This window comes from Anabrus simplex, chromosome 1 (genome assembly GCF_040414725.1).
Source record: "Anabrus simplex isolate iqAnaSimp1 chromosome 1, ASM4041472v1, whole genome shotgun sequence".
In the NCBI taxonomy this organism is placed as follows: Eukaryota; Metazoa; Arthropoda; class Insecta; order Orthoptera; family Tettigoniidae; genus Anabrus; species Anabrus simplex.
In genome coordinates this window covers 1089599852-1089744030 of record NC_090265.1, presented here as the reverse complement: position 1 = coordinate 1089744030, position 144179 = coordinate 1089599852, and the positions used below count along the sequence as shown (strand labels likewise).

Sequence of the window (144179 nt, the reverse complement as noted above, 5' to 3'; positions counted from 1 at the left end):
TTAATTTCTCCGACTTGGGGACTGAGTGTCTGTGTTCGTCTTAATACACTTCTCATTATGTACACAAAACATATCACACTACCAACCACAACACAGACATCCACACAGGGCTGTCGTCAGGGGATACATCCAACCGTAGAACTGGACTTAATACTAGTACAGTGTCAGCGCCAAGTAACTGAGAAAAGGCGAATATTATTATTATTATTATTATTATTATTATTATTATTATTATTATTATTATTATTATTATTATTATTTATTATTTATTATTTATTATTTATTATTTATTATTTATTATTATTATTTATTTTCTTTAATAATAATAATAATAATAATAATAATAATAATAATAATAATAATACCGGGCGAGTTGGCCGTGCGCGTAGAAAAGTGAAAAGTGGTATGAAGGCTGGAAAGGGGTCCACTCAGCCTCGGAAGGTCAACTGAGTAGAAGGAGGGGGGAGGAGTGAGGGAGGAGGGGGGTCGATTCCAACCTCAGCTATCCTCGAAGTGGCTTTCCGTGTTTTCCCACTTCTCCTCTACGCAAATGCCGGGATGGTGCCTAACTTAAGACCCACATTCTTGCCCATCCCGCCAAATGTTCCCATCTCCCATAAGACCTCTGTTCAGCATAGAAGGTGAGGTCCCCTGGGCGAGGTACTGGTCTTACTCCACAGTGGAATCCCGAAGAAACCAAGAAAGAAAAGAAAGATCATAATAACAATGAAAATCATAATAATTATCAGATGAACAAGAAGACTGAGCAAGTGGCCGTGCGGTTAGGGTCGCGCAGCGGTGAGCTTGCATTCCTGAGATAGTGGGTTCGTACGTCACTGTCGGCAGCCCTGAATATGGTTTACATTGGTTTCCCATTTTCACACCAGGCAAATGCCGGGGCTGTACCACAGTTAAGGCTACGGCCGCTTCCTTCCCACTCCCAGCCCTTTCATAACCCATACTTGCCATAAGACTTATAATAATAATAATAATAATAATAATAATAATAATAATAATAATAATAATAATAATAATAATAATAATAATAATAATAATAATAATAATAATAATTGTTCCGAGGTATCTGTGGAACGGCAGACGTGAAAGAAGGTGCGGGGGTGAACAAGTCCCAAAATACGAAATTAAAGTTAAGATAAAATTTAACAAGGTTATATTTTCTTTTAAAGATTAAGAAATAACAAATAGAACAGGTACTCAGTAGCCGAATCACAATTTGAAAATGTACAATTACAATGATTACAGGATTTGGGCTCCGAGAGCCAGACACACAATTCTTGGGCTATAAGCCCAACTTTACAATATACACAATTCAACAAAGGGGCAGAAGACCCCAAGCATGCCCAGGAGCACTTGCTCCCAATTACACCGTAAAGCCTCCTCGAGGCGCGCAGAAACAAAATTTAAGAAAGAGCTACCTGCTCTTAAGTTCGAGCCTATCAAAGGCCACACAAAACTCCACTTTCAAATTGTCCTCGAAGGACATGAAAACAGGGGTAAAAAAATACCCAACCTACTGAGGCCTATTAAGTAAGGAAACAGGTCAATTATATGGCCTCTAAAATACCATCTTGAGAGGATGCGAAGCTGCACTCTTAATACATTTTGTTTAAAACCTACTTGGCACTAGGCCGTTAATGCAAGGGCTAATCCCATACTAAAGAGGTGACTTATATGAGAAGACAATTTACATTACGCTAGAATGGAAGAAACGGTTGAGAAAATAAGTTCACCTCAAAGCAATATGAGTGGGAGCTCGAGAGGGTTAAGCACTCTCTATCCCAATTTATTGTTTAAACAGATAGAATTGATACCGAGTGTCTTTACATTTTAAGGGAAAGTTACATGGTAAAAGGCCCCGAGAGTTAAACTGCTGAGCTAGCAAGAAAATAAGTTATTAAACGGCCATTACCTTGTGGATGAACTGCTGCCCGAAGAAAGAGGCGCTTCCCGCCCCCTGCTACGTACTTTACACACTGAAAGATGTTACTGAAGTGGCGCGGAGACCCGAAAATCAGCAGTTTATATACTCTCGCGGAAAGTTCGAGGCGTTTCAGGAATGAGAACACCCTCCCACAAGAATTTTATTGGCTAGGGTTAAGCAACATATCCAAGTTGAAGAAGATACACCTGATTGGTCATAAATTAATTAAAGAAATTCGGGATTGGCTAGATTCAAACCTGGCGGAAGGAAGGGGTTAATATTGCCAACATAAACAATAACTGAAGGAAATTTAACAAAGAACAAACTTATGAACACAAAATTTCTTCAAAAACATAGTTCTTTCACTTCGCACTAGGGTGCATAATTGTATTTCTTCAGTAGTGCCATTTGGAAGAGAATGTCCACACTTCTTACTACAGGCAAAACCAAAATACATCGAAAACGACCCAGTTCAGAAACTTCAAAATTTACAAGTAGTGACATCTTCTGAGAAACTAGAAAATTAACACAGTAGATAAAGTTCAGACTTCCTCCAGTAGAGGAGTTTCAACTGGCGCAAAGTTCGAATTAGCGACGTGGAGGTGTACCACCCGGTACAATAATAATAATAATAATAATTCATTCTATATACCCAAAATGAATGTTTGTGCAAGGATTTCCGATGTTACGTTTCAGTGGGTATCAATAAATTCTTTTCTAAGATAGACGTGGTTATTTTCCATGTTACTTATTTTTTGATATACTAAATTTTCTGAACATAACTATTAATAATTGTCCAATATGTATGACTGAAGGGAAAAGTTATGTAGCGGATCCATTTGCGGTGTCACACTAGTTAAGTGTAGCGCGAAGGCATCATTTCGAAATAGGCTACAGCCCACTACCTTTCATCCAACTGTTTGAAAGTTGGCATACTGACAGTATGCAATGATAGCGAGATAATAAATCAAATGAAATATGATGAAATTTCACTCAGATTAATTTAGTAATTCTAGGGTGGCGCAGCTATGAGCTTGCATTCGGGATATAGTGGGTTCGAATGGTACCTACTGTCGGCAGCCCTGAACATGGTTTTCCGTGGTTTACTGTTTTCACACCAGACAAATGCTGGGACTGTACCTAAATTAAGGCATGGCCACTTTCTTCCCACTCCTAGCCCTTTTCTATCGCATCATCACCATATGACCTATCTGTGTCGGTGCGACGTCAAGCTAACTTTAAAAGTAGAGTAACTTTATTCCCTTTTTGTTTACTACTAGATGTTCGTATATTTATTTGCATCCAATCGTATGTTATTACCACAAGTCGATTTGCATTTCGAAATAAATGTATGCTGCAGTTTAAAGCATTTTTGCTGTATACATACACGAGCTGCACGATGGCCTATATCGATTTTGATTTATTACTAATTTGACGAATGAAATCTTCGTCGTCGTACAGATGCCATTGGTTATACTGAAGGTTATGTACAGCATGTTGTAGACTCCATGTAACGGCCGAACAATTTAACTGATGTTAGTCTTCTCTGAGGGTTCTCTCCCTCTGGGTGGATGTGGAAGAATACATCCACCATATCTCCTTCCTCCAGTAAGAAGTGAATGAAATTGGAGGGACGCTCTCATCTTGGGAGAGTGGATTGGTGACTACGGGCCCCTACCTGATCCTGGCATTGATTCTACTTGTGCCAGACTCTTCAATTTAATCTTTCCAATCGCACCTCTCTTGATTAAATCTTGTTATCTTCCGACTCTGATGGTATTGGGCTTCGAGACCCTGGGACTCTTTCATTTTCACGCCATTCGCGGCCCTTCACCTTTTTTTCTTTTTGCAGATACAGTGAAACCCCTCTAAGTTGGACTCCTACGGTTAGTTAAAAATGTTTCCGATATAGTTGGGTGTCCAGTCTACAGGGTGAGTGTACAGCATTTCAAAGTACACTGACAGTGCCGGAAAGGAAAAACTGAGGTAATGTGTAATGTATATCCCTACATAATAAAAACAGCGGTCCTTTGAATGTATATATAAATTTCTTAGATACCTTACGTACAAAATAACTAATAATTACCCTAAATTTGATTCGTATGATGACTTAATGAAACAACTTGGCTATAAGTCCTTAGTAAAAAGACGAGTAATTGCAGTTCTTCTATTTGTCTACAAATTATTTAACAATCTTATTGGTAGCTCTATCTTGCTCTCTCTGTTCAACTTGTCTGTCCCTAATCCATCTACACGCCCGAAATATGTTACTTTCTACTGCTCTAGATCAAGAACCCAACAATATAGTAATTCGCCAGTGTTAAACTCTATGAAAATATTTAATAAATATAGGAATGAGTATAAACTAGATATATTTGCAACTACATACACATCCATAGTAAAACAATGTAAACAAATAACTTAATTGTTTTCAGTTCTAAGTTAAAATCTCACTTTGCTGATTCCTATTGTTAAGCTTATAACTTTAGTTAATATTCTAGTTTCTAGTTATACCATCTACCTCATCATCATTATTATCTTCGATAACATCACTACCATCATGTATAATTACAGTACTAATGCAGCTTTAAAGCATTTCGTAATTCATTTTAATTGTAATATTTTAAATACCTTGTTATGATATGTTCATATGTAACTGAATATTTGTAATACTGTGTTACTGAAGAAAAGTGTATTTTTTTATTTCATTCATGATTTTACTTTACAGGGACTTTCATAAGAGGTATTATAATTTTAATTTAATATTTGTTTTTATCTAATGTAATAGTAAATGTATATGTGTTTCACATCATTAGATTTGTACCTGTCTGAAGCACAATAAATAAGTAAATAAGTACAGTACACTGAATTTGATGCCTACTAAAACTTAGAAAAAGCACTACAGTGTTGTCTTATCATTAATTTTGCATATTGTACTGTACAGTACTGTACTCATCATTTACAGTTTATCGAAAAATTCAGTCATAAGCCATTTTATTTTTCTACTTTTGCGCATGCTCATTCTGATTCATTTTCCCTACGTAATCCAAATACAGTTTCAATCATTTCTGGTTGGTTATCCACAGACGCATAACGTGCCAACTGATTAATACACTGCACAGCTTTCTGGTGAGCAAACGGCTCCTTGTCGACTAAAACTGTTTCTTCTTCTTATTATTCTCTTTCTGAATTACAATATGTACAATACATTAATTGTTCCAGTTATAACATCGTGGACTTCCAAAAGATGATCGAAATCATTAGAAACACCAACGTCTCACAATTCACTGAGAAGGTCTTCAGGGAGACATCTCAATTCCTCAGTTAACATAGTTCACAACCAATTGTTGCTTTACACACGTCCATCCACGCACCATGGGTCCAGCAAATTGCGTCGGGGACCGTCACACTCGGTGTAAATTCAACTGCATTGTTAACACTGCAGTGGTCGCGCGTTCTAATAATATAGAACAGAGGTTAATATCTTTTTACACTTGTTAAAATAACTTTATCAATTATTTTGCACTTGGGTGTGTAAAATACATGATATAAAACCCATGTTATGAATTAAAACTTTTTATTTTTATAAACACATATAATTAAACACAATTACACGATAAGTGTTTTTGTAAGAGTAATATCAGCATTATTTTTATTTAATACAACTGAAAAATGTCCGAAGACATCCAAAATTTAAAAAATTAACATTTCTTTTTAATGCCAATTTGAGGAACAATGATTTGCTACAGAAAGTGTCTATCACATATGACTTTCTGGTGGTCCGGGCACACCCATCTCTGGCATGTTTCATAAGTCTTCCTCGTTGATTTATTGCGACGCCTGCCGCATTTTCCTACTTGGCCAGCTTGCACTCTTGGCGCTGCAGCTTCTTCAGGGATACGAAACAAAAGTTTTCCTCCTCGTCGTATCCCTTTTGGCAAGGTTTCCATGGAGACGCAGCGTCTTATTGCTGGTTCCATCAGTTCAAAAGCCAAATCCTTCAGAAATTGCCTACGACTGATATTTGCATCATTCTTGTTGGCTTTGTAAATGTTGATGGCGTTCACACCCGCAACATTCATAACATGAAAAAAGATTGTTAGCGGCTACCTGCGGGAATTCCTGGACACATCAAAATACACAGATGTTGCATCTGTATGTGTTGCTCTAACAGCAGGCTGTATCGCCACGGGTTCCTCATCCTCTTCTTCTTCTTCTTCTTCTTCTTCTACTGTTGGTACTGGTGTGTCCTCAGCATCACTGTGTTCTGCAGTTTCTTCTACAAAATCCTCCTCTAGTTCGTCTTCATCCTCAACGCCGAGCACACTTTCATTATTACTTTCTGCCTCCTCCATCCACATTCGTATGTGCTCCTTGTCACATTCCGACATTTTCAATTATATATAATCACTGAATTGTCAAAAAGGACATGGAGAGAAAAAAATATACGTGAGAATTAGGAAACACAAATGGTACGGTAGTGGTGGTGCGATCTACAATAGTAGAACACTAAATTGTAGTTCAGCTTAAGCTGAGTACGTGACAGCTAGACGCGCGAAACTGCACCTGGGTACGTGGAAGGGTGTGGGGGGGAAGGTACACTGACGCTCAAGGCCACAGGTGTTGCCAACCGCTCAGGGCTGGAAAAGATATTGACCCGTTCTACAATAGTAGAACGCGCGACCACTGCAGTGTTAAACTTTACCAATTGCAGGAAGACTTTCTGTCTTAACATTAGGTATTGTTTTTATAAGCTCTTGGACTGGCGGCATATCTTATCACAATGTTAACATTTCTCGCACTAAACCATTACAAAACAGCAAAACAAAATAGTTTTGAATCTGTCCATACCAGGCGCGGTTCTGCCTTTAGGTCACATGGTAACGTGCCCCTCCACCGATTAAGAACATTATAAAAATCAGAACAACATTATGCACGATTGTTGTCACGACCGCCTTCATTGCGTTCATGAGGCTATGATTCACCATGGTTGTTCTTGTTCTATCAGCCCTGAACTAAACGAGGGAACATAGTAAAGGTCTAATCCTGGATAGGACCGACTCGTTCTTATACCTGAGGGGTAAGGGGAGTTATGGCAAATTCCATTGACCCTGTCACAGTATTTCTACGACGTGACACTTCAGCGCTAATTCGTATTTTGAAACTTCTCCTACAGCCTTCTAGATAGCACCCAGCTACACTTTTCTTGTTGCCATTTGTATTATTAACGCGCGCAAAAGTAGTGTTTGTAGTAAACATTTTTGCGAAGTTCCATGGGGAACGGGAGGTTGAATGCACTGGCGATGTTATCGATCGAGAAGATGGTATATTCCATACCGGACTTCAATATTCGAGTAATTGAAGAATTTATACTGCCTAAGACAGGAGAATCGAGCTGATATACAAGAAATAAAAAGGTAAGATTAGTTTAATTGATTTAATTAATTCCTAGTGTTCCAAATATGTTGAATGTGCCCCACCCATTTTTAGCATCACGAGCCGCCACTGGTCCAAACTGTCATTTAATACCTGTCCAATGTCTGGAGATGAGGGGTATCCAATATACAGAGCATTTTTAACATGTGAATGCATAGGGAATTCAACGTTGCATTCAATATAAGTCTAATCAAAAGGGGTGTCCAGGCTATAGGGGTGTCCAAAGTGACGGGTTTCATTGTACTTTTTTCCCAGGGACGGACCTCTTCCTTTTCCCTTCTGATCAGTGTTTAAGAGGATCGTTGCCCAGTTGTACTTCGTCTTAAAACAATAATCACCTGGCTCCTCACTCTCATTCTTGCTTAATAACTTTCTTAGGTACACTCTTTCTCCTTTCTGACACCGATAGTATAAGGTGTGTATTTAATTTTCACACCCCTGCAGAAGTCTACCAGACAATTGGGGACGATGTGTATGAGGCTCCTAACTGACTCTGGCATTCTTGTACCGACCTCCTGATGTTTATCATTCATAAGGAATCATTCATTTTCACGACTTCCCTTTCTTTGGCCGTACCCTCACGAACACTTTTTCGCAAGTGGAACTCGTGGTGAGGATGCACAGATAAAATCAACAGAAGTGTATAACAGAGGTTTCCGCTGCTGAGAAACGACAGCATTATAGGACGAACCTGTAAACACTATGAATGGCTTACTGCAGCTGCCTCTCGGCAACCGCCATCCTGTTCCGAACTCTTCCTTTTCTTCCTCTGTTTAGTGTATATACAGGATAATTTTCCCCACTACCACTCTGATCTCCGGATTCCTGTGGTTTGCACAAAATAGTAGTAATAATATTAATTATTATTATGACTTGTGGCCTCCGGACAGACCTGGTGCAGGTCGAGTTGACTCCGTATAGGCGGATGTGAGGATGGGCCCTACCTGTGATGAATTCTAGGGATGAAGACGGCACAGTACCAAGCCCTCAAGCAATAGGAATTAACTTACGAAAGTTAAAATCCCCGATCCGACCTGAAATCAAACCCGTGATCCCTTTTACCAAAGGCCAGCACGCTAACCAATTAGGCATGGAGCTGGACGGAGTAGTATTGGAACAGTAAGACTTCCCGACTTCGTGAACTCAAAAGTGTTAGCCATTAGGGAAATTACTTACCTATTTATGTCGCAATAAAGACTTCCTTCGGTTTCTCCCACGTACTTCGGGAGTCACTGGAGTCATCATGGCTCATCTTGAATTTCAGGCAGGGGTTTAAGTCCGAGCAACATTGCTAATACAATATTATAATTCAAGTGAAAATTCCAACCTGAAATCGACAGAGATTCGAGCCTCGATCTTGCAAATGGAAATACAGCAGCTAATTCAACATGCTTACCCTACACCCACCCCCGCACACATCAACGACCTTTCTCTATAACAAAGCAAATACTTATCTTTCTATCATTACCCAAGAAATTAACTTCGATGGTTAGCAGAGTAACAACGTTTTGGTTCAAGAATGAAAACAGGTTTGTTGATGGTAAGAAAGAGATAATCAGTTCTTTAATAGCGATGATGTTTTACATAGGCAACTGCTTTAGAGTGCCTTTACAGTTACTCCCTCCGGTGATCAAGCAGTCGATATCGATTTCATCCAGTGCCTTCTCGACCACAGAGCGCACCTCCTGGGCGATAACTTGGACAACTACGTCGTGGAGGATGGTGTTGACGGTGTCAGTGATGGCATCAACCAGCAAGTCCAGGAGACCTTGGCCGTGCACTTGCACGTCGATTTTTCTGAAAATCATAGGCAATGAATTAATTTCAACGATATACTGAACTTATTCGGACAAGAAATAATATTATCAATGATATACCTTGTAAAAGACATTTTTTTGTTTGGATAATAGAAATTAATGGCTGCGAATGTGAGAGAGGTAACTAGTAGGCGCTATGAGTGAAAATATAGTTAACAGCATGGAAGGGTCAGTTGGTTCTATTTACTAGTAAACTTGTGTGTTCATATTCCTCCACCAAGCTGCTTGGCTTTGGTCACGAGGCTACTAGCTTGCACTCGGGAGATAGCAGGTTCGAACCCCACCGTCGGCAGCCCTGAAGATAGTTTCCCGTGGTTTCCCATTTTCACATCAGGCAAATGCTAGATACGTACCTTAATTAAGACCAAGGCTGTTTCCTTCCTACTCCTAGGCCATAAAACCTGTCTGTGTCGGTGCGACGTACAGAAAATTTAAAAAATCATATTCCTCCAGCTCTTTTCACGCAAACTCCAACGGAGGAGCCATGTCTGTATATGCCCTCCTGATAATCTTCCAGGCAGGCAGCTGCGATAATTGTTACTCCAGCTGGTAAATTGAACTTGATGGTAGAAGTTTTATGAAATGAATGTACTGTAGAATCTAGATTCTTTGGAGTAAACGGGACCGGAGGTGATCCGGATGAACGAAAATCCAGATTATAGAAAAATAATAGGAAAAATGCAATTATAAATATATATTCTTAAAACCTACCATTTATCTTTACAAAAATAATGCCTGAGCCTCTTCGAACAGTGTAAGGTTAGCGTACTAGACATAATTAAAACAAAAATGCTATACAGTAGTACACAAAATAATACATGTAGCCCTCTATTTGAGTCACTTATTAATCACTTACTCACTTACATACAAAATATAAACCTGTTATTTGTTTTTATATTATAATTTCGTAAATAATTCACTACATTGTAATATACGGTATGTTAAATTTCCATTTCTTTGCATAACGAATGAATAATTTTCTTTTCATACAACAAAATGTGATAAATTTGGTAAACTTGATCGGATAAGGGGAGCCGAACAAACGGGGTTCTAATGAAAGAGACAGTGTCCAGTGGGCTGACTAATTAAAGCCATCTTATTTTATTTGCTATTATCCTGCTTATGTATTGTAGGTATTTATGTATGTTGAATTGTAATTAATAGGCCTACTTAACAAAGCTCTCTCTAAGTAAAGTTATTGTTTACGGACTCAACCCATAAACATTAAGATGCCAGCTGGTTACAAAAAATCCACAAATATTGCTATAGTAACCAAAAATGATGTTTTTTCAACTTATGATGTTGTATTAGTTTATATGCACTCGAACCTCGGTCTATAAAATTCAAGGGTTTCCATTCGAGCACATAACTCCGGAACTAAAAATCTGAACTGAATGATTGCAGTACCGTTTGATTGGTAGGTTGAGGAATATGATTTGGTATACTATTGGTAACTCTGAAACCAAAAGTCGAACGAAGGTGGTGAAGATGCCCAAAGACAGAGAGTTAGACGCCTTACATTCGCATAAAAATGTAATCCGTAGTTCGGTAACGGAGGAGTTCTAAAATTTGAGGCAGGGGCCTTTTTCTGAAAATTTGGCGATTTGACTCTAATTTCAACCCCTCAAGGGGAATACCATTAAAAAGCTCTCTCTGAACCCGGTTTGATGATGGTGGTCTACGATCCTTAGGAAAAACATATACGTGGGTCGATTCTTTTAAAATATGTACATGTAAATTTCAGCCCATAATTGAATAGAGAATCTTGCGGCTGAAGGAACGGTACAAATGTGGTACATTTAGCACAATCGGACGGAAGTTACATGGTGTGCGGAATTTTGAAAATAACTGTCCTTCTTTCTTTCTTTCTTTCTTAATCCGTTGGTATTTCCCTCGGACTCAGCAAGGGATCCCACTTCTAGCGCCTCGAGGGAAGTGTCCTGGAGCGTGAGACTTAGGGCCAGAGATACAACTAGGGAGGAGGACTAGTACCTCACTCAGGCTGTACTCCTATGATGAACTGGGGTCTTGTGAGGGATGGGAAGTTTGGAAGGGATTGACAAGTAAGAGGGAAGAATTCGGCAGTGGCCTAAGTTAGTCGGGTGAAACAACGGAAAACCCCTTCGAGGATGGCTGTGGTGGGAATCAAACTCTCCTCCCTCCCCGCCGGCTACTCAGTTGACCGCCAGTGATCCCAGTTCCAGCCCTCGTACGACTTTTTAAATTTCGTGACAGAGCCGGGAATCGAACCTGGGTCGCCGGGAATGGAAGCTGATCATACTAGCCACTACACCACAGAGGCGGATTTCAAAATTACCTGATGTGCGAAATGATGTGTATGTATTTAGCCTTTCATGTCACTAGGTGATCTGTCAGAGATGTTAGTTCGTAATAAATAACATCAATAGCATCCACTGATCTTCATTAAAGAGAGTTATGCCTCTCACCGTTCAGTCTGCAAGCCTCTGTCAATTTACTGTACTCTTCCACAATCGTCTGTTTGTAACTAGCTCTGCGGGCTCTTCCAGTTACATAACTTTTATCTATAAATAATTAGAAACTGAGTCTAACCATCGTCATCGTTTCCCTCTACTTCCCTTACCCTCCATGACCGAGTCCATGATTCTCCTAAATAACTTACCCTCGTCCATTAGCCTGCGTACCGATTCATCCATAGAGTTCATTCCTAACTTAGTCTTTATCTCAGTCCTATAATCCTCCTTTCCACCTCTTTGTATCAGCAATCATTCTCGCTAATTTATTGTCTGTCACTTTTAACTTATGGAAGATATCGTTTATCCACCCAGCTCTCAATCCCTTACAGCAATATCATAAGCGCCGTAAAAGTAAAGTATGTTAATTAGTATTATGTAGCACACATGGTGACCATAGTCGGTAAAGCGTCATGACTGTAACGGTCTGACATCGCTGTTAGCCGGCTCGAGTCCTGTCAGTAGAAAATATTTTCATCATTAGAATTTTGTCTGGCAGAGTAGTAGGGATGGTGGAATACAAGCATTGGATTGCGTGTCATAAGCCTGAGTTCATTTACAAACCCCTTCGCACTGTTTATATGGTGTTGTTGGTGGCGATTCGTCCCTCGGATGGCGACGTAATTCTCTGAGGAGCCCTAAGTGTTGTTCGGCAGCCTGTAGGCTATGTGCCGACATCGGGTTTCGCCCTCTCTTTACCTCATTATTATTATTATTACCTCGCACCCAGATGCACAGGGCATTAAGTAGAAAGACCTGAAACAGGCGAGTCGAACATGTCCTCGGACACTCCGGACACTAAAAGCTAACCGCTAAATAAATAAATAAATAAATTAATTGAATAAATAAATAAATGCTATGTATTTCATTTTATTTATTTAATTTATTAATTGATTTATTGTCCGCCTCTGTCGTGTAGTGGTTAGTGTGATTAGCAGACACCACCAGAGACCAGGGTTCGATTCTCAGCTCTGCCACGAAATTTGAAAAGTGGTTCGAGGGCTAGAACGGCGCCTACTCAGCCTCGGAAGGTCAACTGAGCAGAGCGTGGTTCGATTCCTACCTTAGCCATCCTCGAAGTTTTTCCGATGGTTTCCCAGTTTTCCTCCAGGCAAATGCCGGAATGGTACCTAAATGGAGGCTACGGCCACTTCTTTCTTCTTCCTTGTCTATCCCTCCCAATCTTCCCATTCCCCAACAAGACCCCTCTTCAGCATAGCAGGTGAGGCCGCCTGGGCGACCTACTGGTACTACTCCACAGTTGTATTCCTCAACCCAAAATCTCACCTCGAGGACACTGTCCTTGAGGCGGTAGAGGTGGGATCTCTCGTTGAGTCTGAGGGAAAACCAAGCCTGGACCGTAAATGGTTTAAGATAAAGAAAGGAAAAATATTTATTTATTGGCATTACAATTGCCAACTGCAAATGCCTTTTATTTGTTACTGTAGTTATCGTCGGTGGCATATTGTACTGCACTGACTTTTTGACGTGTCTTTCATATCATCTAAAGGCGGAATTGCGGTTGACCACGTTTGAAAACCCAGTGGGACAGTCAATCGCTTGTTCCCGCCTTTATTTTTATTTTATCGAGAATGTCTCAAACAAGGGTATGAAAAATAGTATCATTTATTTTACCTTCATATTTTTAATTGAACATACCGTAAATTGTTGTACAACACTGGACCATTACAGTACACAAAACACTCCAACTCACACTGTTACCTAAGCTCCTTAGCGTTCTCTCAGTTAACTTGAGAGCTCGAATATAATGATCTATACATTGTAAATAACTAGTTCACTTCTAATTATATTTACAATAACACATTATATAATTTAAATTGATTTAATGGTATATAGGCCTTACCCAGCATCCGTGATCTTCAGATCCTTCAGAGAAATGTCGAAAGTCGCCATGTCAGCATCAATATCGATGTAAATCTTCAGATTTTGAATAGAGCCCTCAACGTTTCCTTTAGGACCAATGTTCATTATTTGAGCTACGAACACACTGTCGAGCTGTAATTGTACAATACATACAATATAAAGAATGGCAAAAAGCAAGCACTTGTTTTCGTGTCAACATTTAGCGTGGATTGGTCATGTGACTGTCTTAGGCTATAAAACAGAAAATACATAACGCAGCATTCTATCATAAGTAACTGTTATATGTTAGTTCAAAATGTTATTGATTTTAATATTTAGATATAATTAGTAACTCGAGTAGTAAGAATTAAAAGAGCTAAAGTTGAAATAAGGACCTCTAAAAATGTTATAATGAGAAATACTTTTAAAATATTTATAGAGGAAGAATAGTGTTCCTCCGGGCTCAGGCGGCAGCGCACCGGCCTCTCATCACTGGATTCCGTGGTTCGAATACCGGTCAGTCCACATGCTAAACAAAGCGAAGGTGGGATAGGATTTCTCCGGATACTCTGATTTTCCCTGTCATCTTTCATTCCAGCAACACTCTCCGATACCATTTCATTTCATCTGTCAGTCATTAATCATTGTCCCAGAGGAGTGCGGCTTCGGTAGCCGGCACAGTTCCTATCCTCCTCACTAGATGGGGTGGGGGGGGTGGCGAGGAGGGTGGATTCATTCATTCAATTTCTGACCTGGTTGAAACTGGGAACATGTTGGAAATTTTCATTTCAAAGAGAAATGATACTTTAAAATGTTTACAGGGGAGGAATTATTTAGTCATGTCAATATATTCTCTGACGGACTAAGAGAATCCCAGGTCAAATGTGAAGTAATTCGTATTCATTGCAACAGTAGAGACACATTGAAAAGATGAAAACTAACAACCTGTTTTCCAGTCTTTGACTGGGTCAGGGATGTAATGAATGAAGCATATATAGGCTGTTAGTACGATGGGGTCGCCACTCCCAAAGTGATTTATTAATGACTGATAGATGCTACGAAATGAGAATGGAGAGTGCTGCCGGAATGAAAGATGATAGGGAAAACCGGATTACCCGGAGAAGAACCTGTCCTGCCTCCGCTTTGTCCAGCACAAATCTCACATGGAGTGACCGGGATTTGAACCATGGTATCCAGCGGTGAGAGGCCGACGCGCTGCTGTCTGAGCCACGGAGGCTTGTGAGTAGTGACATATTATGCTACTAAAATGTTTATCAGGAGGGCGGTTGTTAGTTTCACTCTTGTGAACAAATCACACGGAATAAGACATATAGGTGATATTTTAAATATCCTCTCGTACGTGTAAATAAGATTAATTCTATCGCTGGAACATCTATTAAAGATTCGTATCAAAGCGACTGACAACTACAGGAAATTCAGTAGAGACCACCTAAAAATAAATTATTAGTCCATTCAGTTCAATAATTTTAGTTTTGTACGAAGAAAAGCCATAGCAGTAGAGGGCCATGTAAGCCTCCGGATGAGTGGACGGTTTTTAATTTCCATACTGTTCGTGGCATTAATCGTTTTTGTTTTGCCGATACCTTTATTCTACTAAGCGTCTGACTTCTTCCTTTCTTCCCCTCTAAACCACAATCACTTCAAATCAACAAGGAACATATCTTCAATACCCAAAACTTCCGCATAAGGAAGCATGTGATAGTTAGCTCTGTGACCAACTACCTTTGTCCAAAGAAGGAACCTGTTACGATTGTAGATGCTCCTAAATTTCTCACTTCCTGATGGAGAATCGGACACAAGTACTCCGCGTGAGCTAAATATACCTTTACTACCGGTACGTCGATAAAGCAGCCCAATATTTTCCCCTCCTGCTAATCTACTACAATGTCCTTCACTATTCTGTTTTAAAAGTGCCCTGAAGATTGATGTTTAAACACGTTTTTCCCATCAACACGGTAAGTTACTTGCCATTTCGACGAATTTACCTTAAATAAGACACGTCATACAAATTATTAGGCTGAAAATCTTAAGATAGGTGAATAACTATATGCATGATGGTAGAGATCACTAATCATCTACGAACAGAGAAAACGTTGTTGAGCTTACTTGCTTACAGGAAGTTCTGGTGTGATGTGGTAGTTAGGGATTCCATCTTTAAGGCACTGTATGCCAAATTTTACTATATTTTTCATTTCTTTTGTTTCATTTACGAGCTGTATCGCTCTCTTCTAAGATAATGTATTGTTTACCCGTTTACGGCGACTAGAAATATATTTTAAGTTGGATTTTAAGGGACCATTGCGTATCTCTTCTTGACAATGAGTGGACGTGGCCCAAGGTCGTACAGCACAACTTTTCAGACTGTGTTAATTTTATGGTTCTCCTACGGCATTCGACTAGATTTTAATATCAATCGTCGTTCAGAGATGGTTCTACCATTACAGTATTATTATTGTGTTCTTGATCTGCAGAGTCTTTCACTCAAAGTGGAGCCAGCCGGAGCAGCGCAGCAGGTAGATGGGAGAGCTGAAGGTCCAGACGAGCACATGGCAACTCGCTGAGCTTGAGGCCGGGAGAGCGTCCGTATGAATCGCATATAAATAAGAAGCACACATAATACCGCATAATCAAAATAAAACTATTTCTCTCCTTGTCACAGTGTGTGAGGTTTTGTTGCATAAACCTTATTTTTCAATTTTCCCCATAAATAAAAATCGCAAACCGTAAGATCTGGGGATCTTGCGGGCCACAATAGTTTACTAATTGCCCTATTGTCGAAAATTTCCTCAATTAAACTTAATGACTCGTTAGCCGTGTGCGAGGTTGCCGAGTCTTGCTAGAAATATCCAGAATGCAATCATTTTCCGTCAAATGTTAAAAAAATGGTACGAGAATATCATTCGTACATCCTTGCCCAGTGATTGTGGTTTCAAAAACTATAGGCCCTATTATCCTGTCTGCAGTTACTGCCACCAAAATTCCCATTTTCACCCTCCAGATGAACTCAAACGAAATATCACGAGAGAAATTGAGGCTATCTTGGTATATGAACTAATGCATATGAATGAAAATTTCCTTAGATGAAGCCAGAAATCTGTAGATACAGGTGGACATTTTCAATATTTTCTGTAACAAGGCGAGAAATTATTTTACTTTCATTATCCGTCATTATGTGTGCTTGTTATTTACATGCTATTCATACGGGCGTTTTTTTCCGTAATCATTCACTAAAATTACTTAATACACATAATAGTCCACCGAAATACAGAAATTAATCCTCTTCCTTACAGAAATATTTCATAATATTGTTGACAATATTTAACAATCATAGTTCTTTACTTACTCCAATAAAGCTCTGGATTGAGCAGTTTTAAGCCATAACAATGGTTACAATAGATAAAGACTGCACACGGTACTATGGAGCTAGAGATCGTAGAGAAATGGGGAAGAGTCCTTCCGTTCCTGCGATTTATAACAATTGCAGGTATCAGTTTCATCAGGATTCCGCGTAGGTAATGCGAGGTGAGAACTATTATTACTTTTTATCTATTGTGCGGGTGAGATGTCATTGATGTGTAGAGCTTCATTTACTTTCAGCCTACTCCGGTTGAAATATAGATATGAACTATGGATACGCATTTGGAGTGATAGTAACTTCTTCATTTAAGATAGCAGTTTCGTAGATTGAGTTTCTCACTGATGATGTCCCATGCGTGACATGTGATGTGTAAGTAGAGATTGTATTCAGGGATCATCTTATATTCATTACCTAGTCGAGTGATACCATTTTATTAGAGGCGATATCATCAAGTATTGGTTTGTGAGTTTAACAGGTGACACTTAAACCATTAGGATAGAAGAGGAATGTCATTCTTCTAGGTAACGCAGAGACGGCAATCATGTGAAACACTTGGGTATCCAAGTTTCCAAAGTTACCTATTGTGTTTTCTTTCAGATGCGTGATTTTGCAGATACCATTTGTTTTTTGTTTTTTGTTTTTTTTAGGCTTGCAGACGTAATTATTTCTTTCCTGTGTGTACCCAGGTTTTTCTGTATATCATTGTGATAACCTTGCCTGATGAAAACAACGTTGAACACACTTATTTTGTCTGCACAAGTTTAATGTTTATCACAATTCATGGTGCTGTATTGTTCAAATCAATCAATCAATCAATCAATCAATCAATCAATCAATCAATCAATCAATCAATCAATCAATCAATCAATCAATCAATCAATCAATCAATCAATCAATCAATCAATCAATCAATCAATCAATCAATCAATCAATCAATCAATGAGCGGCATTTAGGGCTGTCGCCCAGGTGTCAAATTCCATTACCGAGAATTTTACCGCAGTTAGATCTCTAGTCCAATAGTACCAGTATCATTAAAAAATAATCAGGTAATTTGGTTAAAAACTGTGGATTTTTCATCTAAACACATGCATTTTTAGTCTTACACACTTCGGGGAACGAGAAAACTCCTCAATTATTCTCGAGCTAAGATACATCTTTTGGTGTCCACATTTGCCAAACTTACTTTAATTTTAAGAATATTTGTACAATTTTCAACTCTCACATAGGCTGAAAATGTTCGGCAGACGGTTCTCGCATATACCAACAATTTTGAATACTGTAGCGACAGTACACACAACTTTACTTACACAGTGTGCCTATATTTAACCAATATTTAACCTGTTAACCAGAACAATAATTAAGATATGTGACGATGAGGCAGTGGCCCCGGTCTGGAAAGCCATGAACAAGGACCGAGCGTATTCATCGCGCTGACCACGCATCATCTCGCAATATTCAGGCCTTTATGCAGAGCAGCGGTTGCTTGGCAAAACAAGCTCTATTATCGGCGACTAGCGTATATAATGAAATTCTCTCGTGTATAACATTGCAATAAGTTATTTGAATGCAGTTAATCTGTCATCTTTATGCGAGCGGGGAATGAAAATACTACGATTTCTTAACTGAAGATTTCAATTTTCTATATGGAACAGAATGTAATATGTATTGTATCCATTTTTCAAACACAAAATGCGAAACTCAGTTCTATATGAAAGTCTTATGTTAGCGATTAGGAGATTAGTTGTCAGAAATGTACTACAGAGAAAGTGTCACGATGTGCGTCCTAAATTAAGTGCTGCAATAAAATAATTCCGATCCTCATTGATAAAGCGTTTGTCGATGCAGTATAATCATTAGAATGGGATAATGATGGGACAATATAACATTGCAGGAACTGCGCAGTCGGAGATTCAAACACACTGCCTCTGTTACATGACCAGTAACTTACCTGAATATCATCGAAGCCGAGCTCCACTTGAATCTCTAACTTCTTGTTGTTGTAGCCGAGCGTTGCATCCCCGCTGCGGGTCAGTTGTGAGAGACCACTCACTGATATCTCCTGGAGCTCGAGTTCACCATGCCACGTCACTCCAAGAAGGTCTTTCTGTAACACAAGGATGAACATTTCTGATCATCTAAACGTGAAATTCGAATCACTAATCATGATTGCTGATGTAAGGGTCAGAACATCGAAATTAACTGCACTTTGAAAAGCCCCTTCCCTGTTACCTCTCATCTTCTCAGTCTTCATTACTAAACGTAAATCGCCAGGCTGAGTGGCTCAGGCGGTTGAGGCGCTGGCCTTCTGATCCCGACTTAGCAGGTTCGATCCTGGCTCAGTTTGGTGGTATTTGAAGGTGCCCAAATACGTCAGACTGGTGTCGGTAGATTTACTGGCACGTAAAAGAACTCCCGCGGGACTAAATTCCGGCACCTCGGCGTCTCCGAAATCCATCAAAATTAGTTTTTAATGCTATTTGTTCGGGGCGTCAACCTATAGAGATCTTTTGCCCCTACTTGCACCACATGATATGAACCTGCGTGTAATTGGAATTGCGGAAGTGTAGAGTGTTGAATGTGAGGAAAGGATCGTTAAGGACTACACAATCACAATTAAAAACCCCTGACCCGGCCGGGAATCGAACCATGGGACACCGGGTGACAGGCGGACGCGTTGTCCTCTACACCGCCGGGCCGGACATCAAAAATAGTTAGGAGGGAGTAAAGTCAATAACATTATTATTAAAAATGAATCTCACATAACATCTAGATTATCCTCTACTTCGATTTGTAGAAATCTATTGTCATCCTTTACCCTAAAATCTAACGGATTGTTTCTAATAATAATAATAATAATAATAATAATAATAATAATAATAATAATAATAATAATAATAATAATAATAATAATAATAATAATAATAATAATAATAATATCATTTCTAATGAAATATGTGATATGAAATCTCCAGTTTTACTTGAAACCTGAACCGCAGTGACGTTCCATGTCATAAACATGAACTTGAGAAACTTACTATAAGCTAACTAATTTTTGTGGCTGGACTAGTGTTGGTCCCCAATCATTTTCCATAAGACATTCGAGTTTAAGGTCAGTACGGGAGTTGGCTCGCAAGTAAACAACATTTTTCTCTCCATTTTTTACAGACTGACGACTGTCTGCTGCAATTTGCAGGAGGTATGGTGAAACGTTGTTTTTGTTTTTCTTCTATGTGATTTGTCCAATCTCCGAGACGTTGGTATTCACTACAGCTAGTGCTTCCAGATTTTCTGAATGGTGATAATAAAATCCCAGTTGGCAAAGGAGTTCGACAAGGTGACACAATCTCTCCAAAGCTGTTTACCTTTGCCTTGGAAGATGTATTCAAAACTCTTCATTGGGATAATAAAGGAATAAAAATCAACGGGGTATATTTGAACCACCTGCGTTTTGCCGATGACATTGTGCTCATAAGTGAAAATCTAGATGAGCTAGAAAGCATGATCCAAGAATTAAAAACTGCTTCTGCTAAGATTGGTTTGGAAATGAACATTAATAAAACGAAAATACTAAGCCCAGAGAGTCGACCACTTAAAACGGGAAACCAATATATAGAAGCTGTCGATGAGTACATCTATCTTGGACACAAGATAAAACTTGGAAAAGACAACCAACGTGCAGAAATTCCTCGCAGAATAGGTATGAGTTGGACTGCATTCCGAAAACTAAGATTCATCCTCACTGACAAGGATGTTCCAATTAACCTGAAGACCAAGGTTTATAATACGTGCGTGCTGCCAGTTACAACTTACGGTCTGGAAACGATGACTCTGACGAAGGAAAGTGCTCGCAAGCTTCAGCGAACACAACGAGCCATGGAGCGACAGATGCTAGGGATCAGCCTTAGGGATAAGATCCGTTCAGAGGACATCAGGAGAAGAACTAATGTAACAGACATCCTAGAGATAGTAGCAAAACTAAAATGGCAATGGGTAGGACACGTAGCTCGACAAGACTACAACAGGTGGACCTCTAGGATTGTTCACTGGAGACCATGGGGACACAAGAGAGGCATTGGAAGACCCCTGAAGAGATGGCTCGACGACATAAAGCTGTTGGCTGGAACACGCTGGTTCCAAGTGGCTCAAGACCGAAGACGATGGAAGCACATGGAAGAGGCCTATATCCAGCAGTGGATTGAAATAGGCTAGAAAAGAAGAAGAAGAAGATAATGCTGTTCCATTGTTCTTGTCCCTTGTCCATGCTTGATGGTTTCGAGACAGATTATTCGTCTCCTCCCTCTACTCCGTTGTCCGAGGATTTTGTCCTTCGGTATTTGTTACAACTCGTATTTCTCAACAAGCAACACATAGTCTATTTAGTCAGTCTTCCTGCATTTAGTGACTGTCAGTAGTTCCCTTTTACTGTTAGCTCGTCTTAATACCCTTCACTTGATGACATGTTTGACCCAAGAAATTTTCATCATTCGTTTGTGAAGCCACATTTTCAGATCTTCCAGTCGTTGAATTGTGGTATGCTTCAGATTCCAATATTCAACCCCATAAAATAATGAGGATCAGATGTAATAGTTTACCATTTGCTGTCTAAGTTTTAACTTGAGATCCTCGATGCAGAGGAATGTTCTTAAAAGTGGCTCTGGCTATTACAATACGCGTCTTAATTTCCAGATCAGGGTAAAGATTAACTGTTAGCCAGAAAACAAGATATTGCTATTTGTTAACTTGTAGTTCATCATCGAGTTTTGAAGAATCAGTTCCGTTTTTATCTTACTGAAAATTATTAATTTAGTTTTCTTTATATTTGTGCCATATTACGCCCAAATCTTTGCTCACTGCATTTAGATTGTTAAGAAATAGCTGTGGGCTCCCGACGTCTCCAGAGAGAATTGCAGTGCCATCTGCGTATCTCATAGCACTTACTGGTTCCCCGTTAACCTTTATTCCCACTTCCATATCTGTTAGTGTTCTTTTAAATATTGCATCTGAGTAGTGATTGAACAATCAAGGGGACAGCACACAAACTTGTCTTACTCCTGGATGGATTTCTACAGGATCTGCCAGAAAATCGTCTATCTTCAACACATCTTCCTTTTTTCACTACAGGTTTTCGATCATTTGGGTGCATTTTCCGCCAGTTCCATTTTGATGCAATAACCTGATGAGTTCATCTTGTTTGGCTCGGTTAAATGTCTTTTCATAATCTATGAAACACATATATATATACATCTACTTGTTGCTCTCATTTTTGTTAAAAGGTCTGTCGTAGCAAAGAGGATCTTGAGTACCAAATCTACTTCTGAATCCAATCGGAGAGCCTTCTAGGTTGTTGTTTTACACTAGGGTCTATTTAATTCCCCAGTTCCGAGGTTAAATTAGTATATAAAATTCTGAACTCCTGGATGATAATATGTACGTGTGGAAGGAATCTAGTTATATTTTTCCTTTGCTCGTTTTATTCTGTTACAAGTTTTATTTTAGGTCTCATTTCATTTTTTCTCCCTAATGTGATTTAAGTATCACGTTGCATTTCTGAATTTCCTTCAGTATATCTGTCTACATAACCATAATTCAAAACGTAAACTGACGGAGTAATACATTAAATTCGAGGTGCAAAATGGACGGGAGCCAATTGGGATTCCGGATCTTGGACTTCGGAACCAACTCAAGACCTCCGATTTTCGTAATGATATTCCTTTGGGTTGATCCCATGTGAACTTTGAAGTTTCGCTCCTTTTCCTCAGACGAGGAACTCGACCGCGACCGTTCTAATAATCAACACCAAAAGATTTGTACTTACTTGACTGTTGGTTTATTTATGAAATGGCTCACTATGGGCTATGATATTCCAAGAAGTTCAGGCCATATTTTTGCTCCAAGTCTGATGTCTTCACGGTGGTGAGTGAGGAAAACGTATCTGATAGAGTCATCAGAGTAATAAGGGAAAGGGATTATTCATGGAAAATAGGATAAAGAGCAATGAAAGACAGACGAGTGAAAAAAGAAGAAAATCGAGATGGGGGCGAAGAAAATAGATCTGAAGTGCTTTATCCCCACCACTTAATACTTAATTCACTCTTCATCCCCATCTCGATACTTTTCTTGATTCTCCCAACGAACGATATGCACTCGTATGTCCATTGTCTAGCCGTTAGCACCGCTTCTTGATACCCGGTCGGGTTGAGGTGAGATGCATTTATATGACATATTATTTTGGCCGGATGCCTTCCTGACGCCAACCTGAGTTGAGGAGATAATGAAGATGAAATGAAATATAGAGAATAAAATTGGGTAATGATGTGGAAGGAATTAGCTGTGACCTATGCATTGGAACTGTCCTGGCATTAGCCTGGAAGTAAAAATGTCCCCCAGAAGATATCATGTCCCTTAATCTAGAACGGGCCCAGGAGATGACCTGGGGGAGTCATTAATTCATCCTTGTGACTCTGGCTAATAAATGGGGGTGAGATGCGAATATAAGAACTCAACAAAAGAGTTCTCTTAGCCTCTCTCACCCCAATTCTCCACAATTCTACCTATACGTGTGCTCCTGTTAAGTTGAGCAACCCAGCGGAAGGTTGGGTATCAACCCCAGCGGGAATCTGGTTCAGCGGGCCGAGAGGATGTGGAGGACAGAGGAAGGTAACGGAAAACCACCACTGGCAGTATCTCCCAAGACGTTCATGAGATGGACCTCTTTGTAAAAGATTCCGGAGGTAAAGATTCCCCTCATTCGGATCTCCGGGAGGGGTGTACAACGAGGTTTTTAAAATATGGAAGGAAGGAGAAGAAGAAAGAAGAATTATTGCGGATAGGGACGTGGAATATTCTAATATCAAATGTTGGACAATATCCAAGGAAATAAATATTCGGCCATGATAAACTTGGCGCAGGACAGGCAACAGTGGAAGAGGTTCATCTCATGACAAGACCTGCCATAAGGCAGAATACCTAGATGATGATGAATCTAGAACACAAAAGCATCAGTTTAAATTTCGGTGATTTTTTAATATTCACGTACGACAATTAAGAAACTCATATTTGCGAGTTGGTTTGTTTATCATAAAGTTCCAACTCAGTCCGATTTTACTTCCACTTACTTGAACCGCGCTTCTTACGCTTCTTATTTCTGTATTACACAGCACGGTCAACCCGTGTTCCTTGCTGTGACTGTGATTGCATGTTTTCAGGACGTGATAATCTTTCATGTTTCCCCTCTATTTTTAGCAATACTGTACTTCTTTTTGATGGTCTTGAAAGATTTCTTCGTTCTCAACTATATTAAGAGATGCTGATTATGCCCTGATTTTCATCCTTAAATCAACAATCACTATCATCCTCATCACTTTTCATAATAATATATCAGGTAGGAAAGTTTCTTAAATGAAATAACACACAATTATTTGTAATTTGATCATTGATTTCTTTGAAGTTTATTCAGAGCTCGCTTTAGGTATAATAGTAATACTTCATGTGGCTATTGCTATGGTGGTGCAGCCCTTGTAAGGCGAACTGTCTGACAAGAGTGGACGGCATCTACTGCGTACAAGAAACTGCGTGTTATTGTGGTGAAGGTTTGTGTGGTGTGGTGTATGAGTATCGCCTCGAATTGGCTAGGAGTCGAACCCGAGGTCCTGAATACTGAAGGCCAATGCCTCGATTACCATTCAGCCTAAGACGTGACTAAATGGGATCCTCTGGGGCTTTGAGCACTAAAGCGTGGATTGGTGGCTACACGGACCTTAGATGAGCCTGGCAATGGTTTCACTTTTGACAGTCTTGTAAGGCCGAGAGAGTTCTCCATTTCCTCATCCTTCGTGGTCCTTTCATTTTATTGTCCCAATACCTTCATTTTTGAAGGGTCGAACCTACTCAACAGTTGACTGTGATCAGTGTTTGGGTGGTTCCCTAATTGTACTTTCTCTGAAAACAGTAATCATCACCAACATCACAACAGTCATACGCGCTGTGAACATTCCTAACAGTTTCAATGAAACAATTTACTTTCCAGAGTTGTAACTGAACTATACTGCATGTATTTCTGATATTAGTGATAATGTTTTCAGAATGAATCATCGGTGACCTACAATACAGTTAAACATGTTTATAGATTGTTAGTATTCCCATAGAATGTGCCATTTCAATACGATGCTAATGAAGGGACTGAAAGCAAGTTAGAGACTATTCAACATGATTAAGAGTTAGTGAGTGGGACTGAGAACTATCAGCGTTCTCCGTCCCAGTCGCTGCTGTTCAACCGTAAGCACATTTCACTGATGAGCGATACTGTCGGGAGATCAGAAGAATGCACATGCCCCGTGAGGCACGGAGCGAAGGGGTTTTCACCTGCAGAGCCAGTGACGCAATGGTTACCATAGCAACTCCGCTACTACACAGACGACTTTATATAATCTTCTACTGGCAGCTCTTCGCTGTTGGCAGTTGTAATCTAGCAAACTGCAAAGTGTAAGTCAATGTTTTCGTGTAGCAGATAAAACCCGATCTGTCTGGGCAGAACAGGAAGTTCGTGCTTGCAGGCCACATTCCTCATTCTTGCATTCTTCTCATCTCTACACAGTACCGTCACAATTTGACTTTCATCACATCATCTAAATATTCATCATCACCGTCGCCAACCACTATGTTTATGAATAAGAACGGCTAGTTATTCTCCGACATCTACAGTAAGTATATAGGTTAGTTATACAGGGATTTAAAATACAGTAAAGATAATTCAGAGATTTAACAGTCGCTTACCAATGATAAGTGTTACAAATACGGGATCAGCAACTGCATTTTTCGTTTATTAAGCCATACAAATTATATATTATTTTTATATTCATGATCTGGAAAATCAGCATATCACTTTTTCTGTTAGGTTTTTATAACGTTATAAATAGAGTTGTTTTCCAAAGAAACGTTCTTCATTAGAAGAAGAAATTTTAAAAATTTAGTTCTAGTATTAAGACTTGGCTATCAGTGTATGTAATTACACTCATGTTCATAAAACACAGAACATCTTGAAAGACTAGAGATAGGAAGTACACATTCACAGGTCATGTTCATTAGTATGTTATTCAGAAACGATTAGCATTTCAGTCACCTAGGTTCGGCATATGTCCTGTTGCCTATTAGGCACTGGGTCCTCCATGGGTACTGATAACTTGTGTCATGCGTGATGGCATCAATGCCTGTAAGGCGCGGCTGGCGTCCTAGGGTATAGCCATCATGCTGCGTTCACCTGGTTCCACAGTTCATCTTCGGTGGTTGGCACTGGGTCACAGCGCCGCATCTGTAATTTCACCATATCCCACACATTTTCGATTGACGACAAGTCCGGTGATCCGGCGGGTCAGGGCAACAGCCTGACATCCTGTGACAACAAGAAGGCACGTGTTCGTACAGCAACATTGTCATGCTGAAATATGGCGTCTGGGGTGTCGTGCAGAAAGGGTATGGCTACGTGTCGCAGGATGTCATTCACGTAGGTCAAACTGGTCACAGTGCCCTGGACACTGTACCCAATAGCACCCCACACCATAAGGCCTTGAGTTGGCCCCGTACGTCTTGTGCGAATGCAGTCAATGTCGTGCTTCTCCCCCTGTCTGCGGCGAACCAAAATTCGGCCTCTTGAGAACCTTTCAAGTTGATCAGTATTTAATAGATATTTGAACACATATGGCGGCTACTGAACTAATTTTCGTGCATAGAGCAGGTGAGAGACAAGGGTGTGAAATTAAAGGTTATATTTGCTATGTGCAGTATGGATTAAAATGAAGTTTTTCCCAGCACAGAAAATAAAAGCTGTTTTACGTTTCATTAACTAATTTGAGGTTTTTTTTGGGTCACTGTACAGGAAGTGTCCATCCTTAGTCTCCCATCATGCACAGATAAGTTTCAGTTTCTTTCTCAATTATTTATGAAAACTACAGAAAGTCGTTCGGGATCTCTGGGAAAGGCGTTTGAAGGGTAATTAGATGAAAAGCCATGTCTCCACCCACGATCATGCTTAATTGGAAAACCACGATTTCTAGCTATAGCCCGAGAACGTAATTTCCACTGAGATTTTTCGCTGAGCTTTTATTAAATATAGCACTGTTCTCGTTCTTTGATATCAAGAAGTCACGCTTCTTGCACATTGCTTGGATTGCAGAATAGCTATATTTAGCATCGGAAAGGGCTGTTATATAGCCCTCCTTGTAAGGGTCAGTTCGCTTCAGCATCATTACAGCTAATGTCACGAAACTCTACACACACGTTCTAAGTATTGACGCGAATCATTATTCGCCGTTTTGAGATGCTCAAGTTGATAAACACGCCGCTAGTGGCCTTCAAACTCGTCACCAGAGGTTCCGAACGATTTTCTGTAGTCAGCTATCACATAAAAATGTAGCACTGCGTTAAAACACTTGTTTCGACGTAGATTTATATGAACAAAATTGTCAGTTAATAACGGCAATCATTACTTCTTTTTGCTAGTGGCTTTACGTCGCACCGACACAGACAGGTCATGGCGACGATAATCATCATATACATTATGAAAAGCACGAAGCAGTTGGCCACTAACGCTGACCATCAGTAATTAACTTTCTTTTTAGGTGGATACGAATGGTTACCAACGTGATACAAAGTTATTTCACTTACGAAGCTAAAGCTCTGCCCTACATTAGGAAGGACCATGGGATCGAGACTGTTGTTCTTGAAAAACTCTCTCAGTTGTGTCACAAGAGAGTCGAAGTATTCGTTCATGTTGCCATCCGATCTTGGTGAATGATACCTGTAAAGAATACAGAACATCTTAACACAGTAGCATTAGAAAATTAATTCTTCATGTAAATTGGTTGAAGAAATCTTTGGAAATCGAAGTAATGAGTAAGACCTGCAGATGAATCTGAGAAGTATGAAGGCTAAATATTAGGTGTTATTTAATACGTTATTAGACTTTTTATGTTAGAAATTCAAAATAATAATAATAATAATAATAATAATAATAATAATAATAATAATAATAATAATAATAATCAGCAAGACGTAATTTTTTGGGTTACAATTATATAGAAGAAAATGCAGTATTCAAGGTTTCTAACTGAAAGACGAGATTCGTACTCCTATTTCATTACGACATTAATAACATTTGACACATTCTTGGTGTTCTCTAACCGAGGCTGTAAATTCAAGCTTGGTTTACCAGATGAATGTGAGTTCTAATCCCCATCAGGAAGCCGAAACATTTAGAAACGCGATATCCACTAACATACACTTGTGTTTATCTCAATCTAAACCAAATTAATATCATGTAAATTCCTGGAGGAAAGGTTGGCCAGGTATATAGTTAACCATCCTACTGCAATTAGCGTAGACGTTACGGATAGTAGAAGACTTTACCTCAAACACCTCCGAGGGTTTTCATGGTTCCTATTCTATAATTGAGAATAAATAGTTTCAGCATGGCGAACAAGCTTCACTTGGCTTAGAACAGCAATCGGTTAGCAACATGTTGACACAGGTAGGTCTTATTGCGAGGTTGGGGTAGGAAAGGGCTAGCAGTAATAAGGAAGCGTTAGTGATCTTTATTAAGGTACAGCCTCAGCATTTGCCTGGTGTGAAAATGGGAAACTACTGAAATCCATCTTCAGAGCTGCTGACAGCAGCAGTTCAACATTGTTATGTATTATAATAGCATATTAGCAAATAACGCCTTTCATCGTTCCGACTGCAAGTCCAAGAGACACAACTTAGCTAGTACGGGCATTCTCATTTGTATGTACCAACTTCCGTTTCCCTCTTCGTAGGACAGATCCCCATCATTATCTAAGTTTCGCCATGTTACTCATCCCCTTTGTCCATTGAATACCCTCGTAATCTCTCTTATCTATTTTCATCCAATTGGCCAATTGTACATAAAACTAAATCCAACAAATTTGGATTGGGTCTCATTTCTTAATTACGAAATTAATATCACTTATAAATCATGGTATTAAAGAATTTTCTGTTTTATTGCCAACGGCCGTAGCCGTGTTGAAACACCGGATCCCGTGAGATCTCCGAAGTTAAGCAACAGTGAGCGTGGTCAGGATTTGGATGGGTTGCCACGCGCTGTTGGTGGGGGGGGGGGTAAGGGAATGGAGGAGCGGAAAGGAACTGGCCACCCTACCGCACGTAAACTCCAGCTCAGGACACCTCCGCGGAGGTTCTGACCTGCCTTCGGGCAGAATACACCCTTACCTTACCTGTTTCACTGTACATAGCAACTCCCGTATTGCAAAATCTGTCTCAATATTGAGCAATATGAAGATGACTGGAACTGCTTTCTTTGTACTCGGATTTTTCATTTGCATTCTCCCTCCCTACAGCACCATTCTTAGAGAATAAAGTTCAAATATTGCTCCAAATCTGACTGGGGCGTTTTTGCATTCATCTTGTACCTGCGCAGTCCATATTTAGTTGAAATATTAATGTCGGTATTATTATACTCGTATTTCGTTTTTCGTGGCAAAGTACCTGCAACACAGTCTATCAAAGGCCAAGAGTAGCAGTCAAACTACGAAGATCGATCAAATAAAAACGGGACCGTTAAGAGTGGGGAAAGCGTGTTGTTATATATTTCTCGTCGGTTCGTCACTAACGCTCACGATATCGGGGCAACAGGTGAACCCCTCCACTGCGCAACGCATAATTGTAAAATTTCTTGCTCGTGAAAGAGTTACAGCTGTGGTAATTTGCAAGAGGTTGCGTGCACATTTCGGTGATCAAACACTGTCAAGGACGCGTTTGTATGCCTGGCATAAACAGTGCAAGGAAGGACGAGAACGTGTGGAAAATCAGCAACACGATCGCCTTCTTCGGACCAGTATTACAGACGAAAACATGCGTGCGGTTAAAGACATTATTGACGACGATCGACTGTATCATATATTGCACAACAAGTCGGAAACCGTTACGGGAGATGTCAAGCATTCATCACAAGCGACCTACAGTTCCGCAAAGTGTGTTCCAGATGGGTCCTTCGCCTTTTGACCGGAAATCTGAAGTTAAGATGTTTGGAGGCCTGTCAGAGACTTTCAGCAAGGTTTGATTATCCTCCTTACAGCCAGGACTTATCGCCCTGCGATTTCCATTTGTTTGGACCGCTTAAAGAAGCTCTAGGAGGGCAACGATTTGAAGGTGACGAAAGTGGGGAAGACTTCGTGCGCAACTGGCTGGTGACACGACCCTGTTCTTTTTACGATGAGGGCATCAAAAAGCTGTCCATACGCTAAGACAAACGCATTTCCAAAGCAGCAAACTATGTGAAAAAATAAATTGTAATTGCCTTGTGTTTTTCATTAAATGGATTATAAAAAAATAAATCCCGTTTATATTTGATCACCCCTCGTACTTAACGGTAAATGATTTCCGTCACCTATATGCCGGACCTGCGGTGTAGGGGTAGCGTACCTGCATCTTACCCGGAGACTCCGGGTTCAATACCCGGCCAGGACAGGGTTTTTATCTGGATCTGATGGCTGGTTCGAGATCCACATAGCCCGCGTGATTACAATTGAGGAGGTATCTGACGGTGAGAGAGCGGCCCTGGTCCAGGAAGCCAAGAATAACGACCAAGAGAATTCACCGCGCTGACCACACGACAACTCAAAATCTGCAGGCCTTTGAGTTGAGCAGCGGTCGCTTGGTAGGCCATGGCCTTTAGAGGCTCTTGCGCCATGGGGTTTGGTTTGGCTTTTTACTACCTAATTATTTCTTATCATTCACAACGATATTTTGTGAATTCTCTATCTAGATTCAGAATTCTTCATGTGATTTCCGGATGTAAATTCTAATTTTATGCAAAAAGTTGCAAATATAAGCTTTTATTTGTAAGGCAAATATTTCCACAAATCTATTTATAAAAATACTGTTATATTGTTGTTGTTATAAACTTACCTTAGTGTTATAAATGACCATGAAAGGCAGTATGTTTTCTTTGGAAGCTCATTAAACCTACACAAATATATATTATCCGAACGGCATTCTAAATAGTATGGTGCTTAATGACTACTCATATCTTTGTCTAAAATTACAAACATTAGTTTGCATTAAGATGTTTTCTTTCGATAGCCAAGATAAAAAATTATTTTCGAAGTAAACAGAAGTAAACGATGGGATGATCCACCGACCCACGAGAAAATGCGCGATCCGGGAGATAGTAGGTTCGAATCCCACTATCGGCAGCCCTGAAAATGGTTTTCCGTGGTTTCCCATTTTCACACCAGGCAAATGCTGGGGCTGTACCTTAATTAAGGCCACGGCCGCTTCCTTCCAACTCCTAGGCATTTCCTATCCCATCGTCGCCGAAAGACCTATCTGTGTCGGTGCGACGTAAAGCCCCTAGCAAAAAAAAAAAAAACAAAAAAAACAAAAAACAAAAATGCGCGAAAGTCTACTACAACTGTTTGTATCAGTACAGCAAGCAGAAACAGATACAATTACAAAGTAAAAAATATGAGCTGCAGGTAAGAAAAGGTCGAAAAGAGACCATGAATTGTCTTATGCAACGTTGGAGCGATACGACGCACAACGACATGATGATACCAAATCTACAACTGGATATGACCAACGACCGAATGAAATGGAGACAGTGAAGTTAATCGATGGAACTCTTTCTAGGTGGGCAAACGGTGATGAACATGAAGAGTTACTATTATTATTATTATTATTATTATTATTATTATTATTATTATTATTATTATTATTAATTTTCTATGTAAATGCTCGTTAGATACACTTATGATGTTTGCGTAATTTTAAGGGATGCTAACTTTCACCGGGCAATACCAGAAAATAATTTGTCTTCACTGCTACTTGGTAACAGATCTCAATAGTTATTACAGTAATTTATGTTCCCTTTTCTGTAAGTTTTTTCTAACACTGCTTGAATATATTCACGAATTATCCTGTTCTATTAACTTTCCTCTGCGCGGTTAAATCGCAAGCTGGCCGTCATGTTTTACCATTCATGGCCTAATTTCAGTCACGCCTGCTACTTTACGAACATTATAGTTTCTCATTATTATCTAAATATTTTCAAGCATCTTCCACGCTTCATACTCTTCTACTTGTATCTCAAAATGTAAATAATTATGTAGATCATTTTAATCACAGGCTTACAAAACAAATTTCCAATAACTTATTTGTGTCGATATTTTATAAGCACAAGTACCTCTTTACAATATACTGTGCTATTAGTTTTTCTTAAATTATATTGGCGAGTGGTTTAGTAATCTGCCTGAGAGTTTCTAATAATTACAAAATCTTATACTGATATCCTTTGAACGGAATGAATAGAAATTAGTGTGACGCCCGATGCTGGTTAATGTGTTCCTACAATATGCGGCGCTAGCGTAGCTACGTGCGGACCGTGAACATGTGGTTTTAAACGTGATGGAAGTGACTCAATTAAGATTTCACGTTTACATAAATGATTTTAAAAATGTATCCCTTGTAGTAGTGTTTCAGGATTATTCTCTCAATTTACCGCCTCGTGACTGTGTTTATTTACGATATGGGTTTGATACAAACTTAGATACAATATTTCTTTTTTGAAAATAATTTGTTGAAAATCTGTAGGAAATACCTTGCAATTAGTGATAACTCAAATGTTTCTAGTTTGATTCATTTACTACTAACGTACATTTAAGGCTGTCACCCAGATGGAAAATGCCCTATGCATTTTTCTAAAATGATTCCAGAGAAATAGGTATTTTATTGAATATTTCCCGTGGATTATTCCAGTTCATAATTTCTCTTTCTATAAACGAGTATTTGCCCCAATCTGTCCTCTTGAATTTCAACTTTATATTCATATTATGATCTTTCTTATCTTTATAACCACCACTCATCCTTATTCGTCTTCGAATTACACCTCGCCACTGACAGCTGGGAACGTACGACTTAGTTTAGTAGCATTTTTTTGCTATTTGCTTTACGTCGCACCGACACAGATAGGTCTTATGTCGATGATCGGATATGAAAGGCCTGGGAATAGGAAGGAAGCGGCCGTGGCCTTAATTAAGGTACAGCCCCAGATTCCGAGTCGAGTAGCTTGTCACCTTATTCCCAGGTCTTTCATGACCTAAGTTATTCTTGTTAAAATCAATTGCAAAGGTGAATTGTTACGTAGAAAGGGATGCTAACTGCTTTAATGAACATGCTAGACAATAATTCATAATAAGCGTATTAAACCACTTCAGGTTGCCACATAATTGTTATAAATACGTCATATGTAATTCATACCTAACAATTTCATTCATATGTTAATTAGTATGTAAACATACTGAGACTATTCATGAATCTTACCAGCACTTATCCCAGAGGTTAGCTACCTGGATACCGTTGACATTTTCTGGGTATGTTTTTTGGTATTTCAAGCTTGCATTTTTATCTGTATTTCATTTTAGAAAAGATAACTGGCATCGTATATAATCTAAAATGATAATACATCTATGTGTGGAAAAAAGAAATGTCGTTTTTATAGTAAACCGACTCGCACCGCGGGGCGTTGCATATTCACTTGCGGTGTAAGTTATCTAGCCGTTCTACAAACGTGTAAGGTGAGTTGCATAGGTCTTAGGGGTTATGATATTTCAGATCGCTCATTAATAAGAGAAAATATAAACTTTTCACTTCGCAAAGGAATCCACCAGATATTTCCTATATATTACGAAAGAGATTGGAGAATATTTACAAACACACTACCGTTTTTATCCGTCAAAATGCCTTCTTGCCTATGTTGCGACAGCAGCCCTGCAGGCGGTGGAGAACATTAACAAGTGTGATTCAGCGACATTTCTATTCGACCTGGTTTTGGTACGGTATGCATTTTCTCCTTTCTACCCTTAATCTATTCCTGTCAGAACCCTTTTAGTGTGTCTTCGTTTTACATTGCCCAGCTTAGTGACATTCTAAACCCACGGTGGGAGGTTGTATCCCAGCTAAGTCACGTGTTACTATTACTATTATTATTATTATTATTATTATTATTATTATTATTATTATTATTAATAATAGTAATAATTTTCTATGTAAATGCTCGTTAGATACACTAATGATGTTTGCGTAATTTTAACTCTATGAGGTACGCTTTTCTGCTATCCACTGGTACTGCAATATTAAATTATAATTTCTTACAAATTCTAATGCGGCTTTCGTCCATTCTATCCAGTCCATTTCCATATTTTCTTATGCTTGCCTTTAGGAATCCCTCACTGATCACATTCATGTATCTATGAGCAGCTTTACGGTAAAGAAAATTGTGCTCTTAAGATGGTAGTGTGAAGTTGATACGAGCATAGGATTGAAGCTCTGTTGTTAAGAACTTACGAAGTTACTTCCTACAAAGAGTCATCTGAGGGAAATAAAGTCCAGGTGGTCAGCAACTACATCACAAAGACTGACTGCATTTTCACCCAGGCACCTTAGAACCTTGAAATCTGTGGAGCATTTGCTGCACATTGGATTCTGTGAACTTGATCAACCGGGAATTATTCATTTGGCAGTAAGGGGGCTCACGTCCTTGTCAGCATGTCCACACTGGCATTAGCTGGCCCTTTCTTCAATTGAGATCCAACACTACTCAATTCGAACACAGCTTAACATTGTGTGACCTATGCAAATATATTAGTAAAGGAGGGGGTGTTCCTTAGTTTTACCGGATGTACAACGAGCTAACTACGCTCCTTGTGTTATTTTCTGTGTAAACTGTGTAAGAGTAGCCTATAGTACAGGAAAAAAAGGAACCTTAAGGCAAGAGACAATGAAACACGTGAACATTCATCTAGTGAGAATAAGGACTGTATATCGGGGAGACCACACATACAATGCCCATCGTGAACGATGATGATTGAGGTACTAATCTCCGGACACTGTGTACACAGAGTACCTTTAAAGGTTTCACAAACACTGATGTATCCCATACACGAGTCGGAATACGTCAATTTTCGTACAGGAAGGTATTGAGAATAAATATCAGGAACCATATTATGGTCAATTTATCTTATTTACATTCTTGAATGCTCTAAATTCCTAAACAACTCGGAATAAATAAAGTGATATACCGTATATCTTACTTACCTCCTCTTCAGTTTACTGCGTGTATGATTTAATTCTATTGAATGTCGCGTGTGACAGTTTGAACGGCGCTTTGTAAACAACATTCAGTGTCCAACGTCTAACATTACTCTGTGCACATACGATTACAACTTCACTGAATGTCGGTTGTGCATTGTTTAGAAACGCAGAGAACATTGGTATATAAGTGAAATAATTTGTCCATTATATTTCTGTGCCTTTGCTGACGAGATCTAGTGTTTACAGTGCACTATGTCTTCTAGTATGGGCTAGACCAATTTTGTTACTTTCATTGAACAGTCTCAGTCTTATCCTTGGCTTTGACAATATGAAAGTGACTGAGGTATAAGCGATGCTAGTAATGCCATTCCTTATGCAGCCAGTCCCTGCTATGAATGGTGTGAAAATGTTGCTCATAGGGTCGGTTGGTGCATGCATTTCAATAGGGTTGACAGACTTCTGACTCTGTGAAGAAAGCAATGGGAAGCTATTTGGCTGGTTATTTCCTTAGTGCGCCTCTTCAGTGTTGCCTAGGCAATCTATTACAGCTAATGGTGGAACTGTTGAGGATCCAACCAGACTGCGGGCTGAGGACTGAACAAACGAAAATTATATTTCTGATTTTCCTCGAGTTGTCCTGACGCAGGTTTTCGTTCTAGGCTATACCTTCCTCTTCGAAATTTGTTGTCCTTCGATCTCTCTGTGGGCTACTTCAGTTTTTTAAGAACCTTTCGAATCATCCGGTGTAATGCTAACTTTAAATGTCATTCCAATAAGAACTTCTGACTTGACTTTGTTAATTAGAATCCCTGTAGAAGGACGGTAAATCTTCATAATCTGGTATAGATATAACTTAGCGACGGGCGAATGAATGGTGTCAAATTAAGAGTGAAAGTTGCAATATGCACCGTTCGCCTGGAAGGATGGACGATCAATTCTCCATCACGAAATCGAGAACTTTGGAAAAGAGTTGTCCACACCGAATCTATTTCAAAAATGAGCACCAGGTTAATTCCGCAGGGAAAAGGTGATCAGATACAGGGCCAGCCACCCTACCCCACCTGTGTCAAGTTTGAAAATAACGACCATAAAATGAGTCGAGAAAAGAAGAAAACATATGCAGGAATTTTGGATCAAACCCAAGGAAATGTGATATTAGAAGATATTGCGAATGAATGTTGACAATTTAAGGGGTCAGAGGAAGGTTAAAGGGCCAAATGTATCTTTTCAGAGAAAGAGGAACCATAGCGAAAGAAATATATATTTCTGGAAGAGAAGAGAAGAGAAGAGAAGACAGCAAAATAATTGTTTCTTGTGGTCCAAAGTAGCTCTGACTCTAATAATAATAATAATAATAATAATAATAATAATAATAATAATAATAATAATAATAATAATAATAGTCTAATAATAATAATAATAATAATAATACCGGGCGAGTTGGCTGTGCGGTTAGGGGCACGCGGCTGTGAGGTTGCATCCGGGAGATAGTGGGTTCAAATCCCACTGTCGATAGCCCTAAAGATGGTTTTCCGTGGTTTCCCATTTTCACACCAGCAAATGCTGGGGCTGTACCTTAATGAAGGCCACGGCCGCTTCCTTCCCACTCCTAGGCTTTTCCTATCCCATCGTCGCCTTAAGACCTATCTGTGTCGGCGCGACGTAAAATAATAATAATAATAATAATAATAATAATAATAATAATAATAATAATAATAATAATAATAATAATAATAATAATATGCTCTATTCTCAATGAATCACTAATTTCAATAAAATAGTCAGTTTGTAACCGAAGTTTACCTGTTAATCGATGCAGCTGAGCCATGCTGACAGACAGCAAATAAGAGCGCAACCAGCAAGATTGACTTCATGACTGCGTAGTGCCGAATTGGAATCTAGATTATGAAAAATGAAATTCACCTCCTCTTATACATCGTACATAGAAGTAAGTAACAATAGACTGATATTAGCGCCACTTCTCATTTATCGCTGTTATCTTTTTGATATTAATGTCGATTGTATCGTGTCAAGACCTTCTGATCACTAAATTAATGATCTGTGAATGTGATATCAATAATTATCATTGAACCTTTGACGTCGCTTTGAGTACCAAAGTGTTCTATAGATTGTGGAAGGGGCTACGCTACATTTTAATTGCCTCTGTAATCGTGTGCGCCAAGACCCGCAAGGTGAAAATGTTAGGTAGTCGTTCGATCTTGGATCATTACAACTTTCTGTAGGAATTATGAGTATGATGTCAATAGGTCACTAGGTATTTGGGGGACGTGTTTAACTATTCGACTGTTGGCTATCCTCCTTCAGTTGTTCAATTCTTGCATCAAGGCACCTGCCCTGACTTTGTAAACTATATCCGGCCGGGCTGAGTGGCTCAGACGGTTGAGGCGCTGGCCTTCTGACCCCAACATGGCAGGTTCGATCCTGGCTCAGTCCGGTGGTATTTGAAGGTGCTCAGATACGTCAACCTCGTGTCGGTAGATTTACTGGCACGTAAAAGAACTCCTGCGGGACTAAATTCCGGCACTTCGGCGTCTCCGAAGACCGTAAAAGTAGTTAGTGGGACGTGAATCAAATAACATTATTATTTATTAAACTATGTCCATTGCACTATTAAGTATTCACTAATCACTATTCAGACCCAGTATTTACAGTGCACTTTGCCTTCTAGCGACGGCTAGATCAATTTTTTCCTATCATTGACATGTCTTAATTTCACCCTTGGCTTTGAAGATGTGAATGTGACCGAGGTATCAGTGATGCTTATGCATCCAGTCACCGTTATGAATGGTGTGACAATTTCACACATACGGTCGATTGGTGAGTGCATTTCAGTGGGTTTGACAGACTGATATGTAATAGCAACTTCTGGCTCGGTGAGGAAAGCAACAGGAAACTATGTCACTCCTCCTTGTCTTCGGGTTGAATACAAAACATACATTCAGATATAAGAATAATTTGGTGAGCTAAAAAACTTTGTTTTTATCAGTCGAATAATATTCGAAAACATTCATATGCAAACAAATCCATATTTGTTCTGTTTTAAAATTAGCAAGGCTGAGATTTTTCATTTTTATTGTTCATATTGTTCACCTAGTGGTGATGGTAGTGATTATTGTTTTAAGTGGAAATACAACTAGGCAAACTATCCTCTATTAACACTAATCAGACGGCGAAAATGGAAGGGGTCAGACACTTCGAAAAATAAAGGTATCTCTCAAAGAAAAAGGACCTCAAAGGGCGTGAAAGTGGACTTCCTACGTTTTCGAAATCTAATACCTCCTCTCTCGTGCATGATCCGCCTTGTCACCGCTGACATAAAGTGCTATCCAACTTGATGCACTTTGCACTTGATGTTATTTATTGAGCTATTCCCACGTAGCCCGATAATCTGACGATAGTCCAAGTGCAACCGAAATGAGCCAGTCCACAGTATATCGCTCACTCTACAACATTGGTACACTAAATAGTATCACTCAGACTTCATGAATATCAATCGGACTGACAACAGTCATGGTCCGCAATCAATGAGTACAGATTGAGAGTCACCATAGAATAAGTATCCACCGAAACAAAATGAGCAACGTTATGCGTCCTCCGAATCATAGTCAACAATCCTTCAGTCCCCTGAATTCGAATAATCAATCATTCCCAGACTAACACTTTATGTCCTCGCTATTCCCCGTTTTTACTTCACTCAAAACGAAATCTGTTCCGTTTCATCACTACACCTCTTCATAATCAGATGCTAAGATAAATCCAGTCTGCCAAATTTTCCGCTCTTCTGTATTCATTACATACACGTGACTGTTTTTACGTTGATATCCATGTGCAATGTTTTACCCAAGATTACACAAGTAGGCTAAGTTGATATGTCCCAGAAAAGGCTGTCTGATTCTTACCACTAATATATTTAATTTTAAGAAATAAATACTCCAAATGGCTAACTTTATTTTTGTAACCAGAATATGTACATTACAATATAAGAAAGTAATTTTGTCATACTAATAACATGAATGCCTCATTATTTAATTACATAATAAGCTGGCACACATTACTAAAAGAAACAACCTAGACAACCGTGCTTGTAACATGGTACATGTATGAAATTTAATGAGCATTAAAAACTATTGTTAAAGTCCGGCTCCATGGCTAAATGGTTAGCGTGCTGGCCTTTGGTTACAAGAGTCCCGGATTCGATTCCCGGGAGGGTCGAGAATTTTAACCGTCATTGGTTAATGTCGCTGGCTTGGGGGCTGGGTGTATGTGTTGTCTTCATCTTCATCATCATCATCATCATCATCATCATCATCATCATCATCATCACCACGATGCGCAGATCGCCTACGGGCGTCAAATCAAAAGACCTGCACCTGGCGAGCTGAACTTGTCCTCGCACACTCCCGGCACTAAAAGCCATACGCCATTTCATTTCATTTCAACTATTGTTAAGAATGAAACACCTTCCCTTCTGTTTCATTATTCTAATTTATTTCAGTATGACCCAATAAATACACACACACACACACACACACACACACACACACACACACACACACACACACACACACACACACACACACACACACACACACACACACACACACGCACACACACATACACACCATTCTCTTCAGACATGACCAACCATGATCACTAATTGCTGGCTATTTACAAGTCTCTCACAGCAGGTTTCCAGCTGGACAGTCTTTACCTGAAGGAAGCTGTAATCCTGATTGACAGGCCTTTCAGTTGAGCTCACAAGTCCAGTCACCCCACACGACAGGTGCGTGCAGACAGCTACTGGCCACACAACATACGATGACTGTTCCTTGGTTCGACTCCAGTGATTTACACTGTCGCGTACAGTGCACAACTTGACAGCAACAGTTCAACATTGCTAAACAGTAGGAGAGTACTTCTCGCAAGACGATCATTACAACTACATTAACGATAGGTGCTCCAGTCGTTGACTCTGCGATGTTTCTCAGTCCTCTGAAGTACACACACCATACTCTAAGGTAGTATACACAGTATTCCATTCCGTACGCGACGATACATTGACTTCCGTGGGACACTGGTGGCAGTCAATAGCCGTCCCAGCCAACTATTCACTGGACAGTCCAACACAACAATCACTCTTCGTTCGGACTTTGAAGGGTCACTAGCGACAGCCAGCACCTCTGTCGCCCTTAACCCAGTCACCAAACCCAAATACACCGAGTCCAACTCCGACTCCAGCACTGACACCAACCCACAGTATCACACTGCATGACTGTTTCCTACTGAGGCACCTTTCTATAGTTTGGTTGATTTGTACCGGAATATTCCCGATGTGGTTAGAGGCGGAACAATCTCGATGTACCTCGCAGAGTCCCACGCGGAAACCAGACGAAGAGAACAATACACGGGATGGCAAGCTATGCCCTCCCGGTCGGCTGACTTACTGGTCCGTTCTAGGAAGTACCGAAATGTGCTACTACAGGGGTGGCACGTAACACTGTTATTTATCCTAAATGGGAAAGAGGTCAGAAAAATTGACGGGAAAGATAAATTACAATAGCCTTATTTGTCCTAGAGAGAGCATTAAAAAATTAATTTGGTAAACAACCCAGCAGTTGTTGCTAGCATCGAATGACATAGAGCAATACAAGTAAAAGAGGATACTACAGTTTAATGTTAAATCGAAGTAAACTTAACTATGAGCTTTTCGTCGAATCTCATCAACCTTTCTGGAACGATAATAACTTTATGATATAAAATTTCTTGTCATAATCATATCTATAGTTATTACCATTTCTTCGTTAACGACCGGCATGCTTTTGAAGCCTAGTTGGTCGACTGTTTTTACATTCCTGATCGCGGAGTGCCAGGATTTCCTCAACTTGAGACACAGCGTTGTCAACCCTCCATTACAACTACTTAACCTCTGAGAGCAAGCAGCGACGCTGGACAGAACTGCGTGCAGCAGCTGTGCAACCCTGGAGACCTGACAAGTGATTGGGCTTCAGGACAGGCACGCTTCCATAGTATAACACGTGATTCGCTGGCCGTTAACGGGAAAATTAAGATAACTAAAACAATCATGAGATCCATGACTCTACTCAAGCAATATGCTAGCGTATGTTCCGAAGTGGATTTAATATGACAGTCCAGATACAAGCCATATGTGATATTATTATTATTATTATTATTATAGCTGCTTCGGTGGGTCAGCGGTAGAGTGTCGGCCTCCGGATCCCAAGATAGCGGGTTCAAACCCGACAGAGGTAGTGGGATTTTTGAAGGGCGGAAGAAAAGTCCATTCGACACTCCATGTCGTACGATGTCGGCATGTAAAAGATCTCTGGTGACACATTTGGTGTTTACCAGACAAACTTCATTACATCTCAGCCACAGACGCCCAAGAGAGTTTCGGTTTACTCGGTCTGCCATCTAGTGGGGGCCTAGAGTAAAACGGAACGTCGACATTGACGAGCAGACAGCCAGATAGCGTCAAATTGAAATGTGTGCACACGGTAGCTGAGGCCATACGATTATTATTATTATTATTATTATTATTATTGTACCGGGCGGTACACCTCTACACCGTTTATTTAAAAGTTGCGCCAGTTGAAACTCCTCTTCTGGAGGAAGGTTGAACTTTATCTACTCTATTAATTCTCTACTTTCTCAGAAGATGTCACCACGTGGAAAATTTTGAGTTTTTGAACTGTGTCACTTTTGATGTGTTTTTGTTTCGCTTGAAGTAAGAAGTGTGAACTTTCTCTTCTAGAGGACACTACTGAAGATCAACAATAGCGCACCCTAGTGCGGAGTCAAAGAACTATTTTGTTGGAGAAAATTTTATTTCAAAAGTTTGTTTCTTGTTAAATTTCTTTCTGTTATTGTTTAAGTTGGCTGTATACCCCTCTTTTTCCCCTTGTTTTAGATTTATCCAATCCCGAATTTCTTTTAGTAATTTCTGACCAATCTGGTGTATCTTCCCCCAACTTGTATCTGTTGCGGGGTCCTATCCAATAAAAACATTGTGGGCGGGTGTTTTCATTCCCCTAACGCCTAGAAACTTACGCGAGAGTATATAAACTGCTGATTTTAGGGTCTCCGGGCCACTTCTGTTCCATCTTTCAGTGTATTTAGTACATAGCAGGAGGCGGGAAGCGCCTCTTTCCTCGGCGGCGGTCAACAATAAGGTAATGGCCGATTAATAAATTTTTTCTTTTCTTGCTCAGCAGTTTAACTTTCGGGGCGGGTTCTAAGCGTTCAACCATGTAACCTTTTCCTAAAATGTAAAAACAACTGGTATCTATTCTATTTTAAAACGACATATCGGGATAGAGAGTGCTTAACCCTCTCGAGCTCCCACTCACATCGTCTTGAGGTGAACTTATTCTCTCAACCAATTCTTCCGTAATGTAATGTAAATTGCTATTAAGTCACCTCTGTAGTATGGGATTAGCCCTTGTAATAACGGCCTAGTGCCAAAGTAGGTTTTAAAATCAAAGTGTATTAGGAGTGCAAGTTCGCCTCCTCTCAAATTGTTTTAGAGGTCATTCAATTAACCTGCTTTTCATTTAATAGACCTCAGTAGATTGGGTATTTTACCCCTGTGTTTATGTCCGTTGAGGACAACTTGAAGGTGGAGTTTGGTGTGGCCTAGGAGAGGCTTAAATTAAAGAGTGTGTGGCTCTTTTGGAAACGGAGTGTTGTATGCCTCGAGGAGGCTTTACTGTGTAATTTGGAGCAAGTGCTCCAGGGTTTGATTGGGGTCTTCTGCCCCTTTGTTAAAATTTGTATATCGGAAAGTTGGGCTAGTTGCTCAAAAATTGTGAACTCAGGGCTCGAAGCCCAAACTCTGTAATCCCTGTAATTGTACATTTCAAATTGTGTTTCGGCTACTAAGTACCTGTTCTTTGTTATTACTTAATATTGAAAAGGAAATATAACCTTGTTAACTTTTACATTAACTTTGATTCCGTAGTTTGAGACCCATTCACGCCCGCACCTTCTTACACCTCTACCTACCACCAAAACTCGGTAACAAGTGGTAGCAGAGCGTGGTTGAATGGGTCTCAATTTAGCCCCTTTTGACGGCTAAACATTGTTTGTTCCGAACTCTAACCATTTTCTCAGTTGCTGGAATTTTTTGATTTTTTTTCAAGTTGTTCTGTCATCATGCCCGGCCCTCGCGATGTTCTCCTTCTTAACTATTTGCGCAAGGAGGAGTTGATCTATGAATTGACTATTAGAAATGTACAATCTGGAGGCACGGTTGCAGTAGACACTAACAAGCTTAGAGAGTCCCTTGATTTGCCCATTTCCATCCCCAATTTGGGAGAGAAAGAAATTGACGACTCTCTTTCCACGATCACGGAGAATATTACTGGGCTAGCTTCTGTAGTTAGTTTTTTTGATGAAAATGATCCGTCTCCAAATCAAATTAAGCGTGTGCAAGGCAGGCTATATCATTTTTCGAATAGGGTTAACGATCTGTTGTCTCTAAAACTGAATGACGTTCAGAGGAAGGAAGCTAGTACGCTCCTGGAAAATATTTCCGAGTTATCTAGTAAGGTCACTCAATTGTTAACTGGGGAAGTTCCTCCCAAATCTGATCAACCCACTATAGTGAATCCAGGTAGTGAGGAAGCGCCTCCCAAGGGAGAAGTTAATAGGATAACCGTTGCTGCTCAAACTATCCCTGCCCCATTGGACAACGAATCTGAACGTCGTGCATCATTGAGTAACATCCGTTCTGAATTGACTTCCTTGCCATTGAAACCTTTACCTACTATGTCACCCGGATTTAGTAGCTTGCCTCATCCATTGGCAATGTTGCTCAGAGGTATATCCAAGTTTTCTGTTAATACCACCAGTGACGTAATTTCATTTTTAAGATTTCTAGTGGAATTTCAGGATCATGCCCTTGTTTTTTCTCTGTCTCCATGTCAAATCTTGCAAATTATCTATCCGTATGCTATTGGTATTCTCTCCGACAAAATAGTAAGAGCCATAGCTGAACAGTCATCTATTGAAGATTTTCATGCACACTTGCTTGCAAACTTTATTCCCGCCCGCGCGAGGTCATCTCTGATTCAAAAGTACTATTATCGAGTACAGAGGTTGGATGAAAACTTGGCTGATTTCATACAAGACATTAAGTTTTATACCAGGGTGTTTGCTCTTCACTTCCCTGAGGATCAAATTGTACAAGCTATTGTGGAAGGCATTTCACCATCTTATAGGTCATACTTGTGTTTTGCGGCGTGCCCGCAAACTTTCTCTGAACTTGAAGCGTTGGCCGTCTCAGCGGAAGGAGTTAGATACGCCGATTCTTTGCGTGTAGCGAAAGAACCCCCGCCTTCCTTTAGTAACACTCGGCCTCCACCTCGCCGACCAGTCACGCCCCATAAATGTTATGCTTGCGGGTCGCCTGACCATCTTCGCAATAAATGTCCATTAGTCAAAAGTAGTAGGGCAAATAATGGAGCTGGTTCAGCACAAGGCTGTTTTAAATGTGGGGCCTTCTCACATATCGCCAAGAATTGCCCAAACTCAAATAGCACCCCCTCCTGCTCAACTTCTGGTGCAAATTCCACCTATGCCAATAATAAAAAGTGACTAGTGGCTTCGGCTGAGTCGACTAATCAATCTTCCCGAGACTCAGCCCCTAGTAAACAGATTGTAAATGCAGAGAACGATCAGCCTTCAAGTTCATCTTTTGAATGCCCTAAAGAAGGTCTTAGGATTGCGGCGGATACCCCCGCACCTGTTCCTTTTCTTAAGATTGAGGTAAATAACGAGCCTATAACAGCTCTCTTAGATTCAGGGAGTGTTTGTTCGATTATTGCGGCTGAATGGTATTCTAAATTGAAAACGGTTTGTAAACTTCCTGACTATGTCTCTTCTCCTGTTCAATACGTTTCGGCTAATTCATCTCCATTAGAAATTCTAGGTTCCTTACTGGTCAAAATTCGTGTTTTTAAGTTTACATGGAAAGTTAAATTGTTTGTGGCCAAGCAATTGTCTTGCCCCATTATATTGGGAGCTGACTTTATTTCTCACACTGGTCTTGTGCTCGATCTGCAGTCTAGGTCGTGCACATTCAAATTTGCTTCTAGTTGTAAAATTCCACTATTAAAGTGTAATTCTGTGTCATGTGCTTCTATTTCGCCTACCCAGGATGAGATGTTGTTAGACCTTAGACATCTACCTGAGGAGCAGGCTGATAGTATTCGCAAACTGTGTCAGTCGTTTCCCGAGGTGTTCTCTGATACTCTTGGTGTCACTGACCTTATTGAATACAAAATTGAGGTTACGGATTCGATTCCTGTCCGTTTTCCACCGTATAGGCTATCTCCACCTAAAATGAAGGCTCTGAAGGAAATCATCGATCAGATGTTGAAGGACGGTATTATTAGGCCCTCTAAGTCAGCGTATTCTTCGCCTATTTTTCTAGTACCGAAACCTCAAGGAGGTTTCAGGCCTGTCATTGATTACAGGGCTCTCAATCGGAAGGTGGTGTTACAATCTGTGCCCCTTCCCGACCTTCATTCTTGTTTTTCATGGTTTCGTAAGGCCAAGTTCTTCACCATCTTGGACTTAAATCAGGCCTATAATCAAATTCCCCTTGCCGAAGAGTCTAAACACCTTACAGCGTTTGCCACGGACTGGAATTTATACGAATACAACCGCGTGCCTTTCGGGCTCCCCACGGGGGCAGCTGTGCTCACTAGGCTACTAGATAGGGTCTTCTCCGACATCAAATTCGAGTACTTATATCACTACTTAGATGATGTCGTAGTATTTTCAGAGACTTTTGAAGAACATCTAGATCATCTGCGAGAAGTTCTCGATCGCCTTCGTAAGGCTGGGTTAACTGTTAAGTTGTCCAAGGTTGCCTTTGCTAAGCCCTCTATGTCATTCCTAGGGCATATTGTGTCACCCGATGGTGTAGCAGTCGATCATTCTAGAACACAGGCCATCCGTGATTTTAAACCTCCCAAGGACATTAAAGGTATCGCCAGGTTCATTGGTATGGTGAATTTCTTCAGAAAGTTCATTCCTAACTTTGCTAATAGAGCGGCGCCCTTAAACCTTCTTCGTAGGAAAGGCATGAAATTCGAGTGGGGACCTTCTCAACAAGCCGCTTTTGAAGACCTTAAATTAGCTCTTTGTAATGCCCCTGTACTTGCTATGCCTGATTTCTCGAAGAAATTCATCGTCCAAACCGACGCGTCGTCGTCAGCAGTAGCTGCAGTCCTTCTTCAAGAGACTGAACTAGGGAGGCGACCCATCGCCTATGCGTCTAGGACATTGTCGGCTCAAGAAGCCAAGTATTCCATCTATGAGCTCGAAGGTTTGGCAGTCTTATTTGCCTTAGAAAAGTTCCATCTCTATCTGGAACACGTTAAATTCGACCTGGAGACAGATAATCAAGCCTTAAGCTGGGTCTTAGGTAGGCCGCGTCGTACTGGTCGTATAGCCCGCTGGGCTATTCGTATTTCCGCCTTCCAGTTTGATGTTAGACATATCAGAGGTACCGAAAATGTTGTTGCTGATGGACTCAGCCGTATGTTTCATAACGACGTAGAGACCCACGAACCGGTCGACAGTTCATCACCTTCCGAGTCCATACTATCTGGTGTTAATGCCATCTTAACAGATGCTCCCATGCTTTTTAGGGATATTGAGAAATACCAACGTGAAGATCCGACGCTGGCTCCGATAATGGAAACCCTTTCTTCTGGGGAACATGCTGTCCCTTATGTTCTGAGGAATGGTGTTCTATGTTGGCCTTCGAGGCATGATAATTTGATGAATGTTGTTGTTCCAGCGGTTCTTGTACCTATGATCTTCAAATACTATCATGAGACCCCATTGGGGGGGCATCTTGGAATCTTTAAGACTCGTGAAAAGATTCGTGAAATGTTCATATGGAAAGGTATGGACGGTGAAATTCGGGAACTTGTAAAAGCTTGTAAATCTTGTTTGATCAGTAAACCCACCATGTCCACTAAAGTAGGCCTTTTGTCTTCTCATCAAGCGTCGCGCCCCATGGAACGCCTGTATATTGATTATGTAGGACCCTTCCCCCAGTCGAAGGGAAATGCCAACAAATTCATCTTTGTATGTGTAGATGGTTTTACCAGATTTTCTTGGTTATTTCCGACTAAGCTGGCTACCGCTCAGTCCACCATTACCTGTCTAAATTCTATTTTTGCTTCTTTTGGTCCGTGCCAATATATTGTATCTGATAATGCTAAGGCGTTCACATCAAATCTTTTTCGTAAATTCTGTTTTGACTTGTCCATCTCTCATGTAACCACTTCTGCTTATTACCCTCAACCATCTCTGGCTGAACGGGTTAACCGTAATCTCAGGTCCGCACTCATTGCCTATCATCATGAAGATCCTTCCAGGTGGGACACGTCCCTGCATTGGATAGCTTTTGCTTTGAATTCGGCGGTTCATGAATCTCACAAGTTCACTCCAGCTTCTTTAATGTTCAAGTTTGTTCCCAACTCGCCGCTCTCTAACCTCTGGTCTCTGAATGACATTCTACCCGAGATAATAGATCCGGACAACATTAAAGATCTTTGGAAGAAGGCTAAAGCCAATCTTAAAGTGTCTCATGAAAAGGTTAGGGAAAGGTATGATCGTGGACGGAGACCAACCCCTTTGAAGGTAGGTGACCAGGTTATGGTCAAAAATTTTGTTCCCGCGGGCAAGCTTGCCCCCAGATTTCATGGGCCTTGTATCATTCTCGATTTTCTTACGCCGGTTACCTTATTGCTAAGTAATCCAGCCACCGAGAGGATATTTAGAGTTCACCTGTCCCAGGTGAAACCGGTGTAATTTCTGTGTTAACTTGCTTCATATCATTTTGAAAGGATATGAAGGTTATATATATATATTTTTTTTTGAGTTTCACTTTTAAGGCATTCTGCCCCTTCTGTAATATTTTGGTTTTAGATGTAAGCCTTGTGTAAAATCTGCCCCGACCCGTTAAACTGCCATCCTGTTCTTGCCACGGCCATTACCACGCTCCCGTCTCCTGCTCCACCTTACACTGTGGCTTCATAATAGTAAATGCCATGGATATCTACACGCCGCTGGCCCCTCAACCTCTACACAAGCCTGTACCCTCAAAGAAGATGATAGTCCAACACAATTCTGCCGCCTAGCTTTAATGTTTCAGCGCCCCCGCAGCCGCGCAGCGCCGTGCAGCGACTGGGGAGGGGGATGGGCCCCCTCCTCTCCAGCGAGGACGACATGTGCACGGCGAGCCGGAACTCTCCTCCCGGCCAAGGCTGATGTGCGACGCACGACCTGCTACTGGCCCGCAGCCTGTATATGTTCACCGCGGGCGCGGCGTGCTTCAACACCTCTGCTCCCCTCATAGTGCGGGCGAGCGGTATCTCAGGGTACTTGAGGGGTCCGAGCGGCCTCCTTTTGGACGCAAGCTGCAACGGCCGGTCCGGCCATCCAACTTCATCAACATCAACTACATGGACAGTTACTATAAGAGATAACTACATTTGGGAATTCAACAGCAATATTTGGTGGACTGTGCAAAAAATTTTTCTTCACTTCTAAGTATTAAAAGTTTATCTTCAGAAATTCAAATTCTACAACTTAAAGACTTTCATTCACCTGCAACAACAACATTTTGAAACTGAATTAAGAAATCTTGTAAATGCTTCTGCTATCTATCTTCGTATCAACATCATTACTTGGACTTTGTTTCAAACTGATTTCATGTGTCACCCCTGGAGGAACTTTTGGGGGGGGAGGTCTGTACCGGGCGGTACACCTCTACACCGTTTATTTAAAAGTTGCGCCAGTTGAAACTCCTCTTCTGGAGGAAGGTTGAACTTTATCTACTCTATTAATTCTCTACTTTCTCAGAAGATGTCACCACGTGGAAAATTCTGAGTTTTTGAACTGTGTCACTTTTGATGTGTTTTTGTTTCGCTTGAAGTAAGAAGTGTGAACTTTCTCTTCTAGAGGACACTACTGAAGATCAACAATAGCGCACCCTAGTGTGGAGTCAAAGAACTATTTTGTTGGAGAAAATTTTATTTCAAAAGTTTGTTTCTTGTTAAATTTCTTTCTGTTATTGTTTAAGTTGGCTGTATACCCCTCTTTTTCCCCTTGTTTTAGATTTATCCAATCCCGAATTTCTTTTAGTAATTTCTGACCAATCTGGTGTATCTTCCCCCAACTTGTATCTGTTGCGGGGTCCTATCCAATAAAAACATTGTGGGCGGGTGTTTTCATTCCCCTAACGCCTAGAAACTTCCGCGAGAGTATATAAACTGCTGATTTTAGGGTCTCCGGGCCACTTCTGTTCCATCTTTCAGTGTATTTAGTACATAGCAGGAGGCGGGAAGCGCCTCTTTCCTCGGCGGCGGTCAACAATAAGGTAATGGCCGATTAATAAATTTTTTCTTTTCTTGCTCAGCAGTTTAACTTTCGGGGCGGGTTCTAAGCGTTCAACCATGTAACCTTTTCCTAAAATGTAAAAACAACTGGTATCTATTCTATTTTAAAACGACATATCGGGATAGAGAGTGCTTAACCCTCTCGAGCTCCCACTCACATCGTCTTGAGGTGAACTTATTCTCTCAACCAATTCTTCCGTAATGTAATGTAAATTGCTATTAAGTCACCTCTGTAGTATGGGATTAGCCCTTGTAATAACGGCCTAGTGCCAAAGTAGGTTTTAAAATCAAAGTGTATTAGGAGTGCAAGTTCGCCTCCTCTCAAATTGTTTTAGAGGTCATTCAATTAACCTGCTTTTCATTTAATAGACCTCAGTAGATTGGGTATTTTACCCCTGTGTTTATGTCCGTTGAGGACAACTTGAAGGTGGAGTTTGGTGTGGCCTAGGAGAGGCTTAAATTAAAGAGTGTGTGGCTCTTTTGGAAACGGAGTGTTGTATGCCTCGAGGAGGCTTTACTGTGTAATTTGGAGCAAGTGCTCCAGGGTTTGATTGGGGTCTTCTGCCCCTTTGTTAAAATTTGTATATCGGAAAGCTGGGCTAGTTGCTCAAAAATTGTGAACTCAGGGCTCGAAGCCCAAACTCTGTAATCCCTGTAATTGTACATTTCAAATTGTGTTTCGGCTACTAAGTACCTGTTCTTTGTTATTACTTAATATTGAAAAGGAAATATAACCTTGTTAACTTTTACATTAACTTTGATTCCGTAGTTTGAGACCCATTCACGCCCGCACCTTCTTACACCTCTACCTACCACCAAAACTCGGTAACAATTATTATTATTATTATTATTATTATTATTATTATTATTATTATTATTATTATTTTGAGTGGGTTTGATTGATTCTGAGGAAGCCATTGATTTTGCAGTTGACATTCAGCTACTTGGAGCAAGGATACAAAGGATTAGAATAGGGAATCTCCTATAGCTTGTAATACAACCTCTTTTGTGTACGTAAGTGAAACAGCTAGAGAGCTCATGGTGGAGGAGAAAAAACCACAGCGGCTGTTGACTTCAGTCCAACTATTTGATAAATCCAATGGCAAGAGCTTTAACAAAGACTGGCTTAGCTACCAAGGATTTGATTGAGCGACCTGCAGTTTTCAAACATTTTCATTATAGTAAATTATTTATGTGGAATGAAGAAATTGACCGCGGAGAGAACTGCATTTTAAACTGAAGTCCTTTAATAGAAAATGGAAACTTCAGTAGATGTCGACGATACAACATTTTAAGAACAATGGAATGGGACTATGTGACTGCATTATTAGTGGAAGAAATATTAACGTAAGTATACAAAGGAACTAAGTTTGCATCAATACACGAATAATGGAAGCTACAAGAACATGAAATAGTTTCAACTGAAAATGATAAGTCGTTTCAGGTGTCACAACAGTTCATACAGGTTTTAGAGAAGTGGTCCTAGCTTCAAAATGAAATGACGTGGGGTAATTGTTTTTTATATCTTCATATTTAACTTCCTAGTTTATATTTATTAGATTCAGACCTTTCTTTCTTTTCTTCTACCTACTGAACGTGCGTGACTGTGTTAGCTAGAGATTAATTCTTCCTCACCCATCTAACACAGTCTCTATAATTCCCGTTTCATTTACAGTTGTCTTTAACTGATAAAGTATATTTTCAATCGTACAGGTGTTCAGACGTGTGGGAAGTCATTTCAGAGCATGAAAACCAAAATTAAACTAGAAAATGAATTTAAGTAGTGATAAATGCCCCTAGGAAAGTTTGTATAATCTACTAGATGAAAATGGAACAATTAATTCTGTCTTGAAAATTGTACATCACAACAAGGCTAATAATATCTGAATGCCTGTATTCCTGTGACAAGAAGGCACTTTGAAGACTTGCTCTGAGATTTTGATAGGAAACTCTTATACAAGTTCCTAACCATCAAACTTCTCCCTTTATTTGTTTCCAGTATTATAATAAATAATGTTGTTGATTTTACGCCCCACTACCTACGTTGCCAGTATTAATGGCTGTCTCTCTTTGTTACAGTAACTCTATTTTGTTTAAGTTGTGATTGGCAGAAAATGGGGAAGCCAGAGTTGAACGTTCAGAATTTTTTTTTTTTGCTAGCTGCTTTACGTCGCGTAGACACAGATAGGTCTTATGGCGACGATGGAACAGGGAAGGGCTAGGAGTGGGAAGGAAGCGGCCGTGGCCTTAATTAAGGTACAGCCCCAGCATTTGCCTGGTGTGAAAATGGGAAACCGACAGTGGGGTTCGAACCTACTATCTCCCGAATACTGGATACTGGCCGCACTTAAGCGACTGCAGCTATCTAGCTCGGTGTTCAGAAAATAGACCACGACAACTTTCAGCTTTCCATTTAAACTAATTTACTGGTTTGAAATAATACCTCGCTTTCGGACCCAGGACTCCTATGCCAGTTTAAGACAAAATAATACTCATGCAATAATCTAGTACTCTCGGGTCTGGAGGAAATCAAAGGTGGAAGGAAGAAAAGTAAGTTTGGAGTTTACGAGATTTTTGATATCAAGATCATAGCAACGTGTCCTCCAGGTTTAAATAGAATCGAAACCATATCGACATAACTTTAGTTTTGAGAAATACAACATGCGTTAGTTGGGCTTCGAGCTGCAGACGCCTTGGTGAGAAGCCAGTGACAATGTAACTCAGCCCCACCATAGGTGGTCCAAGGGATTTCAGACAGGAAATATTCCATGAAGAAATCGTCACGAGAAGCAATGCCAGACACATCTAGGTCCCCGTAATCGGCAAATAACTAGATAGGAACCCAGAAATTTCATGTCAAGGAAACTTTCTATCAGATGGCCATATAGTCATTTGTGTTATGGAGACGGAGTTTTCGCTGTAAACGTAATCAAGACTGTATTCGTTATCTATATTTTAATGTTCGAAACTCAAAGTTGTAATAAGAGCTCCAGATTTTATCTATCTAGGTCGAGGGAATCAGGAGCACGAGTTGTATTTATGTACAATATTTAGCGAATAACTACAAAATAAAGTAATTAATGATGATAAAAGTACATAAATATAGAAAGAATTGTGTACATAGGTTTTTGTAACCTAGAAAAAACTCTCAGCACAAAAATACTGTATATAGGAGGGGTTATATTTTTCCATTTAAACACTTCGGGACGCAGTCCACGTAACTACCGGCAGTCAGCTGGTTCAGAATAACATAGTTATGTCCTGTTGACTGTGTGGTATGTGGTAAAATGTATTTTTGAAGATATTTCGATGCACTGTTCTGATGAATTTAAAAAAAGTTCACTTAGGTATGATAAAGTGAAAGTGATAACACGAAAAAGATAAAATTGTGGTAATGGAAAGCTGGTGATTGGTTGAAATTCCCGATATTCTTATACTAATTTAGACAATGGCAGCATGCATGAGTAAATAGTCATGATCAATATGTTTTGGAGTTGAGAGAGAATTAGTAGGAAATTTATTATTCACAACATGTACACATTTGCTAGAAGTACGTTCATATTTGTTAGCATTTTAGTAGCCTCCTTCCAAGCAGTTAGCTCCACCGGAGATAATACAGTTAATATCGAGTTCATCCAGAGCTTTTTCAATGACGGAGCGCACTTCCACAGCGACTACATTGACAATGAGGTCATGGAAAACCAGGGTGACGACATCAGCAATAGCATCAACCAACAAGTCTAGCAGGCCTTGACCATGGACAGTCACATCGATCTTCCTGAAAATCAGAACAAAACCAGAGAAACATTAATATTTCTCATTTAATCATTATTGCGATATTCGCTCAATTTTCTATAAAATCATATCTTTCCAAGGAGGCTGTACTTATAATGATATCATACCGTCCAAATTTTAAATTTATGTCGATAATTGGAATGCATTTCTATTACTACAATTTTAATACGCGTTTCTGGATAATCCACACTATCATTTAATTTTATGGAGCGAAATTAAAATTTTCCTCATGTAAAAAGTATATCATCTCTGTTTGGACAGTCGCTCACAGAAAAATAGGCCTATAGGGTAGTTACTGTTGATATTTCTCTTAAACGACATGTAGGAAAGTGATATTTTGCTAGCTAAGACATAATTAGTGACTATGCTATGGTAGCTTTGATACAAATTTCTGATGAAAGTACTCATCTGTTTATGTTTTAATGAGAATATAAAATCGGAGCCTATTTAAGATTTCACTGATTGAAAATTCCTGCATTGCAGGAGATCATATCCCTTACGGTATTTTATAATTATTACTAACATGTAGTAAAGCGCCATGTTATACTGAAGTATCATCATCATCATCATCATCTGTTTACCCTCCAGGTTCGGTTTTTCCCTCGGACTTAGCGAGGGATCCCACCTCTACCGCCGCAAGGGCAGTGTCCTGGAGCTTCAGACTCTTGGTCGGGGGATACAACTGGGGAGTATGACCAGTACCTCGCCCAGGCGGCCTCACCTGCTGTGCTGAACAGGGGCCTTGTGGAGGGATGGGAAGATTGGAAGGGATAGGCAAGGAAGAGGGAAGGAAGCGGCCGTGGCCTTAAGTTAGGTACCATCCCGGCATTCGCCTGGAGGAGAAGTGGGAAACCACGGAAAACCACTTCCAGGATGGCTGAGGTGGGAATCGAACCCACCTCTACTCAGTTGACCTCCCGAGGCTGAGTGGACCCCGTTCCAGCCCTCGTACCACTTTTCAAATTTCGTGGCAGAGCCGGGAATCGAACCCGGGCCTCCGGGGGTGGCAGCTAATCACGCTAACCACTACACCACAGAGGCGGCATACTGAAGTATACTGGAATATAATCCACATAATCAAAATATTATATTGCAGTGTAAGACTTGCACCAATAAGTGAAAAAGGGACAGTTCATTACGAGGTTTAAATACAAATTACCCAACTCATATCAATATATACATATCTTGAAATAGATTACCGGGTTTCTTTGGTATAAAATAGGGAGTAGTTCTTTTAGAATTGATATAATAATCTGGGCTTATCAGTCCAATACGTGATAAATATATGTTAATTTTGGGCGGATGATAAATTTAAACAACGTAAAATCACTCATTCGATAGAGATGTATATCTATAAAAACAAAAGCAAGTTTTTTTTGCTAGTGGCTTTACGTCGCACCGACACAGACAGGTTTTATGGCGACGATAGTATAGGCCTAGGAGTTGGAAGGAAGCGGCCGTGTCCTTAATTAATGTACATATCCAGCATTTGCCTGGTGTGAAAATGGGAAATCACAGAAAACCATCTTCAGGGCTGCCGACAGTGGGATTCGAAACCATTATCTCCCAGATGCAAGCTCACAGCCGTGCGCCCCTAACAGCACGGCTAACTCGACAGGTCGAAAACAAGTTGGTTTGTTCTGTATATACATTGACCTGCCTCCACTGATCAGTACAAAAATGTACACCAAGCCTCATGATGCATTCGAACGAGTCGTAGAGACAGTCATATCATCATAGATTTAATTAAATAAAAATGGTCATAATGTGTGATACACGGGTAGAAGGTGCTGATGCCATTTCTGCTACCAACGCTCTTAAGGAATAGACTGGACACACGAAAAGCATGGAACTTAGAATAGCAAGGAATATGGATTAACCTCATACAAAGTCACAGGTCTAAACTCTTCGTTGGTACCTCCCTGCGTTTTTCTCTACGATATAAGCTAGTGGTTTGTCCTCTGAAAAATACATAAATGAGTCAGACGTGTCGTAGAGTTAGTTATATCGTCAAATATTTTATAAAACTGGTCATAATATGTGATGTATGGGTAGAAGGATTTATGTGTTGACGCCATTTTTGATACCATAGCTCTTAACGGATAGAATGGGCAAATGAATAGCACAGTGCTTAGCTAGGAATATTTATGATACAATGTACTGATTTATGAAAAATTAACCTCAATTCCTTAAATGAGTATCACATGATTGCTTACAGGTGGGGGATTTTTCTTTTTGATACAACATGGAGCTTCAAACAGTAAAGAATATCTCTTATACAATCTATTGATTTATTTTCTGGAAAATTAACCTCAGTTGGTATATGAGTATCAATTGATTCCTTGCAGGTGGCGGATTTTGCTCTCAGAGCAATTGATTAGCTTTGACACACATGCTCCACGAACAGATTTCATAGAGATTACAGAGGTACCGAGCTAAACTGTTTGTTGGGCGTATTTTATTCACCCTTAATTATATCATCTTTTACATTCAGGCGCCATGACTGAACTTCATGGAGGTTACAGAAGTACCGGGCTAAACTGTTTGATGGTGCAGGACGTATGGCATCTATTCATAGAAGAAGTAAGCGTCATGTTTGAAGAGAATGCATTATTTATCAAAATACAATTTATCTCGAATCATATCAGCTTTCCAGGGAACTATTTTTCATAGAATAGTACTTGTTGTTGAAGTTCCTACTTTTAAGCAACTCCATCATATGAAGAATTTCTACATGAGCTCGGAACAGAAGGGATAATATATGGGAAGATTTTTACCTATGCGTTGCAATAGTTAACATAAAATAGACCAAAACCCATGACAAAACAGTCCCTAAGGTCCATGGTCTACCACGGGACCGGTGCTCATCGCCAACTCTTGCAGATTACGAAGTATCAAGTGGTCAGCATAACGAATCCCCTGGGCCATTATTCTTGGCTTACTAGAGCGGGACCGCTATCTCACCACCAGATAGCTCCTCAACTGTAATCACCTAGGTTTAGTGGACCTCGATCCAGCCCTCAGATCCAGGTAAAATCCCTGACCTGGCCGGGAATCGAACCTGGGGCCTCCCCGTAAGAGGCAGGCTCGCCACCCCTCCATCACGGGGCCGGCACCTAAACATAACACAATGAGAATGTGAGATGAGACACGTTTTGACAAGACTTGCGGTGCATGGGTTCCACCATCGTTCGTGTCAAAGGCTCGATTTTCATGAGCTAAGTACGGACTGTAGGTGTAAAAGGTGCGATAAACATTGTGAATGTTATCATACATTTACGTGTAACCTACGAGTTGGATCCATGACCAAATTCTGTGTTGACTGTTCATAACAACCTTTTTATACACATTTGTGTGAAATAATTTATTATGTATTCATAACTACTCTGGATGGAAGAAAAAACATATGTACCCATTATACTTCCGTAATTTATATCATTTGTAAATTAATAAATCCACCGATTGCAACCTTCAAAATAGAATTCTAAATACATGTAAGCAACTTCCGAAGCAGTCCTGCAATTTTTACCTCTTGACAGTATCTTTACCACGGCCGTACATTGCAGAAACTGGAAAGTCTGCTCTGTATCTTTCACCTCAACCCCATCATTAAGGGAAATCATAACTACATATTTCACTCGTCAATTACACGTACACATTAATGCTTCCAATAGTTGTAGGAAACAGGGAAGTGATGTCCGAGTGACTTCGTCGGGCAGGCGTCCCAGGGGAACGGATTCAGCAGAAATATATATTTTATTCACACCTGGAGTTTCGATGGTCATAGACTGGCCTATCTGGACGGCCACACTCTACCGATAGTTCAACTGATTTTGGATGTACATGTTTACTGCCCTCACTCAATTGAATTGTTCATTCTTTCGCTATATACTAAACGGATAAGTACAAGTACGATATGTTCCTCATCTACGGTGAAGTAAGAGCAAAAATACTAGAGGAATAGTACTTTTAACCGAAGATAAGTTAACATGGCCTAAAATACCTTGAGCTATGTTGAGCTACGGTTCTGTTTAACAGTATCACTTTTCGGAACGCTTCATATTCTCATCAACGTGTTAGAAGATGAAGCCGGATGTAAACTATATGCGTGGAAAAGTCATATTCTGATTGGCTGTCGGCTCTGGAGCGTTCTTAAAACATTTCGAGTTTTGTTAAATTAACGAGATCTTTTAACCTAACCAAATATATTGCAGAAATAATATTTTTGTTATCTAACGGCTAACCTTGATTCAACAATTTTGTAGGTATAAATTGTTTCTAGAAGCCTCCGTGGCTCAGGCGGCCACGCCTCGGCCTCTCACCGCTGGGTTCCGCTGTTCAAATCCTGGTCACTCAATCTGAGATTTGTGCTGGACAAAGCGGTGGCGGGACAGGTTTTTCTCCGGGTATTCCGGTTTTCCCCGTCATCTTTCATTCCACCAACACTCTTCACTATCATTTCATTTCATCCGCCAGTCATTAATCATTGCCCCAGAGGAGTGCGACAGGTTTCGGCAGCCGGCACAATTCGTATCCTCGCCGCAAGATGAGGGCTTCATTTATTCCATCCCTGACCCGGTCACTGACTGGAAAACAGGTTGTAGGTTTTTCAAATTGTTTATAAGAAAAATAATGACGGAATTTTTAATTAACATGATTATTATTATTGTTGTTTAAAGGAACTGAACATCAATCCAAAGAATGGACCGAAGAGAAGTGATGGACTAAAATTAAAAATTTACCCCCTGAATAGGATTTAAAATAAAGTTAATGATGACAATAATGATTATGAATTTAAAAATAGTTGGGTATCTAATATCCAATGCTTTATTTTATATAAAATGATTGAAACTTTAATTAAATGTTATACAATAAGGCTCTGACTTCTAAGTAAGATCATAGAAATACAGTAGTATGCAAACCTGTCCCGGACAGTAAAAATTACTATGTACAATGCTATTTGAAATTTGAAAAGAATATGCTAATTTATCTTAGGAACAAAAATTACACTTCCCATGTTACGTACATATCAACTGTGTAGAATCGTAACAGGAATTATGAAATTCCTTCATGTACCACATTGAGTGTAGTTGCAGATGGAAGTTATACTTTGATGTTTATGGATCCGCGAACTCTTGAGTTACTCCATAGGCCTAGAATTATCCATGCGTAAACATTTTAGTGGAGAGATTCATTCCAAATATATGAAAAGTTTTATGTTTGTCCCTGTGCCATATTGTCTGTGACAGAGAAGGCTAAACTTAGAGGAAATTGCCTCCGCTTAAGAATCAATGGTATATCAAAATTTCCAAGTCTATTCTTGACATAAAACACGTTCTTCGTGAAGCTGAGTCCATCTGAATTTCTGCATGAACAATATTTTTGTCTAGCTTAACCACAGTCAAACTCGTCCTAAGTCCATACCTTCATTTTTTGGCAACGTCTTTCAAAATTTCAATGATGATATTTGTTGTTTAATGGGGTCTATCAGCTAGATAAACTGCCCCTTTTACATTTCAATAAACTCAAATAATAATACTGAATCCTTGTATTTACTTTGTATAGTAACTTGACAAATAACAAACAGCAACCGATCCGTAGTATTGTAGCCCAAACTATATGGCGGTCATGTGTGCGTTGGCTTCAGTTCTGGCTGCACATTGGTATAAAGGAGAGGCAAAGACATATGATATTTAATTAATGTTTCAATCATTTTATAGTAAATAAAGCGGATATAGCCCAAAAGGTGTTGTACGTGGAGCAGGTTCCTTACCTATCTATGTAAATAAAATCGTAACGACTGTGTGCCTGTACATTGACTATTTAGGTGAAATTTTAGTACACCTACACGTTTAAGGGGTAATAATGTCCATCTGCATATTTTTTGGGTTAGTTGCTTGAAAGTCCTAATTTTTACACTCCTCACCGAAAACCCAGATTGCGGCATAATCTGCCAGTCGAAGAAGGATATTGAAATTTGGCAAAATTATACGTTTTAGCCTGTAACGGACGGAAAACTTCCAAGATCTTAAAATTTTTCCCTTTTTATCCCGAAGAATATCTAAATATGGAGGCAATTTTAATGATGGTGCAGACCTTCGGGAAGTATTATCACATAACGGATGGCACAATCCCCGTTCAATTTGGAGTGATCTACAACCTTGGTCTCACGACATTTTGTCGTATTAATATCCCTTTTACGTTTGATTTTTATCTATTTCTCGATGTTAAGTAAATTTGGACTTTTCACATATATAATTCATACCTTCCATCACTTATAGGAAAGTTATAATCATCAAACTCTACACGAAAATTGGTCCACCCAGTAGCCATATATGAGTCAAATGCTAATTATCCGAAAAGCAATGCAATGTGAGATAATCTTACACAAAGTTTACCCTATTCCACGTTTCTAACTCAATCTCACCCATGAATAGATGAGATATCATAAGACCAGCAATTTAGGCCTCTAAATCCGGCGTCTGACGGTACAATCCTTTCTCGATATGATGTACCGTTTAGCAGCAGTTAATCTGTAAGTGAAGGTCTGCAATATTGTAAACAAGCACATACTTTCGTATGTCGAACTATATATATTCAATGATGTCGATTTTGTAGCGATCGAGAAAGGGTGTGTCTGCTATTGTACTCAGTACTCCCCACGCCGACTTTGACTGGCAGTAGGAATGGGGTCCTTCTCCAATTCCTGTGTAACTGGCATTAATAAGGCAGGCCTACCATTGTAATGAATAATTCACTTCTCGATTTGACTTGCAGAAGGCAAGGGAGTATGCAGTTTTGTTCAAAACTCCCCTTACCCGATAGTGTTTGGCTGTAGGCAAGCGTTCCCGCAGTTATAAACAGATGTACCCATCTAAAATGTGACTGGCATTAGGCATACTGGCCTGCTATTTTGATGGAAACTCACCAACTTGGTGTGACTGGCAGTAAGCTGGCTGGCAGTTGGAAAAGGGGCCTGTCATTATAATGATAACTGCACAACTCAATTTTGACTGGTTGTAGGGAAGTTTCCTGCCATTATAATAAAAACTCCTCAATTTGTAATATGTCTGGATGTAGAAAAGGGGGGCTGCCATTGTAACGGAAACTCCCCAAATCGATTGTGACCACGCAGTAGTCAATGGGGCCTGCAATTATAATGTAAACATTCCAACTCGATTGTGAATGGCAGTAGGCAAGTGAGCCTGTCGTTATCATCACAAATCCGTAACAAGCACTTTACATTGGAAACAACGTATGGGGACCTCTCCATGCTGTTTCTCGGATAACGCTAAGAGACATGCTATTTTAAAACAATCTTATTTACTGCATGTACAGTATTTACTTCAATATTCGTATACAATGCAGAATACCGTAGCGAAGCACGGGTACATTTGCTAGTCTACAATAAATCACAAAAACCTAACATGTTACAGACATGAAAATTGATATTTGGAATCCCCTTTAAAAACAAAAGAACACAAATATTCCTTTTCAGAAAAACCACTTAAGGGGGAGGGATGTGAAAAGAAGTGATCAAGGAGTTGAATTATTTATGTCAGGATACATAAATCTCAAAAAATGAATTACAGATTTTAAAATTGGTACAAATCTCCTTTAAAAATGAACACACTTTCTTGTAAAAGCCACTTAATGGGGTGAAAAGAATAAAAAAAGCAGGTGATTTTTAAAAATATTTTCTTCTTCTATCGCTTTACACACACCGGTGGGGTTGCGGGTGCGAACTGCGTAGCACATGTGGATTTGACCCTGTTTTACGGCTCTATGCCCTTCCTGACGTCAACCGTATGTGTAGGGATGTAATTTATACATCTATACTAATATTACAAAGAGGAAAATTTTGTATATTTGTTTGTAACGGATAGACTCAAAAAATACTGAACCGATTTTAAAAATTACTTCACCTATAGAAAGCTACATTGCTAGTGAGTAACATGGGCTGTATTTCATTTTCAAAACAATTCGAGGCGGGGTGAAAGGGGGGGGGATATAAAAAAATATTAAAATAATAGGCTAATATAGGCGAAATCGAATTTGTCGTACAAGGACGAGACAAAGCTCATTTTAAGTCCCTTGACGCAAAGAACAAAACTCAGTAAACCCTACGGGTCCGTAAACAATGTTTTAAGGCCCTAAAACCAACCGCTGTGGAGGTGTTGGAACCACACTACCCCTGCTCTAGGAATCGTATAAAGAAACGAATGGCCGTAACCATGGCAACGTCAGCTCCAGGATTCTACAACAGCTAGATTATGCATTACGTTTGGGCATAGCTGCCAACTAAAATTGATACTCATATGACTTAGTATCTGGAAAAAATAAACTATTGGATAAGACGCTCATAGCACTCCTTTGGGCGGGGATGGATAGGGAGTGAAGTATAAAAATAAAAGCCCCGGAGATCTCCGTAGTACGGCGACCAGCGGTTGCCGACGGGCCTCCGTTTTTACCTACTGGCTTAGGTTTCAGCATTTTGTGGAGTCTTTTACCTATAGTTTAGACTATTTTCTATCAAATCATGGAGTAGTAGTAGCACTGATGTTATTAGTGCCGATATTTTGGTCCACTTTTACGATCATTGTAACCACGAAAACAACCTATATACTGTACACAATTGTTAAGATGGTGCGCCCATGACTTGAATAAATTTCTCAACATTTATACTCAGATTCATTATATGATGTGCGACATGAGTGAAAAGCCCTGAGAATTATAATTCTCGATAATTATAGTACTTTTTATGCAACGCGTATATCCTTGATCATTTGTAATAGTTACGAAATGTCGGATCAAACAAATACATTCAATAATATTTATATTTGTGGTACTATCTAGCGGAAGTGTACTTACACTAAACCTGCAGCTTTGTGAAGGGAGCATGTATATCTAGGTGAGAATGAAGGAAAATCATGGTAGCAAAAGATCTTAAGAGGTCGACGCTAATTAAGAACTAATATTTAGAGGCCCCATGAAGAAAAGAAGAAGATACTTGCACTATAATTCCAAACATGACAAATAATTTCTACGTACTTAAGTAAATACACCAGTGATATAAATATCTAAAGAAGTCAGTCACACCGATAGTATGAGTAACTAAAGCCAGTTTCTGATAACCCGTACGAAGGACGGGTACTTCTGCTAGTTGACTATATTTAAGACAGAGAACGTTTGGTTAACTAGGTGACCTAGTTTATTTTTAACATTTAGTTAGTTAGGTGGCCTATTTTGTACAAACATTTCGTTAATTAGGTGATCTTTTTTATGTAATATTTAGTTCATTAGGTTACTACATTTTTAACTATCTTTTAGCTAATGTGCTCTATTTTCATTTAGCTTTTAACTGATTATTTATTTACTGCGTATCTAATTAGGTGACATATTTTGCTCCTAAATTCACTATATAGCTCCCCATGTGACAAGGTATTTCTGATCTGTGAGTAATAGAGCAATGATGTGGCTTTGTTTACGCAGGGCCTCAAATTTCACCAAACAAAACATGGAGAGGCGATAGTTAATTAAAAGCCAGTCAGTTAATTAACTAACTATTAGATAAATGTAGATGATTTAATTAAATGTTTGAAACAATTTAACTTAATTAACTAAACATTAGAAACAAACTAGGTCATCTTGTTAACTAAAGTTCTGCTCTTGCTGAGGTTATTTTGGATGCTGTTAGGGAATCCTCACACGAAACCTCGACTATCGGCACAGCAATGTAACACCCTAGTCGTTTGTTGTAAGGTTTTTGCACTCTATATCAGTTACTTTTAACCCTTACCTCCTGCAGATGCACCAGGAGATTAGCAGGCAAGGTTTTCGAGGATCTGCTTGACTTCAGTGAATTAATAGCGAGACAAATGGCAGAAGATGGGACAATCAACCAGAAGATCTCCTTTTCGAACAAATAACTCTTGTTGTAAAGATCTATCATGCTAATAAATGCCACCTCTATCATCTGCAGCTACACCAGGAGATGCGCAGGTAAGAATATGAAGCTCTGATTGACCTCGATGAATGAATACTAAGACAAATGGCAGAGGATGAGGGCAATCATCCCGAAGACCTTTTCGGACAGAACTCGCTTCAACGATAATGGTGTTGCGAATTCATTGTAGCATACACAATTGGAGTTTAGGGGCACATCATCAAGCAACAGTGGCAGTTAATTTTAGAGAAAACTAAATGAGCAGTCCCTTGCACATGACCCCTCAAAGAAATGCAGACTGCAGCAGATATTTGCTTCTCGTCACGCCTGAAATGCTGCCTTTCTTTGGAGATTTTCTAACAGGGGTGTAGCCATGCAATTGCAACACAATAGAGCTCCACCGTATAAATAAGAAGTTATCTGCGTTCACTTGAATGTTACACAGTCTAGTCAATGGATCGGTAGGAGAGGAACTGTCACCTATCTCGGTAGATTACCGGATTGTGTCTGGATGTCCGATACCAACTCCTATATAGAAACTGTGTCATGTGATTGGAAATATCGCCACCTCACATTCGGAGAAAGGTTTCTGCAGCTCGGAGACTCAGTTCTAGGTGGAGTTTCCTGTATACAGTAGAACACAGATATTGGATGGAACGTCGGAAAGGAACTGCATCACCAAGTGAAAGACTGAATTGGGTTACCAAAACATCTATGTCAAAGAAGAACTACATCCTGACAGTGATCAACCCTACACGGCGTGGAAGACTTCAAACCGCATGAGAGTGGATGCACTACAAAGCAAGAAGACATGCAAAACTGGAGCCTCATACCAACTGATGTGGATGTGGAATGCGAGCATGGTGCTGTGCAAGAACCAGATATAACATCCCCGCACAGTTCAAGATACTGTACACGCTAGTGATGTTGCCATATACGCTGCTACGGTTTGAGAACTGTTGTTTGCTTTGATAAAGATCACCAAGGATATCCCGGAGAACATTTGATACCTCGTGACTGTTGTCTGTAAATCCGTTTCACGAACTTCCTTATCAAACGGTCCCTGAGTCACTGAAAACGAGTATATGAGACAACAATTGTAAGAAATAATGGGAGATGAAAATATCCCCACTATCCATTTCAGTATGTGCAAACATTTCTTTCTTGGTCAGTGCACGCATTTAGGAGCTCTATTTCTCCCAAATACACGGCATGATGTCTTTATAAATGTGAATACAACGTAGTCTGTAATGTTACTCATGCAACAGCAGGACCTGATGGTTGTAGATTGACTTTATGATGAGTGGACAGACCTACCAGCAATGGGATAGGAAACTCATAATTGGTACAATCTCGTAAGTTTTTGATCAGTATTGTTATATGGGGAGCATACTGAGGTAAAATAACATAGCAGTGACGAACATTATGCTGACTATACACTACATAATTCCTGTTCATAACCTTTTCAGTACACTAACTTCTACCTAATGTAAACACTCTATACTATCTACAATAATAAAGTAAAACACTTGTTGGACCTAAGAATGTGAAGGGAGTTGATGTCTCAGAGCCACTGTACGTAATTTAAAGCTTTACTTACCCAGCGTCTGTTATCTTCAGGTCTTGCAGATAGATGTCAAATGTCTCTATATCAGCAATGATATCCAAGAACAATTTCAGGTTCTTTATCTTACCCTGGATACTGCCCTTGGGACCAATGTTCATGATTTGAGCAGCAAAGTCATAATCCAGCTGAAAGAAAGGATACATATAATTACAACCTTTCATAATTTACTTTCTATCTGTTCGTACATGAAAAGAGATAGAACGGGGTTTTCTCTTATCTTTGTAAGAAGTTCTTCAGTCTATTGTTAATTGAAGCAGTGAACAATTAATATGGAAAAAGTATGGATAGATTCAGTACTAGCTTTTGACGTCGCCTTTGTTCAAGTATATTCCTAGCTAATTGGTTCACAGCAGATTTCATACTCTCAAACTGGGTCTTGCACCTTTCGTTGACGAGTTCGTTTTTGTGCAGTTACATACAACGTATCTTATAAATATCTCCAAAGTTTTTATAAGGAATGAGGGCATATGACGCTGTTGATGGTGTTTCGTCTGTCGGACGGTGACGTTAAACGTTGAGCAGACACCTTGGACAGGAGTAGGCTATGTGCCGAAAGCAGGTTTCACCCTCACTACCAACATTTCATTATAATCTCACTTCCAGACGCGCTGGTCACCCACGAGCGTCAAATAAAATGACTAAGAGACGAATATGTCCTTGGACAATCCTGGCACTAACAGCCATACGATAAATTAATTAATTAATTAAATACATGAAAAAAATGAAAATCCACATCCTGTTTCCAGTCATTCCACCGGGACAACAAATGAAGCCCCCCATCTAGAGGCTAGGATAGGAATTGTGCCGGCTGCCGAAGCCTGTCGCACTCCTCTGGGCCAATAATTAATGAATGAGAGGTGAAATGAAATGATATTGGAGAATGTTGCTGGAATGAAATACGGCAGAGAAACCGGAGTACCCGGAGGAAAACCAGTCCCGCCTCCGCTTTGTCTAGCACAAATCTCAAATGGAGTGATCGGGATTTGAACTACGGAACCCAGCGGTGAGAGGCCGGCGCGCTGTTGCGTGAGCCACGGAGGCTCTATATAAATAAATAAATAAATAAATAAATAAATAAATAAATTTAATTAAATAAATAAATAAATAAATAAATATATAAATAAATAAATAAAAATATATCAAAGATTAGAGATACCAGAAGGGACAGAGCACGTCTGAATTAATAATAGTCGGTCGGACCCAGGTCTATTAGTCGTGTGAAGAAATACGAACTACATTACACAGAGTTGTTTAAATAGGAACAACTACACTTACCACTATTCAAATACGAAAATAACCTCCGACGGTTTTCTGAAAATGATAGGAGCATGCCTCTCCCACCTGGTGCACAAAGAACAACCATGACGTTACCAAAATGATGACGAATATGGTGTCTCGTGACTACGTTGGCGGCATATGAGCAGCTGCAGGCAGATCTTAGCGTTATCAACCAGTGGACTCACGATCGAGTTGTTACAAAGCCAGTCACTCACAGGACTATGTCGGCCTAAGTCTCTCAGAAAACATTAATTTACACCATTATTGTTTCAAGGAACGTGTTGCACAAGGACTAAATGAAAAAGGTGAAGGAAACACGTTAGAGGAAGAATGGACAGTCGTGAAGAACCAGGTTGGTAGAGCTGCTGAAGAAATGTTAGGAAGAAAGGAAAGATAAACTAAGAATAAATGGATAACATAGGAGATACTAGACCTGACTGATGAACGACGAAAATACAAGAGTACAAACATGAAGAGGGCAGAAAATAATACAGGCGATTAAAGAATGAAATGAATAGAAAGTGTAGGACAGCTAAGGAAGATTGGCTGAAGGAGAAGTGCATTGATGTTGAAGGTTGTAAGGTCCTAGGAAACGTAGATGCTGCATACAGGAAAATCAAGGAAAATCAAGGAAACCTTTGAAGAAAGGAAATCTAGGTGTATGAATATAAAGAACTAAGATGGAAAACGACTTCTAGGGAAAGAAGACGAGCCAGAAAGGTGGCAGGGACATATCCAACAGTTGTATGAAAGTAAAGACGTAGATGATGTGGTTCTGAAAAGAGAAGAAGCTGTCGATGATGAAATGGGAGACCCAACTTGGAGGCCAGAATTCATCAGAGCTTTCAGAGAGCTGAATAGGTACGAGGCACCTGGAACTGATGACATTCTCTCTGAATTACTGCCTTAATAGAAACCAGTATGGCGAGGTTATTCCATTTTGTGTGTAAGATATGTAATACAGGAGAAGGCCATTCTATTTTAAGGAGAATGTTGTTATACCTACTGTATTTCCAAGAAACCAGGTGCTGACAAGTGTGAAAACTACCGCAGCATTAGTTTAGTATCTCATACTTAAAAAATGTTCGCAGCTTTCATTTACGGAAGAATAGAAAGACAAGTTTAAGCTGAGTTGATGGTATGTCAGTTTAGATTCAAAAGAAATGTAGAAACACGCGAAGCAATCCCGAATTTTACGCCTGATCTTAGAGAATCAAATTAAGAAAAATAATCCCACATGTATGTCATTCGTAGATCTAGAAAAAAACATTCCATAATGTTGATTGACCCAAGCTATTGGAGTTTATGAAGGCAATGTGGATCAAATACCGAGAGAGAAGAATTATCTACAATATGTATAAAAGACAGTCTGCAGTGTTAAGAATCGAAGACTATGAAACAGGATCAGCAATTAAGAAAGGAGTAAAGGTAGGGCTGAAGTTTGTCCTCCCTCTTTTTTAATGTTTATTTAGAACAGACAGTAAAGGACATCAAAGAGGAATTTGGAAAGAGAATCACAATCTAAGGAGAGGGAAACAATACCCTGAGATTTGCTCATGATATTGTTTTATCAGAGACTGCAGAGCATCTGGAGAAATGTTGAATGGTATGAACGGAGCCTTGGGTAAGGAGTACAAGATGAAAATAAATATGTCAAAAAAAAGTGATGGAGTGCAGTCGAACGAAGTTAGGTTATGTAAGTAATATTAGATTAGGAAATGAAGTCTTAAAGGAAGTACTTGGGTAGTAAAATAACTAACGATGGCAGAAGTAACGACATAAATAGACTAGTACAAGCAAAGGAGAGCTTTCTTAAGAAAATAAATTTGCTCACTTGGAAATTGATATAGGTATAACGAATCAATGTATGTTATTTAAACGAACATCAGTATCTAACATTCAATATACTCGTGGTTTAAGTAGACCGTAAACAGGCAAGAAGCTTTTAGATTCGCATATTCGTAAGCTTTGTTCCTGACGATCGTCGACGACGTATTTGGAGGCAATCTGGTCAGGCTTCACATCTCAGTTACTCGGTCCAACACATGCAGCAAGGGGGTGATTCCATGATGTTTTGGGGTGGCATTATGTGGAGCCACCATACGACACTCCTAGTCATGCAGGGCAATGTCACGGCTGTACGATACAAGGAAGACCTACTCCGACCCATAATGGCACCGTATCGCGAGCGCTTTGGAGGAGAATATGTCTCAATGGACATAATGCGCGCATCCATTCTCCGGATCGCGTTAATGACTTCCTTCGTGATCACGATATCGCTCTACGAGAGTGGAATCTGTATGTTCAGGACATGAACCATACTGAACATGTCTGGGATGAATTAAACAAGGCGGTTTATGGACGTCATTACCCGCCACACACTCTGCGAGATCTACTCCCAATCATTGTTGAGGACTGGTGCAATTTGAACTAACATTACCTTCATTAATCAGTGGACAATATGCCAAGACGAATTCAGGCATGCAAGGGGACGTACTACCCGGCATTAAAGATACTTCTTGGTGAATACAGTGTTTAGAAACTCAAATTGAGAAGGAAACCCTGTATTGTTGTAAAGGCTCTCATTTTTTGTTTTGGCAATAAGTAATGCTTGAATGGTACCTATGTATACGGGCAGTATGTTTCCCTTTCGTATTTTATTTTGTAAGGAGTCGGAAAATCTTTGGTCCTAAGTGATGTAGAACGTTTATTATGTGCGTATTTCGAAAAACTGTAAGTTAAAACATTGGTGTAAAGCATTATTTCCAATTTTTTAAAATATTGTGAACTTTTACCTTGAGAAAAATAATAACGGAAATAGTCGTGATTAGTGCATTTTTCACAAAATTGCAAATATCTAAAAAAACATGTTCTATCTAAGAAACTACAATTTGCGTTCATTTATGCCTCACATATTTTAACCATACGGGCTATGATCCCAAATAATTCCACAAATTTAGATTTTTAGTGCAAAGTCCATCAACGTCGAACATCGCTGGCATGGATATATTGTTCAATCATGGCCGATGATGGTCGTTGTTGTTGAGTTTGTTTCCTTTCGTGGTCTCCAGCCCATATTTATCCTGAATATGATGAAGATGACCATCGAATTAAGAAGGAAACGTGAATAAGAAGAAGATGAAGAAGGTGGAGGGAGTCATCAAAGGAAGGGTAAATGGAAGGATCCTTTGACCTCGAACGCCCTAATATTGCACTAATTGTAGTTAATTGTGGTGTGTTCTGTCACTTCAGCAACCATTCAACTCCGCTAGATGGCATAACTGCAGCAATAGTACAAAAGCATTATATAGACCCTAGTTGGTGTTAATACAGATAACTCCAATGAAAATAACTTTGTTTATTTCAAACCAATTGCTGGTACAGATCTCTCAGATATGTGTAATAGGCTATATCTGACGTGGCCTTCAGTGAGGACTTGGTAATTGCCTTCATGTAGTGAGTTAAACAATAGGTATTTCAGTCAAATTATAATTCCATCAGCGTGTTGTTTTCTTTAACATAAATTGTTTAGGCCTATGTGATCCTTCCTGCGAAGTGTCATAATTCATCGATGGAAAGGAAGTCTTTATATGGTGGTATATGAAATAATTTGTTACCTATTTTCGTAAGATATAAGTCGATTATTCTGTACCCAAGATTCTAGTGGAACGACATCACTTTGCATCATTATTTCGTACCAGCCTCTCCTTGAGTTTGTATGTGATGTACAAGTATCATCAGAAAAAAATGTTGAACATATATAGTCACTGTGCGAACAATATCAGATATCTGAGACAATGTCCTTCCTATCCATTACTTCCCTTATAAATGGCCACGCCTCCCAGCCACACATGGATATGCAGTCCATCAGAAAAATGTTCATTTTGTTCATTTTCATATGCTAATGTTTAAAAGAAAATGAACCTTTCCGTACTGCACTGCAAAAATGTATGTTTGCTTAACATATTTACGCAGGCCTACCATATAAGGTATTTAAGGTTTCTTTTCCTTTACACTATAGCATAAAAAGATGAACATAACGAAAATTGTTTTAAGGGACTGCATATCCAAGTGTGGCTGGAAGGCGTGACCAGTTTTAAGGAGAATAAAGGATAGAAAGAGAATTTACGGATACGGGGTATTGCACCAGTAGCGACGATGCAGTTCTTATTATATTATGTACATAAAAAGTGAAAAAAAGGAGAAAATACCACCAAATGTAACCTTGTTGCACACTAGAAAGGCTGTATTTTTCATATAAATAAAAGGATCTCTAATTATCCCCTTTGATAGAATTAGTCTGAAATAGAAACTGACCCGTTTGTTCAGTGTTTCCTGAAAATACTTTCTTCAAGACAGTTGCAGTGTGTACCTTAGTCTTCTTTATTCTAATATATAGGTAAACTAATAAATGATTTTCACATGACACACTCACCAGGACATTGTCAAAGCCTAGCTCGACCTGAATGTGGAGAAGTCCATGACTGTATTCAAGGGTAGCGTCCCCGGAGCGATGTAGCATTGAGAGTCCGCTGAGAGAGCCTTCCTTAAGCATCAGTTCTCCGTGCCAAGTGATTCCCAGAAGGTCTTTCTGAAATAAAGGGTACAATAATCACTATAATGTACGAAGAGCCGCTTTTTGCTAACATATTCAGAGGCACTTTCTTACCGTACTCGCAAATATTGGTTATATGCTCTGTTACCTGCATTTATTTATTTATTTATTTATTTATTTATTTATTTATTTATTTATTTATTTATTTATTTTTATTTATTTATTTATTTACTTTGGCAGTGGCGAAGTTAGGGCTCATGACCCTCTCTTACACTTAACCACATAATTAATTTACAGATAATACATCTATAAAAGAAATGTACTATTCTATCATAAAATCAGAGATAAGCTAAAAATTACAGATTTGGACAACATATAATGAAGAAAGGAACCAGAGTTCAACAAATAAAATAAAATAAATTTAGGAGCGTAAAGATAATGAGAAAGAGACGGAGTCATAATGAAGAAGTAAGATACAAACTGGAAAAATAAGCGATGCTTAAAGAGAACACAAAAAGTAATAAAGTAAATGGAAATATAAGTATGGCCATAAAAGCGATCTATATAATAATAATAATAATAATAATAATAATAATAATAATAATAATAATAATAATAATAATAATAATAATAATAATAATAACCTATATATAAGTCATTGTATGTATGTGGGTGGGTGGGTGGGTGGGTGGGCGGGTAGTTTGGTGGGTGGGTTTGTACCACACCTCCTCCCAAACCATTGGAGCGATATCAACGAAATTTGATACACTCATGACTTGGTATCAGGAGACAAACCGCGTGGGGGTAAGACATCCCAAACACCCCTGTGGGGGGGGGAAGGGGGTCATATATAAAAATAAATGAAAATAGTGTCGAATCCATACTTTTCGGGGCCGGTGAGATGAATAGTGACACTCCAATTTTTTTAAAAAGTCCAAGTTCAGCCCCCTTTGGGGTGGGGGCGAGGGGGGAGTGATATAGACAAATAATCGAAAATAGTGTCGAATACGTAGTTTTCGGGGTCGCCAAAGTGAATAGCGACACTCCAGATTTTTAGTATCAGGAGACAAACCACGTGGAGGGAAGACACGCCAGGAACCCTTAGGGGCGGGGGGCGAGGGGGTCATATATAAAAATAAACGAAAATAGTGTCGAATCCATACTTTTCTGGGTCGCTGAGATGAATAGTGACATCCCGGGAATTTTTTAATTCCAAGTTCAGCACCCTTTAGGGTGGGGGGGAGGGGGAGTGATATATAAAAATAATCGAAAAGAGTGTCGAGTACTCTTCGGGGTCGCTGAGATGAATAGTGACACTCCGGACTTGTACTATCAGGAGACAAACCACGCGGGGGTAGGGCCCATGAACCCTTAGAGGTGGGTGACAAAGGGGTGAGATAAAAATCATCGAAAGTAGTGTCGAATGCATACTTAGATGAATAGTGACACCCCGGGATTTTTTAAAGTGCAAGTTCTGCCCCTTTTGGGGTGGGGAGTAAGGGGGTGAGATATACAAATAATCGTAATTAGTGTCGAATATATAGTTTTCGGGGTCGTCGAGATGAATAGTGACACTCCGGATTTTTAGTATCGGAAGACAAACCACGTGGGGGTAGGACACCCCAGGAACCCTTAGGGGCGGGGGGCGAGGGAGGTGAGATATAAAAATCATCGAGAGTAGTGTCGAATACATACTTTTCGGGGTCGCTGAGATGAATAGTGACACTCCAAATTTTTTAAAAGTCCAAGTTCAGCCCCGTTTGGGGTGGGAGCGAGGGGGGGAGTGATATATACAATCGAAAATATTGTCGAATACATAGTTTTCGGGGTCGCCAAAGTGAATAGCGACACTCCGGATTTTTAGTATCAGGAGACAAACCACGTGGGGGTAAGACACCCCCAGGAACCCTAAGGGGCGGAGGCGAGGGGGGTCATATATAAAAATAAACGAAAATAGTGTCGAATGCATACTTTTTGGGGTCACTGAGATGAATAGTGACACTGCGGAATCTTTTTTTTTTTTTTTGCTAGTTGCTTTACGTCGCACCGACACAAATAGGTCTTATGGCGACGATGGGACAGGGAAGGGCTAGGAGTGGGAAGGAAGCGGCCGTGGCCTTAATTAAGGTACAGCCCCAGCATTTGCCTGGTGTGAAAATGGGAAACCACGGAAAACCATTTTCAGGGCTGCCGACAGTGGGGTTCGAACCTACTATCTCCCGAATACTGGATACTGGCCGCACTTAAGCGACTGCAGCTATCGAGCTCGGTGCGGAATCTTTTAAACCAAGTTCAGCCCCCTTCGGGGAAGGGGGCGACATATATAAAATTATCGAAAATAGTGCCGAATCCATAGTTTTCGGGGTCGCTGAGATGAATAGTGACACTCCGGATTTTTTTAAGGTCCACGTTCAACCCCCTTTGGGGTGGGGGATGAGGGGTGAGTATATATAGAAATAATAGGAAATAATGTCGAATCTACAGTTTTCTGGGTCACTGAGATGAATAGTGGCACTCTGGATTTTTAAAGTCCAAATTCAGGCCCCTTTGTGGTGGGGGGTTAGAGGGGAGTTAGATATAAAAATAATCGAAGGTAATTTCACATCCATGGTTTTAGGGGGCACTGAAATGAAGAGTGATACTCCGGTTGTCGTTTAAGTCCAAGTTGATCCCCAATTGCCAGGCGGATGAGAAGGAGTCAAGAACAGAAAATATCCAAATGACCGAGATTAAGGATGTTTTTTGTACGTTCCAGTATAACTGTCAGCAGAACTTGATACAAAATATTACCTACTACCTGAAAGAAATACTGAGGGGGAACGACACCCCTAGAAGCCTTAGATAAGTGGACGAAATGTAATTATGACTGAAAATGACCGTTATTAGTGTTGAATCCATACGTTTCGGGGCTACGGGAGCGATTTCAAACAAACTTGGTCACTTATGACTTATTATCAGGAGACAAACTGCGTGCAGGTATGACAACCCTAGCACACCTACGACGGAGTGAGATGTAGAAATAATCGAAAATAGTGTTGAATCCATTCTTTTCGTGGTCGTTGAGATGAATAGCAACGCTCCAATTTTTTTAGAAGTCCAATTTCTGCATCCTTTCGCATAGCGGTGAGAAAAACTGGAAAAACAAAATTTCGAAAATGACCGAGAGAATGGACGCTTGTGTGTATACTGGACCTACTGTCTGGTAAAGTATACCTTAGGGGTAAGAGACTCCTAGCCTCTAAATTAGGGGCGAAATGTAAACATTAACCGAAAACGGCCGAATTTTGTGTCTAATCCATAGTTTTCGGGGTCGCTGAGATGAACTGTGACACTCTGGATGCCGTTTAAGATAAAACTCAGTCCTAATCGGCAGGCGGCTGGAAACTGGCCAAAAATAGAAAACGTCCAAAGGGACAGAGTTTAAGGATGTATGTGTGTATGTTCTAGCATATCGCTCAATCTAACTTAGTATACACATGACTTACTATATAGAAAACATTACTGTGGAGGTCAGATACACCTATCCCCCGCTGGTGTTGGGGAATGAGAGGGGCTGACGTGCAAAAATAAGGAAAATAACCAATATTAATGTCGAAATCCATTGTTTATGTGTCGCTGATACGAACTGTGACGCTGTGGATATCGTTTAAGTCCACGTTCAGCCTCCATCGAGGCAGGAGCTGAGAAGGGCTTAAAAGTAAATAGTATAAAATGACCGAGATTAGTGTTTACTCGATAATTCAATAATCTAAAACTTGAAATCAGATACATCTAAATAACTCTAAAACTACATAATAATTCGTAAAATCAACATCTCAAAAATAATTCTATGAGCATTCATTTCACACTTAACTAACTGGTAACACAAATGTTAAAGGTAAACATTCAAAAACTATCCGGGCAACGCTGGGTACTACAGCTAATAATAATAATAATAATAATAATAATAATAATAATAATAATAATAATAATAATAATAATAATAATAATCACAATCACACAGCCTATCATACATCATCATACACACGAAATAATCAGCGGTATTCAACAGGTAATATCTATATGCAGTCTTAAATTTCGATATTGAGTTTGAGTTCCTGACAGCAGCTGGGAGTGAATTCCAAAGTCGTGACCCAGCGACAACGAAGGATCTGTTATATATTGAAGAGTGGTTGACGGGAATAGTGAGGGAAGTGCCAGATGTAGTGTTACAATTATGGAATGAGGATAATAAATGGAATTTTGAAGAGATGTATTTGGGTAGATTTTCCTTCTGAGTTCGATATATCAACGTAAGTACGTGGAATTTCCGTCGCCTCTCGGGTTTCAGCCAGGAAAGAAATTTGCAGCTAAGGGTTATGTGAGAATTGTAACTCAAGTTAAAAACAAATCGAAGACCAGAGTTCAATGCTCGTTGAAGTTTCATAGTTTGTTCACGGGTCGCATCAATGAGGACAATGTCGCAGTAGTCAAGTATTGGTAGTATCAAAGTTTGGAGTAGTTTTATCTTTACGTCTCGTGGCAAAATGTCCCTATGTCGTTTCAGAGGGTGTAGCGTCACATACATCTTTCGTTAACGACTTCCCGTTCATTCAGATCAGGATTCACCTTTCCCTTTCCATGACAGAATTAAGGAATTTAAACTCAGTAGTTAACACTCTAATACCTTGTTTACAAATATTCACTAGGATTAATATCTAGTATCCATGAATGGTGATCATGATGTCAGGAGAGTCTCTTCAGGATCACAGAAAGTAAACGTATAATCTGATAAACAGTCCCTTAATTGCGTTCTTTGATCCTGTTGTGTACAAAACACTGTTGATTTCTCAGACATGAAATTCGTCATGTCGTCATTACTCACACTGCATTTCTAACATTATGCATCTTAATCATAGACTATTTTATTTTCGGAAACTTTTGAATTTATAACTAATATAATGACATCAAGGATATATGTTCTAAAACTGGGTTCGAAAATCCCCATAATACTTAGTTCATACTCTCTAAAAATTCATATCTAGAACGATAATATTTGATAATTAAGACATAATACGAGCTACATTTAACCACTTTGATCTAAAATGTTTGCTCTCTTATAACATTTAAAAGGATATGTTATTCTACAAATAATTTTCACGTGTTTGAGTGACGTCATCGCATAGCAACTTAACTTGGGATCACTGAACGTTTGATTTCTGAACAGCCTTTTTCTGACAGCCGGTACAAAGGAATAATTTTAATGGAAGAGAAGGACTTCCCTACTCACATCTCTAAACACATCCAAGCTGGCCGAAATTACTCAAATCAAGAGACCAAATTTGAAAAGATATGGCAGTTTAAATCTTCAGAGGCTGATATATCCCACCGTTATTGAGGAAATTCTCACAGAAGCTCACTCGTCGGTTTTGAGGACAACTCTTTTGTTAATCGATAGGCTGAAGATAGTGATGATGTAACAACGGAGGATTAGGAAGAATGATGTCGCGGCGGATCATCTCAAATTACTTGGGAATTTCCTGGATCCTTGGCCGAATTGTCAGCGTAGTCGCCTTCGGCTCAGAGGGCCTCGGGTTCTATAGCCGGTGTGTTGAAGGTTTTAACCCTAAATGGTTATTTCCCCTGGCTTGAGGACTGGGTGTGTGTACTCCCCAACTCACACACCACACGCAACACTACATTCCACTACAAAAACACGCAGTCCGCATACACGGCAGATACCGCCCGTCCTCGCTGGAGGGTTTGCCGTAGAAGGGATGCACCAGGCTAAGAATAGCCACACGAAATTATATTATACTTGGAAATTACACCATATACAATAAATGAGGTCGATTACAATTATATTCCCCAAATTGTGATTCTGCTTAACGAATGGGATACTTGGATTGCTTTCCTTTTTATTGTTCTAATGCCTTATTGAAAGTAGATCGTACGGTAGAAAATTAGCACACACCAGTAAGTTTTTGAATATGTTCTTATGTCTGAACGACACGAACTACTCTATAATTTGTTTCAGGGTGCGATTATTGAAGCTTTTTTTTTTTTTTTTTTTTTTGCTATTTGCTTTACATCGCACCGACACAGGTATGTCTTATGGCGACGATGGGATGGGAAAGGCCTAGGAGTGGGAAGGAAGCGGTCGTGCCTTTAATTAAGGTACAGCCCCAGCATTTGCCTGGTGTGGAAATGGGAAACCACGGAAAACCATCTTCAGGGCTGCCCACAGTGGGGTTCGAACCCACTATCTGCCGATTACTGGATACTGGCCGCACTTAAGGGGGGACGTATGCGATGTTGGGTCAAAAATGCGATTATTTGAAAACAGTGTTATCATTTAGTTAGATAGGTTGACAATATATTTCCAAAGTTTCGTGATGATATTCAGCCTACAAGTGTGTCAAAAGTAAAATTTTATTTCGACGTGCATAAGGCCACGCCCCCTTCGTGGTAGTTATCATGACATAAACTGAAATATTTTGCCCATTTGGACGGGCAAAAGTTGAGACAATTCTTACTGCGCGATCAAGAAGGCTATGACAACTTCCGCTGTATTGCCGTGTGTGAATAACCCACTTCCGCTGTAAACAGAGATGCAAATTGTTGTTGTTGCCAGGTTATAAACCAATTTCTGAAGTGAGCGGAGTAAGTGAGTGAGTTGAAGATGGGAAACCACTCGGAGGCTTACACAGGCTCACAGATAAAGACATACAAAGTCTGCAGGTTTACTATGGAAAGGTCATAAGAGACAATGTTGGAGATGTCAAACCCATGCAAAAAGCAGTGTGGGCAATATTTTTTCACAAGCTCTCTACTGATGAACATGCAATACATCCTCTTTGCAGCATAACCTGGTGCAATAATAAACAAGCACAGGCAGAAGGAAGATCATATAAACATAAACACAATCTTCCTGAAGCTGTAATGAATGCCATCAAGCCCATATTCCGGATTCTAGCACACCCAGATCTGTTAAAAAAATGCACCCATGGCAAAACTCAAAACGCGAATGAGAGTTACAACCAGTTTATATGGAAAAGGTGTCCAAAAACAACATTTGCTGCTTCTGACGTTGTTAAAATTGCTGCATATGATGCATGTTTGGTGTTCAATGATGGAAATAACGGAAGAATCAAGGTCCCTGAAAGGCTTGGTTTTGATGCTGGTGCTTACACGCGGACATTTCTGGGAAAGATAGACGACCAACGCATTGCTACTTTTGAACTATCAGGTGAAATGCTCATCAAAGAGTCCAGGCAAATGAAACAGGTGAAAAGGAGAAGTTTAGAAGAGTCACAAGAAGAAGAGGAATATGGTTATGGCCAGCATTAGTTGCTTGTTTCTGGTAAATAACATTTCAAATTTTCTTTCTTCATTTTCCGTAAATTACATATTGCAACATATACGGAACATTTTCTCCTAAACTAATAGGGCTATTCTACTGAAATTTGGTACAGTTATTTCAAATAACTAGGTCTACAATACCCTAAATAAATCTGAAAGAAATTATATTTTATATATACCTATAAAAGAGGTCAATTTTTTTTTTCTAGAATTGCAAATATAATTTATAAAAAACAAAAACATTCTGACTAATTCTGTTCGAGAGAATTTTTCAACTGCTTTCTTACAGTCTATATACAAAAGTTCAAGTTCATAGCAAAGACAGTTTTTGAGTAAATGTTCCTTACATCATGACAACATTTTCAAATTTTGAATTTTCAGAATTTTAAAAATATTAAATATTATCTTTTCATATTGGTGGAAAACATTCCTCTGGCACCTATTTATGTGTATACAAAGTTTGGTAAAGCTAACTCTAAAATGCCCCGAGTTATAATAAAAATGCTGTTATACTGTAATATCGCATACGTCCCCCCCTAAGCGACTGCAGCTATCGAGCTCGGTCGATTATTGGTGATGATGATGCTTGTTGTTAAAAGGGGCCTAACATTTAGGTCATCGGCCCCTATTGGTACGAAATGAGATATAAAATTTAAAATTCCAAAACTCTTTCACTGACCTTAATTCAAAACTTGATGGTGAATAATGAATGGGTGAATATGAATTTAAAATAAGCAGTGTATCCAACTCACAACATTAAAAGTTGGTCACCCCTTTTAGTAGCCTCTTAAGAGAGTTAGGGGATACTGTGGGTTTTTTCTTCGTCTGCGTCCCCCACCCACAGTGGTTTGTTCGTTAGGTCCGCGAGAACTATTTTATTTCGCTCAAGTCCACCGGCAAGCTGGTTAAAAGCCCCCTATCCGCTACCTGGGAAGCTCCACATGGGAGTATCAAACTCTTCACCTGCTACGACAGCGTAGTAGGTTCGTGGCGAATATTTGAACAGAGATCTATATATATAAAATAACAGGTCCTGACTGACTGGCTGACTGACTGACTGACTGACTGACTGATCATCACTGAGCCAAAAAAACTGGACATAAAGAAATGAAATTTTGAGGATACATTTATATTACAGTGTAGGTGCTAGCTAAGGGAGGATTTTCGCGAATTCCATCGCTAAGGGGGTGAAAAAGGAGGTGAAATTTTTAAATGAGGATATCTATATCTCAAAAACTTAAAAGTTTACAGACGTAAAAATTGGTATTTGGAGTCCTTTAAAAACAAATAAATGTGTGTTTCTTTTTCTCGGAAAATCCACTTAAAGGGGGCTAAGGAATTGAAAAATGTGTTGAATTCTTTGTATGAGGATGCTTATATTTCAAAACGTAATATATTGCGGAAGTGAAAATTGGTATTTGAAATCTCGTTATATAATAAAGAAACACGTATTCTTCTGTTTTCGGAAAATCCACTTAAGGAGGTGAAAGAATTGAAGAATTAATTGAATTATTTGTATAAGGGAACTTACATCTAAAAAAATCTAAAGATATTACTGACGTTAAACAGGTAGGTGGAATAACTTTTAAAAATAAAGAATCTCGCATTTTGGAGGGAAAATTAATTTGAGATGGGGGGGGGAATTGAATTATTTTTATGAGGATAAATATATCTCAAAACTGAAGATGTTTGAGTCGCGATAAATAGTATTTGGGAAATAATTTATAAATAAAGAAACACGTATTTTTTGTTTTCGGAAAATTCGCTTAAGGGGGGAATCAGAAAAGAAGTGAAAGACGTGGAATTCTTTTTATAGAGAAATTTATATCTCCAAAACTGAAGGTTACAGACGTGAAAATTGGTATTTGTAATCTCCTTTAAAAGTTAAGAAAACACGCATTTTTGAGTGGAGGGGTGGTGGTGATCAAATTAACGGGCGATGGTGGGGGCGACAAAAAATGGAGTTAATTCTTTTTATGAGGATACTTACATCTCAAAAACGGAAGATGTAAAAAATATGAAAATTTGTGTTTCGAATCTTCTTTCAAATTAAAGCTCCTTTTGTCTTGGGAAAAACCACTTACGGAGGGAGGGCGTGAATGAATTGAAGCATTAGTTGATTTCTTCATATGAGGATACTTATATCCTTAACGATGTTACAGACGTGAAAACTGGTATTTGGAATCTCCTTTAAAAATAAAGAAACACCTTTTTTGGTTATGGAAAATCGACTTAAGGGAGTTTGAAAATAAGCAAAAAAGGAGTTGAATTCCGTGCATGAGGATACTTATATCTTAAAAACTGAAGCTGTCACCGACGTGATGGTTGGTATTTTGAATTTCCTTTCAAAATAAAGAAACACGTAATTTTTGTTTTCGGAAACTCTGCTTAAGAGGGGGGGAGAGGGGTGGAAAGAAGTGAAGAAGAATTTCAATTATTTTTATGAGAATACGTATATCTCAAAAACTGAAGGTGTTAAAGACGCACAGACACGAAAACTGGCATTTGGAATCTCCTTTAAAAATAATGAAACATGTATGTTTTTCCTTTCGGAAAATCCATTTAAGGGGATGAAATTAATTGAAAAAGCGGGTGAATTTTTAAAATTATTATCGGTATATCCACATTATATGTCAAGAACTTAACATGGTAATTCAGGAACAGTTACGTTCTTGTTTCCAGAAAAGGCACTTAACGGGGGGTGAAAGGAAGTTGAAAAGTGAGTTGAATTATTTCTATGAGGATACTTATAACTCAAAAAATTAAAATATTACAGACATGGAATTTGGTATTTGGAATCTCCTTTAAAAATGAAGAAACGTGTATTTTTTCGACTTGAGACAAGACTGTTTCTCACATGTACATTTCTGTGCCACATGGTCGTCTTAGCTCCAAAAGGCATACCTCAAACGTGATTTACAAGGAGTTTCTGGGTTAAATGAATCTCTATTTTCGGTGAGTTTTTATACTTTAGGGACTTTCAGATAATGTCTTAGTACAGTGCTGAGGAACGATTACTTTTATCAAATTATGAAATCGACGCGAGCGAAGCCGCGGGTAACTGCTAGTTTAATATAATTCGAAATGTAGATTGAATACATGTCCTCCTTTGTTCTTTTTTTCATCTCCACTTGTGAAATTCTTTTTTTTAAATATATGAAAATGTGGGAGAGTGAGTTGGAACTTAAAAAGCAGGATTAAGAAATACGAGTTAGTAAAGTTAATTACAATTTCTTTACGTAATGAAATAGTGAAATATTAATTTTCCTCAAGAGATCTCTCATAATTTCTTCCTTCTTTCTTTGGCATGTTTGGTATGGTAGGATATCACTCTGCATGTTTATTGATTTTGTTCGATCACTGAGGGAATGTGGTATGTGTGTGAGTGTGCTTACGCAATCAACTGGGCCAAGGATCAGGCAGAAAAGTCCGTTAACTTTGAGAAAAGCATCATTTTAGTACTGAAATATAAAATCATGATCCTACTTACGAAGCTGACACTCCTGCCTGCATCGGGAACGGGCAGAGGATCTAGACCACTGTTCTTGAAGAACGACCCCAGCTTCACCACAAGAGTGTCGAAGTACTCGTTCATGTTGCCAGTTGTCAGAAGAGAACTGTGCCTGCGTTAGAAAGATTATTTCAATAGTTTGATTCATTCATTTCCAAATGTAGAACACTTTGTACCGAACGCCGACACATAAACCACAGTAGAGTGGGTAGTCTACCTAGTCCGCCGTAGGGGCTTTCAGTGTGATGCACAAAACAACTACCCGCAATGACGAAAGGTCGAGAAGTTGCTCAATGCTGCAGGGGTTATGTGAGGACCATGTGAATTGCTCAGGGTATACAAGGAATGAATTATGAGAACAGTTATATATATATTGTGTGTGTGTGTGTGTGTTACAGGTAGAGGGCTATTTTGAACATCGGTTGTGATAAAACACGCAATAATATTCAAGCATATTGTGATTTACCTTTGACTTCCCTTCCATACGAATCCGCCTGCCACGTGAGGCAACCCACATAAGCTATATCATTTTACTAAAATACTTTTTTCCAAGTTACCGGCACATTTTCCATCGAGAGGCAATGGTCGACCGATTCGCATACTTTACTCAACGTCGTGGATTCAATCTCGACTGACTTCGCTGGATTTTTTAAGACGAGAAAATTCATGGCAGGTCACGTTGTCCATGCTGTCTCGTAGAAGATTTCCGATTAGCCCGTTACCTGTTTACTCATCCCATTCTCTCCACATTATACTGTAGATTATCTACATAGAGATGCGTTTCGCAGGTTGCAGCGCTGACTGTAATTAACTGACAGTCTATTAGTGCGAAGGGAAAGTAGAATTTGGTACACAAATCGTCTAGTTGGGCGTGGATCAGGAGGCAAAAGGTGTTATTATTATTAAGCAAGCTTTTACTTGTACGCGACAGTTCAAATTGTGATTATAGCACATAGGTATAGGATCAAAACTTTTACGTGGAACCTGAACTATGAAGAAGCGGCTATCCATTTAAAAAACGCTAAATGCATTGACCGGAATTCGCTCCGTGGTCATCTTGATGAGAAGCGAATGATCATACCATGTCCCCTATTTCTCTTCTTCTTGGCCATTTCCTCATTATTTTAGAATGGCTCCGCATACAGATTTGACCTGGTGTTACGGCCAGATGTCCTTCCAGGCACCAAATCTATGTGGAGGGGAGTATTCCATATTACACTTGTCCGTGATGGTTGGCGGTGTGTTGTTTCGTATGTATACATGAGGAGGTGTGTAATCAGACAAAAGCGCCAATACCTAGTTCCCGTCCCAGAGGAATTCACTTGACGCGGCTATCATTAAAGTCCGACGAGGAATCAAACCTGAAAATCTCTGAACAGAAGGTCTCTAAGCATCATGTCCCTAATTATTATTATTAATACTGTTATTATTATTATCATTATTATTATTATTATTATTATTATTATTATTATTATTATTAAACGTAATTACGAGTATTTCTTGTGAAGGAAACAATTTTCTTTTGATGCTCTGACCTCATGATCTGAGATGGTGGGAATTATATATATGCTATGTGGCCCATCAGCGCAGTGCTTTCTACTAGAGGAGAGTCGTATAATATGGAATACCATTTACTTTTGGCAGTATAACTTCTTACAGAAATCAGTTATGAAATATAAATAAATATTGTTTGAAAATTCAAATAATTAGCCAAGATTCTCTATATTTTTAAACTGTAAATTGTTATTGTCTTCACGTCAAAATTATTTCTTTCAAAAAGTTGCACTTGGTGGGTAATACGGAATAGTCGGCTGATATGGAATAGTAGGGTAAATAATATGTTAATTAAAATACAGCTTCAATAAATTCTTTCAGTTATATTTTAGGAATGTTCTTACAGGTGGACGTACAGAAATTTTAAAAAATCGAAAGAATGAAATTGGTAATTAACTTAAATAATAATCTGTATACACTAATTATACAGAGTTTTCTTTTTACAGTCACTTGTTCATTCAGTGACAAAAGTCACAGATGCAGAAACTGAGATCTATAGGTAATTAACTGTTATAATATACCAGGATTAATGCAATTAATTTTAATTGATTTTAAACGTCATTTTACTTTGAAACTAAAACAGTATTCCGTATATCCCGACAACCCATGTTTGAATTAAAGGATTCGTCATGCCATAAACTTTGCACAACAAGGAAGTTACACTAGTGTAGCAATATAAGCAACTCTTGTACAATATGTAACATTGGATTTCCCAGGACTAAACTCAGTTTTAGTAATTGATAAAAGGTTTAAAAGAATTACCTGCAAAAGCTTCTCAAATATGAAAAACAAAGATTCTTGCTCCACGCACTAACCTCACTCACGAGCATGTCGAAACTGAATACAAAGCATCATGAGAACATTTACCGTAATTCGACGAGTTTCCACCTGAGAGGAGTACGTTACAGGCAAGATATTGTGGTATTCCATATTGGCCGACTATTCCATATTACCCGATTCCCTCTAAGTGTACCGCATGCACTAATTATGAATGGGATGCCCGAAAACTGATCCCTCTGTGGGTGGGGCAGTAGAATAACACCAACGGTATCCCCTGTCTGTCTTAAGAGGCGACTAAAAGGGGCCCTAGGGAGCGTGTGTAAGTGACCACGGGCCCTTAGCTGAGTCCTGCCATTGCATTCACTTACTTGTGTCACGCTCCTCACTTTCGCCTATCCTATCCGACTTCATTTGGACAACACATGTTATTTTAAGACCCCGACGACATCAAGTTGCGAGGCCTAGGGAGTTTTTCATTTTCACGCCCTTCATGGCCCTTGTCTTCCTTTGGCCGATACCTTCATTTTTCGAAGTGTCAGACCCCTCCAATGTTTTCTTCTCTGATTAGTGTTAATAGAGGATGGTTGTCTATTTGTACTTCCTCTTAAATCACTGTCTAACAACTGATCTTCACAGGAATATTACTGCCTACAGGTTATTTACGTCAGAATATTAAGAGATAACCGGACAGTCATTCGCTGCATGTTCCTAAGCACTATCCGTTAAATGCTCCCCCATGCGTTAGTAAGCGTCGTTTTCGAACAGGGCCGATGACCTTAGATATTAGGCCTCTTTAAGCAACAACCATCATCATCATCATCATCAACAAGCAGCGTTTTCGAACGCTCAGTAGTGTGCTGGTATTTGATAGTGTATCAATACAGTTACTGTCAACACATCGACGTTGGCTGGTGTCTTTATCAACGACGAATACACAAGGATGATTTTAATCTACGGAGAATCTGAATGGAATGCAGCCGAAGCTTGCAGACTGTATGCGCAGGAGTTTCCAAACAGCCGCTTGCCTTCTATACACTTATTTCTCATTAAAAGCTTATGAACCGTTCAAGGCACATACAGGTATGGTTTTGGTGGAGTGGAATCTCTATACGAGCATAAATTAATAAACTTTTTTTCGGCATCATTTGAGTGTTTATAAATGCACCCTGTCACAGAACGTGTGTAGTAAAATGACTGCTATTTGTTTCACATCCGAAATACAGCTCGTTGTAGCGCTCCTTTGAAAATCAGCGCCTAGGCATCCCATTCATCTTTGGTGCAGGCGGGACACGTATCATTAAAAAATTTGGGGCTAGAGAGCCACCTGGTGTATATATCTATCTTCTATATATATAAAATAACTTGTCCTGACTGACTGACTGACTGACTGACTGATTCATCATCGCCGAGCAAAAACTACTGGACATAAAGAAATGTAATTTCGGGGATACATTCATATTAAGATGTAGGTACTCGTTAAGAGAGGATTTTTGGATATTCCGTCGCTAAGGGGGGTGAAAAGGGGGGTGAAATATTAAAATGAGTGTATCTATATCTCAAAACTTTAAAAGTGTACAGATGTAAAAATTGGTATTTAGAATCTTTTTTAAAAATAAGGAAACACGTATTATTTTCAGAAAATCCCAATAGGAGGGGTGAAAAGGGGTGAAAAAGGGGTTGAATGCCTTCAATGAGGATACTTATATCTCAGAAACTGAAGATATTACAGACCTGAAAATTGGTGTTTGGGATCTCCTTTAAAAATAAAGAAACACTTTTTTTTGGAAAATCCAATTAATGGGGGGGGGGTGAAAAGGGGGTGAATTTTTAAAATGAGTGTATCTATATCTCAAAACTTTTTAAGTTTATAGATGTAAAAATTGGTATTTAGAATCTCCTTTAAAAATAAAGAAACACGTATATTTTTGTTTTTGGAAAATCTCAGTAGGAAGGGTGGAAAAGGGTGAAAAATTGGTTGAATGCCTTTAATGAGTCTATTTATATTTCAGAACCTGAAGATATTACAGACCTGAAAATTGGTATTTGGGATCTACTTTAAAAATAAAGAAACAGGTATTTTTTCGTTTTTGGAAAATCCAAATAATGGGGGCTGAAAATGGGGGTGAATTTTTAAAATGAGTGTATCTACATCTTAAAACTTTAATAGTTTACAGATGTAAAAATTGGTATTTAGAATCTCCTTTAAAAAAAAAGAAACACGTATATTTTTGTTTTTGGAAAATCTCAGTAGGAAGGGTGGAAAAGGGTGAAAAATGGGTTGAATGCCTTTAATGAGGCTATTTATATTTCAGAGCATGAAGATATTACAGACCTGAAAATTGGTATTTGGGATCTACTTTAAAAATAAAGCAAGAGGTATTTTTTCGTTTTTGTAAAATCCAAATAATGGGGGGGGGTTGAAAATGGGGGTGAATTTTTAAAATGAGTGTATCTACATCTTAAAACTTTAAAAGTTTACAGGTGTAATTTTTATTTATTTAGAATCTCCTTTAAAAATAAAAAAACATTTATTTTTTGTTTTAGGAAAATTCCAATAGGAGGGGTGAAACAGGGGTTGAATATCTTCAATGAGGATACTTGAATCTCAGAAACTGAATATATTACAGACCTGAAAATTGGTATTTGGGTTCTCCTTTAAGAATAAAGAAACTTTTATCTTTTGCTTTTGGAAAATCCAAATAGTGGGGGGGGGGGTGAAAATGTTTGGAATTTTAAAATTAGTGTATCTACATATCAAAACTTTAAAAGTTTGCACATGTAAAATGATATTTAGAATCTGCTTTAAAAATAAAGGAACACTTTTTTTCCCCTGTAAATCCCAATAGGAGGGGTTACAAGGGTGAATAATGGGTTGAATGGTTGAATGCCTTTAATGAGGGTACACATAATTCAGGAACTGAAGATGTTACAGAACTGAAAATTTGTATATGGTATATCCTTTAAAAAAGAAACACGTATTTTTTTGTTTTTATAAAATCCAATTAATGGCGGTTAAACAGGAGTGACAAATGGGGGCGCATTTTTTGAAAGACTACATCTACAGAATATCTGAGAAAAGTAGAATGTTACAGACGTAAAAAGTGGAATTTGGAATCTCCTGTAAATGTAAAGAAACATAGGTGATTTGTTTTTGGAAACTCCTCTTAAGGGGAACTAAAATGAGAATTCATACAGTATATCTCAAAAAACTTAACATGTTACAGAAGTGAAAAATGGTTTTTTTAAATCTCTATTAGAAATAAAGAAACGTGTATTTTTATTTTTCGGAAATACCACTTGGGTAGACGGGGGGGGGGGGGATAAAAGTGACTGAAAATGGCGTTGAATTCTTTTAATTAGGCTACTGTTATCTAAATAATGAAGATGTTACAGACGTGAAATTTGATATTTGGAATTTGCCTTAAAAGTAAAGGAACAGCTATTCTCGGAAAATCCAATGAATGGGAAGGGAAGAATTTAAAATTAATTGACTTAATTGTATGAGAATACTAACATCTAATAAAAACTAAAGTTGTTAGGGCCTACAGACGTGAAAATTGGTATTTGGTTCTCCTTTAGAAACAAAGAAAACCCCGTTTTGGGGGGGGGGGCGAAACCATCTTGGGGGCGGGAGTGAAAAGGAATTGAATTCCTTTCATGAGGACACATAAATCAAAAACTGAAGAAGTTAGAGTCGTGATAATTGGTATTTAGAAGATCCTTTACTATTAAAGAAACAAGTATTTTTGCCGGCAAATTCACTTAGGGGAGGGGGAGAGGAGTGTGAAAGTGAAAAAAGTGAATTATTTTTATGTCAAAACTGAAGGTAATAGACGTGAACATTGGTGTTTGGAATTTCCTTTAAACATAAAGAAACACGCCTTTTTTTAGTTTTTTTTGGGAGGGGGGGATGTGTGTTAAATAAACTTAAGGGCGGTGGGGTGTAAACGGAGGTGAGACCAATTGATTTTACTGTTCATAATTTATTTATAAGGAGCCTCCGTTGCTCAGGCGGCAGCGCGCCGGCCTCTCACAGCTGGGTTCCGTGGTTGAAATCCCGGTCTCTCCATGTGATATTCGTGCTGGACAAAACGGAGGCGGGACAGGTTTTTCTCCGGATACTCCGGTTTTCCCTGTCATCATTCATACCAGCAACGTTGTCCAGTATAATTTCATTTCATTTGTCATTCATTAATCATTGCCCCAGAGGAGTGCGAAAGGTTTCGGCAGCCGGCACAATTCCTATTTATTCATTCCATTCCTGACCCTGTCGAATGACTGGAAACAGGCTGTAGATCTTCGATGTACTTATTCTGATCATAAACCGATCATTTTTAATCTTTTCTGGGTTCGTTTTCAAGAGCCATCTTTTCCTTCGGAGAACGTTCTTAGATTACAGTAGATTCTCCTGGCATATAAATAAAAATTTAAAAACATTTGAAATAAACGATAGCAATGAGATTGACCGTCCAATTGTTCACCTTTATAATAAGGTCAATAATGCACGGAAGTATGTCATTCGTATCGCCAGAAATCCCGCACACTTGCCTACGCGCAACAATGGTGCTGGTCACATTCTCAACAATGACAATGGCAGCAGATGTAATTTACCGCCAAGTAGCTGTCTTGCATCTTGCTGTGGGGTCCAGAACATATATAATAATAATAATAATAATAATAATAATAATAATAATAATAATAATAATAATAATAATAATAATAATAATAATAATAATAATAATAATAATAATAATAATATTCTGGTCCGTCGTCAAATGTGCGGACCACGCTGGAAACGGGTCCTAGACGGGTAATGACTAAGAATGCAGTCCGGCCGCGGGTTCAGTATCGCCAAGGCACCCAAGACAACACCACGCTAGATCTCCTGAAGGATTTGATCCATATTAAAAATGCTTATAGGAAAAGATGGCAAAGATTTAGGGACCCAACTGATCGGGTGGAATACCTGGATCTAGCCCGGGAAGTACGAAATAGATTGCTGGAACGAAAGATTGAAAAATGGGAGGAAACTTGCCGTAATCTATTAGAAAACAAATCAGATAGCGAATTTCGGCGGATTATATATTTTAAAAAATAAGCATTCAATTCTATATTTCATTATAATACCGTAGCGAAGCACCGGTATCTTGCTAATTTATGTATAACTTGAGTCCTGATTTTCAGGCTGTGATAGGTCGGAATGCAATCTTATTTAAGAGAGTAGAAAATATCGTCTAGTCTGCTCAATTGGTGTGCAATGAGATAAGCATAAACATAAGGTGTAAGGCTCATTAGAACCTTACACATTATGCAAATTCTCCCTACAAAACCGTAAAGCGGACTAGTCAGAACTTGATACGCGCTACATAAATTTTCATTCTAACCTGTTACAGTCTAAAAGTCCGCGTTCGAATGATACGAGTATAATATTGGCTACGCTATTAATCGAAATGGGGACGCACTCTTAGGAATTACCCTGCGCAAGGACGTATAAAATAGTGCTAGTACATTCGTCATCAGATTGACATCACATTTGTTGGCTACAAAAACCCAATCGCCGAAAATTATTCATTAATACCAAAGGTAGCAGCAGCAGCAGCAGCACCAACTACAACCATTTTTAGTACGGATGAAGTTAAAAAAATATCATCCTTACTGTTAAGTTCATGTTAGAATGAGTACTAGGGTGATTTCACTTCTTGATACAGTACATAAACCAACGATTCTTTCCTAGATATTATATTCATTAGACGAACCTGAATTTACGAAAATTTTGTGGAAGCATATGGAGTAACATTCTTTGAACCTATTCAGTATCTATACTATCGCATGCAATAAATGGTCATTTACCAGAGGCTTCATTATATATTTGAGTATTTTATCCTGGTTTTCTCTATGTAACACCTAAATGTTGTGTTCCAGAAATGCATAAAATGTTCTAGTTCTATATGCCTCTATTTCAGTGTTAGTAATTTGGAATTCGACAAACAATTTGAAATTAATGCTATAAAATCTAAGATGTATATTTCTTATAGATCGGAATTCTACCTTTTTATAACTGAAGCTGACACATGATGGCCAGCTGCGAACACCAATACCACAAACAATATGGACCTCATGGCTACACTCAACAGAACTATGTACAGCTCACTACTGGAGAAAGACACTTTGTAGTCTTTATACACTACACGTTACGTAACATGTATTGAGGAGGATGGCATCGATATCGGCATGTTTGTGACATCTTCTGACACTGATTGTACGTATCAAGTTGACTTCGTGTACGTTCAAGTGGACCACCTGAAAACTATTGCGATTGTGAAGGTTAACACGTGAAAATGTCATTAATTTGATAACGGTCATGGTTATCAAGATGTAAGCTGTGATATGAGTTTAGTTGTTATTTTTATGTAGCCAGATAATATTCTATTACGAATAACACTACAAAACGTACAATACTTTTCAACATGAGCAGTACCACGAACAATCTAGTAGTTGTTCCTACCGGTCAGAAGTTTAAATAATCGTAATAACGTTCCAATTCAAAGGCAGTGAAGTACTGTACAACCGTTGTTTGTTTGGTCGTCGAATGATCATGTCCTTGATTTTCCGTTATCCGAACTCATACAAATGTGCACCCTTGTTTCTGTGTGCGAATCTCTTGGTTTGTACCATTTTCCTCTGGATCATGATTTAATTTCGTTATACAATTCTGAACTTCGTTAAAAAACACTCTTCTTTCACTGCTTTAACTACCTTACCATAATCATGAGACCATGAGAAATGGCCACAACAAACTATTCATACACAATATAATTGTTCCTAACGAGTTAGGAATAGGTCAGATTGTTGGACTACCTTTGAATTCGAAACGAGATATTCGTGTTGTTTGTACATGAGTGCAACATCCATTTCTGTAGAATGATCTACGCGCGAGTGCGTTACCCTTTCAGCCACAATGAAAATGGTTATGTACTCCGTCTATTTAAGCGATAACTTTGAATGGTTTACATTCGAACATCTAATTTATCAGATCTGCTAACGCTAAGAGCAAAAGGGAAATCCTGATGCATCGTTAGAGTTAAATTTTCCGCCGTCGTTCACTAGGGCAATTGTAAATTACAACAGCATGAAGGAGTAGATCATTCGTATTGATATAGCGGGTGTGAAATGGTGCTGGATAGGTAAGCGAACGATACAGTTTTCAGGCTAATCGGATTGTTTCTCCCGCTCTCCCCACCTTATATGTCATGGACGAAACACCTCCTGTATGAGGATCACAGTAGAGCTTAGTTATAATGTAGTCCGCGAGGAGCAGTGATGTAAAGTTTTCGCTTGTGAAACACGCTTCGGCGACGGACAAAAGCAGTACGCCGACAACTGTGACCAGTTAAGAGTGCCCAGATAATTGGTCTGTAGGTGCACGTGTTGGGCGAAATACATCTACGGCGCAACGTGTATGGCAGCAGTGGTTATGTTAATGGATCGCAATGGGATAGGACCAACCGGACAGACAACAGTGCGGAAGAATCACCACCGAGGCGAGTTGGCCGTGCGGTTTGGGGCGTGCAGCTATGAAGTTGCATGCGGGAGATAGGGGGTTCAAACCCCACTGTCGGCAGTCCTGAAGATGGTTTTCCGTGGTTTCCTATTTGCACGCCAGGTAAATGTTGGGGATGTACCTCAATTAAGGCCACGGTAGCTTCCTTCCCACTCCTAGTTCTTTCCTATCCCATCGTCGCCGTAAGACCTACCTATGTCGGTGCGATGTAAAGACAAATTGTAATTGGAGGAATTACTGCGTCATTTGGACGTCCCAGACAAACCTCAGACCAACAACGGAAATTCGAGCTACTGTGGCATCACACGTTACGCAAAAATAAGTAATTGTCCACGTGTAAGTGCTTACAGTCCCGCGCTCCTGCATCTAGTACTCCGGTAACCTGACGTCATCGACGTTTAAGGCTGTAATGATGTCGGAAAGGGTCACGTAGGGCTGACGAATCACATTTTTGCCTTGGCCTCAATGATCATCGCAATCGTGCCCGATAGTGCACCGGAATGAGGGAAGTGCCCACCAGTCTCATTGTTAAGAGGCATATGAATCCAATCTCAGGTATTATAATCCGGGAAGACAGTGTCTTTCGTGTGAAATTGCCTTTGATGATTTTTAGGTCACAATGACTCCTCGACCGAATGTGAACATATTTGTCAATCCATTGGTTGCCTACTGATTTTGACGGTTGCAATTTAGAATTTTTTATTAGAACAATGCCCGTCCTCACACTACATCAATCCCCTGGGAAGCTCTCCAAGTCATTACGCTTTGACAGTAGCCCTAATAGACATGTGTGGGACGTGATTGGCAGATACGTGCCCTACTCCCCCTAGCGAACTTGAACTGTGGACTAACTAACCTTCGCGTTACAAGAAGCATGCATGCACTACAATTCCTCAGGGTCGCATTCCCTCCATACCGCACAGGATTTAACAATGTGTTGCAGTTTGAGGTGGCGACATTGTACGGATGAGTACCACATCCTAACGTGTTATCATTGCACCACTGTCTCACCAAGTACAATTGGGGAGTTGTAGTCCACACCCCTTAACAGTAATGGAAATTCAAATATACCTAATGCATTTCAGTGATTTGACATTGCACTCCTTCACGTTGCAAATACAATGTGAGTTAATGTTTAGGAAGTGGGTATAAACGGGTCTTCCCACACCTGTTTTCAAGTTCTGTTTATATATTTCAGCAATGTTGCAATGTTAAAGATGACAGATATCACAGTGATTAAAAATATGACTAAAAGGAAACTGACTATTGCTCCTTAGTACAGCCTGTAGATCCTATAGAGCTACATAGGCACACTGAAGCAATGAAAGGTATTTACCCCCCATTTTTTTTTTTTTTTTTTGCTATTGGCTTTACGTCGCACCGACACAGATAGGTCTTATGGCGACGATGTGATAGGAAAGGGATAGGACTGGGAAGGAAGCGGCCGTGGCCTTAATTAAGGTACAGCCCCAGCATTTGCCTGGTGTGAAAATGGGAAACCACGGAAAACCATCTTCAGGGCTGCCGACAGTGCGATTCGAACCTACTATCTCCAGAATACTGGATACTGGCCGCACTTAAGCGACTGCAGCTATCGAGCTCGGTAACCCCCCCCCCCACCATTCTTTAGACACGTTCGGATATATTTGAATTTGCCAATGAACATATTAATTCAATGTTCTTCACGAAATCGACGCTGAGAAACAATGTAAAAAAAAAAATATTTAATAATTGGTTTAAACTGGTACGTTTTACTATATAATTATCTATATCACATCTGAATAGGTTAGGTCTCGGATTGAACAGGCAAGGAATGCATTCAAGAGAATGAGTAAACTTCTTTGTAATAGGGACTTTTAAGATCAATTTCCGTCTCCGGTTATTTTGGTGTTATGTATTTTCTGTCTTATTTTATGGTGCCGAGCCTTGGACCGTAACAGAGATCACCACCAAACAGCTTCGATCCTCTGAGATGTGGTGCTACTGATGCCTGCTCAGGTTGACAGAATAGGTAGCACTGAAGTACTCCAACGTATGAACAAAGAGTTAGAGGTCATAAACAACATCGAAAGAAACTTGAGTACTTTGGACGTATCATTCGAAATGATAAACATAGACTCCTTCAGCTTATCTTACAACGTGTCCGACTCCATGGCTAAATGTTTAGCATGTTCGCCTTTGGCCACAGGGGTCCCGGGTTCGATTCCCGGCAGGGTTGTGAATTTTAACCATAATAGGTTAACAAGCCATACGCCATTTCATTTCATTTCTTCCAAGGTAACATTGAAGGAAGGTGAAGAGGGAGAACATTGTTGGTACGTAATCTACGAGAATGGCATGGGCTCAGTATCGCCACACTTCTCCGAGTTGTTGAGAACAAGAACCAGATCGCCCTGATGACAGCCGATATCCATTGAGGACATGGTAACAGAAGAAGAAGTGGTGTACAACTAGAAGAGTTTTGGAACTACACGCGTAAGGAATTTGTGATTTAGGAGAGGTAATTCGTTGCTTGCATATTTTTACTAATTACATTAAGATATATGACGTTTATAAGCAGCTATTTAATTGAATTACCAATCCATAGAGATAGAGGCAAACCAAGTCTATATTTAGTCCTAAAATTAGGAAGTCAACATCGACATTTACTGTTTCACATATTTACAACATTTTCAAATTATGGCAAAATATTTAGAATAACTCTATAAAAGGGGTCATTGACACAACATCTGCCTTTCAAACATCATGTACTTTATTAGGTATATTAATAGAATAGTCGGTATTACACTCATGGGGTTCACACCACCTCATGTGACTTTCGTGAACACTTTTTCCTTTACATATTCCATTCATAAGCCTTCTTATATTCATACTGTATAACAGTAACAATAAATTTGTTTTTACTTATTAAAATACTGATTTTTCTATTCAAATTCAAGAATATGCGTTTCATATTTTTACATATATCCGATTCCTACAGTTTTCCATGATTAAACCGCGAGTGGTCGCTATATGAGATTTTCTCTCACATTATTTTGTATTGCGAGTTTACTTCTCAGTGATGCACGGGAGGTGAGTTTATAAATGTCGTGAGTAAGGCGATTCACATTTGAAGGGTAAGCATCCTCTCCTCTAGTCGGAACAAAGATTCGTAGAAGTTCGGGCGCCCTGTGTGAGAGGTTCTCTCATCGCGCGACCACACGGTAGTTAGGGATGGGTCCAGTCAGTTCATTTGCTTGAACTAGTTAATTTGATACCGTTCATCGCCTTGAGTCGTTCAAATGAACTAGTTCAAATGAACGAGGTAGTTCATGAGCAGATGAGAAATGTGCTGTCACGTGACCAGTAACATGGCACGCCATTGGCCATTTTTGTGCGAGCTTATTTTGTCGTTCAAATGAACGAGGTAGTTCATTTGTGCTCTCGCGGCATTTCGTTCAAACGAACGAAGTCGTTCAAATGAACGAGGTAGTTGATTTGTGCTGTCTTCATCGAAACAGCTCTCGTGGCACGTCGTTCAAATGAACGAGGTAGTTTATTATGAGCTCTCTTGGCAACAGCACTAGCGACGTGAGCAGAGGTAGTTTTCCGTACCGCACGCGAGCTACTACGTAAGTTATACAACAGATGGTACATGCGTACGTCTTCGTATTCCTTTTTTTTTTTTTTTTTTTTGCTATTTGCTTTACGTCGCACCGACACAGAAAGGTCTTATGGCGACGATGGGATAGGAAAGGTCTGGGAAGTGGAAAGAAGCGGCCGTGAAGGCAAAAGTTAAATTTAGAGGTGAATTATCAGAATCATTCACTATAAGAACTGGACTTCGACAAGGAGACGGACTTTCACCATTGTTATTTAATTGTGCATTGGAGAAGGTTATGCGTGAATGGAACAAGAAATGCCAACCAACTATCAAGATCGGTAGAAATATTAAACTCAACTGCCTTGCTTTTGCGGACGATTTAGCATTACTTGCAAATACAATAGAAGAGGCTAAATTTCAAATTGAACAACTAGAAATTATAGCTAAAAAAATGGGATTACAAATTTCATTTGAAAAAACAGAAATGATGCCAACTTTTAAAGTTGATTTACCAGTTATTCAGCTGAACAGTAATAAAGAGATTAAAATTGTTCAGAAATTCAAATATCTTGGGGAAATAATAACATGGAACACAAATGAAAAAGAAGCAATAGAACACAGAACAACTAAATTTAAACAAGCACAAAGACTTACCTGGCCAACCTATAAAAAAATCTCTTTCGATAAACGCTAAGCTGAAACACTATAATTCCATAGTTAAACCAGAGGCAACCTATGCTAGTGAAACTTTATTCAAATTAAATGTAAAATCTACAACAGACAAATTAAAGAAAACTGAGAGAAGAATTCTTAGAACAATTATTAATAAAAAACACCAAGTTGATGGACAGTGGAGATTGTTGCCTAACAACATTGTCTATCGTGAATGTGAATCAATAATATCTACAATGCGTAAAAGAAGAATTTCCTTTTTCTGTCACATATCAAGATTAGCAGACACCAGGATATTGAAACAACTATTCGATTACTTTTTGAAGAATAAAATCAATAATAATTGGTTCAAAGAAGTTCAGGACGATTTGGAAGAATTGGGTATAACTCGGCAACAAATCAAAGACAGAAAAGAGAAGAGGATTTTGAAGAACAAAAGCATAAGTCTCAAACTAAAAGCAGTTGAACGGAAACAATATACTATATCGGACACACAAAGGGCTTTCAGGTCGGAGAGGATGAAAAAGTTCTGGGAGAAGAAGAAGAAGAAGAAATTATCTCAAATGTATTGATTTCAGTGCTCCAATGTGGGCGTAAAATATGTAAATAATAAATAATAATTAGTTAGGCGACCACTCCCAGTTGTCTCCAATTTTCCGCATAGATAATTGTTTCTTCTAATAGTGAAGAAGGCTTGTAATAAGAACCGTCGCATTTACAAGGATATTTCTGTTCTTAAAAATGATTTTGTACCGATTATTTAATGTAACACTTATTGTCATGTCAAAAAGGGAATGGAACAAACAACTTCGACATTTAATCGATAAATATTAACAAACATGAATTATTATATTTTCTTAATGAAAGGAGTGACATCTCCAAATTTGTATTTAGTCCATCGAACATTGTATATTTTATTTTCGTTATAGTATAATTATTCAGGGATAAGTTCAATTATTCGTAATTTTATCAAGGAATAATAAATAGGTTTTTAAACTTTTCTTTGATTGTCATTTTGCCGGAAAAATATTGCATCCTAAATTTCCCTCCGTTCATTTATGCCTTTAAGTTAGTTATGTGTTATATTATGGTCTTTTGTCGCGAACGCACCATGGCCCTGGGAGGCCATTGGTTTGATTCTTTGGAACGGGGGAGTGCAATAGATCCTTGCATGGTCGAAATAGCTTTTGCTCACCCATCACTTTGAAGTTTTTTTTTCTTCGTTTTCTAGATGAGGTGGCATTTGACTCTAGACTAAAAAGGCGTGGGTGGTATGGTTGCAGTATCTTGCATAGGACCGGACTCGAACCAACATGCACTCAGTTACAAAGCTAGGCGGCTAGTACGACATTCTATGAACTTCGTACTTCATCGTCTTGCGGAGGGCCTAGCACGAGCAGAAAACAGATGCCCAATGCCCAGCGGCGCCGCCAGCCTCCCTAGGTGGAGAAAAGGCATCTACGAGAGACAGATAAACTTTCTAATTTTTTATAACTCTTCTTCCTGCTCCATCACCAGTTGAGAAATGTGCTGTCATGTGATCATTAACACGGCACGCCATTGGCCATTTGCGTGCGTGCTTATGTTTCGTTCAAATGAACGAGGTAGTTCATTTGTGCTCTCGCGGCATTTCGTTCAAATGAACGAGGTAGTTCATTTGTGCTGTCTTCATGGAAGCAGCCCTCGCGGCATTTCGTTCAAATGAACGAAGTCGTTCAAATGAATTAGGTAAAGCTATCTTAGCAACAGCACGAGAGGCGCAAGAGAGATAGTATTCCGTGCCGGACTTGAGCTAGTACGTAAGTTTTACGATAGATGGTGCTTGCTTACATCGTCCTCTAATATGCCGTATGCTCGCGTGAACGACTCGTTCAAAATATTTGAACGAACTCGTACTAGTTCAAATAAACGAGTCATTCAAATGAACTAGTTAGTTCATGAACGACCCAACTCTATGGGTAGTTCAGTCCAAGCAGTGGCCAGAGCAGGTCGACCGGTTACACAGCGCTCCGTGTGAAGTTAAACAGCCAAGTGTTAGAGTATCGTACCACTTAGTGACGTTTGAACACTTAAATTACTTAAGTAGTGAAAGTTTAAACAGTACCCGTAAGGAAAACAATGCAACAAATCAGGAAGAATACGCTGAAATGTACCTTTCCACGGAATCAAACTCGTCCATCTGCAGCCGAAATTCATGTATGGGTATCAGAGACATTGAAGGTCAACATGGATCAGTTGGAAGCTCTTCAACTGGATGCCACCACAAACTCAGTATATATAAAGGTAATCTCACGAAATATATTAGATAGATTGCTGAATAACCATGCTGGACAAAGTAGTGTTTCCTTGTTTAATGGTGAACGGGTTCCAGTGGAAATAACTGAAGGCGGCATAGAGGTTACGAGAGTCAGACCTTTTAGTATTCCTCCAGAAATTCCTAACGAAAATATTGGTACCCATTTCTCCAAGTATGGTATTATTAAAAGGATCACAGATGAATATTTGTCCAAACACTACAAACGTCCTGTTGCTAATGGAATTAGGCAAATTCAAATTGAATGAACAAATTCCGTCCTTTATTACTGAAGAAGGGTTTCGAGGTCAAGTTATCTACGACGGACGAGAAAAGACGTGCGCGATATGTAATGCCCCCGATCACCTCCGCAGTGCATGTCCACGGCGCTCATACCCTATGATGCGCCTGGAAACACTTCGTACGACTACTCAACCACTATCTTTATCGGTAGTTCCACCCACAGCCAAGACGAACAGCAGAGAAAACTAGATAATGCAGATTTCCCTCCGTTATCGAATACGCCATTAAAAGATAAGCACAACACGGAGAAAGTTGCATTAAACACCCCAAATACTAGAGTCACAACACAGCACAGAGCCGGTTAGCCAGCCCCAGGCGCTAGAAAGTAAACAAAGCTGTGAGGCACTGCGGCCGCTCACGCAGGCAAACATGTCCCGGGAACAGGAATCACAACAAAATAATCAACTTCAGAATGACTGATACACTTACAAACAGCAAGTAGTTCTGATGTTAGCCAACAGGACATTATTTACATGGATACGGAACTTCGTATTGGACAAGATATTGAGAACACACCGATAGATGACGGGCACATAAGTGGAATGTCAACTCAGTCTAGTGAAGATTCTCTGCAGAACATCTACGATGGGACACGTAAACAGTCGACCCTTGATATCCCATTATACTCTCCAACAGGAGAGACTGGTGAACTCAAGGCGCCTTGAATCGATGGTTAGAGGATGTAGACAACGTCGAAGAGAAAGAGTCAGACAATACAGGGAGGGAGATCAGTAACTCGCCTTCTATCGAAAATCCACTTTCGGTGAAGAACCCCTCTAAACTAAAAATAGCACGGTCCTCAAAAGGGGCCACACATAAGGCAACCCAGCCATACACAAGCCCCAAGGACCTAAGATTAAAACAGTAGACACTCCTCAGGTTGTTCAGGTGATCGATGCTGCACATGCGACATAGCCTAACCACTTTTGTTGTTATGGCAATGTTATTAACGTATACGATAATGACACGGAATATAAACTGTATACAAACTGTAAATAAGCAACTGTTTCTAAAACAACTCATCCGAGACCAGGACATTGATATTGCTCTACTACAGGAAGTTTCATCCATCGCACTGCAGCCCATTCCTGGCTACGAAACTCTTGTAAATGTAAATGAGAATAAACGAGGTACCGATATATTCATTAAGGACAGCATCCCATACACTGACCCTACCTTTCTCTTGAATGCGCGAGGGATCAGCATACGTGTTAGAGATCTACCGGTTGTTAATGACTATGCACCTTCAGGTTCGAAGGCCAGATCTGAAAGACGATATTTTTTTACAATAGATATCCTTCCTCTTATTCAACAGTTCCGAGGTAACATGATACTTGGGAACGATTTTAATGCCGTCATGTCAGCGAAAGACCAAACTTATTCTGAACTTTCAGAAGACCTAGACCTTGCTGATAGATAATAGAAGTAGAGGGCACAGAGTTCTTCCGCCTTGTAGAAATGTAACAGAGGAACTTAAGATATTAGGAGTGATATTTTTCAATAGCGTGCAGAAGATGATTCAGAAGAACTGGTCTCATGCCCTCACCACTGTAAAAGGCATTCTACAACAAGCTAAATATAAATTACAACTCCTACAGCACAGAATACAGTATGTGAACATATATATGCTCATCGAGACATCGGGAACTGCAGACGTGTGAGTAAGACGAGGTGCGCAATATGGGAATAACGCTACAGCAATACAGGATGAGAATTGGAAGATGACATGGTGCAAGAGGGAGTTGGAAGGAAGGTGGACCTGAGAGAGGGAGAGAAATTAGTGGTTATAAAGGACGGTTGGAGATTATGTTGTGTGCGGCGGTGATTGCGACAATGCTGGTGGTAGGAGGTATAGAAATGAACCCGGAGCCAAACCAGGGACCGTTCGGATGGGAGGAACTTGAAGAGATCAAGATAGTGGTGAAGGAAGCGAGTAAAGGAGATGAAATAAAGGAAATGATGCAGGAACACCAGGCAAACCAAACGCAGGAGATGAAGGACTAAAAAAAATTTATAAAAGAAGAAATTGGTGGGCTAAATGATAAGGTAGTGGAGATAGAAGATGAGTTGGGGGAGCTTGAAAAAGAAGGTGGTGGTACTGGAAGAGGAATTGACAGCAATGAAGAGAGAAGTGAGGTTAGCGAGGAACGAATCAGCAAGAAAAAATATGTTTGTGTATGGTGTACCTGAGGAAGGAACAGAATCGAAAGTGGAATTAGTATTGAAAGTGGTGGACATAGTTTCGAACAAAATGAAAATAAACTTTTCTGAAGTTGATATAGATGATATATATAGAGTAGGAAGAAACAACGGTCATAGGCCGCTGAAGTTAAAGCTAATTTCAACCCTGATGGCAGATATAATTCTTAGGAATGCTGGAAATCTAAAAGGATCGAACATTTATTTGAAAGCTGAGACAGAGAAAGAAGACAGGATGCGGTTGGATGTCTATAAGCGGCATATTTGGCGGGCTAGAGCTCAGGGATTGCGAACCAAGATTGTGGGGAGGTGTCTGGTAATTTCAGGCAGAAATTGGTCGCGATCTTGGACTCAGAAGGAACTGCTGAGGATGGAGAAATGTGAGGAAGAAATGAGTTGCAGAAATCGAGAGCAGGGCGACATCAGTATGGAGAAGGAAGAGAGAAGACGGGACTGCGGTGTCAGCGGTCAGGTGGCGTAGACAGCAAGAGTCCTTGGTGAGTCAGAACAACCCAGGAAGGAGTGAATCAACAAGTAGGACACTAGACCGAAGTGAAGTGGATACAGGTAGTGAAGAGGTGACGGGAAGGGAAAGCAGTCAGGGTAGTGACCCAACCTCCCCGAATAAGAGAAATGCAGAAAGAAACCTGGAGAGAAAACAGGCGTGGAATAAGGCGAGACCGTTTAAAAGATCTATGGGGTGGGAAAAAAGGCTCTGGCACGGAAAAGGAGAAGATTGGGGGGGGGTGGAGAAGAAAGGGAGGGAAGGGGAGAGTGACGTGGTGGAGCCAAAAGGAAGAATTACGAGAAGTAAGGGGGGAAGTGGTGAAACGCAGAAGGATAGAGAGGGAGGGGGAGGAAATAAATAACTAGAGATGGCGATAGGGGTGCTGAATATTGAGGGGTTGATGGGGAAGTTAGGGAATAGGGAAATTGTGGATCTAGTGAAAGATTTTGATATAATTGCGCTAGTAGAGACGTGGTTAGGGAAAGGGGTTGAAATTACATGGGACGGTTATAGAGTAGTTAACGTGTTAAAAAAATAGGGAAGAGAGGCCGAAACCCAGGGGCATAGTAGTTTTAATAAGAAATGAGGTAGCGGAATGGGTGGAGACGTTACAGACTGGGGTAGAAGGGGGAGTGTGGCTGAGAGTAAAAATGGGGAAGGGGGCAGCGGAAGCAATTTGTCTGGCACTGCTGTATAACCATCCGAGCGATTCAGTTTATGCTAATAAATATTTTTTGACGAATTGATTGAAGAAATAAATACAATTAAAGGGATATATGTAGAAGATGGGATGATCTTATTGGGGGATTGGAATGCGAGAGTGAGCAATAGGGTACCGGTGTACGGGAAGGAAGTAAAAGTAGAAGGGGAACTGCAAAGGAAGAGTAAGGATAATGTTGTAAATAGTTATGGAGAAAGGTTATTAGAGCTGTGTGCTATAGAACATTTATTTATTTTAAATGGGTGGATGAAGGGGGATAGTGTGGGAGATTTGACGTATATTACAACAAATGGAGGAAGTGTAGTGGATATAGGTATAAGCTCAGAGATAGCGTTAAGGAGAATAATAAGTTTTGAGGTGTTAGAATGTGGGTTAACGGAACATATGCCTATCAAAATAAAATTGAGAACTTTGGTTGCTGATGAGAAGGAAAAGATGGAGGAAAGTAGGGAGAGATATAGGAATGGAGGATGGAAGTATCTATGGGATGACAATACTAAAGAGAAATCGGGACGGCATTTGAAAGAGGAGGGAGATATATTAAGGGTAGGAATTGAAAGGGCGGCAGAAGGGAACGACATGGATAGCGTGGTAAAATTAATAGAATTCCCTGTATGGAGGTTGGGAAAGAAAGTAAGGAGGAGGGTAGAGGGAAAAAATAATAAAATGAATGGATGGTTTGATGAAGAATGCAGGAGAAAACGTGAGGTTGTAATGAGAGCCCTAGCGGAGTTTAGGAAGGAGGGTGAGCAAGAAAAGAGGAAGGAATATTGTAAATTGAGAAGGGAATATAAGGAGGTATTGAACGAGAAGAAAAGAGGATGGAAGGAGGCGGAAGCTAATAAAATAAATAGATATTGTAGAGAGAAGAAATTTGAGAGGATATGGGAGGTAATAAACATGATCAGAAGAACGAAACCGGTGGGGAAGGGGGATAAAATAGGAGAAAACGAGTGGCTTAGGCATTTTAAAAGGCTTTTAGAAGGGGAGGGGAAATTGGGTAGAGAATTAGACAAGTCATATATAGGAAGTGAATTGGAGGTAGGCATTACAATTTTGGATGGGGAGATAACAAGCCAGGAGGTAATTAGAGTATTAAAAAATGCTAGACCCAAGGCTGCAGGAGGTGTGAACGATATTCCCAATAGTGTATGGAAGGAGTTTGGGGCAAATGAATCGATGTTGAGGGGGATCGTGAAGTTCTTTAATAGGTTGCTGGAAAAGGGGAAATTTCCTAGAGAATGGAGGAAGGGGGTATTATGCCCTATTTATAAAAATAAAGGAGCTAGGAGCGATCCTAACAACTGTAGAGGAATTACACTCCTAGACTCGTTGTCGAAGGTGTACACAGGGGTTTTGGCGAATAGGATAACAAGTTGGGCGGAACAGTACGGTAGGATATCTGAGTTCCAAAATGGATTTAGGAAAGGAAGGTACACAGTCGATAATGTTTGGATTCTGGACACTTTGATTACAAAGTATGTGAGGATAGCAGGGCGTAAATTATATGTAGCAGCGATTGATTTAGAAAAAGCCTTCGATACGGTCAGAAGGGAGGCGCTATTTTTAAGACTAAGGGAGGTTGGAATGTCGAAAAAAATGAGGGTGGCAATACAGACAATTTATGAGGAAGTGTTTGTGATGATTAAATTGCAGGATGGAAGGTTGAGTAAGTATTTTGAATCGAAGAGTGGGGTGAGACAGGGGTGTAAACTATCCCCGATATTATTTTTATTATTTATAAATAATATTTTAGAGGGTCATGGTGGAGAGGCATGGCAGTGCCCTTGGATAGGACAAATGGAGGTTCCGGGGTTGTTATTTGCGGATGACCTATTGATTTTGGCGTTGACGGAAAGTGGATTGCAGAAAGTGTTGGACAAGGTAGTTGAGTATACTAGGAAGTGGTCTCTCAAAGTAAATGCAAGGAAGACTCAGATAATGGTATGTAGGAAAAGGGGTGGGAGAAAGAATAAGGAAGTTTGGAGGCTAGACCAGGAAAAAATTAGACCAGGAGGAAAAATGGAGTATCTAGGTGTAATAATTAGTAAGAATGGTTCTTGGAAAAATCAGTGTAGGAACGCAAAATTCAAAGGTAGAGGATCACTTGCGGTAGTGGGGGTTTTAGAGAAGAAATTCCCAGATGTTAAATACAAAATTCAGAAAACGGTGTTCAAATCACTGGTAATGGGCAAAATGCTATTTGGGGTCGAAGTATGGGGAATGGAGGAGGGCAGGGGTGAACTAAACCAGGTGATGGCGAAATTTAGTAAGATTATGATGGACCTACCGAACTGTACAGCCAATGCCGGTGCCAGATTAGTCTGTAAAGAATCGATAGAGGTTGAAATAGCTAAGAGGGTGTTTAAATATTGGATTAGATTGGAGGAAGGGAAGGGCGGGGCATTAGTACAAGAAACGTTTAATTTTCAGAAAGGAATGACGAATGAAGGTTACTGGGTGAATAAGTGCAATAAGTGGTTACAACAGGTTGGTTTGGGGGAATATGGAGAGGCCTGGGGGGGGGGGGGGTAGGAATAAATGGGTATGGGAAAGGATAAAGGGAAGACTACTAGATATTGAAAGACAGAGCTTAATAGGGGAATGTAGAGAGAGAGAGTCTCTTTATCAGTATTAAATAAATTGGTGGAAGTAATAAACCCGAAAACGGAGTTCGAGGGTAGAAGGGATAAGAGAGGTTTGTATTGGTAGGTATTGGGGGTTCCGAGGAACAGGGGATGGATAGGCAGTGAGAATAGTGATAGATGTGTGTTGTGTTGAGGGACGTGGGAGGATCTGCATATTTTTAATCAATGCCGAGCTTTGGAGGAGATAAAGATTAAACTACTAAGTAAGAAGGAGCTGGATTTGATAGGGGAAAGTTATAAGATGGCATCTTGGTTATGTAGAGAGTGGGAGAAAGGAACGAATATAGCGAAATTCTTAAATGTGGCCAGAGAAATTGAAAGAAATTGAGGGAGTAACAGGGGATGTGCAGATAATGTGGTTCTTGCCGAGGGAGGAAGGGGGAGGGCATTCTGCTCAGAGGAATGGATATCCGCCCTGAGCAGATGCGGGAAGGGGATGATATCAGAAAAGGGGACTGTAGTGTTAGGGGAAAGGGGGTGAGCACCTTGCCCTGTGGAAAAGGCGATCCGCCTGGGGCAGGGTGTTGGGAAGTAGATAGGGAAGTAGTAGGATGGAAGGAGGTGATAGATTAATGACTTGAGGAATATGAGAGCAGAGGTGTTTAAGAGAAGAGTTGGTAATAAGGGAAAGACTGAGAAAATTAGGTTAAGAGTTGAGAATAGGGGAGGTTGAGTTGGCTTGAGGGTAGTGTAAATTTAAGAAGCTGTTATATAGTTTAAGTTTACCGTGGATGGTTGTAATGAAGCTTAGGTAAAAAAACAAGTAGTGAGATGGCTGAGCGAACTAATGAACTTGGAATGGAGTACTATTTGTTTGTGTGTATATGAGGTGTAAAAAAAAACAAAAAAACAAGTATTTGTGTGAGGAGGGAGGATAAAGATGGTGTGTGTAATAGTAATTTAGATAGATTAAGGGGGACTGTAGTTAAGGAGAAAATGTTGGCAGTATAAAAATCAAGTCTAACAGTTTGAGGCAAGTGTGGTGTTGTAGATTGTGAAGACTGAGTGAACTGATGGACTTGGAATGGAAACTGTCTGTTTGTGTGTAAGTGAAAAAAAAATTGTTGATGTTAAAGTCTTAAGTTCAAGAAGGTGAGATGTAGTGGGCGGGAATAGTGCGAGAGAGGAGAAGGTGGCGTATCAAGGGAAGAGGGAGGGGTTGGGGCTTGACCCAACCCAAAGAAGCTAGGCTTTAGCATGTCTGCACGGCAAGAAAAGAAAAAGAAGAGGGAAGGTAGTGAGCTCACAATGAACAGAGAAGGTGTGACGTATATAGCGGAAGTGTGTGACAAGCCATGTGATGGGTCTGATTTCCGCCAAGCTGGCTTGTCACACATGGTAGGTAAGGAATACATTGTCAGCAGGTGTAGGTGAGAAATAAGATCAGTTCTCACGTGGCGAGGCTGGTCCCTGCGATCAACGGGTTGGTGGGCATGTATTCCATACCAGGGCTGAAGCAGAGACCAGTCTACTATTTTTTTTCTAGGTGGTTGGTAGGAATAGGGGAATAGGGAAATAGGGTAATTTGTAGTGCGGTGCTTCCTGCACGTTTGCCGGCTATCCGCGTGCGTGTGGGAGGACACTGAGTAGATTTAGAGGTAAATAATTTAGCTAAGTATTTTTAGGAGAGATGTAGTGCCTAGTGTTTGTTTGTTTGTTCTTTTTGTTTTTGGGTTTCGCTCTGTCTGTCTTTATTACCTGTAAAGCCGATGGTGTATTCTAGGGTGGGTAATAAAGATATGTATGATATGATATATATGCTCAGCATATCTTGCCTATGCCACGAACAATAGGCATTCGGATAGCTTCAGCAATAGGATGGTACATATGGCAGGGTGCCATATTCCGGAACAGTAGAGCTACACTTTCACTAGCTAGATCTGAAGGAGGACTCGCTCTTGTTGACGTGCATACAAAAACTAAAGGCGCTCTTCCTTAAACGGAATTTGCAATTTATGCAATCACCTGGACACCCTACATCAAAAATATTCCTCAAGCAATAGTGCAACCCCGGTGAAGATAGTAATCACCTGCAGTGTATGATATCAATCACCACGCGCCGCATGCAAGATACTTGTGAACTGAGTTATCTTCCCCGGGACCTCTTTACATCTACAGAAATAACAACGAAGACGTTGTACGCCCATGTGCTCCGACAACAATATCAAGCCCCTGACATCACGAAGACGGCGCTGATTGTCAACTGGTACCGTGTCTGGAGGAATGCATCGAATCGTGCAGTTCCCGAAACACCTCGGGACACATGGTACAGGGTAATCCATGATAAAATACCAACGAATAGTAAGCTACACCGCATCCATATGAAGGAAAGCGAGTTGTGCACGTTCTGTAGGAACTGTAATGATACCATACATCACAGACTTCCTCAGTGTGAAATCATCCAAAAGATGTGGAGAAAATTTAGGAGGCTATTACAAACCGTTATAAATCAGTCCGACGTCTACATTGCATCTGACTGGCTGATAAGTCCAAACTTTAGTTTGAGGCCATCTGAACTGAACAGTGCAGTAGTGCTGCTACTAGGGTGTTATGTGCACAGCGTGTTACACACTAAAAATACACATATACACATATACATAGACGTGTATGTGTGTGTGTGTCCATATATTTCGCATTGTAGCCGCAACTACCACTACAGACCACTTACGTTTGTGTGTGATATTAGCCATGATTCTCCCATCGTACACTGTAGTGGTTGCGTGTGTGTAGCTGTGGTGGTGTGGGAGATGTGGGGATTGAAATTGGCTGATTTCATCATTGAATGTATTAAAATGAGTGAAAATATACTGGAAGGATCGGAGTGAGAATGTACTCTAGTAGGCTGTAATGTGTACTCCTTGGTTTTATATACCATCTTTGATTAATCTCGCAGGATTATGATGATCTTAGAACCATAACAGTTTGCTTCTTGAGTACATCTATGAGTATTTTCTGTAATTCTTGAATATAAAACAGATACTTACTGAAATAGCTCCTTAATAATATCATTGAGGCAATAATCGTAACCGGAAAAGAAAATGGAAAATCGGTTTTCATACTAAGAATTCCATTGATCTAAAACTATTTGGCAAGAAATAAATTTAATAATAAATCCTCGTTGTCAATACAATGTTTTTTTAACTTTATTTTTAGAAAAGTGACATGTTTTTTCTTTTCTATTTCTATTCTAAGCTATTATGGTAAAACACATGATAATCTTAATACTATCAAACAATGACATATATTAAAAACAATGTCATATTAAAATTTTGAAGAGTTAAGGTGACTGAATCCATCAGATGTAAACAGTCTTTTCTTAAAAAAGAAACACAGTTCGTGTATGTCTTAATTGTTGAATAATAAAAGTCCGATTGAATTTTTAATGTACAAAATGAGTTAAGAAGATGATCATAGCGTGCTAAAATTGGAGTTAAAACTTGAAATACGTCGATGTGATCTCATGTTGCAAGCCTTGAGTATGTGATTATATGATCAAGCAGGGCTTTTGTTTTAGGTGGAATAACTCAATGTTGAATTATGTGGCCGGACAATTCGTGCAATCCATGTTATTTGGGAGATCTCCCGAAAGCATCTGGAAACAAAGTATGGTAAAATCAAAAGGTCAGATAAATTTAAATATCTTGGTGACTGGATACAGCCGAATGGGCTTCATAAAGAAGCAAAAAGGGAAGGGACAGAAAGATGGAGTTAGCCTATAGATTAGTGCAGAATAAATACAATAAAAACAATATCTTACAGAGCAAAGATCATACACTATCACACCGTTATAAAGCCAGAGGTAATTTACAGTTCAGAATGTCTGATACTGAATAAGAAAGGGGAAATGGATGAGCTACAGAAGAAAGGAAAAGAAAAATCGTCAGAAAGATCTTAGGACACGGAAAAAGAGGGGATGATACATGGAGGAATAGGAGAAATGAAGATCTACACGGGCAGAGAAGATCACAGACACAATACGTAAGAGGAGACTGAAGTTTTAAGGGCATCTCATCACAAGAATGAACGAGAGTCAACTAAGAAAGAAAATCTTTAACGACATCATTAAATTAAAAGTACAAGAAAATTCATGGAGGAAGCTGGCATCGATCCAAACGAAATATTTTGTGAGGTATGTGTTCCGAGCTAAAAAGTGATAAATTCAAGGGGTTCCAGGAAAAAACGAAAAGCCCAAGAACATATGTTGAGAGGAGAGGAACCGCAGAGAAATTATGAAGAAGATAAAAGGAATAACCAGCAAGCCAATTTTTACCGTGGTCCAAAGTCGGCCAAAATCGAAGAAAGAAGAAGAAGAAGGAATAAATAAATCAGTGCTTCTAAGTCTACTTAGAAGCTTTCAATTTTATATGAAGGGAAGGGCAGCTAATGACTAAAAGACCAAAATATGTTGTGGGCATTTACCCTTTATTGACAGAAGTACAGAGATTTATAATAAAATGACAAAACTTTTAGTAACCAATGGTCGTGCAGTTAGTGCCACCGGTGATCATACAATCGATATTGATCTCAGAAAGAGATTTCTCAACCACAGAGCGCACCTCCTTAGCGACGATTTGCACCACTACGTCGTGGAAGAGTGTGGTAACGACATCAGCGATGGTGTCAACCAACAAATCCAAGATTCCAATTGGGCCGTGGACAGTCAGGTCGACTTTCCTGTAAAATAGAGAATTCAAATTAAGAGCAATCAGATTTAAAATACTGTTCTCTACTTGAATACAGCGTACAATGTCGTAATTGAAGAGCACCCTGAGAATATGAGATTTTCAAAAATTGGGAACATGGGTCTCTGTTTTAATGAAAATAACCACGAAAATTTACAGGTCATCGCTTTGAAAAGGAAATTTCTCAACAGATGAAAAGATGCTTACAGTTGCGCACTTCTGCTCTTTTCCACCTGGCCTCCAATTTCGAATCATCCGCCTACATATACAATAGTATTGTGAACTATAAATGACGAAATTGTATTATATAGAAAAGCGAATAATATTAATAATAATAATAATAATAATAATAATAATAATAATAATAATACCGGGCAAGTTGGCCGTGCGCGTAGAGGCGCGCGGCTATGAGCTTGCATCCGGGAGATAGTAGGTTCGAATCCCACTATCGGCAGCCCTGAAGATGGTTTTCCCTGGTTTCTCATTTTCACACCAGGCAAATGCTGGGGCTGTACCTTAACTAAGGCCACGGCCGCTTCCTTCCAACTCCTAGGCCTTTCCTAGCCCATCGTCGCCATGAGATCTATCTGTGTCGGTGCGACGTAAAGCCCCTAGCAAAAAAAAAAATAATAATTTATTGTCTCCGAGGAGGTCTGGTGCACGTCTGAGAGTATGAGGTCCAATATAAGTTGAAATCTAATGTTAGAAACGGAACAAATACCCAGTCCCCGAACCAGAGGAAATAAGCGTCGAAGGTTACAATCCCCCCAACCGGGCGCGAATCAAACTCTGGAACCCTTGGACCTAAGGTCACCATCTGACTAGTTAGCCACGAAAGCGGTTCTCTTTGCTAATGAAACTTCATCAAAGCAGGTTCATTTGCGAAAAGTACTCACCTCGTTTCTCGGTATGGAATTCGATGGATTATTTCAATTACTATCCTGCTAGGGAAAAGAAACTCAGAAGAGAATGTTACTACCATCAATCTACCTGTCATCTCATGGTCAGTTGTTTCCCTATAACGGGAACTTGCAGTTTCCAACTTGGTTCTTCATCAGTCTTTAGGCGAACGTCATTGGTAATTACCGGAATAATAATTACCTTTATGAAAGGCTCATCTTTCAAGATTTACAAGTAATAATAGTACTTCACAAACAACTAAGCTGTGTAATTATAGTAATTCGCACTATGTTCTTTCTTCCACTACAAGTGCTCTATTTTGTGTAATAATAATAATAATAATAATAATAATAATAATAATAATAATAATAATAATAATAATAATAATAATTCATTTAATGTTATTTTTAAGCCCAATGGACTACGTTTTGCGGGTTTCAGAGATGAGGAGAATCCAGAATTTTGTGAAGCAGGAGTTATTTTACGTGTCGATAAATCTACCAACACAACGCTGTTTTACTTCAGCCATTCCAGTTATCACAGGGATGAGCCGGGTGCGAGCCCACTAACTTTGGCTCAGAAAGTCACCGTCAGAGCTACTCAGCCTACAAATAATAATAATAAAAATAATAATAATATTTTACATTTCTCGGAGACGCCAAGGTAAAATAAGTAGTGGCGATAAATGAGAGAGCTCAACGGCATACAGGTGGCTCAAATTACCCGTCTTTCTTTTTTGTTACAAGTTGCTTTACTTCACACCGACACAGATAGGTCTTATGGCTATAATAGGACAGGAAACGGTTGATGTGAAAATGGGAAACCACGGCAAACCATCTTCAGGGCTGTCGATGGTGGGTTTCGAACCCACTATATCCCGAATACTGGATACTGGCCGCATTTAAGCGATTGCAGCTGTCGAGCTCGGTAGCCCGTCTTTCTATATTTCCTTCTGGTAATTTGTGTCCCATTCCCAATTAATTTCAATTATCTCCTACTTCTCATGGTAACTTATGAAGGAAGTATCTAATAAATATTCGTATAGGTCGTACAACGTATTCACTTTGGGATATAAATATTGTTTCTTAACTCACCCTGCATCTGTGATCTTCAGATCATCGAGGATGATTTCCATAGTGTCCACATCGAACTTGAGGTGGAGATAAATCTTTAGATTTTTGATGTCTCCAACGACTTGACCTCTAGGGCCGATGTTCATGATCTCAGCAACGAAGTCTCCATCGAGCTACAAAATTGAATAAATATTAGGACAAGGTTTCAGACTAAAGAGTTTTGTCTCTAAAAGATACATTTGGCAGAAATTTGCTTTTGTATAAATATTCCAATATGTATTGATATACTATGTATATACCTCAAAGTTCACTTAGGCATTACGTTATGCTAAAAGAAGTATGGTGTTTTTGCTGTATTTTTGTAAGCTACAGATACCTTATGAAATACCGTTAAAATAACTGTTAGTGGTATATAAAGTGTAATGCTTCAAATAATTTGTTCTAAAAATGTGTATTTCCATTATGATGTAATTATTAGCCACTGTGTAATCAGACCAATGGAATACATAGACTTACAGAAATGTTGTTCTGTTATATACTGTAGTTAAGTTGAACGAGTGGACCACTGCAGATAAACATAGCATTTATCCCAATTGACAATTGTTTGAAAGGAGAAATGGGACTGTCGATGATCTTTGCATGAGTTAAAATTAACATTTAAAGTTGATCACAGGAAATCCTGTTTAGAAGTACCGATTTGAGTTTTTGATGGGATATGTTGGTATTTAAACTGAACACAACTCAGTATTTAGTTAAGAAATGAAGCAGGCCATGAGACTGTGTAATGTTTCGAGAAGCATAACAATGACATGACATAATTATTTACAATAAATGTATTGGTAAGGGAAACGTGACAAATGAGATAAATTCATTCATAAGTAGGTAAACATTATACAATGAAGATAAAGTGTAAATGGAGTTTGGTAAAATGAGATTTGTGGAATTTCTATCTGAAAATCCAGTCCAGTCGTTGATTAGCTTCCTGAAAGTAAATATTGCTCTGCTTCATGAATGTACCCACACTGAGGGAGGAGAGAGTTATGATGATGCAGAAGCAGACAGAAACGTGATAATCATACAGTAACTATCAACTGGGATTAGATTATGTCATTGACGATGAACTTCTATACAAATGTTGAGAATGATTGCAATGATTGTTGAGTAATGCATCGCGGTGAGAGGACAAAATAACTATTCAATGGTAGTTTAGGAAGAGCTAAGTATGGGAATATTTTATGTGCGGTAGATGACAGTAGATACCTAACCCTACCAGCACAGTTTGTGAAGTATTGACAGCATCATATAAACTGTACTATGACCGTCCAATTGCTAGTGAGTCAGCTGTTGAGCCATTGAAGGTCATTATAAAGAAATGATTAACAGGAATTACTCGGAAATACGTCCAGCTGGGTCAATACCTAGAATAACTCGCCCATTCAGACAGGAAATTGGATGTATATAAGATGAGGAATGAAATTCCTAAGCTCAAAACTCCGTGGTCACCGCACGCTTACAGTCACGAAATATTATGTTATATGTGAGCAGAGATGAGCAGAATGAGTTTACATTCTCAACAGTATTAAGAAGTAAGTCGACTATATGATATTCAGGTCCAGCGATGTCATGGAGGAGGCCATGAATTAATGCCATATGTTAGAGGATCAAGACGGCGCTGAAGAGGTTAGGTCGATTACATACGTCATAAAGACAATGGTGAAGTGTTCCTTTGTACATCTTTCCAGTCAGATGGGATGACGTTATCTTGGAATTCACATTCGAACTGTCAAAACAGATGGAAGAGAGGTTACAAGTCAGTGAAGTGAGCCTAACGTATGGAATGCCAACCGATACTATTAGCATAACAATGTTATGAATAATGGTATGGCATAAAAAAACGGAGATTGAAGGTTGAACTGATAGTAATTAGCACGTCTTTAAAGGGAACGTCCACGTTCGCAGAACCTAAGAGAAATATTAGAGAACGTGATATATAAAATAATATTACTGTGTCGAATAGCGATCTAAGGTTTTAATACTGTACAAGGAAAGTTTCGGAAATAACTGTGAGATATTGTAAAACGCCTGTGTCACTGTGTTAATTTTGTTTTTCTAAGTTTCAGGTCCATGGACTCAAAAATGTATGAAGATTTTTCCAATGATGTAATGATGGAAATGAATATGAGTGCTTAAACATTCCGATATCCTAACAGGCCCGGGAGATAATGCCGAAGTGAGGGCCAAAACTATGACCAATGGAGCAAAGGACTGAGAGCGGTATCACATAATCTTCACTGATAAGTACCAAGATTTCATTTTCTTTACCCTATTTTCTTGTAGTTGCATAGCTGTAGAGTAGAATGTACTTTTCTTTCATAATGAAGTGACGTAAATTTAAACAACTTGAGTGACCTAATGCGACTATCATTTAGTGCCCGGTTACTTGTGATAACGGTTATGTCCGAGGTTGTAATATTAAGATCATCTATTATACGCAAGATTTAGCTTGTAAATACGTGTCTTACCGCGAGTTACTCGGAATCTTCTTCACGTTTACGGTGAATGGAGGAATGCGATGTCTTCATTAGTGAACCATACTTGTGTTGCACGAATACTTCGTGAGGTGACTTTATTTTAATAGTTATTTGTAGAAGGTCTTCTGCATGATAATACAATACGTGTTCATTGCGTAGTGGTGAATGTTTCGTGAAATTAGTGTTGCGTTGATTGCGATACATTGGTGATGATAAAAGAGATTCTTCGGGAATGCTTGTGAATTCTCTTGGGTAAGTAAAGTGTGAATATGTATGATGTGCTTGAATATGGTGAATAATAAGGACAGGGTCGTCCCATAAAGTGTTTTATGATGAATTAATGTTGTTATGGTAAGTGTTTCGTTGAAAAATAGATAATGGGAGTGTGATAAATAATTATTTGAGATTTAGAGATGCATTTAAGCGCTCGTCATACAATTAAGAACCCAGAATAGGCAAGCAATTGTGTCGTTGTTATTTTTGGTGGTGTAAGATGTCCGAAGGTCGAGAGTAGGGATTGTTATATGATCATCGAAACACTGTTTCGCGACGGGATACGATGCAGATACCATTTCATTTGAGGAAATGGTCACTAATTAGACGTCTTCAACATTTAATAAGCATAATATGTGTGAAGTGGGAGGTCGTATTTATTGAATTATTGTCACCTGGTAGTAGATTGTATTCTTGCGTAGTTGCTTATAGTATGTTTCCCGTAGATTGTGTGCCTTCAAGATTTTTCTTTCAGGAGGGCAGTGCCGGTGGAAGCAGTTACTGTTAATCATTCTTTTGGATCGTTGATGATTTTGTAGCGGCTAGATATTGTGTTTTATTTAGGTGGCTGATACGGATTCCTGGGACATGCTGTTGTTGACTGAGTTATGACGTTATGAGATTCAATTATTATGTGGGTTTTCTACACTGTTTTTTGCACTTTATGGATACTTATATTGAAATTGGTCACCATTAGAGAACTCAAGTTGGTTAGCAATTAGGCAATTTCTGAAATAATGGATAAAATGTAGGGTATTTTAAGATGAAATCTTGGATAAGTGACGGTAAAACCAAGTGTAGTATTTTGAAATGTTTTAAAATGTTGAAATGTTTGAATGATATTTTATTCGATCCTATTATTCATTGCGGGCGGACAATTGATGATAAATAATGATGATTTGCCTTCAGCAAGTTCTGTATTCGTTTCCATCAAGTTCGTATTTTCAATCAAGATTTAAATAATGATGGTTTATAAGTATTTAGAAAACAGAGATTTTCGTTCGTCTATCTAACTATTATCCAATCATCATGTAATGTATTATTATTGTATTAAGTTAGGTTTGATTTCATTAAATTGGAAAAACGTCCTTCCAAGAAACTAACATTCGTTTTCTTATTTAAATGAGATATATTTAGCCTTGCGTAGTTTATTGAATACTATTATTACTATGATCATGAACGTCTTGCGTCAAATGCTAGTCAAACTGCATAAACAGTAGTTGAATGTCCATGCCCTGGGTGGAGAATTACGCGTCATGACTGACTTTAGCCGAGGCTTAACACAAAAACCTACGAACCTTCTATATCCCCGGGCAATGGACGGGTGTAGTACTTATTTTGTATTCTATAACTTCAAGGTAATTCATTGTGCTGAGAGATGACCGCCTGGAAGAAATATATATTTTCAAATTCATGGTCGAGTACTCTATCAGGATGACAGTTTTGTGAGGCAATGGGCTGCAATGTGCGTGAAGGAAGTGATCTACGAAGTAAAATTACCCCGATGCCATTGACAACAGTCTCTGTAGTGTGGAAAAATTTGTAGATTTTAATACCTTATTGATAAATTTAGTGTATATACATATGTATATAATAGCTTAATAATAATAATAATAATAATAATAATAATAATAATAATAATAATAATAATAATATAATAGTGAATATAAAAAGAAGTATGTTTTAAAGAAATTATTATAGCCATGAAACATTTCTATTGTTAAAGAAAAAGCCGTAAATTACGAAAGTACACAATCGATGAAGCAGTGCGTCGGTTAAGATAGGAGATAGCTTGTCGTAGTAATGGATGAGTCTCTGTAGGCTATGTGAAATTAATTACTGTACTCTGCGTATGCATCTACCTGGATTTATTATTATTATTATTATTATTATTATTATTATTATTATTATTATTATTATTATTATTATTATTATTATTATTATTATTATTATTATTATTATTATTATTATTATTATTATGTTATTGGTGTATTAAGGTAAGAATATTTGAAGCTGGAAGGTCCCATGTTAGATATTAGTAATTTGCTTTGTATGGGCAGTTGGGAAACACTCAGCTATTTCCAGGTTCGGAGAAACATCCAGGGAAACTTCAGTGAGTCATTCGGAGAGTCCAAGTCTGAGGTATGGATATCCACAAGTCAAACTTCGGGCGTGGTAGGGAAATAGTAACGTTTTACCATGGCACGGGATATATATCTCTCTCATGATTGGACAGATAGGCCGGTATGAGCTTGGGTATTTCGAAACGAAGTGGGGATGAGGATGTCTGAATATACTTTATGAGAACGCGACCCAGCGAACATTGCTATCACTCGGGAACAATTTATAGAGGAGTTTACTGTGAATATTGTCTACTATGTCTTTTTACTCTGGACATTAACGAGCATACGTTTGGTTATGGATGAATGGAGCCGTGTTGTTTGCTTGTTAATACGTACACAACTTTTGTACTAAGGTACTGATCTAGTACATGTACTTGGTCTGCTATATCTCAAGGTAACATTCGATGATCTATGGACCGCTTTCAAGGCAAAAGTGTTTCTAAATACTTAACAAATGCTAGTATCTGTGCTTAAAGAGGTACAGTATCAAAGTGGCATACTACGTTGTGATGGCGAGAGCCGATAGCTTTTGTGGATACATACACAGAAACAGTGAAGGGCAATACTGTATATGCATTGTAACTATTGGTCATCGGGCTCACCACAAATGGAGTGCAGTCCTCGCCGTCATTTTCTCGCTGCTTTTAATTCTAGGATTATTGAATGTACTTAGGGAGTCTTCCAGCAATTGTAAATATTTATTGAGTGTGTTGCTAGCTTATATTTATTGTGTGCTGTTGAAGTTGTAATGTACAGATTATGGTTAGTTCAGAATATAGAAAGTTTATTTTCAATTGATGGAGAAGTTATTGGAGAACCTAGGTGCAATTTATACCTGTTTATTCGCTTTCAGAGGTTAGGTAGGGCCCAATCAATAGAGTACGAGTTTTGCAGCTCTTTGAAAGCGATCTGAGTGGAATCTTTTATGTTCTACCATTTATTATTATTATTATTATTATTATTATTATTATTATTATTATTATGGTTATTATTGTTATTTTTTTCTAAAGTGAAGGATCCTATGGCGACCTCTGACGCATATTTACTTGCATTTTCGGCAAATTAAAATTTATTATTATTATTATTATTATTATTATTATTATTATTATTATTATTATTATTATTATTATTATTATTAATATCAGTATCGTCATTTATTTATTTATTAAAAAATTCATTGGAAGTCACAAGTGATAATTACATTCTATTGTCTGTTAGGTCATCAGCCCAGAGGCTGGTTGGATCCTCAAATTGCACCACCAAAGGTTATGCGGTTATATGGAAACCCCCAAAACCAATGGCAGCATCAAAATGAGGCGTACTAGGCAAGATGAGGAGTGAGGTAGTTTGCTATTGCTTTCTTCACTGGGTCAGAAAGTACTATTGCAGGACGACTGACCCTATGAGCAGCACCTTTCATAACACTCAGATGCGCTAGTCTTGCTCTGAATGTCATTACTCAGCACTACCCATACCCCAGCAACTTCCATATTTTCACAGCCATGGATGAGACTGGGACTTCGGTGGAAGCTACACTTTACTCTGGCCTGTTCCAAGAGATGGATGCAAAAATACTGTATCCATCATTCATTCTGTTATGGTACAATTAATATTTTGATCAATGTATATTTTTAATTTTAAAATTAACGCCCAAATGTGTGACGAATAATTATTTTATTTATTCATACTTTTCGTTGTTTATATTATAATTGTCACCCAACAGTGGAGCAATAGTTAGTTGTGTATTACAATTAGCACCCAACAGTAGGCCATAATTATTTGATTAATATTACAGTACATTTATGGATGTAATTTGTGGTCCGTCTCTATGGTGTAGTGGCTAGAGTGATTAGCCGCCACCCCGGAGGCCCGGGTTCGATTACCGGCTGGTACGAAGGCTGGAATGGGGTACACTCAGACTCGGGAGGTCAACCGAGTAGAGGTGGGTTCGATTCCCACTTCAGCCATCCTCGAAGTGGTTTTCCGTGGTTTCCCACTTCTCCTCTAGGCCACCTCCGCTTCCTTCCCTCTTCCTTCTTTATCCCTTCCAATCTTCCCATCCCCCACAAGGCCCCTGTTCAGCATAGCAGGTAGGCCGCCTGTGCGAAGTACTGGTTGTATCTCCCTGACCCAAAGTCTCACGCTCCAGGACACAGCCCTTGAGGCGGTAGAGGTGGGATCCCTCACTGAGTCCGAGGGAAAAACCAACCCTGGAGAGTAAACAGATTAAGAAAGAAAGGAAGAAGTAATTTGTGATGTTCGTTTTTCAATCTTTTATAAGATGAAAAGGTGATGTACCAATTACATAAATGAATTATATTAATTAATTAAGGCGAATAAGTAACACAAAGAATAATAGAACTGTTAGACAGATTTAAAAAAGTGAAAATAAATTGCAAGCAGATACATTATTTAACTGGCAAGTATAAGGATGCACCAGAATAGAGCACTGATAGGGGACTGGATACAGAGATCTTCCACGCTGGTATCGATGCTATGATCTATCGTTGGAACAAATTCGTGGACATGAATGCTGACTATGTTGGATAGTAATGCGTACCAGTGCCATAAACCTGCGTATCCTTATATCTGCCAGTAAAGTAAATTTTCTCCTTGAGAGCTATTGTTACCTTATTTCTTGAAGCGCTTTTCTAGGTTAATCTAATTGTATATTTGACGTGTGCTAATGTGGAGGTTGTTATTCCCAAATGCAAAAGGAAGAATAAGAGACGTAACACTAATTTTGGAAGATTTCTTCACCCAAGAAAATTTGGTTCAGAAATGTTGTAGAATTGACCAACGTTGGTCAGAGAAGAAACACGGGAGGTAAAGACTGAACAAGTTCTTTACTGAGGTACTATGACAGTGTTTCTAAAGTTGCGAGTGTTTGAGGGCACTAAAACTAAGTTAACTGAGTTGTTTGATAGCTGTAACAGAATTTAAGGAGCATTTCTCTAATATTCTTGAATTAAACACTATCTGCATTCTACGGTAACTACACACCATATTGTCATATCAGTGAGACGAAGGAGAGTCGAGGAGTTGTTGACAAAAATTGCTGAAAGTTTCTCGTCGACTTTCACTTGGTAGGAAAAATGTTCATATCAACTTACCTTGCAGTCATCGAAGCCGAGCTCGACCTGTATGTCCAGCAGCTTCTGACCATAGCCGAGAGTAGCATGACCACTGCGATGTAGCATAGAGAGCCCACTGAGGGACACCTCTTTCAGCATCAGTTCTCCATGCCAAGTCACACCAATCAGGTCTTTCTGTAACAAGTGGATTTGTTTGTTAACTTCAGAGATATATCATGCCTTATATATCGTTGAGGTCAGTACTGACATCCAGTCCACTATCCCCCAAATACTGGATACTGGCCGCACTTAAAGCGACTGCAGCTATCGAGCTCGGTAATGAGAAAAAAATTGAATACATTCTCATCGTATGGTAAAATTTCCAAACATACGGATAATCTCTGAGAATCAGAGCTTCCCATCCTGCTAGAAGGAGAAACCACTAGGCTCATGAAGTCGTATTCTAAAACCTGAGACAGAAATCGGTTTAATAGCGTACTGTGTCTATGAAGAGAAAATAATTACTTAGGAAAATGTGCATATATCCCTACGCATAAGAAGAACTGAATAAGTACTTTCTGCACGAAGTAGGAGAAGAGATCATATCCCACATTTCGACAGTCCTGAAGATGATTTTCCGTGGTTTCCCACTTTCACACCAAGTGAATCCTGGGGCTGTATCTTAATTAATGTCACGTTCGCTTCCTTCCCCCTCTTAGCACTTTCCTATCCGTGTCGGAGCGACGTAAAGAAAATTGTAAAACAAAACAGAAAAGGCTCATCGTTTATTCGAAAATGTGTTCAGACTTTGTGAGAACACTGCCATATCTTAAGACGAATTTTCCTGCTCATTTGTTGTAACATCACACTGGGAAAAGTCAGCTTCACGCAATCGCTCAGTGAGTTGAGGGGAAGGGTTGAATACGGAGAATGTGCTTAATACAATTCCTTTGTTTTTAGGAAATTAAACACAAGCACATTCGGACATTGAGACATTTTGCAGTTTGTGAAGCGTTAAATCTACGGTCGATAGACAATGGATTGGAAACCGACCTTTGGCTGTTCTGAATATCGTATTCCATTGTTCCAAGTTTTCCATCTGGAAAATTTTGGGGCTGCATTTTAACTGAGGCCACCGCCATTACTACCTAGGTACGTACCTAGCCCATCGCCAAAATTCTGTAAGTGTTAATGAAACGTTAATCATAGAGAAAAATATAAATATATCGGCCTACGATCTGTTACCTTTTGCAACAGTCTCTGTTCATTTTAGTTTGTAATTTTTCTGCTTTAAATTATTGAAATATTTTTCGAAGCATCATGCAAAGGTAATTATTAAAAGGTAAATAATGTGTCAAAACCGAATAACTATTTTTCGTGTTCAGGAGAAGTTACATAGATCTGCTCTCTAAGTTTAAATTTGTTTATTACCAAGATAATAAATTAACAGAATTGGTAGTAAATTTGAGGAATCGATGTAGATAGAGTAGAGAAATAAAGAAAAATAAAAATAAACAAATAATTGAAAAGCTAAACTACGTTGAATTGGGATAGTTTTTCTTGAGTAACATTCTTCGATCTTGTTCAGAAAGTTGTTCCCAGTTAACCCTAAAGCAGTCAGGTGTTTACATAATATTAGGAGGTTGGTGATGAACCTTCCAGAACTGAAATTTGATTAAAATTCAGTAGAGTATAAAGCTAGTGATTTTCCCTCTGTTCTTAAGGAAGAAATTCGAACCCTTCTGATCCCGTTGGTGGCATTTGAAGGTGTTTGTCGCTGGCTTCCAGCACGTAAAGAAACCCCGGCACGACAGACTTCCAACATTCTGAAGTCTCTTAAAGTACGTAGAAGTTTAAGGGACGTTAAATAAATTCAATAATTCAAGTTAGTAATAATAATTGTATGGCCTCGGCTACCAAGTTGCAAGCATTCTAACTGGGTGGTTCCTATGACAGAGTTAATTTTGACAGGTGACACCGAGTGCCTCCTGCTCCATGGCTAAATGATTAGCTTTCTGACCTTTGGTCGAGGAAGTACCGAGTTCGATTCCCGGCCGGATCGATGATTTTAACTTTCATTGGGTAATTCCTATGGCCCGGGGGCTGGGTATATGTTCCATCTTCATCATTAGAATTCATCAAAGATAGGGCCCCATCCTCACAAACGCGCAGGTCGCCTATACGGGTCAACTAGAAGGACCCGCACCAGGCCTCTTAGGAGGCCACACGGCATTGTTATTTCCAGGGAACACTGAAACGTGCCAACAACAATGACGTTGTGTGTCAAGATTTTTCACCGACAACCTCAACCGGGATCAAATCCGCGAACTTGGGAGTCAAAGGAATCATCTCTCTTGGGCCGATGATCTAGATGTTAGGCCCCTTTATACAACAAGCTTTACACAACAATCAATTATCTGTCTGGGAACAACTAAATAAATTATTAGATATATATCCCTGACCATCCACTTCAGTCTTGCCCTCTGAATACTTTATAGTAGAGTGTCTCCGATTTCCAGTTCTTCCCCGATTATTTTATTGCTTAATTTTTCTTTCCTGGTTTTCCGGATAATGGTGCGTTCGAACTGCTGCTTGAAAGTTTTGAGTTGTTCTTTCTCGTTTATGTGGTAATTTCCAGGCTATATGTGAGTTTGTTCATATAATGGGACTTATCCAGTGCCATTTTGGTTTTTGGCGGTTCTTGCTTAACGCACAGTATCTGTCTTACTTGGTGGTAAAAGTGTGTTATCTAGCTGATTCAGTTATTCGTATCATATTTGGTTAGGTTATGTTTTGACTCTATTCTACCTAAATACATAATTCTGGAACACTGACCACCTGTATGGCATATAGCATGATTTAAGGTTTGCCATCTCACCTGTGTACCACCATCTTAAACTTGCTGATGTTTAATCCATGTCTTCTTAATTCTGCTATTTCTGCAGCCTTTCATCCAAATCCCTTACCTGATCGTCCGAAATCAATTTCTCTCCGTAGAAATCCATAAAATGTATCCTGGCATGCTATTTTCTATGGTTCAAATCCTTCTCTCCCGCCTTATTACATAGTGCACAAATCATGGGTATCTTACATATAGTATGTCCCATTCATCCATAATTATGAAAACCTACAACCTGTTTTCCAGTCATTGACCGGGTCAGGGATGTAATGAATGAAGCAGATATAGGCTGTTAGTACGATGGGGTCGTCACTCCCAAAGTGATTTATTAATGAATGATAGATGCAATGAAATGAGAATGGAGAGTGTTGCTGGAATGAAAGATGACAGAGAAAACCGGAGTACCCGGAGAAAAACCTGTCCCGCCTCCGCTTTGTCCAGCACAAATCTCACATGGAGTGACCGGGATTTGAACCACGGTATCCAGCGGTGAGAGGCCGACGCGCTGCCGTCTGAGCCACGGAGGCTCTCATCCATAATTATATTTGGTTTAAATATATATTGTGATATTATTCAATATTGTGTTAATTTATTTATATTGTTAGACTTTACACCCATGCTGAGATATGGCATCTTTAATAAGAATGATGCACCTGTTCCATCCTCCTATCACAGTTATGTTCTATCATTCTGTCAATGTTCTATCATTGTAATTCAAAATGCCACCTAATAGGATGTATGGAACTACGGCAGAAACGTAGAATTATATCTGTCAGTCTATCAATGTTCTGTTCTATCGTTATCGTTGAAAATGCCACACAATAGCACGGCTGAGACGATTCGTAGCGTAAATTGAATTGGTGTGGTCCACATTGAAAGAAGTATTGCCATACCATTGGAACTGCCACATCATAGTAGAGGTGAAAAGTCTGGCAGTGTAAATAAATTGCCGTGGTACAGACTAGAAGAAGTTAGTACTAGCTAATAAAGACACAGGCCACGTCAGCCAGAGAATGAAATATCTTGTGATAAATTTCCATACATTTCATATGCGATGGAGACCATGCATTTGGTAGTGAATGGTGAAAAGAATACAGCCAATTACGAAGAATAATCTTGTTGCTAAATTATACTTACGAAACTGAAACTTTGTCCGATGTCGGGAATGGCCAAGGGGTCAAGACCATTATTCTGGAAGAAGTGGCTCAGTTTCACCACAAGGGAGTCAAAGTAGTAATCCATGTTACCATCTATGCGAACAGAACGATTTCTGGAAACACAGTAAGAGAAAATATCATGCATCAGGATACTTTAATTAAGCTACTTTAATTTCGCATTTTGTGCGCCCTAAATCAATAAAGGTGTACGAAGAGGCTTGAAGAGCTTCAATGTTTTTAAACTTTTGGATGTTCTAAATGCTCCCATTAGAAAAATGTCTACGAAATCAAGAGAATAAAACATCTATAAACCATCGAAAAGAAGGGGGTCACCTTTTTTATCCACTAGTGTCGAGAGAGGACCACTTAAACCTGCATTATTTAACGAAATAGCACATTCATTCATTAAGCAATGAACGTAGGTTTTCGTGGCTCATAGTATTAACGTATTTATTTATTTATTACTAGCTAAGGTACCCGTGCTTCGCTACGGAATTCTACATTGTATACAGAATTCTATGCCTTTGCTGGCAGGACCTAGTGTTTACAGTGCACTAAGCCTTCTGGTATAGGCTAGAGCAATTTTGTTACTTTCATAGGTCTGTCTCTGTCTTATCCTTGGCTTTGACCATATGAAAGTGACTGAGGTATGAGCGATGCTAGTAATGGCATTCCTTATGCAGCCAGTCCCTGCTATGAATGGTGTGAAAATGTTGCTCATAGGGTCGGTTGGTGTATGCATTTCAGTGGGCTTGGCAGACTGATATGTTATAGCAACTCTGGCTCGGTGAGGAAAGCAACAGGAAACTATCTCACTCCTCATTTCCCTAGTACGCCTCTACACTGATGCCTAGGCCATAAATGACAGCTGATTGCAGAGCTGTTGGGGACCCCACCAGCGGATTCGCTGATGGACTGAACATACATTCAGAATTCTAGGTTAGGTAGTGTACACATTGTGAGCAAGATTGTATTAAATTGCATAGCTCTTAACGTTGCCTAGAAACGCGACGGGGAAGTCACCAAACGTCTCTTCACATATGAAGACTGGAATAGGAAATTTTCATTGTAACGGTAGGGCCGCTTGTCTACCACCAGTCACAATCAGGTTGGGGAGTTTTCATTATAATGGCAGACTCTTACTCTCCACTTGCCTTTTTACATCCTCATAAATACTTTCTTAGTAGTTTTCCAACTGAAATGAACATAGGTCAATAAAATGGCGTCGATAGGAATGGCGCGATTAAAAGCAATACTTTCGTATGAAATACTCGATCAAACAAAAAAACCCCACATTTTTTCACTTTTAACGAACAGTACTAGTCTCCTGATCTAACAGTCCAAAGTTCCAGAGCTGGAATGATCAAGCCGCAAACAGCCGTGATCCGTGAAAAGTCTTCTTCTTTTTCGGCGGCGGGGGGTCGAATGGTGGAGAGTCCCATGCAAAAAGCTATGCTCTTTTGCTAATCTGTTTCCTAGGAGTACCCGATGAAACGGAAAATCTCAATTCACTACACTGGCGGGGGAAATAACTATCTGACTTGGAAGCAAATTATTCCTTAAAGCCAGACGAGAAACCCCCTCTTCACTGCTAATTTGGAATGAAATGAATGTCGAATTTAATAAAAGTGAAGAGGAAGAAGCTTTTCTTAAGCAACAGCTCTTTTCAGGGTTGGATTTTAATGAGTGAATTGTGCTGCTATAATTTGGAATAGGCCTCAATTGTAATTCTAGACCAGGTCATACTACTACTACTAAGTGAGACTTTGCCTTAAATGTCCACACTGCTCATTTAAAACAGCACGTCAGAGTAGGGATCGAATAGCTGGAATACTATGATGAACCAGTGTGTTACGTATCAACAGTATCACGAAATGTATGAACCAGAGGAATGGCATGCTAAAGAAGCAAGTTTTCTAACTCCCCAGCTATTTCCTGCCAGTATTCAGACCGGCTATACCCGGAACGCAGCAGTAATCCCATCTATCGGAGTTCAGTGGCAGCATAAGAGACAAAGAACTACACAACAAGCAATGGTCAATATAATGTTATTGTTGATCAATTTTAAGAGCTTTCTGTATTGTAGGCCTTCACATTTAGTTTTCTTCCGACTCTGAAACACCACCCTTATCATAATCGGTACGGTAAAACTGAATAAAACAAAATGATCGGAAATTGTATTCCCTCCAACTTTTTTATGTAGTACTTTTCGATAAGACCAATAACATAGGTACTTAAAAATAAAATATTTGATGCCTTCCCCTAAACTACAATTTAATCCAGGGTGAATGAAATTGTTTATAGCTTAGACTGTATTGTAGTTTCTTATTCCCCGACTCTATATACTGATTTTCATTAAATTCTGTTCACCCATTTTCTAGTGGCTTGGCGTTGATATGGACTTAACAACAAAAACACAAATTCACGAATATTATCATAGCCGGTACAGTAAAAATATATAAGACATAGATGGTCGTAAATTCAATTTTATATAACTTAATAAACTTAAACTACCATTTCACTCAGCGTGAACAAAATAATTTATAGCCTAGATTGTAGTGGCTCATCCCCCGACTTCATATACCAATTTTCATTGAATTCCCTTCAGCCGTTTTCTAGTGATGCGTGTACAGACAGACAGACAGACAGACAGACAGACAGACAGACAGACAGACAGACAGACAGACAGACAGACAGACAGACAGACAGACAGACAGACAGACAGCCAGCCAGACAGACAGACATTACGGAAAAGTAAAAAGTGCATTTCCTTGTTACTGTGGACATGCCCGATACAGAAATACCATTCCTTTCGAATTCTGAGCAATGTACAGACAGAACTCTTATTTTATATATATAGATTTATTTAATGAGCCCAAATAACATCAGCAGGGAACACGGCTTCAAGTTATCAAACACGTGGAGACCTGTACTTCAGAAATACATGCATAACACCACCATGGAACAGCGGGACGCGTTCACGAAACCGTCGACAGAGGGCGGTGAATTACAGCACGAAGATCCTTGAGACCTATTAGTGGGGTAGGCCGTGGATAGTACAGCCGTGACTTCCACGTTTCTTTGAATTTCTTTGCTCACTGTCGGAAGCATAATTTAACTTGCCCTGATGAAGGCCAATGCAATTTGGCTGAAAGCTCGGCTTCATTAAATAAACATAGTGGCTTTAATCAGGTAATCATTTATTTATTTACGTTAATACATTCATTCATTGTAGGATGACTATTCATCATCCTTGTAGTGGTTATTTATTTTGTATTCAGGATACGGGAATAATGTCGTCCAATTATAACAGGCTATCATGAATGCATCAGAACAATTATAATGATTAGGAAGCAACCCTCTAACTAACAATTATCAACAATCAAAAGAGTCAAAAAACGCCTCGATAGGAGCCCCCATGAAGTCTTAAATCACATTTACGCCGCAAATATCACGTTTTCGTTGCCTGGTGGTCATGGAAACTCAAGATCTGGAAAAAAGTAACATTTTAGCACGAATACAACAGTGCTTTCATGCACGTAAACTCATTTACGAAAGTAAAACTCGAACTGCTAGCAAGCAGGGCGATCACGCAAACTCCCAAACTACATTTACTCACTTTCCTCCCCCATTGGTTTCCCCGTCATATTAATTGACTTGATTGCCTTTATGACCACCTATGATTACTGGAGACATTGTTTCCACACCTCGTATAGAACTGGCGACATTTCAGGAAGGAAGTATAAGTTCGTGGGGGGGGGGGGGGGTATTATTTTTTCCGTGCATATGAATGTGCGCTAGGTATACCTGAACAATACGCCTGGGTAACAGTTGCCTTGGCAGGCTAATTTCCTTGATCGGTTTGCTGTTTGGGCCATGCAATTTGTTTGTTTGTGAGATGTATCGAGAGTTCGGTAGGCAATACAGTTGAACAAACAATTGGATGCCAGCATCAGACCACATGCATGACTGAAACATAACTTCATTTCTGAGAACTGACTCTCAGAATTCATTTTTTGACTAAGGAAGTAGTTTCACTGTAGGTGTCATCAAGTCATCAACTTGCCGGCAATGTAGAATTTGTAATGCCAACAGTACCGGTCAGAAATATAAGAGTTTCTTATGAAACGACAGAAATTCTATTTACATCATAATTAACAACACAATTTATGCCTATAAATAAATCGGAATTCTCGAGTTGGTTGAAACGCGGAACTTCCGGAGTCTGAATTGCTTCCCGTTAATTCTGATACTGAATTTAACATTACTTGATTAGGTTCCCTTTAAGTTGGGGCTTTGAATAATATTTAGAGTTATACAGTAGTTACGCTGATAATCATGGTCGGTCGGGGGCCTAATGGCTATCAAACCTACGTATGTAAGGTTAGATGAAATGTTTATTCCCTCGTTGACAATTATATTGCTGCAGACAGCCAATATCCACCGTCAAGCTGGGCGGAATTTTTTAGTTCGTCAGCACGCACCTCTAATAACTGTGAATCTTTACATTGTACCCCTGGGTAAATTGAATGGGCAGTTTTACCTACCACTCCCTGATGTATTCTAATTGATAGAAGTCCTAATGGGAATTCAGTGCGATAGTTAAACCAGGTTAAAGGAGAAAACATAAAACAAGGTCTGAATAAACTGTTGTCAAACATTTTCATACAAATAATCGGGCCCCATTTAAAAGGCTTTAATTTATTTGGAATTTTATATAAATAAGGATATGATTTGCTGAATGTAGTACTTTGCCCCACGAGCAACCTGGGAACATTATGTTCTCTCACGCGTTACGACTTTAAGATTTTTTCGCTTAATGTGCTTCCTTTTCACACTCACTATAACACTCCTAGCCCTTTCCTAGCCCATCGTCAGCACCACGTAAAGCAAATTCATTCCTGGCAATTTTCTTGTATAGAACTACCTGAGAGGATAATTCTGTACTCAAGTGGAAAGTTATATACGAAACCGTTGTTGTCAATTCCTTCTCCTTTACATTTGTTCTTTGCCTTGAGGTACGCAGGGTATAGTACTGACCCCATATTATTAGCTTGCAATGGCACCACGCCAAGGAACACATGATTGTCGAAGGCATATGAGACAAGAACAAGTAATTATAATAATAAACGCACAGAAGCTATTCTAATTTCTAATCTACACATAACCGTTCCTTGAGTATATGTTACTACGTCTGTCTTCTTCAATCAGCTGTTCGTATCCTTGTCCGCCATCTTGGGAATCTGATATGGTGAAAGGTTACTTTTCCTTCTAGTTCCCAGTGTCTACCATCCAAGCTTTTCTATCGTACTTGTCACACTACTTCTAGGATTGAAATCGTTAAGCACAAATCTTGCAGCCTTTCGCTGTACCATCTTAAGTTCCATAATGGGTCCTGTTTGATATGGATCCCATACGGGTGCTCCATATTCCAGGATTGGCCTAATGAATGATATATAGCCTTGCGCCTTGGCCGGGAACTTCTGCTCATTTACCTGGTCATTCAGCAACAAATCTTCCTGAGTGTCCATATCTGGTTGCCATTATGATCCCGGCTAATGCAAATGTGTCACGTTCGCGTTCCTGATATTTGGATTCTATGTAAACTATTAGAGGTTGCGTGTCGTGGCGATGATTCGGATGTTAAGAATCACTAAAATCTGTAATAGGAGATGCCTATTCAAGATATTACACTACATCCAGTTTACTCCAAAGGGTATGGGTTCAATTTCACTCAAATGAACGATTATTTTTTCAAATGTTTTATTTTTTAAGTCAAACCGAAGGAAAACGAGTATTTAGAATATTCTCTTAATTGTCGACAATAATTATGCCTGTTCAGTTCTAAGTTGAGACAATTACAGACTTTACTTTTGTGAAGTGTTTGCTTCCTTCCTTGCTACCTTCCTTTCTTTCTTCCTTCCTTCCTTCCTTCCTTCCTTCCTTCCTTCTTTTATTTACTTTTTATCACATGAAAAAAGCATGTATTTTACATTTTTTGGTGCGAAATGAGGGTCTTAATATTTCAAGAACGATCCCACATGCCTTAACCTTTAAATATGGCAATGGAGATTTTTTGGTCAGTTTATTTGTAATTGGTCAAAGTCATTCTTTTAGCATCTAATACGCTACGACCTCTACTTGCTCTAAGTTTCCTCATTATGACCACAGGATCCTTGATAGATATGTTCATACAACGACATTGTACTTCGACATCAGCCAACCACGCATTTGTCTCGTGCCTTTCCCTCAATGTGGATTTAAGAAGGTCGTAGGCTCCCACTAAATCTGCGACATGATTCTAAACTTCAACGATTAATATATACTGTCATGAACTTCTCTGTGAGCAATATTTCGAACTATGAAGGAAATGCGTGTACTGGGATCTCAATTAAATTGAATCGGTTGGTGAAGAAAAGAAGTAGGCTATTTTTCTTCACTTGTGGAATACATTTCAGAAGTAGCATTTTAAAAAGGTGGATTTTATACATCTTTCCACTCACTAGCCATTATTAAGCAATAATTTACTCCCTTTATTTCTGAACCATAATAGTTTAATGTATGTCCGTTATTAGTCTGTTTAAAGAGGATAATTTGTAATAAAATACTACACGAAGTACAAATGTGTTCTAGTTACAGGTCGATATCACTGAACTTAGGAACCGTTTTGAACAAGTCTAACAAACCAATGAACACTATTTCTTAGCGCGTTAATAACTCCACATCAATGCATCAGTCAACAAGAGCATCGGAGTTATTTGTGAACTTAGTTCTTTCTTCCTCAGTATGGAGTGAAGCTTGCTCATGTTTTCTATACAAGGAACGGGTGGGCATGGATCCTTCCACCACAACAAGGTCCGCCTTACTCAGTTTAATATACGGTATTGAAATGTAAAATCAAAGATGGCCTAAAACTGACTAAGTTCCTTCCTCAACCAACCTATTCAGTAAATTTCTCAGTATTTATAAGCATTAAGTAAGCAAAATTGTCACTCTTGGGACATCTGTCTATTATTGCTACATTTCGGAATTGAATTAATCAACACTTTCATTTCTTATTGAAGTGTATAATAGTAGAGGGGAATCGAGTAATATGGAATAGTCGAGCAATAAGGAATACCACAATATCTTGCGTGTAAGGTACTGCTCTCACGTGGAAACTCGTCGAATTACGGTAAATGTTCTCATGATGCTTTGTATTCAGTTTCGACATGCTCGTGAGTGAGGTTATTGCGTGGAGCAAGAATATTTGTTTTTCATATTTGAAAAGCTTTTGCAGGTAATTCTTTTAAAGATTTTATTAATTAACAAAACTGAGTTTAGTCCTGGGAAATCCAATCTTACATATTGTACAAGAGTTGCTTATATTGCTACACCAGTGTAGCTTCCTTGTTGTGCAAAGTTTATGGCATGACGAATCCTTTAATTCAAACATGGTGTGTCGGGATATATGGAATACTGTTATAGTTTCAAAGTAAAATGACGTTTGAAATTAATTAAAGTTAATTGCATTAATCCTGGTATATTATAACATTTAATTACCTATAGATCTCAGTTTCTGCATCTGTGACATTTGTCACTGAATGAACAAGTGACTGCAAAAAGAAAACTCTGAATAAGTGTATACAGATTATTATTTAAGTTAATTACCAGTTTTATTATTTCGATTTTAAAAATTTCTGTACGTTCACCTGTAAGAACGTTCCTTAAATGTAACTGAAATAATTTATTGAAGCTGTATTTTAATTTACATTTATTTACCCTACTATTCCATATTAGCCGACTATTCCGTATTACCCACCAAGTGCAACTTTTTGAAAGAAATAATTTTGACGTGAAGACATTAACAATTTACATTTTAAAAATATAGAGAATCTTGGCTAATTATTTGAATTTTCAAACCATATTTATTTATATTTCATAACTGATTTCGGTAAGAAGTTATACTGGCAAAAGTAAATGGTATTCCATATTATACGACTCTCCTCTATATATTGGCATACTCAACGATAAGAATATCAACTATCCTTTACATAACATAACTGGCCTATTATGTGGCCTGTTCAAAAAAAAACCGACTTTGAAAATACCAGGTAAATGGGCAGCAGTTCCCAGGCGAAGGCGCAAGGCTATGTATCACTCATTAGGCCAGTCCTGGAATATGGAGCACCCGTAAGGGATCCATACCAAACAGTACCCATTAAGGAGCGTGATATGGTAGAGCGAAAGGCTGCAAGATTCGTGCTTAACAATTTCAGTCCTAGAAGCAGTGTGACAAGTACGATAGGAAAGCTTGGATGATAGACACTGGGAACTAGAAGGACATATAACCTTTCACCATACCAGATTCCCAAGATGGCGGACAAGGATACGAACAGCTGATTGAAGAAGACAGGCGTAGTAACATATACCGAATGAACGGTTATGTGTAGATTAGAAATTAGAATACTTATTCGTGCGTTTATTATTATAATTATTAGTGATATTGTTCTTGTTTCATGTCAGTGTCAGTAATTGGCAAAAAATATACTATAAAATAATTTCAGAGAAGCCTGCAAGCCAATCATAGAAACATCTATATATATAAAAAACATGTCCTGACTGACTGACTGACTGACTGACTGACTGACTGACTGACTGACTGACTGACTGACTGACTGACTGACTGACTGACTGAATGAATGACTGACTGACTGACTGACTGACCGACCGACCGACTGACTGACTGACTGACTGACTGACTGACTGACTGACTGACTGACTGACTGACTGACTGACTGACTGACTGACTGACTGACTGACTGACTGACTGACTGACTGATTAATCATCGCCGAGCCGAAACTACGGGAAATAAAGAAGTGAAATTTTGAGGATACATTTATATTACAATGTAGGTGCTCACTGAGGGAGGATTTGTCGATATTCCGTCGCTTAGGGGGTGAAAAGGGAGGTGGATTTTTAAAATGAGTGTATGTATATCTAAAAACTTAACAGTTTAAAGACGTGAAAATTGGTATTTGGAATCTCCTTTAAAATAAGGAAACACATTTTTTTGTTTTCGGAAAATCCTTTCAAGGGGTGGGGAAGGGTAATAAAGAGGTTGAATACCTTTTATGAGGACACTAATATCTCAAAAACTGAAGACGGTGCAGTCCTGAAAATTGGTATTCTTAATCTTCCTTAAACATAAACACGTATTTTTTGGAAAATCTACTTAAGAGGAGGCTAAAAAGGAGTGACAAAGGGGATGAATTTTTAAAATAGTATATCTACAATGTATCACAAAAACGTAACGTTACAGACGTGAAAATTTGTATATGGAATCCCCTGTAAAAGTAAAGGAACACGCATAATTTGTGTTCTGAAAATCCACTTAATGGGAAGTGTTAAAGGGTTCAAATGGTTCAAATGAGTGTTAGATCAGAAAATAAATAATAATTTCCCCCAAACCGTTTGACGTACGAACTGAGGGCTTATTTTACAGGTTCAGCTGACAGTGGACTAACTTTGAATAATAACTTTCAGTTTAAAACTGTAGGGAAGCACTAGTATCTTGCTAGTACAGTATAAGGAGAATTCTTTCCAAAATAAGTCAACTGAAGGAAATATAACTGACAATCTTAGACAATAATGTTACTGTTGAGGTTATTTGTATATTAAGCAAATCTGGTAATATAAGCTGATTTTATTGATAATTTGTCACGGCCAATATTCGTAACTCAGACTTAAAATGCAGGTGTATGTGGCACGATATAGGAGTGAAATGTTGAAGTGTCAAATAAATAAAAGTGTTTCTGTAAGTTTCATATGAAAGGACCGTGTACAAGAATTATAATTGTAACCATGAATGCTAAGATGAGAGTTCAACACCAAGGTAAGGGAAAATGTGAACGATGACGATTGACGAACACGGATGGATAATAACACAGACCGCATGGATTCGTAAAAATAGGTAATAACATTGCGATTTAATCCAGTAATATGTATAACATTATTCCTCGTTGCAATTTATTTCTTTTAGCCTGAAATAAGTGATTTTAATTCTTTAATGAAAACACTTGAGGAAGAATGACTGACGAATTAGTTAATCTTGAGATGGTAATCGAAGTCAGGTACTAGGTGTGAATAACATGACTATTGATTGTAGTCTTAAACTAGGAGTGACGATAGTTCATAATTTCATGGCACGTTCGTATTGGTCGTTGGAAGGAGTGATGATTATGTTCATGACGATGCGTTAATTATTGATATGGTTTTATTCAGCGCACAATGATTTAAATGAGGTATGATGTTGAAATGATGAATTGAGAATGTAATATTGAATAGTGTCGTCAAAGTGATGAAATGGAAGTATAGATGCGTGTTCGTGAGTGAATGTGGAATTAATAGGTGTGTGCGAATAAATTAGGTATTAGTGACCCGTCTTCATGAATATATTTGAACGTGTTGATGTGAATTTCGACCAATAATATTTACTTATTGAGGAATAATGTTGTGTAAAATGTTGTATCAGTAGCTAGAGTAGACTACCTTTTGAGTAGATCTTAGAAATTTTATTCCAGCAGAATTTACACCATAAATCGAATCAAGGACTTCTAGAACGAGAACATATTTGGAAAATTGGTCCATCATTGTATTGCTATGCGTTGTATGAATATTAGTAGGTATTTAGTAGGTGGGGAACTCCTGGATGTTACTGACTTGGATTATGTATGTAATTTGTGTGTTTATCTTCGTTGTTATTTGAAATGTCATTGTTATTTGTGATTCCAAGTCTATTTTTCACTCAAATTTAATAAGTTTGACAGATAATTTATTCATGAGTGCCTTAATTTTGATACGGTATCTCAAAAGAGATTATTTCAAAATATTTCATTTTACGTCAAATACAACTTGCGGAGGAATTATGTTGAGATATTTGAAGAAATGCGATACATTCGTCCCAAGCCCAAATATGTATTTTTATTTGAGATTCGTACATTCGAACATTTCACTTGTAATTTAATAGTTAACACCAATTAATTACCATAATATGTTTTAAAGTTCAATGATTTGATCATATTTAAATCTTATATCATTCAGATTTTTTATAACGAAAACTAATTTTAACATTGATAAAGATCCTTCCAAACGAGATCGTCTGCATGTCTTTGACCGAAACACGAATTTAACCTTGACCAAGAGTCATTAGTTTAATGAACAGATGTGTCCATTAATTTTATGGTCAATTGTTGTTTGTTGTTTACTTTGATTCATAAATCTTAAATAAATATAAGAACTTCTAATAAATCAAGAGCTGTCATATCATAGATTTGTAAATTAGATCAATTCTCTTTTGAGTCATATCCCTTGAGTTAGAATGGAACTTGCGTGAATTATACCAACCTCCCATAGGAAACTCGAACGACCTGAAGATTTCTTGTTTCTCTCTGAGCAATGTTGTGGCGTTAAACGGGTATAGAAAAGAACACGGTTATGTGTCATGTATAATGCCTACACGAATAAGCCAGCTTGGGGGAGTTGAACAGTCGACTAGAAAAGCCCCGTTACATAAGCAGGACAGATCAACCGCATGAAGTAAAAAGTAATCGCAGAAAACTAACTATGTTAAATATTCGTTTGTAAAGCGGGGAATTGACTATTGGAATACATTACCTGAAGATGCCTTAGGGCCTTTTCCCCAAAATGAAAGATACTCCAGCTTCTTTAAATTGTGTGTAAATTTCTACGTGATGGTGTTATATTTCAATGCAACGCTCAACCCACTGTAAATTGTAATATAACGGCATCTGGATTATTTCGGTATGTGTGAATTTGTATACGAACGTGCTGTATTTTCAATACGCAGATAACAGTTGGTAATTGGACTGCTCAAGCTATTTTAAGTCATAGTGTAAAATTTGGAAATACTTAGGGTTCATGTGAATTTATATTTAGACCTATTATGGTGTTGTAATGTTAAGCTAGTAGTAAGCTCAAGATGTAGTATTATAAGCCGTAGTGTTAAGCACTGGAAATACTTAAGGTGTGTGTGAAATTTTATATTAGTTGTATTATAAGCCGTAGTATAAGCTCTAGTATTATAAGCCGTAGTGTTAAGCACTGGAAATACTTAAGGAGTGTGTGAAATTTTATATTAGTAGTATTATAAGCCGTAGTATAAGCTCTAGTATTATAAGCCGTAGTGTTAAGCACTGGAAATACTAAAGATGTGTGTGAAATTTTATATTAGTAGTATTATAAGCTGTAGTATAAGCTCTAGTAATATAAGCCGCAGTGTTAAGCACTGGAAATACTTAAGGTGGGTGTGAAATTTTATATTAGTAGTATTATAAGCCGTGGTATAAGCTCTAGTATTATAAGCCGTAGTGTTAAGCACGGGAAATACTTAAGGTGTGTGTGAAATTTTATATTAGTAGTATTATAAGCCGTAGTGTTAAGCACTGGAAATAAGGTGTGTGTGAAATTTTATATTAGTAGTATTATAAGCCGTAGTATAAGCTGTAGTATTATAACGATGGCCTAGAATGAAAACCTCGTATCTCACAAAGTTCTTCCTATCCATTATTTCCCTTAAGACTGGTTACGCCTCCCAGCCACGCATGAATATGCAGTCCATCAGAACAATGTTCGTTGAGTTCTTTATTCCTATGCCGACGTGTGAAGGAAAATGAACCTTACCGTACCGTACTATAGGAAAGTATGTCTGCGTGACTTATTTACTAACTCCTAGGGTATAACTTTTATAAGGTTCATTTTACTTTACGCAGCAGCATAGGAAAATAAACCCAACGAACATTGTTCTGATGGACTGCATACCCAAATGTGGCTGGAAGGCGTGACCAGTATTAAGGGAAATAATGGATAGGAAGAACGTTTTGAGATACGAGGTATTCAGTCTAGGCCATCGATAAGCCGTAGTGTTAAGCACTGGAAATACTTAAGGTGTGTGTGAAATTTTATATGATGATGCTGGATTTAGAATGTTAAACTATTAGTAATTCTTGTAATATTTTCTTTCCATGCAATGGTTTCTTGTAACCTTGTTGTTGTAGTAACTTTTTTTTGTTGTTGTTGGGTTATTATGTTTTGACTTTATTATCACACTACTGTCAGTAATCATTACTAGCTTGTTACCGGGAATATTTTCCAATTGCGATGCATTTGTTATTAATAATAATAGCAATAATAATAATGATAATAATAAATTATCATTATTATTATTGCTAGTGGTTTCCGGCAAGGGGATCTGTATTATATATCCTTTATAAGTAACTGACCATTGCTGAGACGTCCGAACATTACAAACAAAGTTTCTGCTTCGAACTGAGGAAAGTTTTTACGAAATCTTAGCTGTTGATGAGAGATGTTTATGGAGATTCGCTAGGACCGAAGAAAATCAGGTCGAACGTGGAAGTGTTGTTGGTGGTATCTTTGGCATCAGCGGCATTGTGCACCATGAATTCCTACCTAAGGGTCAAACAGTGAACCGCTCGTATTATCTCGAACTCTTGAGACGTTTAGCAGAAAATTACAGGAAAAAAAGACCAGACTTCCGGAGAAATAATCCTTGAAAGATTCATCATAATAACGTACCTGCTCACGCATCGCTGATAGCTCATGAATTTATAACGAACACAAGTACAAACTTTGCTTCTCTGTCTACCATGATCCCCAGACCTAATTCCTGCAGACTTTCTTATATTCCGTAGCAGAAATTCACGACGAATAGACGACCATTTCAGGGAAGATATCGCTCGTGGAACTGCACGTGATCCCCATATTGCATACCAGTACTTCTTCCTTGAGTAGAAATGCGTTCAGTGCGTTGTTTTAATACATATGAGAGCATTAATTCGAAGGATATAAAGCTAATTAGACTGCGGGTGATTTTCTTAACGAGTCATTTCCAAAATTCCGTTATTCGTTTTTGAACAGGCCTCTTATTAACTTTGTGTTTAAGTTAAGATTCCGTGAGAGACCTGGAAGACATGCGCAAGACACCAGGGTAGATATAGTACCGCACATGGCATCTTGTTTAAAATATCATAGTCTTTCTGAAAATAACATACTGTACATTAAATTAATTTGTTTATCGAAAGCTTGCACATTTTATTGATGAGTCTTCATTACCTGGAATATGCTGACGTCGGCACATAGTGGCAAACTGCCAGTAGCACTGCTACCAGTACGAAGGACTTCATGATTACAAACTTCACTCTATCGGGCACTATGTGACAGTTAATGAGGGTATCCTTCCCTTCTTATACACTTTGAGTTATCAGATGAACCATAGCACTGACCATCGGCGCCACTTAGATGTTTATCACTCACTTCAAGATGAAATTAATCTCAAGTACTTCACGTGCTAATCTCATTGTTTGAATACGAGTGTAGCCTTCTGTACTGCCAGGTGCTGTAGATATTTTGAAGTAATTACCGAATATACCAACCCTTGAAAAGAAACTCCTTGGGCAAATATGATTCAATAAATTGGTCTTCCCAGTGAGCCAACACAAATTACATTTTCATATGAATATGGTGAGTGATCATTTCAATAAAACGTTAAGAAATAATCCTTGCAACATTCATCATGATAACGTGCCTGCCCACGCATCGCTGATGGTTCATGTAGATAGTTTATAAAGATATAAAACATATAATTGCGATTGTTCAAAACACTGGAACAAAAATGAATGATATAAAATGATGTGAGTGATTAAATAAATAACGCAAACATGATAAACACCAGAAAGTGAAGATGCATATCGGACTAACTGCACTTTAATCTTACAATACGATAAGAAACATTTATAAGTAATATGTTTCGATTGTCAAAACAATCATTTTCAGACCCATGTAGGATTGGATTAATTCTGATATTGTTGCAAAGAAAGTTAAGGGTAATTCTAAGGAAAAAAATAGTAATTTAGAGCAAGTGGTGTACATTAAGAACTCATGGCAAAGGAGCTATTTTCTATCAGGAATACACACCGGCTAACCGATGGATCGACACCCAAAATGGACTCTCCGGATCAGAGTGGATAAACGGGCTGAAAACGTGGTTCTGTACGGGCCCTCCCAGGACATAGTCGGGATCGAGTCGACTACAGACACTTCAGTGAGCCCGAAACCCTACCTCATGTTTATGGTTCGTGCCCACGGGGGGTACTTGCTTACGAATGTTAGACACAACAGTATAAGATCTGGAACTGCAGCAGCATTCTCCAAGAAAGATTACTAGGTACATGGAGAGTTGCCATGTGTTGCTGACGGTGAAACATTCGGAGAAAGATATAATCGTAATTGACCAAGAAAATCACTTTGCATATATTCTGGACCCCACCATTAGGTGTGAGGTCGACTCCAGTCGGCCAGCAGAGGTAGACGTGCAGAAGCGAGCCATCTATGAACCAACAATCAGCTACTTCAAAGAACCATACGTCTCCTGTATGAGGGTTTTAGGACTTTTCATCGGAGCACGAGGAACCATAGGAAAATTCCTACTTGAGGTTTTCAAAAGATTGGTCCTTCCCAAGAATCTGTACTGTGATTTAGCCGCCTTGGCCATTCAAAATACATTTGGAGAACGTTTTTTAGGGACATAGACTGCACATTATAAGTTCAAGGAAATTCAGAAAGAATGCTGGGTTGTTTCACATTCGGGATACAAACTTACGTCACTTTGCTTGGAATGGCGAACCGTGCTGGTTGATTTACTTCGAAACAATCGAAATCATTTATGTAGTGTCTCTTAAATGGTCGTGCTGGTTGTGATGGTCGTGTTTTTAATGGGAAGTGCAATTAGAAAACTAGACAAATAACTACTCTAGCTGAATGACCGTTAACCATTCTTACCATATTTTTATTGAATAATTTGGCCAATTAGACCAGTTAGAACCTAAGACTACGGTACAGCATTTTCCTTTTCTTCCCAGAACTTCTTCATACGTCGGCTGATAGTCTGTTCGTTTGAATATTTCACACATAATGTGTTAAACTGAGGTTAGCTCAAAAATGAAAAATATTCATTCCTCTGAAACCGTTCTGCATAAGAAGTCGAAATTTCACATGATGGTCACTTCTATGCCCTAGATATTAATAAACAAGGAAATTAAAAAATCGGTTGTACAGGGTTTTGCTGAGGATCAGATCCGAAAACCAAAATATTCATTTACTCGAAACCATCTGACGTACCGAGGGTATATTCTACAGCCTTCACCGACAGAGGGGTCTACAAAATATAACTTTGAAGAACAACTTCGGTTTAAACCCGTAGCAAAGCACGGGTATCTTGCTACTTATAAATATATGTGGCACGGGTATCTTGCTACTTATAAATGTATGTGCACAAAAGGGAAAGTAGTAAGCAGTGATGGGTCGAAAACAAACGTTATAACAAACATTACATAAATGTCGCCATTGCAAACTTAACTTGTATAGAAAACATTGCGTAATGACGTCACAAACTTTCACTCTGAGATTATATGCGATATCAGTGACCGGTAGCCACAAGTGAAGGACAAGTCTTGATGCGTTGTGAGTTTAGTTGTTACTCGCACATTCCCGCAAGCAACGTCTGGCTCAGTGAGGAAAGCAACGGGCAACTACACCACTCCAGATTTCCCAAGTATGCCTGCTTAATCTCAGACGCCATCCATCGCCTACTTTAAGTGGCAATCTTCGTGGCCCTGAGGTACTTGCGCATAGTGCTGGGTTATCGGCTACCACACAGTGAGCAACTACTTCTGTGCTACGGTTCAGTTGGTACTCGTAGATACTGGCTGTTTTTTCAATAACGTATGTATTACTTTAGTTTCTTGAATTATTATTATTATTATTATTATTATTATTATTATTATTATTATTATTATTATTATTATTATTATTACGAATACTTCCGTGACAATAAAATTCATATGTAGTCTTTTGGTACATAGCAGCATAATGAAAATTAAATCTTACCTAGAGGCAAGTTTTAAGATTGTAAGTCGTTTCGCGGCTTTCTACGCGTGTTTTCAGACAAGGAATGATGGCCAATTGTTGCTAGTCGTTGACTTATCCCTGGTCCCGTAATATCAGTATGGTTATCACTAGAGGCCGGATTCATATATGTTTACATATTCCATTCCTACACTCGTACACAAATGAAAATGAAAACTGTCTGCGAACTATTCTTCTGGTATTGTTAAACCTGTGTTTTCTTTGTCATATTATTTTTTCATGTTATTAGTAACATTGCATATTTTTACATATTGTGCTAAGACTATAACACTTTTGTACATACATAGGTATTTTTTAAGTGACAGATTGTTTAATTTTCAGACTATAGTAAAATAACCCGCCAATTTCATGTCAATTGCCAAATTACCTTTAAATTTCCTTGAAATTGGGTTCTCTAACCCCTTTTCTGTGAAATTTGGTAGGTCCAAATGAGTCAATCTTTCCACATAATCTGGGATGGCTAGGTGCCTTTCATTGGTCGGAGTTTCTAATAAACCCCATGCATTCGAGAAACAAAATTTAAGTCATTCAAGCTCTCTATCTGTTTGCAAGATCATTCGTGGTCAACAGAAAGAGGACCTGGAAGATATTTCGCCCAACTAGCTTTTATTTAAATATGCGCCAGTGACTTCCTGCGATGTTGGACGGTCCCTCTCAGCCTATAAAAGAATGTCGACGGTTCGCGCTTAAAAATCACAATGCATAACAAGGAGAAATACTTTGTGACACAATGCGCATCACGGTAAAATACTTACCGTACTATTTGCGTTTCTTAATAGGGGTTTAAAGACAGATACTACTAAATTTTTTTTATTTATTAACATACATTTGTTTAATTTTATCGAATGAGGGTGACAGGAAACTAGCTACAACAATACACTGTGCAATATACTCCGCAATTTCCAGTGCAAAACATTATTTTTAAATATTAGATTTCCATTATGCCTTTAATTGTATTATTTAAAACTGTTAGATAGCAGTAGACTATATAAATTACGTATCTAAAGCAACAAAGATGACTTTGTTAAAAAATGGAGGTATTTAAAACAATTTTACTTTCTCATATTGTAAACTTAGGTCATAATAAAAGGAATATATGAACACATTTTTAAAGATAGTGCATTAAGGTTGCCTTTTGGGCTTATGCCGTGTCAAGAAAGTAAGGTGAAATTCTTCACGTTTCGCAGAGAACTGTGCTCTGCGTCATCAGAAGAAAATCTCGACTGTCCACGAGAAAGGCTTCTAAAAGCCTAATGCATTAAAACTATTACATAGGCCTATCTTATGAATTTTACATATTTTATGAATATTGCATATTTATTACATATTTTAGAAATATCACATACTTTATTACATATTTTATGAATATTGCATATTTAATTATATATTTCACTTATACCACATTTTTATATCCATATTTCGCACGTAAAACTCCGGGTCCTAGTGATCACTAGCGCTGTCTGACATTTGCAATATTACGAGACGGTATTGGAATAGTGCGCTGTCTTGAGTGGTTCCGCTTCGAGGGTGTTAAAATGGGACCCCGGATGTCCGTCAATTGATATGCGTCATCTTTGTACATGTTGAATGGATTGCAATGAACTAATATTGCTTCTGTCACGAGCTTTAATCAGTAGCTGCTTTCTAGTTTAAGAAACTCGGTGCCAGCGAAGTTGATGTGTCCTGTGGAGATTGGGTGCACTGGTAATCCTGACAGAGGTTTCTCGACTTGGATGTTGCGTAAGCCTAGCTTTTACTGGCCTGCTGGTTTGATCAATATAGACTCGGTCACACTGATGACACGGATTATAGTAAACTCCAGGTTGATCAGTGGTGGAGATCTGAAATTTCTCATTCAGCATCTTCCTTGGAGGGCAGAACAGGGTGGTAATGTTCCTTCTTTTCAGTATGTGAGCAATGTTGTTCGAGATAGCTTCCGACGATACTTGTTTCGCATATTGTCTAAAACGATACTTGTAAATATTATATACCGTATTTACTTTTCCTGTAACTGGTATTCTTGTAACCGCTTCAGGAAAATAAAGTAACATTCTAACCAACCGCTAGTTGCAATGTTTGTTATTCTATATATTGTGAATATTATTTTTTACTAATTACGAAGTTACGCCTATCTCTGAGATCTGAGGTGCGATAAGCTATTTCACATCTCCAAGGTTAATTAAGTTTGTCATTGAATTTTTCGCATTCTCGGCCGTAATCATGGAATGTCTGGATGGGTTATTAAATGATAGCATATCTGGTGGCATTTCACTTCTATTTACCATATCCTTGATAAACATCCAGATGATATGTTTGCACATGCTCAGGAATCGGACAGAGATACTAGAAATAGGCAGTTCTTCACGGAGTTTGCCACATTCTATAAATAAATAAAAATATTATTAGGAGCCATTCGTGACAGGAGTGATGAGATAAATTAAGACGCGTGGGAGGATGAAGAAATTTATTTAAACTTTTACGGATTTACGTCAGTGCTAAAACCTAGAATGCTAATGAGTGACTGATAGGTGATCAGAGTTTTGGTTGCTGTTTTGTTCGTCTTATTTATAAACTAAAGACACTATGGTCAGTGGTCTAGTGTAGCTGCAGTTTCAATTAGTCAATTTTACCTTCGCGTTATCGATGTATTAGTGAACAGTAAATGTTTAGGAGAAGAATGTGATAAAGTATCCTACGATTAATGAAACGACTAAGGTAACTTAAGAGGATCGTTACACTCTGTGTATTTGAAAGTGGCTATAATATCGTAGAATAACTCAGTTGTGAAGGAGATAAGTAGGGTTGCTGAAGAAAAGTTGGAAAGAAAGGTAAGGTCAAGTAAGAATCTTTTTTTTTTTTTTTTTTGGCTAGTTGCTTTACGTCGCACCGACACAGATAGGTCTTATGGCGACGATGGGACAGGGAAGGGCTGGGAGTGGGAAGGAAGCGGCCGTGGCCTTAATTAAGGTACAGCCCCAGCATTTGCCTGGTGTGAAAATGGGAAACCACGGAAAACATTTTCAGGGCTGCCGACAGTGGGGTTCGAACCTACTATCTCCCGAATACTGGATACTGGCCACACTTAAGCGACTGCAGCTATCGAGCTCGGTCAAGTAAGAATCAATGGGTAATTCGGGATATAATAAACATGGTTGATGGACGGCGAAAATACAAGAATGCAAAAAAATGAGGACAGAAACTAATACAGGCGATTAAAGAATGAAGTAGATAGAAAGTGAAGGACAGCTAAGGAAGATTGGATGAAAGAGAAGTAACAGGATGTTGAAGATTGTATAGTCCGAGGAAAGGCAGATGCAACATACAGGTAAATAAAAGAATCCTTTGGAGAAAGGAAAATTAGATGTATGAATTTTAAGAGCTCAGATGGAAAACAACTTCTAAGGAAAGAAATCAAGGCAGAAAGGTTGAAGGAACATTTTAAACAATTTATTGAAGGAAAGAAGTAGACAATACGGCTCTGGAACAAAAAGAAACTGTTGATGCTGATCAAATAGGAGACCCAGTTTTAGGTTAGAATTCGAAAGAGCTTTGAGAGACATAAATAGGAACAAGATACCTGGAAATGACGATGTACCTTCCGAATTACTTATCGTTTTAGGAGAAACTAGCATTGTGGGGTTATTTAATTTAAAGTGTAAGATATGTAATGCAGGAGAAGTGACATTCAATATTAGATAGAATACTGCTATACCTATTTCCAAGGAATCGGGTGCTGACAAGTGTGAAAACTACTGCACCATTAGTTTAGTATCTCACGCCTGCAAAATTTTAACACGTATTATTTGCAGAAGAATGGAAAGACAAGTTGAAACTGAAGAAGAAGTGATCCTTACTGAGAATAAAAGAACATTTCTCCATAATTATTTTCTCTTTGTCGATGGTCCGGTTACGTTACAATGAAATTATGGAATAATAAAGGCAATTTTTACTTTGTGCTACAAAACTCTTTCAGCCATTCTTATTCACTACTGGAGGGATCTTTCAGCTGTTTGAAGTTGGATTCACGTAATATGGTGCTGGAGTTCTCCTCAGCCTCTTGATCCCTCACGCATGG

General features: G+C 39.0%; 3 protein-coding genes across 3 annotated transcripts; all 3 read right to left on the bottom strand.

The window, feature by feature from the left end:
- Positions 1–8899: 8899 nt before the first annotated feature.
- LOC136876393 (mite allergen Der p 7) lies at positions 8900–36990 on the bottom strand. Its single transcript, XM_067150316.2, has 5 exons — positions 36854–36990; positions 27590–27722; positions 18879–19034; positions 13552–13703; positions 8900–9175 (listed from the first exon to the last, which is right to left on the bottom strand). The coding sequence occupies exons 1-5, from the start codon at positions 36922–36924 to the stop codon at positions 8959–8961; spliced, it is 729 nt and encodes a 242-aa protein (XP_067006417.1). The 5' UTR covers positions 36925–36990; the 3' UTR covers positions 8900–8958.
- A 16008-nt stretch (positions 36991–52998) lies between these two features.
- On the bottom strand, positions 52999–90076 carry LOC136876388 (mite allergen Der f 7). Its single transcript, XM_067150302.2, has 5 exons — positions 89948–90076; positions 81545–81677; positions 70594–70749; positions 64854–65005; positions 52999–53290 (listed from the first exon to the last, which is right to left on the bottom strand). The coding sequence occupies exons 1-5, from the start codon at positions 90016–90018 to the stop codon at positions 53086–53088; spliced, it is 717 nt and encodes a 238-aa protein (XP_067006403.1). The 5' UTR covers positions 90019–90076; the 3' UTR covers positions 52999–53085.
- Positions 90077–108788: 18712 nt separating this feature from the next.
- LOC136876382 (uncharacterized) lies at positions 108789–137387 on the bottom strand. Its single transcript, XM_067150287.2, has 5 exons — positions 137234–137387; positions 123080–123212; positions 119083–119238; positions 111064–111215; positions 108789–109061 (listed from the first exon to the last, which is right to left on the bottom strand). The coding sequence occupies exons 1-5, from the start codon at positions 137302–137304 to the stop codon at positions 108854–108856; spliced, it is 720 nt and encodes a 239-aa protein (XP_067006388.1). The 5' UTR covers positions 137305–137387; the 3' UTR covers positions 108789–108853.
- Between the last annotated feature and the right edge of the window lie 6792 nt (positions 137388–144179).

Bases quoted from the DNA above. Each gene is read 5' to 3' on its own strand.
- LOC136876393 (XM_067150316.2), bottom strand. From the start codon at position 36,924: ATGAAGTCAATCTTGCTGGTTGCGCTCTTATTTGCTGTCTGTCAGCAT. The intron at 13,704-18,878 runs GTAAGTTACTGG...GTACAATTACAG, and splicing joins TCGGCTTCGATGATATTCAG to CTCGACAGTGTGTTCGTAGC. The intron at 9,176-13,551 runs GTAAGGCCTATA...TATGATTTTCAG, and splicing joins CTGAAGATCACGGATGCTGG to AAAAATCGACGTGCAAGTGC.
- LOC136876388 (XM_067150302.2), bottom strand. From the start codon at position 90,018: ATGAGGTCCATATTGTTTGTGGTATTGGTGTTCGCAGCTGGCCATCAT. The intron at 65,006-70,593 runs GTGAGTGTGTCA...CCTTTCTTTCAG, and splicing joins TAGGCTTTGACAATGTCCTG to CTGGATTATGACTTTGCTGC. The intron at 53,291-64,853 runs GTAAGTAAAGCT...TCTGATTTTCAG, and splicing joins CTGAAGATAACAGACGCTGG to GAAGATCGATGTGACTGTCC.
- LOC136876382 (XM_067150287.2), bottom strand. From the start codon at position 137,304: ATGAAGTCCTTCGTACTGGTAGCAGTGCTACTGGCAGTTTGCCACTAT. The intron at 111,216-119,082 runs GTAAGTTGATAT...TCAATTTTGTAG, and splicing joins TCGGCTTCGATGACTGCAAG to CTCGATGGAGACTTCGTTGC. The intron at 109,062-111,063 runs GTGAGTTAAGAA...TCTATTTTACAG, and splicing joins CTGAAGATCACAGATGCAGG to GAAAGTCGACCTGACTGTCC.